Source organism: Aotus nancymaae, unplaced genomic scaffold, assembly GCF_030222135.1.
Source record: "Aotus nancymaae isolate 86718 unplaced genomic scaffold, 86718_ANA_hifiasm-v0.15.2.pri h1tg000059l, whole genome shotgun sequence".
Taxonomy (NCBI): Eukaryota; Metazoa; Chordata; class Mammalia; order Primates; family Aotidae; genus Aotus; species Aotus nancymaae.
The window spans coordinates 76,910,004-77,033,331 of NW_026988473.1; the positions used below are offsets into that span (position 1 = coordinate 76,910,004).

General features: G+C 40.4%; 4 protein-coding genes, 10 non-coding genes and 1 pseudogene across 25 annotated transcripts; 6 read left to right on the plus strand and 9 right to left on the minus strand.

Moving 5' to 3' along the window:
• The first annotated feature begins 11,301 nt into the window (after positions 1-11,301).
• Positions 11,302-11,795, plus strand: LOC105711897 (histone H2A.V-like). The gene has a single exon (XM_021665649.2). The coding sequence runs from the start codon at positions 11,302-11,304 to the stop codon at positions 11,608-11,610; it is 309 nt and encodes a 102-aa protein (XP_021521324.2). The 3' UTR covers positions 11,611-11,795.
• A 1,429-nt stretch (positions 11,796-13,224) lies between these two features.
• Positions 13,225-71,938, plus strand: CEP295 (centrosomal protein 295). The gene is made up of 30 exons (XM_064365407.1): positions 13,225-13,305; positions 17,197-17,330; positions 18,112-18,312; positions 19,422-19,546; positions 20,289-20,382; positions 27,194-27,289; positions 30,376-30,516; positions 33,693-33,876; positions 34,097-34,264; positions 35,250-35,471; positions 38,942-39,034; positions 39,187-39,290; positions 41,933-42,073; positions 42,713-42,810; positions 43,069-46,573; positions 48,972-49,149; positions 49,289-49,432; positions 53,971-54,120; positions 62,979-63,079; positions 63,629-63,725; positions 64,450-64,698; positions 65,653-65,774; positions 66,985-67,153; positions 68,838-69,490; positions 70,302-70,442; positions 71,085-71,181; positions 71,264-71,392; positions 71,476-71,572; positions 71,645-71,744; positions 71,827-71,938. Exons 2-30 carry the CDS (start codon positions 17,223-17,225, stop codon positions 71,863-71,865), a joined length of 7,746 nt encoding a protein of 2,581 aa, XP_064221477.1. The 5' UTR covers positions 13,225-13,305; positions 17,197-17,222; the 3' UTR covers positions 71,866-71,938.
• On the plus strand, positions 63,204-63,283 carry LOC135270327 (small nucleolar RNA U2-19). Its single transcript, XR_010338487.1, has one exon. It is a non-coding gene; the product is annotated as a small nucleolar RNA U2-19 (small nucleolar RNA).
• On the plus strand, positions 63,472-63,541 carry LOC135270326 (small nucleolar RNA U2-30). The gene has a single exon (XR_010338486.1). It is a non-coding gene; the product is annotated as a small nucleolar RNA U2-30 (small nucleolar RNA).
• TAF1D (TATA-box binding protein associated factor, RNA polymerase I subunit D) lies at positions 71,874-83,945 on the minus strand. Of its 2 annotated transcripts, XM_064365406.1 has the most exons (14): positions 83,860-83,945; positions 81,303-81,399; positions 80,142-80,529; positions 78,835-79,010; positions 78,476-78,533; positions 77,919-78,082; positions 76,643-76,678; positions 75,198-75,243; positions 74,936-74,970; positions 73,832-73,877; positions 73,341-73,399; positions 72,730-72,798; positions 72,228-72,275; positions 71,874-72,006 (listed from the first exon to the last, which is right to left on the minus strand). In XM_064365406.1, exons 2-6 carry the CDS (start codon positions 81,371-81,373, stop codon positions 77,939-77,941), a joined length of 837 nt encoding a protein of 278 aa, XP_064221476.1. In that variant the 5' UTR covers positions 81,374-81,399; positions 83,860-83,945; the 3' UTR covers positions 71,874-72,006; positions 72,228-72,275; positions 72,730-72,798; positions 73,341-73,399; positions 73,832-73,877; positions 74,936-74,970; positions 75,198-75,243; positions 76,643-76,678; positions 77,919-77,938. The 2 variants fall into 2 exon arrangements, with proteins under 2 accessions (XP_064221476.1, XP_064221475.1); XM_064365405.1 differs by lacking the exon at positions 83,860-83,945 and having other exon boundaries at positions 81,303-81,757.
• On the minus strand, positions 72,067-72,197 carry LOC135270318 (small nucleolar RNA SNORA25). The gene has a single exon (XR_010338478.1). It is a non-coding gene; the product is annotated as a small nucleolar RNA SNORA25 (small nucleolar RNA).
• Positions 72,558-72,679, minus strand: LOC135270323 (small nucleolar RNA SNORA32). The gene has a single exon (XR_010338483.1). It is a non-coding gene; the product is annotated as a small nucleolar RNA SNORA32 (small nucleolar RNA).
• On the minus strand, positions 73,087-73,159 carry LOC135270315 (small nucleolar RNA Z40). The gene has a single exon (XR_010338475.1). It is a non-coding gene; the product is annotated as a small nucleolar RNA Z40 (small nucleolar RNA).
• Positions 73,584-73,715, minus strand: LOC135270319 (small nucleolar RNA SNORA1). Its single transcript, XR_010338479.1, has one exon. It is a non-coding gene; the product is annotated as a small nucleolar RNA SNORA1 (small nucleolar RNA).
• LOC135270317 (small nucleolar RNA SNORA8) lies at positions 73,947-74,085 on the minus strand. Its single transcript, XR_010338477.1, has one exon. It is a non-coding gene; the product is annotated as a small nucleolar RNA SNORA8 (small nucleolar RNA).
• LOC135270334 (small nucleolar RNA SNORD5) lies at positions 75,080-75,151 on the minus strand. The gene has a single exon (XR_010338494.1). It is a non-coding gene; the product is annotated as a small nucleolar RNA SNORD5 (small nucleolar RNA).
• On the minus strand, positions 75,311-75,441 carry LOC135270325 (small nucleolar RNA SNORA18). The gene has a single exon (XR_010338485.1). It is a non-coding gene; the product is annotated as a small nucleolar RNA SNORA18 (small nucleolar RNA).
• Positions 77,130-77,257, minus strand: LOC135270329 (small nucleolar RNA SNORA40). Its single transcript, XR_010338489.1, has one exon. It is a non-coding gene; the product is annotated as a small nucleolar RNA SNORA40 (small nucleolar RNA).
• Positions 83,946-84,059: 114 nt separating the features above from the next.
• On the plus strand, positions 84,060-119,715 carry CUNH11orf54 (chromosome unknown C11orf54 homolog). Of its 11 annotated transcripts, none has more exons than XR_010338388.1 (10): positions 84,060-84,152; positions 88,405-88,561; positions 91,302-91,400; positions 94,709-94,782; positions 94,962-95,063; positions 97,324-97,500; positions 99,429-99,578; positions 101,568-101,684; positions 104,402-104,500; positions 118,971-119,715. XR_010338388.1 is itself a non-coding variant. In XM_064365415.1 (9 exons), exons 2-9 carry the CDS (start codon positions 88,507-88,509, stop codon positions 104,426-104,428), a joined length of 801 nt encoding a protein of 266 aa, XP_064221485.1. In that variant the 5' UTR covers positions 84,060-84,152; positions 88,405-88,506; the 3' UTR covers positions 104,429-113,517. The 11 variants fall into 11 exon arrangements, 8 of the variants coding, with proteins under 8 accessions (XP_064221485.1, XP_064221478.1, XP_064221483.1 ...); XR_010338389.1 differs by having other exon boundaries at positions 118,975-119,715; XR_010338387.1 differs by lacking the exon at positions 118,971-119,715 and adding an exon at positions 113,617-114,446 and having other exon boundaries at positions 84,061-84,152; positions 103,389-104,500.
• LOC105711917 (ribosomal RNA small subunit methyltransferase NEP1-like) lies at positions 95,077-97,109 on the plus strand (annotated as a pseudogene).
• Positions 119,716-123,328: the final 3,613 nt, after the last annotated feature.

Consider the following 123,328-nt stretch of genomic DNA (forward strand, 5'->3'; position numbering starts at 1 on the left):
AGAAAATATTTGCCTATCAGATTACAAAAGATGAGAAAGTATTGACGAAGTTGACAGGTTTTGTCAGGACTTTTTCCTCTTTAGCAATCTGATAGGCAAATATTTTGGGTTGGGCCAATGGTACTCTGTTGATAGGAACATAAATGGTCGAATGTGTCAAATACGTCTTTAATATTCACAGCCTTGGTGTCAGTAATCTCACTCCTAAAAATCTATCCTAAAAACGTAATTACACTAGAAGATGAATATTCATTATTTCATCCAACAGACATTTATTGAGCTCTTACATGTGCAAGGCCTTAGATTAGGAGTTAGGGATATTCTTTACTGGGCCAAGAACAAAATATGCAAACGTCTCTGCCTTCAAGAAGCATTCATTATAGTCAAGGGAGACAAATGACAACAAGTGTGTGTGTGTGGTCGGCGGGTGTGTGTGTGGGTGGGTGGGTAGGTAGTGGTGGTGGTGAGAATGGTCAGGGCGAGAGAAGATGGAATATGCTGCTCCTACATATTAGGGTGGTTAGGAAGGGCCTCTCTGATACGGACACATTTGAGATGAGACTTGAAGGAACCAGGGAAACAAGGTATAGAGATACCCATGAAGAGATGATTCCAAGTGAGGGAAGAGCAGGTGCAGAGGTGAGAGCATGTTGGTGTGTGAAAGGATCAGCAAGGAGCCCGCTGAGGCTGGAGCAGAGTGAGGGAGGGTGGAAACTGAAGCAGGGCGGGTGGGGCTGAGGGACCGTGCGGAGATCGTGCAGGGCATTGTCACCCATAGTAAGACCAGTGAGGGTTTACTTTCAACGAGGCAGGCAGAACCGGAGAGCCTTGAGCAGAGCAGTGAGGGGCTATGACTTGAATTTGTAAAGACTCTCTGGCTTCTTAGTAAGCAGTAAAGCCACTTGGGAAGCCATGATAATCCAGATAAGATACAATGGGGGTGAAGACAGTGATGGTGGCTGAAACTGTTTGAGTTCATTGCCAGGCGTGGTGGCCCACACCTGTAATCCCAGCACTTTGGGAGGCTGAGGCGAGTGGATCACAAGGTCAAGAGATCGAGACCATCCTGGCCAACGTGGTGAAACCGCATCTCTACTAAACATACAAAATTTAGCTGGGTGTGGTGGTGTGCGCCTGTAGTCCTAGCTACTTGGGAGGCTGAGGCAGGAGAACCGCTTGAACCCAGGAGGTGGAGGTTGCAGTGAGCCGAGATTGTGCCACTGCACTCCAGCTTGGTGACAGAGCAAGACTCCATCTCAAAAAAAAAAAATGGTTGAGTCCTAGATACATTTTGAAGATAGGGCCATCAGGATTTGCTCATGATACAGATGTGAGTTGTGAAAGAAAGGAGTCAAGGATGATTCTGAGATTTGCAGCTGGTTAGTATTATGTGTATTGAGATGGGGCCGCCCAAGGAAGAGAATTTAGGTGAGGTAGACTCAGAAAAATGAAAAGCTTTCAACTTGTCAAGTTTGAGAAGTGTCTTAGACGTCTAAGTAGAGATGTTAGGCAAGCAATTGGGTTATGAATCTGGAGTTCAAGGTCTAGGCTGGAGATACATGTGTGGGAGTAGAGGGCTGGGATTTAGTCCTGAGTTCAGAAGAGATCACCTAAGGAACGAATGTAGTTAAGAAAGAAAAGTTGTGAGAATGGAACCCCAGATAGTCCAAGATTTGGAGGTCAGGAAGATGAGAAGAAACAAGCAAAAGGGAGTGAAGAGCAGTAGCCAATAAATTAGGAAAGCCTCCTAGAGAGTGCTGTCCTGGAAGGCAAATGAAGAATTCCAACAAGTAATGATCAACGTGTCAAGTGCTATTCCCAGGTCAAGGAAGATGAAGTTGGAGGACAGACCAAGGGCTTGACAACATGGGGGTCATGGTGACCTTGGCAAGAACTATACATGGAGGAATGTGGACAAAACCTGACGGAGTGGGTTCATGAGAAGCAAGAAAAGATGAGGCACAGGTGGCAAGAATCAACAACTATTTCAGGCGTTCTAGGTGTCTAAGTAAACAAGAAAACAGGCTGGAGTTGGAGGTGGAGTGAATTCAAAAAGATTTTCGTTTTGTTTTGTGGTCTGTGTTTTTTTTTTAGATGTCGTCTGGTTCTCTGGGCCAGGCTGGAGTACAGTGATATGACCTCGGCTCACTGCAACCTCCAACTCCTGGGTTCAAGTGATTCTCCTGCCTCAGCCTCCCGAGTAGCTGGAATTACAGGTACCCACCACCATGCCCGGCTGATTTTTGTGTTTTTTTTAGTAGAGATGGGATTTCACCATGTTGGTCAGGCTGGTCTCAACTCCTGGCCTCAAGTGATCTGCTCACCTCAGCCTTCCAAAGCGCAGGGATTACAGGTGTGAGCCATCGTGCCCGGCCCAAAGAAAAATTTTCTTAAAGAGATGGGAGCTATTATCTCATATTTGTTTGATAAAGAAATAGTATGGCAGAGAGAGGAAAAATGGCAAAGGAAAAACAGGGACAACCGTTTGATTAAGAGACATAGGATGGGACCCAATAAATAGGAGATACCTTGGAAAGAAGCAAACACAAAGAATTTATTATGCAATTGTTTATAGTGGTAAAAAAAACTGAAAATTAATAAAAATTTTATCAGTACATACTGGGTAAGTAATTTAAGGGGTCTAAGTACAATAGAACAAAACACAATCATTAAAATTGTTAGTGAAGATCCTATATTTACGTACATGGTAATACATGCACAATAAAAAGCAAAATGATGCGAAACAAAACAAAAGCCAGCATAGTCAGATCCTGACTTAAAACGATTAAAAGCGCTTTCTCTACATAAGATTTGAAGATAGTTTCTGCTTTCTTCTTTACAATGTTCTGCTTGCTTTCAAGCAATGTATTTAACCTTTAGAAGCCTGATCGTTCACCTGTAAAATAATGATTTGAAAATCTGCCTCAGAAGACTGTTGTGTGGATCAAGGAAGACAATGTAGGTAAAGTGCCTAGCACCGTGTCCGGCACTTAACAGGTACTGAATACCAGGCTGTTGTTACCTGGGTGTGCTACCCTCATGTACTAACACATTTGGAGAAGATGACTGTGGGGGACTCTGCTCTTACCAGTAGCAGTGGTGCTGCCTTTGATTTTTCCTATTTCTGGTGATGCTGGTCTCCTCTTGTCTGATGCAGAGGAATTTGTGAGAATAGGAAAAGAAATTTGTCTTATCGCTCGCCCACAAATATTCCAAAATTTGGCCAATCCGCCCCCTAGTGGCAGACATTAAAATTTCTGCCACTTTTTTTCCAACTGGAGTTGCGAGAGAATGCCCATGAAGGATTCAATCTGAGTCATTTGCTGCATCTCCTACTACTGGTCTTGTCACTACCATGTAAAGGCAGGACAGTGCCTACACTGGCCCATGGCTTGCTTCCTTATGTTAAGGCTTTGAATGTCTAGCTTAAAATGCAAACATGCGCCTAGGAGGAGAAGTCTAACTGAATCCTTTAGCCTGAATTAGCTAGCCTGAGGGATGAGACACAGAATAGATGAGGGTCAGGAGAGGCCAGGAGAGGCTAGCCATAAAGGTGAGTCATCAAGGAGGCCCGTGGCTATCTCAGGGATGAGAAGCAGAAGGCACAGGTGCCAAACATGCTTCCTCTGCTCCCACGAAAAATCATAATTGTGTATCTAGGAGTCATACCTTAGGACAGAGATGGATGTCATAAAACTGGAACATGGCTTTTTTTGAGACAGGGTCTCAAAAAGTTGGAGTGCAGTGGAGTGATCACGGCTCACTGTAGCCTCTACTTCCTGGACTCCAGTGATCCTCCCGTCTCAGCCTCTGGAGTAATTGGGACCACAGGCACATGCCACCACACCTAGTAATATATATATATATTTTTTTAGTAGAGATAAGGTTTCACTATGTTGCCCCGGCTGGTCTCAAACTCCTGAGCTCAAGTGATCTGCCTGCCTTGGCCTCCCAATGTGCTGGGATTACAGGTGAGCCACTGTGCCTGGCCTGGAACATACTGTCCTTAAAGGAAAGGCATGCAAAACTTCCTTGCCCAAAAGGTGACCCTTTTTCACATGTTAGTATGCATTTGTGCTGGCAAAAGTGTCCTAAGATTTTTGAGTCAAAAGACCAGGGATTGAGCGCTCCTCTTGTGGTTGACAAGATGAGTAATAACAAGCAAGCCATTAAGCCTTTCTGAGCGTGAGTCTTTTCATCTGTAGAATGGGCATGATGGTGACAATTCTGCTGTCAGTGAAATGTTTATGGTTTTGTTATTTAGGTCTTCCTGAGAATGGCATGCTGTGATGGGCGTTGAAGGTGAAAGAGGGACATTTACTGAAAAGGTACACTCCTCCTTTGACCTGGGCCTGGTGGCTTGATGACATGAGAGTAGACCGTGAAGTCCTTAGCTCTTTAACAAAGCTGAGGAGAGAATGTGCAGGATGCAGAGATCCCTATCAGGGAGCTTGGGGGAAATCTCAAAAGTGAAATCTCAATAGTGAAGTCTTAGGAGCAAAGATGGGAGGAGAGAGAAAAAGAAAGTCGGGGGAGGAGGCAAGGGCAGAATGGAAGCTTGAAATTCAGTAAGTATTACTGGAGATGAGATTTCAACTCACGGAAGTAGAATAAGGGCTTTATCTAACGGAGAAATGTCAACATGAACCCAAATGTGGAACCCACGGAGATGGTCTGAGAGAGATGGAACATGCTGGAGGGGACTCCGGTAGCTCCAGAAAAGGTGGTTCTGTAATGGGTGGTGCATGACTAAAATGGTGATAAGACCATATGCAACTGATCTGACTTCAAAATTGGGTCATCAGGTGCCATTCAACAGGCAAGTCAAGTAAAAGAGAGTACACCAGGCACACTCTTACAGCCAAAGTTTAATCACAGCAGACAAACTAGCCAACGAATTAAATCCCAGAAGTTTGTTTTGTTTTGTTTTGTTTGTTTGTTTGTTTGCTAGATCATACTGTAATAACCAGAACACGGATCTGAAAAAGTCTATTATTTGTGAGTATATACCTTCTTTCATTTGTTCATTAGATATTTATTGAGGACTACCTATTGTTCTAGCCCCATAGAGATGCGGTTTCCTTCAAGGTAGAAGGTGTGATTAAAGTTTAGCAGAGAGAGTTTAGGATACAGACAGATCACAGCTGGCTAGAAGAGAAACACACATAGCATAGAGCACTGTTCACACGAGAACTCAGCAAATATTTATTGAGTGATGTTGGGGTTGGTTTTCCCCATGCTATGCTCATGATAGTGAGCGAGTTATCACGAGATCTGATGGTTTTATAAGTGTTTGGAAGTTCCTCCTTCGTGCTTCTCTCTCTCTTCTGCTGCCAGGTAAGACTTGCCTGCTTCCCCTTCCACCATAAGTTTCCTGAGGTGTCCCCAACCATGCAGAACTGTGAATCAATTAAACCTCTTTTCTTTATAAATTACCCAGTCTTGGGTATTTCTTTAGAGCAGTGCGAAAAAAGGAATAATACATTGAGTGATTGGGGTGGAGTCAAATACAGTGGGATGAGCAGAAAGGAATGGGAAGAGTATGGACTTTACTGTTAGAAATGTCTGGGTAAAAACCCCAGCTCTGTCCCTTGACCCATGTAATGCCAGGCAACTTATGGGCTCAATAAAATGGTTGACATTAGAATTCATAAGACTACATTAGCCTTGAAAGATGAATAGGTTTTAGATTTGTGGAAATAAAGGGAAGGGCATTTTTATCTCATGACTTATCAGTGCATACCTAGCTTGATGCTCTCAGAAATCATCCTTTTCATCTAGAAGCTCACATTATAAGCCAGCAGCACGGCAGGCATGCTAGGAAGATGCAGGCAATGCTTGGAGTCACACAACAATAATTCCACACTAATAAGAAGCAAAGATTCCCACCTACTTTGCCCATGCAAAATATTATGATTTTATACTGTGAAGTCTTGAGTTGGGAGTTACATGAACGAATGGAGTTGTTTCAAGTACTTCACAATCCTTGCACTAGCTTCAAGAAGAAATGTTGGGAGTTAACTGTGTTCCCCAGGAAACTGTATGTTGAAATCTCAGGCCCCAACACCTCTGCACGTAACTTTGTATGAAAATAGGATCGTTGCAGATGTAATTAGTTGATGAGACTATACTAGAGTAGAGTGGGCCCCTAACCCAATATGACTGGTGTCCTTAGAAAAAGGGGAAATTTGGACACACACACACACACACACACACAGGGAGAACGCCATCTGAAGCTGAAGGCAGAGATTGGGATGATGCATCTACAAGTCAAGGAACTACCAGAAGCTAAGAGGCTTAGAACAGACCCTTCCCTAACATCTTCAGAGGGAATATGGCCCTGCCATGAGACACTTTAATCTCATACTTCTAGCCTCCAGAATTGTAAGATAATAAATATCTGTTGCTTAAGTCACTCATTTTGCGGGACTTTGTTATGGCAGCCATAGCAAACTATTAAAGGAAGTCTTTACGGTTTTTAAGAAAGGAGAGAGAGAATATTTGGGGTAAAAATAAGATACCCTGCCCGAGGAGGGAAAAGCAGAAACACAAGGAGCCAGCTGAAGATAACTATTCCCAGAGATGAGTGTCTGATACCGGGGCAGATGTGTAGGTAGCACTGAGTGGAAGGAAGTTGAACAGGGAAAATTTCCTTTGAACAATACATCGTGGTGACTCTAAGAGATAAGATCTGTGCATAGGAGACTGATATTGAGGGGTCCCCTATAACATAATCAGAAAACTAAGCTTGTGGTTAGGAAATATCACCAATTCACCTGTTGATTCCAAAATGTCTGGTATAGCATAGAGCTTATTTACCTCATATAGGGCTTTGCGTAGAACAGTGTTTCTCAAACTTTGATGTGTGTACAAACTGCCAGCGGAGTCTACGTTCCTAACAAGCTCCCAGGTGATGCCAGTGCTGCTGGTCCTTGGGCCACCCTTCGGGTAGCAACAGTGTAGATTAAAGTTATGTTCACAGGCAAAGGAAAATAATTTTGGACAAAGAGAATGCTAAGTAAACAGAACTGATTGATGCTCTTGTTCTCTATAAGCTGGATCAGTTCAAGTGAGTCAAATGGCAGTAATAAAGAAATAGTGGTGTGGCAGTGACCCACCCTGAGTCTGGACTGGAGGCCAAATCATAGGAGAATCTTTTATAGCTGTTTATATGTTTCTATGTAGGATATTCACAAATTTTCTATTTGATCTTTACAACGCAAAATTTTAAAATGTAATCTTTACAACTTCTCTATGAGATAGGATAGATATTAATATTTCTGGTACACAGTCTAATAAATGTTTGGTATTTTTAACTCTATTTTATACCTAGAGATTGAGCTTCAGAGGTTAACTGTTGGTCAAAGAGATGTTCAAACACACATCTTCAAAACTCTTACCACCCTACCCAAGCCCCCCAATGGCTATGTACCTTTTTGTGTTCGATATGGTTTCCTTTTTATCTAGACTTCTCTGCCTCTGTAAGCATGAAACCCTAACCCTACACACTTAACAGGTATTAGTAGTTTTGTACACACCCTATTAGCAATATGCCGAGAAAGATTTTAATTTCCCTATTCTCTCTTCTTATTTCTTACTGTCTTCAAGCAAGTGGCTCAATTCCTTGGCTTAACCCCTACCCCATACCTTTAAAAAATATTTATAGCTTTTAAAAGTTTTTCTCAGCCCATCTTCCCTCCCCTGCCTGGCACTCTTAATCTCACTCCTGGTAGCAGCTCTAACTTATTCTATAGAGACACTGCCACTTGTTAAGCTCCTGTGATGTGTATGTTAGGGAGAAAGAGGGCATTTAGCAGATGGTCAGATGGAAGTTCTTTGATTACTTTTGTTCTTGCATAGATCTTCCTTTTTTCTGGTTTTTATACATAAGAATTATTGGCCGGGCGCAGTGGCTCACGCCTGTAATCCCAGAACTTTGGGAGGCCGAGGAGGGTGGATCACGAGGTCAAGAGATCGAGACCATCCTGGTCAACATGGTGAAACCCCGTCTCTACTAAAAATACAAAAAATTAGCTGGGCACGGTGCTGTGTGCCTGTAATCCCAGCTACTCGGGAGGCTGAGGCAGGAGAATTGCCTGAACCCAGGAGGCGGAGGTTGCGGTGAGCCGAGATCGCGCCATTGCACTCCAGCCTGTGTAACAAGAGCGAAACTCCTTCTCAAAAAAAAAAAAAAAAAAAAAGAATTATTGAGGGTTCCTCCCCACTTCAATGTCATTTTCTTATACTGGATGTAGATAAAGATGAAACAGTGAAGTCTTTGCCATCAGAGAAACATCTTCTTAAACTGTTCCAATCCTAAATGGCTTCAGTTGCTTTTTGAAGAGTGGCAGCATTACACAGAAACCAGTGACACTAATGTCATTACTGCTGAGGACAGTTCTTCCTCTTCATCAATAGTTATTGATGTTCGTTCCCAATGGGTTAACAATACTAGAAACTAAATATACATACCTCTTTTTACGCCTAAACTCTACGAAGAGACCGAATTAAATATCAGACCAGGCTGGTCGTAGTGGCTCATGCCTGCAATCACAGCACTTTGGGAGGCCAAGGTGGGAGGATCACTTGAGTCCACAAGTTTAAAACCAACGTGGGTAACAAAGCAACAGCCCATCTCTACAAAAAAAAATCAAACCCAAAACATCAATAAACACATTTAAAAGAGCTTGGGGATTTTTTTTCCCCTCTGGTAGTCTAAAATGAATGTATTAAAATAAAAGCCAAAAAAGATAACATTTATTGTGCATGTTGTGCCAGGAGTTGCTTTAAGAGCTTTAAACCTCACAAGAACCTTTTGAGCACTTTTACTACATGTCTTTAAGAGATGAGAAAACTGACTTTTACAGAAGTCCAGTAACTAGCTCAAAGTCACAGAGTTAGCCAGAAATTTAAATCCAAGTAGAAGAACTCTATGTAAGATTTTTATTTTTCAGACAGAGCCCCACTCTGTTGCCCAAACTGTACTGCAGTGGCACAGTCACAGCTCACTGCAGCCTTGACCTCCTGCGCTCAAACTATCCTCCCTCCTTAGTCTCCCGAGTAGCTGGGACTACAGGTGCACATCACCACACCTGGCTAATTTTTAAATATTTTTGTAGAGATTGAGTCTCCCTATGTTGCCCAGGTTGGTCTCAAACTCCTGGGCTCAAGGAATCCTCCTGCCTCAGCCTTACAAAGTGCTGGTATTATAGGTGTGAGCCACTGCGCTCAGTCAAGATCTTAAACGTTATTCTATACTATCTCCCAAGACATGAGATTTGTTTGTCGATGAGAATCTAAATAAAAAATCTGCAGCCCTTTTTGATTTACAAAAAATAGAAATTCCCATTCAAAACTGCTTCAGTAAAAGATTGAGTGGCTCCTACGAGTTTGCTGCAGAATGGGCAGGCATATTAACCTCAGGGCTGGTTAGATCTAGGGACTTGACCACTGTCTGAATTCTCTCTTTGTGCTCCTTGCTGTCACAGTCATTCTTTCAGACCAGCTTGTGGGGGACTACCTGGGAAAGTTCCAGGTTTACATGCTAACATAAGCCTAGAGAGGAAAATATTTGTCTCTGCTGTCTTTAGTACAAATTCCTGTGAAAGACTCCGATTGCCCCAATTAGGTCATGTACCCCTACCTCGGTCGGTCACAATGGCAATGGAGATAAGAACTGCGATTTGTCCAGTCTGGGTCACATGCCAACCCCTGTGGCTTAGAGGTCTGGGTCTGTACCAGAGGAGAGAAAGGTGCTGGACAGAAAAAATAAAATAACTGCTAAACTACCTAGTATGTGTATACCCCTCTAGAGTTTACACAGTGCTCTCATGAGTCATGCTTTTGAGTCTCACAACCACCCTGTAGGGAAGGCAGATGAAGTATTACTATGAAATAGTGATGGGTTAAGATGGCTGCTAATTCTGTCACTGCCTCCATTGATAGACGGAGTTCATTTCCCTTTCACTTGAATCTAGGCTGGCTCCATGTTACTCAACCAATAAAATGTGGTAAAACCTAACACAACTCGTTCTTTGCCTCGCCGTTAAGAGGATTTGCAGCTTCTACCTTCTTTCTCTGAGAATGCTCACTCTTAAGATGCTTCCTCTCCAAACCAGCCACCACGGAGTGAGATACCTAATCCACACGGACTGCTCATAGTGGACACTCGAGTCAACAGTTCCAGCTGAGCTCTCAGCTGCCAGCCATAATAACTCACCCATGTTGGACATTCCAGGGCGGTTTGGTTGGCAGCAATTGAGAGCCAAAACAGAAATGAAGACTCATTGGTTTAAGGTCCCACGGCTAGAAAGTATCCATGGGAATGCTAAGCCAGATGCTCTGACTCTAAGCCCACTGGGCTTTGATTTCTCATTGCCATCTATTAAAAACAGAACAAGTCTCAATTCAAAATCTCCAGACGTAGAATTTCTGCCCAGGATGAAGGTTCAGGAAGTGGAGCATATAATTTGTTCATTTATTCAGCTTTGTTCATTTATGCTGGGCAACTGAACAAAGTAAACTCCTGATTCTCAAGGAACTTAGAGTTTAATCAACAGAGAGCCCCATAAACAGCTCATCTCAATAAGAACTCGTAAGTGCCATGGGGCAGCATGTCCAGGGGGATTTTGAAACCCATGTCCGGGCACTAAACCTAGCCCAAGGCATGAAATAATAGGCACATATTTTATTGGGTGTGGAAGACTATCTCTGCATCTGTATGGCGGACGCTGAAAAATGTCTAAAATGAATAAAATCATTCTTAAAGAACCCTAATATTTGAGGGGGAAACATGAATTCTAGTTCTGGTTCAGCCTTGACTTAAATGTGCCCTTGGCCAAGTTGCAGAGCCTCTCGGGTAACTCAGTTTCCTGATCTGTCAGTCTGAGGTGGAATTACACTACACTGTTTCTTCACGTACTTGACAGTTCCTTTCTCCAACTCCACCTCTTTAAGTTCTGGTGTTCCTTGGAGGGTGGTTCTTTGCTTGTTGCTCTTCTCACTCTGCAAAGTCTCCCTAAGTGATCTCATTCATTCCTCTGGCTTTTGTTATTACTCATGTTACAGGGAAATCCCTTTATACTTAGGCTATTGCTTTCTGTGGGCCATCTACCGACGTATTCATCTGCTTAGAGTACATCACTGAATGTTTTACAGGCACATGAAGTTCAATATACACAGTGCTTGGCTCATCTCCTTGCCCACTTAACTCCCATTTTTGATTTCTTCTTTTACAATCAAGAATCAACACTGGACGGGGTGGGCGTGCAGCCAAGCGGAGGCAGAGTCGGCGCCGAGACCATGTTTCCTGTGGGCCGCATCCACAGACACTTGAAGACTCGCACCACAAGCCACGGACGGGTGGGTGCCACTGCTGCCGTGTGCAGTGCTGCGATTCTGGAGTACCTCACTGCTGAGGTACTGGAGCTGGCAGGTAATGCTTCTAAGGATCTCAAAGTAAAGCGCATCCCTCCGCGTCACTTGCAGCTTGCGATCCGTGGTGAGGAAGAGTTGGATGTTCTTACCAAGGCTACCATAGCTGGGGATGGTGTGATCCCTCACATCCACAAATCTCTGATTGGAAAGAAGGGACAGCAGAAAACTGCATAGAGGGTTGCTTTAACCAACCCTCTTCCTCCCCGTCACTGTACTGTAACTGGGACAGAAGAAATAATATGTGGAATTTTTAACAACAGTTAAATGGAAAAGCATAGACAATTACTGTAGACATGATAAAAGAAACATTTGTATGTTCTTAGACTCGAAGTTTGATAAAAGTACCTTTTCATGTGGGAAAAAAAAAAGAATCAACACCGCTACCTAAGCTAGTGGCCTGTGAAATTAACTTCATTTCCTCTTTTCTCTCAATCTCACATGCAATTGTTTGTTAAGGACTGATAATTTTGTGTCCTAAGTTTCTGAAATTCATCCTTTTGTCTGGGTATATCATAAACAGCTCAAATTCGAAATATTCAAAGCTTACGTCATTACTTCCCCCTCCTGGTTCTCTTCCTGTGTGTTCCAGGAGGATGCTATCACTGTCTACCCACTTGCTACATCTGGAACTTGGGCATCACCCTTGTTTTCTCCTCTTTTGCCTCCCATCACCAGGTAACCACCAATTCCTGATGTTTGGCTTCCTAGTCAATCTACCCACTTCTCTCCATTCTCATTGCTATTATCTTTCACTTCCTGCAGTAGTAGCTGGCCTTCTGTCTTCACTCTCTGTGACCTTTCTCCACAGTGCAGCCAAATTTGATCCTGTCAATCCTTTGATTCCTGATATGTTTAAGCCTCACGCTCCCAGACTGCAAAATCTAATACAGGCATCATAATCCATTCACCCTTGTCTCCCCTGCACCTAATATAATGTACTTGGCATATAACAGATACTCAATAAATATTAACCTGTGCTCACCACCTGATTATTGGTTATTTACAGTAGATAAATCCGTGAGGTGCTCTCCATGCGTTGGACCTCTGGAGGCACAAGGTAACATACGGCTCACTGTTGTTATCAGCTAGAGGCCTTAAATGAAAGCTATATACATTAACTGCACCTAATAGTACCAATGAATTCCATAGTCAGTACAGAAAGGATGCATATCCCAAGATATATATCTCCATGATGGGGCCTTAAAAGAAAAGTCACCCTCGTGGCTCTGAGCAATTTTTTTTTTTTTTCTTTTTTCTTTTTTTTTTTGAGACAGGTTCTGGCTCTGTCACCCAGGCTGGAGTGCAGTGGCACGATCTCGGGCTCACCGCAACCTCTGCCTCCCGGGTTCAAGCGATCCCCCTGCCCCAGTCTCCCGAGTAGCTGGGATTATAGGCGCCCACCACCACGCCCGGCTTATTTTTGTTGTTGTTGTATTTTTTGTAACTATGAGGTTTCACCATGTTGTCCAGGCTGGTCTCGAACTCTTGGGCTCCACTGATCCGCCCGCCTCGGCCTCCCAAAGTGCTGGGATTAAAGGCACGAGCCACAGAGCGCGACCCAGAGCCGAAAGCGTCTAAGCACAACAGGTGTGACAAACGATGGGCCCCTATGCAGGTTGGCGCTTGCCTGTGCGCGTGCGCGGGGCGCGGGGCTTTAACGCGGCGCGGCCTTCCCGGCGGCCCCCGGGGGAGGCGGGATCGGGTCTATTCCCGCGGTTTCGTCCCGCCATTGGCAGGCAGTTTGAATGACGGAAGTGACGGCGGCTCAGCGATGGCTCTCCCGCAGGCGCAGAAACGGCTGCTGGGCGGGAGCTTCCCGGGCCGCTTGCTCTGCGTTACGGCTGCCGCGTCCGGGCTCCGGGTTCTCAGGTGAGTGAGGGACGCACCGGCTTCCTAGTCGCCCTGCGGGAGCACGACTCCCTGAGGCCTGGGAGCTGGGGTTGTGCTCCCGCGGAAGGGGGTCCCGGGAAGGCGCCGTCTCGCGAACGCCGCACGGCCCGTGTTTCTCAGGCTCCGCAGTCCGTAGACCCTGCCCGCGGTCGGGCTGGCGGCTGGAAGGCGCGTTCGACGCAGACCCGGCCGCTCCGTACGAGAGGCGTTCTTTGCGCACTGTCCTGGGGTAGGTTCGCGCGAGCCTCGCCCGCAGCCTCCCAGGCCCGGAGCTTCCGTGCCGGGGAAGGGGCGCTTCCCCCAAGTCACTCGTGCGGACGTGGCCTGCACCTGGTAGCTGTTAAAACAGCATTGCCTGGAATCGTTTCATGCAAAGAGCGGGCTCTCTTTTGGTGTCTGCCACCTTAATCCCACGGTTCAATCCTGTCACAAACTCGGCTTTTAAAACAGTGGTGAACTTTCGAGGCTTTAATACGTAGAGTGTATTTGGCGACTTCACGCTGAGTCACGCAGCCGTCAGAGCAAACTTCTCCGACCTCCTAATTCGCCCGCCTCGGCCTCCCGAAGTGCGGGAATGACAGGCGTGAGCCACCGCGCCCGGCCGCTTGTAACCTGTATCAGCTCCTTCCCCATTTTCCCTCACACACGCATTTCTCCTAATAAAATATTTGCAGGTTTAATCCCATCGTAGCATCTGCTTTTTAGATGACCCACAGTTGCGCAACAACAAATGTAATGTGTTATCCTTGGATTGGATCCTGGTCTAGAAAATATACATTAGTGTGATAATTGACAGAAATTGAATACAGTCTGTAGATTAGTAGAAAATACTGTACCGGTGTTAATAGTCACGTTTTGATCATTGTACCGTGGTTACGTACAAGACGTTAACATTTGGAGAAGCTGGGGAAGGGGCAAATGGGAATTGTAAGCCTGAAATGTCCAAATAAGTTTAAAAAATTTAAAAATTATACACAAGAGGAAACAGTTATTTTATCACATTTTAGGAGCTTCAAAATAATAATATGTGTATATGTTTTTCTGTAATCCTCTGAGATGAAGTGATGGATACTTAAATCTGAAATATTAGGGTTTTTTTCCTCTTATATTGAAATAAAAGTTAGAATAAAACACAAATATAGGTGTACCATTTGAGGAATTTTTACATATGTGTACACCTGTTAAACCATCATACAGGTCAAAATATAGACTATTTTCAGTATCCCAGTAAGCTGCTTTGTGCCATCTCCATGTCAGTAACCTTCAGTAAGGTAACTTTATTTTTACCTCTCATAGATTAGTTCTGCTTGTTTTTGAACTTTATATAAATGAATTTTATTGTACTCTTTTGTGTCTGGCTTTTTTAAAATTCAGTGATATTATGTCTATGAGATTTATCAGGAATTAGTCTTAATTATTTAAATGTGAGTGAATTCTTAGACCTTCAGACAAAATAATAAAGATACGTTGTGAAGACTAATCTTGTTCTTTTTTCTTTACTAAATTCTTCCCTGTTTTTTTTTAAATTCTCACTCCCAAAAAACAACAGCTTAAATAAAATTTTCACCACTCCACGTCTTTGTGTGTTGGAAAGTTAGTAGCCGTTTGGAATAAGGAAACCAGATCCCTTGGCTCCTCCACTAGATGTTATCACTCAGGGAAAGTCCTTTAATCCAAGAGGCCTTGTTTCTTCATGTGTAACATGAAAAACATAATCAGTACTTTAGTTTCCATTACCAGAACCTTGTGAGTATCAGATGAGTAGGATGCATTAAAATATTTTTTAATGTAAGCAGTTACTCCTTTTTGTCATTAGAGTCTTACTGAAGATAGTAGTGATGATTGTATATATCTCTGTAGCACTTTACATGAATTAACTCATTGAATCATTCGTCCAGTCACCACACTTACTGAAGTAGCTACTTATGGGCGAGATGCTGCTTTTAGGCTATGGACATAAAATGGTGAATAAGTCCATTCCGCCCTATGAGCTTACATTCTGATGGAGAAGTCAGTGGAAAGGTATTAATTAGTCCCTGTTGGGTAACCCCACGGTCTCCTAGCCCCTATTCTGTTTACACCTAATTGAAAACATTGTCAATCCATAGTATGTGAAATATTACCTGGTAGTTATTTATTAAATTTAATTGAATATTAAATTTTAATTTAAAAACCCATAGCCACTGTCCTTCAATTGTTAGTAATCTAACTAGAAAGAGCAAACTGTGGTTGATGAAAAACTACGGGAGGTAATACCAAGACAACATAAAATTAGTCCCTATCTAAATGTATTGGTAATAATGCATTAGAGGTGGACAAGTCAGGAGTGGGAGAGGAAGTAGAACAGGAATTATCAAGAGGACAGCTTCTTAAAGGAAGGAGAGCTTAAGCTAGCTTCAAAAAGATGTAGATACTCAGCAACTGAGAATGCCTGCCTGGTCATTGTGAGAGAGACCTGAGAAATGTTGACTTGTCTCAGTTCAAATGGTTGCATACTGATATTAAGTGTCCAGTTTTTTGGAAATGACCGTAATAGGAACCAGTTAATATCAGAATTACCTGAGGAGCGTATTCAAATTATAGAACTATAGATTCTTATGTTTATTCCATTTCTCTCCACCTCGTTCCCCCAAATAGCAGCATGTTATAATCTAGGGAGTAGAGAGAGAACACCAAGTATGAACAGTAGCAATAGAAGAATAGGTCGGGGCTGTGCACGGTGGCTGACGCCTGAAATCCCAGCGCTTTGGAAGGCCGAGGCAGGAGAATCACTTGAACACAGGAGACGGAGGTTGTGGTAAGCCGAGATCGTGCCATTGCACTCCAGCCTGGGTGACAGAGCAAGACTCCATCTCAAAAAAGAAAAAAGAAAAAAAAAAAAAGAAAAAAGAATAGATCTGGAAACCTAAACACTTGACACAGCTGAACAGAATTATTCTAAAGCGATTTTTAATGATCATTCATATAAAAAATATCACTTATAATTACTGAAAAACTGTTTACTGTAGAGTATAGAACATGGGATTGATGTGATTTCATGGGGTAACATTGACACTTGGTGATCAAGTTATATAGAGTAGACTGGGAGTTGAATCTAGGAACGAAGAGCCTTTGAAATTACAGCAACCTTGCTGGTTATGAACAAGTTATTAAAGTTCTAGAGTGTCAAATTGTAGCTGTGAAAAGATTTATTTCGTGCTAACATCTTTTTAGGTCTTTGTGCTTTTTTACATTTAAGCTCAGTAAACTCTGGAAATGCTAACCAGGAATAAGTCAGGTCCAGATACTCGAGGTAGACAATCTGCTACAGATGAGAGAAAACTTTTCTGAATAATTCTGATTCAGTCTTCACTTCTCCATTCCCACCCTTCTGAGTATCACCGATCTAAATGTGATTTTGTAATTGTTATTTGTCAGTAAGTTGGACTTCGTTTACTCATTTTCCTTGCATGTATTTAGCCTTCTAAATATCAAAAGTATTAAGACGAATTTTAAAAATTATTCTAGCCAGGCATGGTGGCTCATGCCTATGTTCCCAGCACTTTGGAAAGTCAAAGCAGGTGGATCACTTGAGGCCAGGAGTTCGAGACCAGTCTGGCCAACATGGTGAAACCTCGTCTTTACTAAAAATACAAAAATTAGCCGGGCATGGTGGCTTATACTTGTAATCCCAGCTACTCTGGAGGCTGAGGCTTGAGAATTGCTTGAACGTGGGAGGCGGAGGTTGCAGTGAGCCGAGATCATGCCAGTGTACTCCAACCTGGGTGACAGAGGGAGACTCTGCCTCAAAAAAAAAAAATTCTAATCTTTGCTGCCCTATTTTAATGTTACATTATTTTTATAGACATTTTCCTTTTTTTTTAAATTCAGAACTGTCATACATAAAGTACACAGAAATGAAAAGAAAAGTAGTGAATGCTCGGAAGCTGAGATTGAGTCCGAATGAGGAAGCCTTCATTTTGAAAGAAGATTATGAAAGAAGACGAAAACTAAGATTGCTACAGGTATGACTTATTTGGAATAAGGTTTTAAATAACTTTGTTCCTCAAAGTACTTGTATTTTACATTAGAACGTTCTAAATGTTGTATTTTAAAACCTTTTGTGGGTATACAAAAACCCTGGTTCTTCAGTATTAACTAGTTTTGGAACATTTGAAAAATAGGCTGAGATGGTAAGTAGGTTGGAGAAGAGTTAGAAGATAGATACTATTTGACTCTAATATTGAAAATAGTTCTTTATCTTTTTTAAAAATGGTCTGTAATTGATGATAACAGGAGGCTTAGATGACTTTGAAGAACACTAATTGGAAAGATTATTAGCCGCGGAAACAGGAAATTGTAGATTACCCTTTTCTAGAAGTGTTTTTAAAGTAAGTCTTTGTGAAGTATGTTTCAGGCACCATTCTGTCTAGAATTAGAGATGATGTGCAACAGAAATGGAGCTCTCAACTGGCTCTGTCTACACTCTGGGCTATAGATTTGTTGAGTTATATTTATCATTTTAGCTTTTATAGGTTATTAGAGTGATAATGGCAGTCCTTTCGGGAGTGGGCACCAAATAAAAGCTAATCAGTTAGGAGACATTAGATACAATCTTGAGATTTTTACTTTTTATACATCACTCAGATTTTCTGCTTTAAATAGTTCTTACCTAATACAAGATGAATATCCAGGAGAATTGATAGACTTAAGAGAATTCATTTGAGTTCCTGTTTCCAAATAGCTTTTCAAAAAAGTTGAAGTAAAATCTCCTTTCATGTAATCTGTTAAATATGCATTCTTTAGGTTCGAGAGCAGGAAAGAGATATCGCCTTACAGATAAGAGAAGACATAAAACAGAGGAGAGATCAGCAATTTACACGTTTAGCAGAGGAGCTAAGGGCAGAATGGGAAGAATCACAAACTCAGAAAATAAAGAACTTGGAAAAACTATATTTGGCAAGTTTACGAAGTATGGGAGAGGGACATCGACAGGCCAAAGAAAATGTGAGTGTGATCTTATTTGACTACCCCGTGTGGCAGTAGTATTGGTCAGAAGTAAATTACAGTTGTTGAATGCTTTTATTATGATAAAAATGTTTTCATGCATTGAATTTCTTTGGGGAAGCCTGAGCTTTTTTATAAATTTAATGTAATTTGTGAGTGATAGTAGGCTCATTTCTTAGTAAGAGTTGTGTCAAGTAAAATCCACGTCAAATAAAATTGTTCTTCCTATGATGTTTAAATTAGCATTATTCTCTTCCAGTACTCCTCTGTCTGGCGAAGTAATAATCTTCTGATTCAAAAGGTGTTGTTCATGTCAGGCATTTTAGACAGATTCAGTGGGGTGAATTCAGATTTCCCATTTCAGTGTATTTCCTGCAAACGTGGTTTGAATGTATATATATTTGTATTTCATTTACAAATAGCAAACATTTTTTGATGACTTTCAGAAAGCCATTGTAAGTCTGCCCCATTATTTTGATTTATTATGATCTGTGATGTGGAAATACTACCGTCCTAGAATCAGTCACATACAATAAGCAAGCTAGTAACAAAGAATCTCTGATAAATCTTTGATAAAAACTAGTGAGGAAGAAAACACCTTAAAGAATGTGGCAATCTGTTTCTTGGTCCTTGGTTTTAGTCTGTGTTTTTAGTAATAGCTGTAAGTTCTGACTCAGATTTCTCTGGTTTTATGTGTGCCACATTAACTTTGTGCATTAGTGCAGTGTTTCCCAAACCTATCATTTGAATATCACGTTCACAATTTTTGCCCTGACTAGGAAACTACCCATATTACTATACATTTGACATTTTAATTTAAATGGACTCTTTTATTACTTACTTTAACCATGTCCTAAGTTGTTCAATATCCTGTTTATATTTTTGTAATAATATGTTCATTGATTGCATTAACTTTACATTAAAATGTTTGCATTTGTCCCCCCTAATATGGCATATCATCAGTGGTGCTGTTATCATGCTGTGGGAAACACTGCTGTATAATGTGTAGAAAGAAGGTGACAAAATTGATAAATTACTTCTGATATTATATGAGATACATTTCTATTATTCTTGTTTAGTATGACATTTTAAGTAATAACTATTTTTAGGAACCTGATTTGGATGCTCTGGCACAGCGGGCAGCAGAAAGGAAAAGAAAAGCAGATTTGAGGCATAGAGAAGCCCTGAAAGTACAGAAAAAGCAAAAAGAAATATTAATGAAACAAAAAACCTGGTAAAGTAATCTCAATTGGAACTAACATGGTTGAAAGTAGAGGATATGTAGGATACTATGTAAGCAAATAATAAATGTCATATAGTAGCATATTCATTGTGCTTGTTAAACTTGGTTTAAAAATAATGCTGGGGACGGGAAGCGATGTGCTTAGGTGAACAGCATAACTAAGGAGCTTTCTTTCCTAGTTGTAGTTTGAATGTTGAGTTTAACAGCAGTTACTAAGTTTCTGGAGAAATGTGTGGCTAGTTCAGAATGCATGTCAATCAATGTCTATCTCTGATACAACATGAAATAAAAATTGATGCGATTAAGAACATTAAAAAAGATTGTAGACTCTGAAAGTCATTAGTAATTTTTTCATGTTGTAAAACTTAAGGGCCATTCACAGGAAACATGAATGAAGGAAATTAAAAAATTAAGGGCTCTGTTACTATTCAGCAATGGTTATTTTACATCATGGCCCATTTTAATCAACATTTCTGTTTTTTTTGCTTTAAAGAACATTGAAAGTTTCTTGGGTTGGTCCCCACTGTAGAGCTTTATGTCTTTAGATATGCCTCTCTTAATTCGTAAACATTTTCTTACATGCGTATAGACTCTACACAGGTAAAGCATACTGAGCCTGTGGGATCAGACTGGAGGATTTCTTAAGCCTATGACTTTTATATTTTTAACCCTGAGTGTTGTACTGAAATATTACCACTAAGAGATTAATTGATGACATCTCTTGTTTCTTAAGGCATATAAAAGCTCGAAAGGAAGCACTGCTTGTGGAAAAAGAGAGAGCAGCCAAAATTACGAGTTTGCCACCTCCTCCTCCAACTCTTTTTGAGGTGAGTTTGTTTGAGTGTTAAGAGGAACTAGGTCATAATTCTTCTTTATTATTATAATTCAGTGAAAGTCAGAATGACTGTCACTTACTTAAACTTAATTAATTGTATAAGAAAACTTATTTTAAGCAAATCACTCCCCACCCCCAGCATTATTTTTAAACCAAGTTTAACAAATACTATGAATATGCTACTATATGACATTTATTTAGTATTTGCTTACACAGTATCTTACATATCCTCTACTTTCAACCATGTTGGTTCCAATTGAGATTACAGTAAAAATTATTACTTTACCAGGTTTTTTGTTTCATTAATATTTCTTTTTGCTTTTTCTGTACTTTCAGGGCTGCTTTATGCCTCAAATCTGCTTTTCTTTTCCTTTCTGCTGCCCGCTGTGCCAGAGTATTTTACAATAATTCTAGATATCATTTCACCTGTAAATACTTCAATGTATATCTCTGATGTATAAGGTCTTTTTTTTTTGAGTTGGAGTCTCGCTCTGTCGCCAGGCTGGAGTGTAGTGCGATCTTGGCTCACTGCAACCTTGGCCTCCTGGATTTGAGCAATTCTCCTGCCTCAGCCTCCCAAGTAGCTGGGATTACAGCCACCACACCCAGCTAATTTTTGTATTTTTGTATTTTTAGTAGAGACGGGGTTTCACCCTGTTGGCCAGGATGGTCTTGATCTTTTGACTTCGTGATCTGCCTGCCTCGGCCTCCCAAAGTGCTGGGATTACAGGCATGAGCCACCGCGCCCAGCCCTTTTTTCTTATATAAAACTAATATTGTTTCTAATATCATTTAATACCCAGTATTTGTTCAGCCTTCCTCAATGATGTAAAAAAAGTTTTGTCGTTTGGAAAACTATAATGGTTTTGGTTTTTAAGAAACTTTTAATAATTCTGCTTTTTGAAAAAATACCCTATATTTATTGGGGGAAAAAAACTAGGCTATTTGTCCTTTAGATTTTCCCACACTCTGAATTTAGCTCATTTTAAATGGTCACCGTGTTACAGATAAACTGAGTTTCAGTTAAGTTAATAAATTTGCATAAGATTATAAAGTATCCAGGTGTGGTTTAAAAAAAGAAAAGAGGTAAAAAAGACTATAACAAGAGGGATCTATTTTTTATGGGAGTAAAATATGTGCTTTTGTGTTTTGAAGCTCATTTTTCAAAAAAAATTTAAAGCAGAAATTTTAAAAAATATTCTCCGCATTAGCTTGTTATAGTTATTGAAATGGCTTTTTGGATGATTGTCAAAATTACCTAGTTATTTTTATCTGAAAAGTTAAGTAGAAGTAAACCCACAAGTACAGGGATGTCTAATTTAGTTGTACGTACAAGTATATTCTGTATAAGCATAAGTACCAGATATTCACTTCTTAGGCCTTTCATTTTGTCGCCTTCCTGCTTTTATGTTAAGCCATCTACCATGTCACATTTGATCCAACAAGATTCAGACGGAAGAGTCATGTTTCAATCACTCCATCAGTACAAAGTGAGATGATGAAAGTCAGGCAATATATTATCCATGATGCCTTTTGATTGTCTTAATTCTTAGTATTTATAACAAGCCAAAGTCAAAAATTTATAAAAAGCAAGTAAAACTGTATTAGTGCTTTGAGAAGCATGAATTATATCAGTGAATGTGAACTATTTAGTTCCTTTTCTTGCTTTTTTTTTTTTTTTTTTGAGACAGAGTCTTACTCTGTCACCCAGGCTGGAGTGCAATGACGCAATCTTGGCTCACTGCAGCCTCTGCCTCCTGAGTTCCAGCAAATATCCTCAGACTCCTGGGTTCCAGCGATTATCCTCAGACTCCTGGGTAGCTGGGATTACAGGTGCCTGCCACTGCTCTCAGCTAATTTTTGTATTTTTTTTTGAGACAGAGTTTCACTCTTGTTACCCAGGCTGGAGTGCAATGGCGCGATCTCAGCTCACCGCAACCTCCACCTCCTGGGTTCAGGCAATTCTCCTGCCTCAGCCTCCTGAGTGGCTGGGATTACAGGCACGCGCCACCATGCCCAGCTAATTTTTTGTATTTTTAGTAGAGACGGGGTTTCACCATGTTGGCCAGGTTGGTCTCAAACTTATGACCTCACATGATCCATCCACCTCGGGCTCCCAAACTGATAGTGTTACAGGCATGAGCCACCACACCTGGCCTACTTCCTTTTAAGAAAACAGGATATATTCTTCATTTTTTCCTTTGCCAGTTTTCAGAGTAAAGGGTTGGTGTAATAATCAATGTCATTGATAGTAAATGGGTTTTTTTTTTCCTTTCTCTTTTGTGAATATCACTGTTAACTTGTGGGTTTTTTTTAACTCAATATTACATAGTCAATTATAGTCATTCTTTTTCTTCTTACTGACGTTCGTAGTATCTGAAATTTGGTCAGCAGGAGACTCTTGAAGTTTGTCTCTGCGTCCCTGTGACTCCATGAGCATTTCCTTGCTCTGTGGCCCAGCGAATGACCTAGGCTTGTTTACCCTGTCCCACATCTGGTATCTCCAAAGACCTCTGATTCTTTTTAGTGGAGAAATGTTACTTACAAACTAAGATCTGGGTGATTATATTCTTGTTTAACTAAAAGGCATTATTTTAGGAAAATTCATTACCCAAGCTAGTAAAGGTGTTTGGGATAAGGCAGTGTTTCTGAATGTCTTAAGATAGTTGTGAATGTATGGCACAGAAGGGAGGGACAGGATTCTGGTTTGAGAAAAGCTAGGTTGTAGGGTATTTTGGGGCCAGGGAAATGTACCACATAAGAACATTGTATCCCACACACAGGATATAGGTGCATCTGTATCACTGTTTCTCCCAGCAGATAAAAATATAAATGCTGAAAAGCCTGGGGAAATAAACTTAGACTATTTAGTCTTCTCAAACCAAGGTTTTTCCTTAATTAATTTAAGAAAATATTATTTTTTTGAGACAGCTGTTTACATGGTGAAGAGAATGGATACTTGTTGTGTACCTAAGAATTTAGTTATGTCAGGTTTTTTTATTCATATCTAGTTTAATCACTTTAGCCCTGCATGGTAGATATTTCCACTTAACAAATGAAGAAAATTGAATGTCAGACTTTAAGTAATGTGTCCAAAGTCCGGTAATAGGTAAGTGTGAGAACCAGAATTTATGTCAAGGTCAAATTCTATAAAGCTCATGATCTTTTTAGTTTAACACTTGGCTTCCCACAAATATACTTCTTCAGAGTTCATGCTAACTGTTCCAGTTAACTGTTTAGACACTAAAGTCTACAAATGTAAACAACCACAGTCTTCATAGGGCTGTTAAAGAATGAAGTTTGTATGGAAAACCCTGAGATGCTATGACGATATCTCATGTATCTATACTAGATGCAAGAGAAACTGAGCCTTCTTTTACTGCTTCCCTTGCTTAAACCCTTCTTTTTTTTTTTTTGAGATGGGATCTCACTACGTTGCCCAGGTTAGAGTGCAGTGGTTCTTCACCAGCACCATCATAGCTCACTGCAGCCTTGAACTCCTGGGCTAAGGCAATCCTCCTGCTTCTGCTTCCTGAGTAGGTGTGACTACAGACATGTGCCATAGTGCCTGGCATTTTTTTCTTCTTTTCCTTTGCTGCATGAGCCAGTGTCGGGTACTCCAGGGTAGAAAGCTGGTTTTGTCCTGTACATGGCTAGATAAGGCGAGAAATAGTCACTGTGGAACAAGACTAAAGCTAGAAGATAGAACACAGGAAGTAAATTGAGTGATTTTAAAGTATTAACAGGTCATCCTAATTCTGCCAGGCTGAGGAGTGATTTCAGTAAACACTTAGGTATAATTCACTGGAAATCTTGTTATAATCAATAAGGATTCATAGTAATCGAAATGTCAAATTGTGATCCCAATTTTGGGAGGATTCCAAATTCAGTCTATACATAATTGCCTTTACTCTGGAAGTACTGGTACTTTAAAGTGTGTAAATTGAATCACATTTTTATATCAAGTTACATAATTTTAGAGACTTGTTTTCTTCAGAGTTCTTCCTTGTCAAGAAGCTTATGGTTAATTTTTTCAAGACATTGATTGATTCATTCTTTTTTTGTTTTTTGTTTTTTGTTTTTTTTGAGATGAAGTTTCGCACTGTCACCCAGGCTAGAGTGCAATGGAACAGTCTGGGCCCCCTGCAACCTCCACCTCCCAGGTTTAAGTGATTCTCCTGACTCAGCCTCCTAAGTAGCTGGGATTATAGGCGCCTGCCACCACACCTGGCTAATTTTTGTATTTTTTAGTAGAGACGGGGTTTCACCAAGTTGGCCAGGGTGGTCTCGAACGCCTGACCTCATGATCTGCCTGCCTCAGCCTCCCAAGGCATTGATTTAAAAGCTACTAAGATTCTTTGAAACATTCTAATGTGTATTACCATCTCTGAATTTTTGTTTAGTGACTTCAGTTTCTTACTGAACTTTAATATTAACTAGTTAAAGCTGGTTGTGGTGGCACCTGCCTTTAATCTCAGCTACTTAGAAGGCTGAGGTGGGAGGATTGCTTGAACCCAGGAGTTGAAGACCAGGCTGGGCAACATAGCAAAACCCTGTCTCAAATATATATATGCTAGTTAATGTTTTCGTTAGTTGTCATTTAATCTTTTACCTAAATTATAAGATCCTGAATAAGGTCTCTCTATTGTACATATCTGGATGTATTTCAGGTACTTGCCAATTAGTTATCTTCTGACTGATCTAGGTAATTCTCAACTTTGGCTGTACGTTGTTCACCTGTGGAGTTTTTTTTTTGTTTTTTGTTTTTTGGTTTTTGAGACAGTCTCGCCCTGTCACCCAGGCTGGAGTGCAGTGGCGTGATCTCAGCTCACTGCAACCTCCATCTCCTGGGTTCAAGCGATTATCCTGCCTCAGCCTCCCAAGTAGCTGGAATTACAAGTGTGTGCCACCATGGCCGGCTAATTTTTGTTTTTGTGGTAGAGAAGGGGTTTCTCCATGTTGGCCAGCCTGGTCTTGCTGCTGACATCAAGTGATCCGCCCGCCTTGGCCTCCCAAAGTGCCGGGATTACGGGTGTGAGCCACCGCACCTGGCCACAGTTTTTTAACAATACTAATACTAGGCTCTATTCCATAGATTCTGATTTTAATTTGGTGTGGGACCAAGACATGAGCAGTTCTTAAAAACTACTCAGATAATTCTGCTGACATCAGACTGTTCATTTTTACTTGGATTTTCTTAGTCTCCTCTAATTTTTTTTTTTTTTTGAGATGGAGTCTCACTCTGTTGCCCATATTGGAGTGCAGTGGCGCAATCTTAGCTCATTGCAACCTCCAACGCTGGGTTCAAGCAATTGTCTTGCCTCAGCCTCCCTAGTAGCAGGGATTATAGGCGTGTGCTACCACTACCAGCTAATTTTGTATTTTTAGTAGAGAAGGGGTTTCTTCATGTTGGCCAGCCTGGTCTCAAACTCCTGAACTCAAGTGATCTGTCTGCGTTGGCCTCCCAAAGTGCTGGGATTACAGGCGTGAGCCATTGCGCCCAGCCCCTTTTTGTCTTTTATATTGTTTGTTTTCTTTCCACTTGAGTCCTCCTTGTCATTCCACACTCATGTATGTTATAGCTAAAACTTTGGTTAATTCTCAACCTATTCTTATTTAAACTTTTCTCCCTTCCAACCTGTGTTGCATTCATGATGTCATTGAATAAGCCAGGCACGGTGGTACATACCTGTAGTCCTAGCCATGGTAGGCTGAAGCATAAGGATTGCTTGAGCCCAGGAGTTGCAGTGAGCTATGATCATGCCACTGTACTCTGGCCTCGTCAGTAGGCCTTAAAAAAATTAAAAGTGCTTTTTATCCATTAATCGATTCTTACAGTAACTGTCACAATGATCATATGGTATAGTGATAGCTGTAAACCCACTGTTCTTGAGAAAGCCAAGGGACAGAAAAGCTGAGGGACTTTGCTAAGTTTTCACTACTAGGATATAACACAGAAGAGATCCAGCGGAAGTGTTAGCATTTCTTTGTGAATTTTTTTTATGTTACCTGTAAAATGCATGGTTGTTATCTATGTCTAATTGTTAGAACTTCTAGTTGTTAAGAACTGTTACTCTGAGTTCTTTGAAGCCAGGGCCTTTTATTTTATTTCACTTCTCGTTGTCATTCACAATGCTTTGTATAATGCTTAACCCATAGTAGGCACTTACTGTTCTTTGTCAATTTAGTTGATTAGTTAAACATCAATGTGTGATACGTTGTGATGGACTGAATCTGCTTTTACAAAATACAGGAAGGGTAAGGGGGAACGTAGTTTATTTTCATTCTTGAGAGTTGTTTTGTTCTGGAATAAGGGTAATTTAAATATTGGCAAGTGTTTCAGGACCAAAACTCAAATACATCATTAAACGTTGAGAAAATAAGACTAGCATGAACTATAGTAGAATTTTTGTGATTAGATATGGAAGAGGACATAATGGTACAGGTTGTTTTCTTATAAATACAATGAAGTGCTTTTCATTTCATTTGATCTGGCCTGTAAGTCCTTCTATATTCAGGAAATTTAAAGATGAAATGTCTCTATAAATAACTTAAAAATTGAGATGAATAAAACACATTGATTAGTTAGCCACACCTTGAAGATGATTTGAAATACTGATGAATCTAGTACTTTTATTAAAAATTGAAGTAATTTAACTCTGTAAAAATTTGATTTCATTATGAGCAGATTTTTAGCTTGTTTTGGATGAGAACTCATTAAAATACAAAATCACTTTTTTTGCATTGGATTTGGCTTTAAATAAAAATACGTTTAACTTATTTTTTTATGTTCTCTTTTCCAGAACATTGAAGTAAAAAGAATTTCTGCTGTCAAAACCAATAGTTCTACCTACCATCATCTTCATACTCTTGTGAATAGAGAGATAGACACAAAACAGGTGATTGACGTCTTGTTTGTTCATGCCCTCGATTTATTATTTCTGTGTGCATTGAATTGAATTATATCTTAGTTATATGTACTGTGTTCCCAGACTTCAAATTTTGGCAATTGGTAATTATAAAAAATCTTTTAAATATGCTTTGAATTTTCATGTTGCTTTAATATGAATTAAACTAGTTGGCTATTTAAATGGTTATGTTTTAAAATAGCAGATTTTAGGACTTTTTTGTCATAAAATATTACATGCTATTTGTGAAAAATTTGGAACTATACACATAAGCATAAACAATTGGAAAAACACCAATTCTTTCACCAAAATGGAATATGGGTAATGTTTTAATAAATTCATTATAACCTTTATTTAAATATAAACATATACACAAACTTTTCAAAACATTATTTTTAGTAGCAGCTTAATAGTTTGCATAGCATTTATTTAACCATTGTTTTATTTTTTGCTTCTATAAGTAATGTTAGCATAAAGAGAAAGTTTTTGGCTCCAAACTGTGTAACATTTGATTCAGATCATTAAATTACTTTTTAAAAAGCATCAGCAACATGAGAATGGCCAACTTACCATAACCTTGTCTGCACAGAATATTATGTTTACAAAATTATTGCCAGTCTTAAGAGTAGCAAATATATTGTTATTATAATTGCTGTTTCTCTGCATCAGTGGGTTTTAATTTTTCTCTTATTGAATGTATTTGACTACTAGGAAAATAAACTTTATAGCATTCCTGTGGCATTTAGAATGCAACAAGTATACATTTTGGTTGACTTCTTAATAGTAAAGCAATATTCAGTTAAGAACTAAAGTGAGTATCATCACAGAATGAACTTCTAAGATGCCAGAGTAAATCTGACATTTATTTAAAATTGTAAAGTATTATTACAATTTCAGTATTAGAATGTAGGAACAATAACTTAATTTGTTGCTAACTGCTTTACTGTTTACTGCATTTCTGTGATATTAAAAAGATGTTACCTTTTAACTAAGAGTGATGATGAATTTTTTTTCCCCAAACTGCATCAGCATATGGTGCTGCTGATGGTATTAAATTAACATTCATAAGCTCTCTTTTTTGATAGTAACTAGAAGACCTAACTCCTTTTCAATTTTTGGGCTAAAAAAATTAGATTAGTAGTTACAATGATAAAGGGTTAGAAAAAAGCTAGGGACCACAGACAGATTTTGTTTCTAGCAGTTTTATGAGCTTCGTGTACTGATTGAAGATACGATTTCTGAATATTTTCTGAAGTAGATTTATTACTGTACACATTTTTATTCGTATTTTTTTCTATTTGCTGCTTCACTCCGTTACTTAGGAAAAATCTGTCCTTAAATCTTGGATTTAAAACGTGATGATCAATGTGCTTGGCTGTTAAGATAAAATTACCTCTGAATTTTCATCTGCACTCAACTTATATCACATGCACAATAATTTTAGCACCTTCCCTGGAGAAAAACGATATTATCTTTACAGCAGGTATCATATGAAAAATACTTGCACTCTTGACATATATGTTTGGGTATTTTTCTTTAGCAGCTTTCTGCAAATAAACTACTTTCATTTGTTCAGTCAGCCTTTTTTAGCACATAAGAGCTGTTATTGTGTGTGTGTTTTTTTAATATCCTGATGAAGTAATTCCAACAATCTCTTGTATGTCATAATATTTATCTTTGGCTGAAGAATAATTATGAAAGTGGCCTGCTGTAGTTGTACTTAGAGCCAGTAAGTCTCTACATTATGTTTTGTTGCATTCATTACCTCTACACAGAACTGAACAAAACACCATATGCTTGAAAGTCCTACATTACTTACTCATAGCCTTCATCATGTGTATTCCTCGTCAGTGACAGTTACATAGCACTTTTTTCAAATGAATTCATAAACAACTTTTTTCTTGAAACCCTCATGGTTGAAATCGATTGAAATATTGTTCTTAGAGGTTATTTTATTTAATATCATACATATTGATATCCTAAATCTATATATTATAATTTTGATTTAATCTGACTTTTTTTGTCTTGCCTGTTATTTAGTTTTACATGAATATTTAGTGGCTCACAGGGGGTATATTTTTAATAAATTTGTTTGGCCAGTATACTCTTTGTTAATTTATTAACCATCAATCTCTTTACCTATTTATCTCACTATTTGACAATTTTTAATAATTTTACACATGAAGTTAATAGCTGTCTTGGTCATCATTAATTGTTTCAACTGGCTGGCAGAATTTCTACATACAAAAGATGGGAAAAGACTTTTACTGCTGGTTACATTTAGAATATTTACCTATACTTGAAAGTGAATGTTCAGTTAATAAACGTAAATCCAGGCTGGGTATGGTAGCTCACGCCTATAGTCCCAGCACTTCAGGAGGCCAAGGTGGGAGGATTGCTTGAGACCTACCTGCTCAGCAAAGCAAGACCTGATCTCTTAAAAAAAAAAAAAAAGTAAATCCAGACTGTGTGCCCCTTTCTTTTTGTGTGTTATGTTAATGAGATTTGTGGGTCTTTAGTTTTCAATACTGTCATTTTAATGAGATTTCTTTTTATTTTTTTTTTTGAAACAGAGTCTTTCTCTGTTCTCCAGGCTAGAGTGCAGTGGCACAATCTTAGCTTACTGCAACCTCCTCCTCCTGGACTCAAGCAGTTGTCCTGCCTCAGCCTCTCAAGTAGCTGGGGTTATAGGTGCCCACCACCACACCTAGCTAATTTTTGTATTTTTAGTAGAGATGGAGTTTTACTGTGTTGGCCAGGGTGACCTTGGGTGATCCACCCACCTTGGTTTCCCAAAAAAATCAAAAATTTCTTTACTTACAAAGTGATGGAGAAATGTGTTTGGAGGAGTATAACCTAATCTGTTTCAAAATGAGTAACTAGGAAAAATTTATACGATCAATTTGATCCCTTTCATAGGTATATGCTGTTGATAATTATTGGCATTTAAAAATATAACTCCATATATTTAATTTTATGTATGTAGAAAATATGGTTTTAAGGTTGTTTTGTTTTTTAGTTATTGCTTGTCTCACACTTTAAAAATTTTGCCTGAAATGTTATTGATTGACTGCTAGCCAGATGCTCATTTGGCTGCTGAAGAAGAAGCTAAACGATTGGAAGAGCTACAAAAACAGGCAGCACAAGAGAGAATGGAACAGTTCGAAAAGGCACATGTACGGGGATTCCAGGCAATGAAGAAGATCCATTTGGCTCAAGTAAGAGTTAAATTCTACTTGTGACCATTACTGATAGACTTACTAATAGCGTTGCAGGACTGATTAGTGAATGAGCTCAAAGAAAGGTAGGAAGGGTGGAGTTCAGTATAGTCTGATTCATATGATTTCAAGTTTCCCAACTTTCTTGCCTTCCCATTTCAAGTTCTGATTGGGTTAGGCTATTTTCCCAGTGTATTGCTCTTCTAGAAGTTTTACTAATGCATTTATTAAAAGTTTAATATTTTAATAAGTCCAAAACAGCCTAAGGAAAAATCACTTTTCTAATTCAATTTTTTCAATAACATATGTGCTCTATAAATTTGAGGATTTAGTTTATTAAATATGTATTGAACAAAGCACTTTTTGGCTTTGCAGGATGTTGTTTCAAAAGTAGAGTCATGATCCATGCTATTGGAGCTTTTAAAAAGTGACCATCAATAGGTTGACCACAGTGGCTCTTGCATGTCATCCCAGCAATCTGGGAGGCCGAGGTGGGCAGATCGCTTAGGCCCAGGAGTTCAAGACCAGCTACATGGAGAAACCCCATCTCTACTAAAAGCAGAAAAATTAACCAGGCATGGTGGTGTGTGCCTGTAGTCCCAGCTATTTGGTAGGCTGAGGTGGGAGGATCGCCTGAGCCTGGAACAAGGAGGTTGCAGTGAGCTGAGATCACACCACACCACTGCATGCCAGCCTGGGCCACAGAGCAAGACCCTGTCTCAAAAAATAAAATAAAATAAAAGTGACTGTCAAGGCCAGTCAAGGTGGCTTATGCCTATAATCCCAACACTTTGGGAGGTCAAAATGGGCAGATTGCTTTGAGCCCAGGAGTTCAAGACCAGGCTGGGCAACATGCAGAAACTCTGTCTCTACCAAAAATCCAAAAATTAGCCAGGCCTGGTGGGAATACAGCCAATCCCAGTTTGGGACTGTATTGTGGCCCGGGACCCCATTTCCCAAGAAGGCTGAGCTGGGAGGATTGTTTGAGCCTGGGAGGCAGAAGCTGCAGTGAGTCGAGATTGCACTACTGCACTCTACCGTGGTGACAGAGTGAGATTGTGTCAATCAATCAGTAGTGACTGTCATAAATGTGCAAATATTATAATGAAAGCTGACTTTATAGTTTTAGCTTCACTTCTGTCATGCTTATTCATTTAGTGTTTAGCCTTGAAACGTGGCATAAAAATGATTCATCTTATTAGAAGTCTGATTTTTTATTTTCTGAATTTAACTAATACATCTGGATGTTTTAAACACCCATCTTAGGAATTAGTTTTTAAGTACTTCTTAAAAATACATTGGGAATTAAATTTTCTTATGTAGTTTATTTTTATAGTTTGAACTAAAATCATGAGCTTCTCCTTTAAGTTTTTAGCTTTTGTAAACTCAGAGTGAACTATGACTAAAATAGCTGAATGTCTGAATTATTATCAGTAATTCTTCCCACCTTAGGTTTAAACTTACAGTAAAACAGACACAAAAAGCAGTCATAAATTGAACAGATTCTTCTCTAGAAGCTGTGGTGTTTAGTAGTTTAAGCAGGTGGGCTCCACAGCCATTCTGCCAGGATTTCTCTCTCTTCTTGGCCAGTCAGCTGTTTGATCTCAGGCAAATTAGTTAACTTCTCTGTGTTCTGTTTCATGTGGTTTTTTTTCTTCATAGTCTCACTCTGTCGCCTAGGCTGGAGTACAGTGGTGGGATCTTGGCCCACTGCAACCTCTGCCTCCTGGATTCTAGCAATCCTGCCTCAGCCTCCTGAGTAGCTGGGAGTATAGGCATGTGTCACCACACCCAGCTAATTCTTTTTTTAAGGCAGTCTTGCTCTGTCGCCCAGGCTGGAGTGCAGTGGCATTATCTTGGCTCACTGCAACCTCCACCTCCTGGATTCAACCAATTTTACTGCCTTGTTCTCCCGAGTAGCTGGGACTACAGGCATGCGCCACCACACCTGGCTAATTTTTATATTTTTAGAAGAGTTGGGGTTTCACCATGTTAGCCAGGATTTCCAGACCTCATGATCTGCCTGCCTCGGCATCCCAAAGTGCTGAGATTACAGGTGTGCGCCACCAAGCCCTGCCCAATTGTTTTGTGTTTTTATTAAAGACAGGGTTTCACCATGTTGGTCAGGCTGGTCATGAACTCCTGACCTCAAACGATTTGCCCACCTCAGCCTCCCAAAGTGCTGCTGTTACATACATAAGCCACTGTGTCCGGCCTGTTACCACTTTTAATGCAGGATTTCTCTACCATGCAATCTCACTACTAATAGAGGATTTCACTTTTCCTGTCTGAACCTTTTTGCTGCAGACTATATTATGGCCTGGGACCCTATTTCCTTCCAGTGTCTATATTAACTAATATTTGACTTCTACCTGCTTCTCCAGTTTTATCTTTTTTTCCTTAATCATCCTTGCCTACCAGGCACTAGCTGTGATGAACAGTGTGCTATTTTCTGACCATCCCATGCCTTCATCTCCATACCTTTGTGTTGCAGTTTTTTTTTCTTGCATGTACTCGTTCTCTTTCACCAACTTTTGTCTGATTAAATCCTCATCCCAAGGAATGAGAAGTTTTTCCTTGTTCTCCCTCCTTACCTCCCACCACCAAAATTCCATTAGATAACCTCCCTAACACACTGATTAAACTTTCATAATAGCCACACTCTTTAAGCTTAAAGAAATACATTCAGATCTCTTTTAATCATGGAAATTCATAAGAGTATGAAGTAACAAGAAATATTCTATGTGCAGCCACAGTCACTGTGGGTCTTGGTGCTTACCTGAGACAGGTACATGAAGAACTGGAACAAAGTACATTACAGGAGCCATGGCAACTTATATAGAAATTAACTTCGTGACTTTCCTCAGAAAGGAAAATTGTAACACTTTTTGAAGCTTTATGGCCTAACTCTTTCATAGTACTTACTAACATACTACTATTTGTTTGTTGGTCTTATACTACTAGGGTAGGGTTGAGATTGTGTCCCTAGCACTTAATGTGGTATCTGGTATTCAGCAAATAATTGTTGAATGAATAAATGTCTGTCTTTTGACTGAACAAATGATAGAAGGGAAGAGAGAAACTTACGTCCTGATCCTCATTTCCCCTACCCACAACACTGTTAATATTACCATACAAAGTCTGTGACTCAGTTTTTGTTCTCTTTATTCTTGAAGAATCAGGAGAAACTAATGAAAGAACTCAAACAGCTACAGCAAGAGGACCTGGCACGTAGGAGACAGACTGTAGCACGAATGCCACCACAACTAGTTGAACTTCCATACAAACGCAGTGAAATGAAGGAAGACTGGCAGAGAGAATTGGAATTTGCCTTTGAAGATATGTACAATGCAGATAGGAGTAAGTTATTTTCAGTAGAGTTTTCAGTAGTGGTTTTAAACATTTTGGTAGGAAAATATGTCTGTAATGGTAAAGCAGTTTTTATTTTGAAATGGGGTCTCAGTTTGAAGGAGACCTCCATATTTTAGATTAAGGCATTACAGTGACCTTTGCATTTTTGTGATCCAGTTATTTTTAATCATTTTGGAATGGGAACATGTCTCTATATTTCTTTTTTAAGAGGTAAAAGGGAATCTGATTTTGCACCTTGAACCAGAGCCTTTGCCCACTGTGACTGATCACATCCAAGATGAAGAGCTGGACCTTTCAATGGAACAAGAAAATTTGGGTGCAGCTGAAGACCTTCCAGTGACAGAAGCTGAAATAATATGTTCTAGTGAAACAGATGGTAAAAACTTTTCTGTTCTAAATATTAACAATATTTCACAGAAAAAATATGCTAATCCTTAGCCAACGTTAGGAAAATCTGATTTGATTTAAGTGCAAGCAGTGAATAATACTGATGGGAACAGTAGCTAAAGGAAACAATGTTTTCATATTTCCATCATTGATGATCCTTTTTCGTATGTGCAGGAAGAAATTTTATTGATACATACAGATGATCTGAAGATTTTTAAGTTATTTGAGTTAGGTGCTCAATTCTGAATTCGTTTGAAAGGTTGCATGGTAAACATACCTGATAGCAATAACTTAAGCATACCCTGAGAATGACCCTGTGTGGCACACACACCTGAATGTGGCTCTGAGCTAGGGAATCTGGGAGTGGCCAACCTGGAGATTTGTTTCTTGTCTGTGAGGAACATCTGAGCCCCTGTCTCCTCGCGTGAAACATGAGCCATACAGAGGATCAAGGCATCAAGTTTTGGGTTCAGTAAAGGTGGTCAGTTGGAGGTCATAAGGAAAAGAGTACTAAGTGACAATGCTATTTAAACTGCATGGTTTTTGCAGTTCTTCAGTCCAGCCTGCTGCCACTGGACTCTCCCTTGTATGTATTCCCTCAGTGAAACCGCATAGCTCATTGGCTAGCTTTGGATCTCTTATTTGGCCTCTTGAACTTGGTGCCATCTCCATTTGAGTCAGTAGAGGTTCAGCACAACAAAGGTGAGCACAGACTTGTCAGATCATCAGAGATCCTACTGGTATTCAGTTATTTCTAGATACTTCGTGTGTAATGATGGGTAGCACAAATTTTGATCTTTCAAACATCTCTGTCTCCAACATTCTGAACTTTTTCACTTGGCTTTCCCATAGTTACTTAAAACTCCATGTCTAGCAATAAATTTATACTCTTCTCTTGCCTACTGAAACCTTCTCTATTTTTGCTATCTTAGTGAGTGATATCACAGTCCCTTTTTTTTCTTTATTTCTTTTAGTTCCCTTGGCAATGAAGACCCAACAGATTCCTTCAAAAGTTCTTTTTAAAAAATTATTAAATAAGATCCGAAGCCAAAAATCTCTCTGGGCAATTCAGTCCATGTCTGAGGATGAAAGTGAAATGATTACAACTGTTAGTGAAATTGAGAGTAAAGCACCAACGGTTGAATCAGGAACACTTGCCAGCGAAGAGAGAATGCTGTCCTCTGGGCAGGAACAAGGTATTTCTCTCCAGAGTCTCATTTTATATAAACCCTTTTTAAGTTGTTCAAAAGTAGGTTCATTCCTGAAAAACTAAAGAGGTTAAAAGGAACAAAATATAATCCTGCTAATTAAAAGTGGCAAAGAAACATTAAAAGCCTTGGTGAAATCTTCTTACAGAACACTTTTAATGTAGTATTGTTATTTATATATATTTATTCCAATGTAATCAATGAATCAAAATTAACCATTTCCTTAATGAGGTGTTCAGGCTGTTTTCTAATTTTTCTTGGTTATTTTTTATGCTATAGTGGGCATCCTTTTAGTGAAGTCTTTGCCCACATTTTTACTTCCTGAGGAAGAACTCTTGAAAGAATAACTCCTGATCAAAGGATATATGAGCATATTAATGGGTTTTGAGTGTATTGTATTCCCACCAGATACTTGGTTTCTTATTTGCTCATTTTAAATAATTTTTTGATTGGAAAAAATAGGCTCTTAAATATATTTCCAGAAGTTATGATGTATCTGTTCACATACAATTCAAGTACCTCCTTGATGGGGATTCTTTTAAAAATGTGATTGGATTTGTATGGAAATGTTTTGCTTCTGTGCTTTTGAGAAAAGTGACTTATGGTCTGTATTTGGGTTTTGGATTTTCCTGAGTCCCACAGGAAGCCGTCTGGAAGTATTTTCTTCCCTTGGCCTCTTGACAGTCTCTTCCTTCAGTTTTCCTACTTTACTGTTTCCTCTTTCATTTTCTTTGCTGTTTATCCACATCTCCACAATGATTAACCATTGCCCCTGCAGCTCATTCTGTAAGTCCCTTCTCTTTGTGCCAAAACTCCCTAGATGATCTCAAATGTCACACTTTACATTATCATCTATATACTCATGTCTCCCAAGGATATATGTCTAGTCTTGGCCTTCTGTTTGAACTCAACTTACTTATTTAACTGTTTATCATCTCTTGTATATCTAACAATATCTTCAGTGTATTCAGAAGTGAACTGTTGATATCCCCCCCCACCACACATCTGCTTTTCCTACAGTATTTCACATGTCAGCATCTGGCAGTATTTTAATTCCCTCAAGCCGAAAAGCTTATAATCATTCTGGTTCCCTCTTTTCGTATCTTACATCCAAGCTATTAGCTGATCCAGTTGATCCCACCCTCAAAATATATCCGTAGTCCAACCATTTCTTACCATCTACATCCTAGTTTAAGCCACATTCATTTTCTAGGGTAGATTCTTGTAGTACCCTGCTATCATCAGTCTTTGCACCTACCTATTATGGTCTGTTAACACACCTCTTAAAAACAAATAATCTCATGTCATTCCTCTGGCTGAAGCCCTCCAATACCTGTCAGTTTCACTCAGTAAAAACAGAGAGTGTATAGTGGTTTCAAAGCCTTATGTGACCTGCACATATACACACCCACCACTGCTCCTCTCATACTCACTACCCTTCTGACTTCCTTTTCCTGCCACACCTGCCTTCTCATCTTCTGCAAGGTAGATGCCAGCTTCCTCACTGTTTCTCAAATAGCAAACATAGGGCTCCTGGTCTTAGCAACTGCTGGTCTTTTTGGCTGGACTTCTCTTTTTCTTGGGTATTTCCTTGACTCACTTCTTCACTTCTTTCACATGTTTACTCAGCTATCACTTTATCAGTAAGGTTTTTTCTGACTATATAAAATGGCACACTTCTACCCCTCCCCACCTCTACTCCGACCTCCACACCTTTCACTTCCTATCCCCTTTACCCTGCTTTCCCCCCATAGCTCTTATCAATATCTGATGGGCAATAAAGTGACTTTGGTGCTTATTTTGCTTATTATCTTAATGCCTACCCCACCTATGCATAAGGATGGGAGCTTTGATTTTCTACATTGCTGTGTCCCCAAAGCCTGGAGTACTGCCTTGTACAAAATAGGTGCGCAGTTAACATTTGTTGAATTAATTGAATGGTTTAAAGGAAAAGAGGTAAATTTAGAATCTAGACATATATATGATATTTAATGCCATGGACATAGAAAACCACTTGGAGGGGAAAGAATTCAGTGAAAAGAGGGCATATAAGACCATTTGAGGGATTCTAGCATCTAGAAGATGGCTAGAGAAAGGGCAAATGGCAAAGTCAGTGAAAGGAGTGACCAGAGAAGTTGCGGAGAATATGGTATTGGAATCTAAAAAATGGGACTCTCATATTCAATCCATGACCAAGTTCTTTTGATAAAGGGCCTATAATGAGGAGGCTTTCTCCATTCTCTTCTGGCTTTATTCTCCCCCTTGCCTGGCTACAGCCCATGCACACTGATCTTTCAGTTCCTTGAATGGGCCAAAGTTTGTGTCTTTATCCTCATGGGGCGTTTTTTTTTTTTTTTTTTTTTTTGAGACGGAGTTTCGCTCGTTACCCAGGCTGGAGCGCAATGGCGCGATCTCGGCTCACCGCAATCTCCGCCTCCTGGGTTCAGGCAATTCTCCTGCCTCAGCCTCCTGAGTAGCTGGGATTACAGGCACGCGCCACCGTGCCCAGCTAATTTTTTGTATTAGTAGAGACGGGGTTTCACCATGTTGACCAGGATGGTCTCGATCTCTTGACCTCGTGATCCACCCGCCTCGGCCTCCCAAAGTGCTGGGATTACAGGCTTGAGCCACCGCGCCCGGCCCATGGGGCGTTTTATACCTGTTGGTCTGTCTGGAAAAGTCTCCTATACATCTTCACATAGTTTACCTGGCTGGTTCTTCCTTACCTTTCAGGTGTCTGCTTAAATGTCATTTCCTCAGAGAAATTTCATCTTGCCCAGAGAGTTGTTATTTATTATACTCTATTGTATAACCCTTCACTTTTCTTATATAGTACTTGTCACGATTTCTACTTTTATAATTTTCTCTGGGATAATTATATGATGGTTCTGCTATCTACTCTGTAAGCCTCCCTGAAGCCTTCTCTCGTTCACTGTGGTGTCCCCAGCATGTACCACATAAGTAGGTGCCAAATGAATAAAGAAGTGAACAGAAACGGCTGCTCCATGCCAAGTATCTGGCTACCCAAATATGATCAGAACAAATTGCTTTAATTTCCTTCTCTGCTCTGGTTTCACAAATTACTTTTTAGAAAAAAAAAAAAAACTCTAGCATCTAGATATCAAAGATACATTGACATTTCATTAGCTCCTCTTTTTTAACTTTGATTCCTTGTTATTTTCACTCTTGTTATGCTTTTCCACTGTGTTTGAAACCTTAGCATATCTTTTAAATCAGTTCTTCATGTTTTCACAATTTCAATCTTTCATGTCTTATTATTATGCTTGGGTTTAATGAGAAATACATTTGATCATCAGGAAGGTGACTGGATCTTAACTAAATGAGATATTCAGGTGGCCTAGATTGAATTTGTTAATACCAGAATTTTGTTATTTTGCTTTGATTTAAGCTTGACAATGATGATATATTCATAATAACAGTGTTATTACCTGTTACAGTTGTTGAAAGTGATACACTAACAATTGAGTCTGGACCACTTACTAGTGAAGATAAATCACTTTCGTGTGGTACAAACTCTGGAAAAGAACAAGGTATTTCTTTTTATCACATCCTCAAATTAAATTTGACTCCTCAAATCTTTTTCTTTGAATTAAATTACATGTGATATATTAAGAAAGGGCATTATAATGGTGTCACAATTCTAAATTATTTAAACTAATTTTTGTTTGGGGCATTCCCTTAGAAATAAAAGAGACTCTGCCTATCACAACTGTAGCTCAGAGTTCAGTTCTGCTTCATCCTCAAGAAGAAGCAGCCAGGATTAGAAAGTCAGCAAGGCAGAAACAGGTAATTTGAATTTTTATTTTTAAAGATTTATTTCCCCATCCCCGCTCGGTACTATTATATAATTTTGTTTGACTAATGACATTTATCTTAATGTCTGGCTACTTTTGATATCATGTTTTTGACATTGTCTTACACAGACATTCAGCTGATAGAATGCATGTTGTCTTTGCTCATACTACTCATTCAATCCTTTCTGTGTCTGCTTTATATTTTATATATTTGTAGGGGTCTTACCTTCCCTATAAAACTTACTAGCTTTTAAAAAGCAGAAGCTATCTTCTTTAAAAGATTGAGTTTATCCTACACAGTTTCTGATACAATGCTTTGTACATAGTAAGTATACAATAAATGTTGAATTAACAAGTCCTTATCATAGTATTAGACACTCAGATGGGCTTCTTAATCCTACAGGTTTTTTTTAAAAATATATTTCAGAGGAAAAAAAATTTTTTTTAGGACGGAGTTTCACTCTTGTTACCCAGGCTGGAGTGCAATGGCGCGATCTCAGCTCACCGCAACCTCCGCCTCCTGGCAGAGGTTATTACTAACAAGTCAGGTTATAGTCCTAGTTAGTTTTTTCAAAAATACAGCTGGGGAGTGAGAATTCCTTGCACCAGTATTTCTTCTCAGATAAATATTTTCTCAGGCCGGGCATGGTGGCTCATGCTTATAATCCCAGCACTTTGGGAGGTCTAGGTGGGTGGATCACCTGAGGTCAGGAGTTCAAAACCAGCCTGGCCAACATGGCAAAACCCCGCCTCTACTAAAAATACAAAAATTAGCTGGGCGTGGTGGTATGTGCCTATAATTCCAGCTACTCAGGAGGCTGAGGCATGAGAATCACTTGAACCCAGGAGGTGGAGGTTGCAGTGAGCCGAGGTTGCACCACTGTATTCCAGCCTGGGCGACCAGAGTGAAACTCGTCTCAAAAAAATATATATATATATTTTCTCATCAATAGTCTAGAACAGTATTGTTCAGTAGCACTTTCTGTGATGATGGAAATGTTTTATATCTATGTCCAGCATGTATCTATTTGCCACATGGGCTGTTGAATTCTTAAAAAGTTAGTGTAACTGAGGAACTGAATTTTAAGTTTTATGTAATTTTAATTAAATTTCAGTAGTCACATATAGCTAGCAACCACTGTATGGATAGTATGGTTCTAGGTGTACTACAGAACTGTAAACAGTCTAAATTCAGGGGTTCCTATGCGTGAGGGAAAGTAAGGAAGAGGAAGACAGGAACTCAGTTGAAGCCACTGTTGCCTAATTAGGAATAGGCAAAGAATCAGGTCGAGACTTTTTTTTATCTTGAAAACAAGATCATTGTTCATTATCTCTAGTAGAAATGCTATTCTTTATATAATAAAACTTAATGTGCATTCCTTTTTTTACTTAGTAAATATTTTATCTATCAAGGACTATATAGTAGTCCCTGCTTATCCACAGGATATATGTTCCTGGACCCCTAGTGGGTGCCTGATAGTACTGAACTGCGGATAGTGTTGATTCCTGTATATAGTGTGGGCGAATTTTTTTCCTTCTTTATAATTCCACTGATAGAAAATTTACTCTTCCATAGATCTTAGCAATCAGTGTACAATTTTTTTTCTTTCTTTATTGAGAACTTTCAACTTTTCACTAAAAGGAAGCACTTTACAGCCTCTCTTTGATATGTCTGAACTGCCAGCATTACTACTCTTGTGCTTTGGAGCCATTATGAAGTAAAACAAGAGTTGTTTGAACACAAGCACTGTGATGCTGCAACAGGCAAGTTTTTGTAACCAAGATGGCTACTAAGTAACAAATGGCCTGATGGAGTTTATAGCATGATATGCTGCACAACGGGATTATTCTTGTTTCAGCAGGACAGTGCAAGATTTAATCACACTGCTTAGAACAGTGCATAATTTGAAACTTATGAATTATTTCTGGAATTTTCCATTTAATATTTTCTGGCTGCTGTTAACCCTGAGTAATTAAACCACAAAAGCTAAATTGCAGATCAGAAGGGACTGAGGTGCTAGATTTGGCAGACTAGTTTTGTCCTCATGAAACTCATAGTTACTCAAACATGTTCATATTGCTTAGAATGTAAGTATGCTTATATATATTAGAGTTTGTGTTATCTTTCTGCCATTTTCTTCTCTTCCATGCCTGACAAAAAAGACACAGACTGTTGTTCATTGCTTCTAGATAACTATACCTCTTAATGGGTATGGCTAAGAAATTAAAGTATTTTAGGAGGCCTTGATATTTAATTTCTGTACTCATTATTTATACTATTAAGTGTGTGAAGATAGAATTTGGCGGTACATCATTTGCTGCTTCTAAGTAGTTCTTCAGTGGTGATCAGGGTTTCCCTGTGCTCTCAGAAAGTAGAAATAGTTAATGTATTTATGCTTTTGTTTCCTTCTGCCTTTTTTTACTTCTCTCCCTTTTTCTCTTTTTCCGTTTTCCCATCTTTTACTCCCATCCTCAGTCTGTCAGTGACAATAACAGAGATGAAGCATCACTACTTACTTCTTTGAAAATTAGTACACTTGGTGAAGAAACCTTCTTCTTTTAAATGGAATGTGTATTAGCTTTCCCTTCTTATGAGTTTGTTGTTAATAGATCAATAGTATTTTTGTTACCTAGATAATGGAAATAGAAGAGCAGAAACAAAAGCAGTTGGAATTACTTGAACAAATTGAACAGCAGAAATTGAGATTAGAAACTGACTGCTTCAGGGCTCAGCTGGAAGAAGAAAAAAGAAAAAAAACTACTCAACAGACTGGGGTAGGATGCAGAAAATCTCATCACTATATAGATCTTTTGGTGACGGGGCAAGAAAATAGGAGCACTCGTAGCATTTAGAAAAGGGAAATGGTCGGCTGGGTGCGGTGGCTCACGCCTGTAACCCCAGCATTTTGAGAGGCCGAGACAGATCACTTCAGGTCAGAAGTTGACCAGCTTGGCCAACATGGTGAAATTCCATTTCTACTAAAAATAAAAAATTAGTTGGACATGATGGCACATGCCTGTAATCCCAGCTACTCAGGAGGCTGATGCAGGAGAATCACGTGAACACAGGAGGTGGAAGTTGCAGAGTGAGACTCCATTTCAAAAAAAGAAAAGTAAAATGCCTTTGTAATTCATATTTGGTCTTTTTTTAATATAATGTATGTATATATAATAAATTTGCCCAGTTACAGCTTTCGTCTTTCAGTTTCTATAGGATATTAATAGATATGACCATGGTTTGTAGGTAATGAGTACATCGAGCTTTTGGATGGGCACTAAAGGAGAATGACAGATTAGTTTACTTCTTACTAATGGAAGCTGTATAGAAGTTTACAATTATAGAACTGTTTGTAAAAATACTTTAGTACTTATTTCTAAATTTGCCTTTTAATTAGTAACTTTGTCTTTTATTAGGTTGGCATTGTTCCAGCATCATGCACTGTAATTTCTGATGAAGACAGTCATAGGCAATTGATCCGTAACTATCAACATCAGCTTTTACAACGAAACAGGTATTAGCTAGGGTATAATTTATATGAGATTGTATGTGGCTGCATTTTTAAGATTTATTATTTTGTTTAATGATGATCTAATTTGGATTTCCTTAGAACTATGGCATATAGAACTGCCATTCTTAAAGGACAATGTGAGTGTAATTTTTCACCATGAGTATTGCCAACCCTAGATTACTGTTGGTTAAATTTAATGTATAGATATGGGCTTTTATTTTTCATTAAAAAAGAGTTATTATTTTCTTTTGTTTTTGTTAGGTTACACAGGCAGTCTGTTGAAACAGCCAGGAAACGATTACTTGAATATCAAACTGTGTTAAAAGGAAGGTGCCCACTGATGTCAGCTCCATCATTGAAAACTGATTCTACTATATCAGTGCCATCATGGAAATCTGAGAGACCAACTGCTGTATCAGAGCATTGGGATCAAGGTCAGAGACTCAAGTTGAGTCCTAACAAATACCAACCCATACATCCTATACAGACCTCCAGATTAGAACAAGGTCATTTTCAGGTAGCCAGACAAAGTCACTTTCCACAAAGACAAGTGGAAGCAACAGAAACATTAGGCGTTTCAAATATTTTAACCAATCAATCTTTAAAATCACAAGAACATTTAATGCAGTTCTCTCAGACTGAAACACAACAGAGAGACTATAAATTGGTCCCTGAAGATTCTGAGACACCTTCAAGGGCTTTGTCACGTGACAGGCAGCTAATATCACAGGATGCTAGAAAAATATCTGAAACATTTAGGGTAACAGCTTTTCAAAGTTTAGATTCCCAACAGATATTCTCAGAGAATAGTGAAAATACGTCTTCCAAGCCAACTGAACCTTCTTCATTTATACCACTAGTACCTCAGCATTCTTTTAGTTCTCCGCCTGTTAAAGTTGAATCAGGAAAAATGCAAGAACCCTTTTCAACCGTGAGGAAAGGTACAGTTTCCACAAGCCATTCTATCATCAACCAAATGCATGATAAGCATTTGCTACCCTCAGAGAATATCACAGCCCAACAAGATAATATGAAGGCCCTCCAAGAACAGTTAGACCTACAGAAGAAAGTTCTTCAGGCAAGACAGGAAGCTCAGGAACAGTTGCTTTTGTGCAAGCAGAAAGAATTGGAACAGCAAACTGGCCTCTCGGTATTCCTTCCCTTGGTAACTCCCAATTCATCTGATTTATTGCCTTCTGCCAAAGCTGATTTGGGGAGCATCCAGGAATCTTCACCAGCCAAGAATAATACTGCAATTTCCTCAGACCATCATGTGATCTCACAACTTCAGGATAGGCTTGTGAATTTTTCACAGCCTATCTTATCACAGCAAAATAATTTTAAATGTCTCGAAGAGCAGTTGAATATTCAGAAGGATAGCCTTCAGGCTAGGCGAGAAGCCCAGGAAGTATTGTGTGTACATAAACAGAGTGAATTGGATGGAAGAGCATGTTCTGAACAGTCTGAGCCCTCTTCTCTCCCTTTTCAGATAGCTCAGCATACATTTACTTCACTACCTTCTGCTGATACAAAACCTGGAAAAATCCAGGAGCAATATTCATCTAAGAGCGAGAAAGGACTTGTTTCATGCCAATCTGACATCCCCAAATCTCAGGATAGGTCTTTGAGTTTCCTACAGCAGTTCCTACCCCTACATGATAGTTTGAAGTTGCTCCAAGAACAATTGACTAAACAGAGGGATACTCTTCAGGCTCGGCATGAAGCTCAGGTGGCATTACTCTTACATAGACAAAGAGATTCAGGAGACAGTGAGTCTGGGCTGGTGAGGTTTTCATCCTCACCAGTGGTGGTTCAACATTCAGTTGCTTCACAAGCTTCTGCTAAAGCTGAGCCTAGGAGAATTCAGGAGCTTTATTTATCTGAGAAGCAGAATGTAGTTCCCTCCAGTCATTTGATAATCCCAACATTTCAAGATAAGTCTCTTAGTTTTCCACAGCATAGATTGCCACAGGAAGAAAATTTGACAATACTCCAAGAACAGTCACAGATACAAAGAGTAATACTTGGTGCTAAAGAAGGGACTCAGGAATTTGTACACACAGAAAGTGAATTGGTGGAAAGAATTTCTTCTGAACAGACTGGCACCTCTTCATCCCTTTCCCAGGTAGATGAATCTGAGAGATTCCAGGAATGTATGTCAATCAAGAGTGACAGTATCCTTCCTTTAAGCTGTTCTAACATCCCAAGATTTCAGGAAAGACTTTTCAGAGTTTCACAACATATACTACCTCTACAAGATAATTTGGAGGAACACCAAGCATGGCTAGACACTGAGAAATTCAGCCGGAAAACCCAAGAAAATCCATCTTCTGAACAAACTGGCTCATCTTCCTTCGTACCCCAGTTGGTACAGCTTTCATTTACTTCATTAGCTTCAGCTGAGTCTGGCACAATCCTGGAACCTCTTTCAACAGAAACTGAAAGTAAAATTTCTTCAACCCATCTTCAGATCCCACAGTTGCAGGATAGACTTTTGAGGATATCACAACTTATCCAGCCTCAACAAGATAATTTGAAGGCACTTCAAGAAGAGTTAGCTACACAGAGAGAAGCCATCATTCTAGCTAGACAAGAAGCTCAGGAAAAATTAATTTTACATAAACAGAGTGAATGGGAGGGAAGAATATCTCCCAAGCAGGTTGACACCTCTTCCTTACCCCTAATACCACAGCATTCATTCGCCTCATTACCTCTTACTGAATCTGAAAGAAACCAAGAACCATGTTCAATTAATGGTGATAATATGGTATCCTCAGGTCACACTGAGATATCAGGATTGCCTGATGGGCTTTTGGGTTTATCACATGTTGTTTTACCTCAACAAGATGATTTGATTGCACTTGAAGAACACTTGCATGCACAGACAGATTTCCTTCCTTCTATTGAGAAAACCCAGAAAGAATTGATTTTGTCAAAACCATGTACATTTAAGGAAAAGGTATCTTCTGAGCATTTTATCCAGTCTCACGATGGTGATTTGCAGGCACTTCAGCAACAGTTAGATACACAGAAGAAAGCCATTCGATCTAGTCAAGAAGTCCAAGAAGAATTGCTTTTGCAAAGATTAAGTGAATTGGAGAAAACAGTATCATCTGAACAAATTAGCTCCTCTTCATTTCTATCCCAGATAGTACTGCCTGTTGCTGACTCTGAAAGAACCCAGAAGTCTCTCCCAACCAAAAGTAATGATACTGTTCCCTCAGGTCATCCTGAGATCCCAGGATTACAGGATAGACTTTTGAGTTTATCACAGCCTATTCTGCCTCAGGAAGATAATTTGACAGCTCAATTGGATGGACAAAGGGAAGTGATGTATTCTTACGAGAAACCCCAGGAAGAACTGCCTTTAAACAAACAAACAAAGTTGAACAAAAGTGAATCTGCCGAGCATACCATCCCCTCTTTGTTTCTATCCAAGGAAACGGAGCATTCATTTATTCCACTACCTTTTGCAGAAACTAAACCTAAAAGCACTTGTGAATTATACTCATCCCATAATGAACGTGCAGCTCCCCCAAATGATCCTGTGATCCCAGCATTTCAAGATAGACCCTTGAGTTTTTCACAGCCTGTCTTAGCCCAGCAAGATAACTTGGGACTTCAGAAGCAGCTGGAACTACAAAGAGAAGTTCTGCCTTATAGCCAGAAAACCCAAGAAAAATTGCTTGTACGGAAACAAACAGCATTGCAGCAGCAGATACAGAAACATGAAGAGACTTTGAAGGATTTCCTTAAAGACAGTCAGGTATGTTTTAAACCTGAATAATAATGAAACAATAGACGTTTAAACCCACATTAGTTTTAAATAATAGGATTACAAGTTTTTAGTAATAGAGAATAAGTAGTTTGACCTCAACTGTGCTTTGATTTTCTACCCTAAATAATGTGGAAATTAAAACAAAAATGATCTACCCACATGGTGTTTATGAGGTGAAAAGTTACATGAAGCCCTATTAATTTCATTTTTTTTAATTTTACTTTTTTTTTTTTTGAAACAAGGTCTTGCTCTGTCATCCAGGCTGAAGTGCAGTGGCACCATGTTGGCTCACTGCAACGTCTGTCTCCTGAGTTTAAGTGATTCTTGTGCTTTACCCTCCTGAGTAACTTGGTTTACAGCTGTGTGCCACCATGCCCAGCTAAATTTTGTAATTTTTTTTTTTTAGTAGAGACTGGGCTTTGCCATGTCGGCCAGGTTAGTCCCTAACCAACCTCTGCCTCTCAAAGTGCTAGGATTACAGGTGTGAGCCACCACACATGGCCCAAAGCTCAATTAATTTCAAATGCAAACACACCACAAAACAGTGTAGATTCTCATTTTGGAGTTTTGTTTTAACGGATTTTAAGCTTACTATAAGATTAAAATTATAAAAATAACTGGTTAGCAGAATTTCTCTTATGTAGCTGCAGACGTTGTGCTCTTTGCTGACATTTAATATCCAAATTTACATCAATACTATCTTTTTTCTCAAGTGACACTATTATTACATGTTGCAAAACTAGCATGATTTTAGGCTGACGTACAGCTGGACCTGCTGCTTGTATCTGAATTGTTCATAAGACTCTGGCCCGGTGACTCATTTATAGTTGCCCTACCTGGGAGACGAGTGTGTTCTAAATTTGAATGTATCCATTTTATTTTAAAAGGCCGCTTCTGCTGGGCGTGGTGATCCAGACCTGTAATCTCAACACTTTGGGAGGCCATGCCAGGTGGATCCCCTGAGCCCAGGAGTTCGAGACCAGCCTGGGCAACATGGCAAAACCCTGTCTCTACAAAACATACAAAAACCAGCCAGGTGTGGTAGCATGTAAATCTAGTCCCAGCTACTCTGGAGGCTTAGGTGGGAGGATATCTTAAGCCCAGGCGGTTGAGGCTGCAGTTGGCCATATTATGCCATTGTACTTCCACCTGGGCAATGTGGGAGACCCTATCTCAAAAAAATAAATAAAAGGCTACTCCTAAATTTATTATTTAGTCTAAATAGAATTCTACAAAACCTTTGATATTGAGAAGAAGCTTGAGTTGGGTTCAGGAAGGGTTGACGTCTAGAGATTTACTGGTCATTTAAGGGAAAGTAATGACGAAGGAGAAGCAGAAGGAGATACTCAAATGTAATCTCTTATGGAAAGATGCAATGGAGGCTAAGTTGTTGTTGTTGTTGTTGGTTGGTTGTTGTCTCGCTCTGTCGGCAGGCTGGAGTGCAGTGGTGCCGTGGCTTACTGTAGCCTCCAACTGCCTGGTTGAAGCAATTCTCCTGCCTCAGCCTCACAAGTAGCTGGGAATACAGGCATGTGCTACCATGCCCAGCTAATTTTTGTATTTTTAGTAGAGACCCAGTTTCATCACGTTGGCCAGGAAAGTCTGCATCTCCTGACCTCTCGATCCACCCACCTCAGCCTCCCAAAGTGCTGGGATTACAGGTGTGATCCACTGCACCTGGCCAGAGGCTAAGTTTTTAAGTCCAAGGCTGTGAGTGGTTCTATTTTCTTTCTTTTTTTTTCTTTTCCTTTTTTTTTGAGACAATTTTGCTGTGTTGCCCAGGCTGGAGTACGTTGATGCAATCTCAGCTCACTACAACCTCCGCCTCCCAGTTCAAGTGATTGTCCTGCCTCAGCCTCCTGAGTAGCTGGTATTACAGGCACGCACCACCACGCCCAGCAAATTTTTGTATTTTTAGTAGAGACGGGATTTCACCATGTTGGCCAGGCTTTTCTCGAACTCCTTACTTCAGGTGACCTGCACGCCTCAGCCTCCCAAAGTGCTGGGATTACAGGCATGAGCGACTGTATCCGGCCAAATGGTTTTATTTTCAATGGAAATACTATCCTTTTGGCATTAGAAGCAATCTTATTTTTTATATATAGATAAAATTGTAAAGTGTGATTGATGGAACTATTTATTTGGTTGACATTCTAATTTAAGAAGGGAGATATAAATCTTTTTTATAAATAAAGACGGGGTTTCACCATGTGGGTCAGGCTGGTCTTGAACTCCCGACCTCAGGTGATCCGCCCGCCTTGGCCTCCAAAGTGCTTGGATTACAGGTGTGAGCCACCACACCCAGCTGAAAGATATACATCTAATGAAGAATTTGTCACATGATCCCCCAACTTGTGTTTCCCCACCCTCATCTCCACTTTTTCAGATAAGTAAGCCCACAGTTGGAAATGATTTAAAAACTCAGAAGATGGGGCAGCTCAAAGAATGGTTTCCTAACATACAAGACCTAGCAGGAAATGATCAGGAAGACATTAGGCATACAGATAGGAACAACTCTGATGATAATCAGCTGGTTTCAGAAGATTCTAGTGCCAAGCAAAGTGGTAAGATAATTGTGTTTTATTGTTATTATTCCACTGGTTATTCCTTGTTTACGTCCCCTGTAGCTTGCTAGTTGAAGAAAAGTTAAAAGTATGTTAATAGATTTTTTTATTGTACCCAACTTTGTCATTGACTTAATAGGGGAGCATCTGGAAAAAGAACTCGGGATAAGATCCTCAAAGCCACCTCTAGCAAGAGTCAAATATGGTTTGGACTTAAACCAGCATGAACTTAGTGCTATACAAGAAGCAGAGTCACCAGCAAGTGGCAGAACTTCTATGCTAGGTAAATAGGTGGTTTGATAAAACAATAATTTTAAATAATTTGCCAGTTTTCTACCTTTTTTTTTTTTTTTTTTTTTTGAGATGGAGTCTCACTCTGTTGCCCAGGCTAGAATGCAATGGCATGATCTCAGCTCACTGCAACCTCTGCCTTCTGGGTTCAAGTGATTCTCCTGTCTTAGCCTCCCAGATAGCTGGGATTGAAGATGCCCACCACCACACCCAGCTATTTTTTGTGTTTTTAGTAGAGACTGCGTTTCACCATGTTGGCCAGGCTGGTCTTGAACTCCTGACTTCAGGTGATCTGTCCTCCTCAGCCTCCCAAAGTGCTGGGATTACAGGCATGAGCCACCATACCTGGCCTACATTTTTGCAGAGTGCTAAATGTTTTTTGTTAAGTTATAGCAGGAAAGGAAGATGGAAAAAAAAAGAAAAAGAAACCTAGACTGACTTTCATGAAAAGGAAGAAATGGTTTATGTAAACCATATTTAAAAGTTGGACTTAAATGTGGCATTGGTAATAACTATGACTATGTAGTTTCTTTATCTTGTATATGGCGAAACCAACTTATTGTAGACAAAAATTTTTTGATTTTCCATGTTCTGACACTGTTATTCCCTCTTCCTTTAATGTCTGTCTTCTAAATGTGTTTCTTTAGGATACACTCAGGTTTTTTTTTTCTCTTTCCCTTTATCACCTTCTACTTTCCTACCTTCACTGCTCTTTTCTTGTATTTTTATAGGATTATTATGCTTATATCCTGGCTTTATGGTCAATATCAACAGATATGTTTCTTCACTGTACTACTTTCTACATCCAGGTGTCAGGAAAAAAAAACCCATCCCTGCAATTTTTAATAAAAAGTCTTATGTGAATTTCATAATTATTTTTAGAATTCAGATTCACTAAATTTTCTCAATCAAATTTATCAAAATAAATTATTTTTTAAAGGAGAAAATTAGCTTTGTCAATAGAAAGGTACATAGAAGTTATATCCTCATTAGTATAGTAGTTGAACAAAAAAGTTGTAATGTTAATATTGTTTCGTTCTTTAGCTATAAAATATTGTACCTGTGTTTCTGATCATTTGAAAGAATTAAAGGAGGCATGCCAGGTGCAGTGACTCATACCTGTAATCCCAGCACTTTGGGAGGCTGAGATGAGAGGATCGAGACCAGCCTCATGTAACACGGTGAAAACCCATCTGGTGGCACTTACCTGTAGTCCCAGCTACTTGGGAGACTGAGGTTGGAGGATCACTTGAGCCCAGGAGGTTGAGGCTGCAGTGAGCTGTGGTCATACCAGTGCACTCCAACATGGGCAACAGAGCAAGACTGTGTCTTAAAAAAATTATTTTATAGGAATGCAAACGATTTAGAAAAATGTTTTAAATGAAAGGATTAAGGAAGGTAGAAATATCCCCTTTATTACTAGGCTTTGGAAGCTGTTCTCCTGTCACACTGTTCAACAAATCACAACTGATAGGGAATTGATTAATACTTTCCCTAATTCAGAATGAGCATTGGGAAATTCTCATCCTGGTTCCTGTAATTTAATGAATCATGTTTGAGACTGCAATAATGTCACTTTGTCTAAAAGGGAAATCCATGTATTCCCTTACCTTCACCGCTTTAGCCTTTAGCCTTCTTTTTTCAGTGAATAGTACCCAGATGTCAAGTTTTGGCCCTTCCCTTATCATTACTTCCCTAATACCAAATAAATCACCAAATCTTCTACTTTTTGAACTCCTGAATATGTCCCCATCTTTCCATTCCCAATACCATTTATTTAATTTAGGCTATTGTTTTTTTCTTGGATAGTTGCTACAACTCCCATTGTTTCCCAATTTCCAGTCTTGCTTTACTGCAATCCATTTTTCAGTGATGTATTCAGAGTAATCTCCCTCTGTTTCTCCCTATTTAAAACTGCAGTTGTTTAAGTCTAGGAATAAGTCTAATAAATAAGTCAAAATCCCTAGGTAGGTGAACTAAAATCCCTACCAAAACCCCTGGTAAGTGAACTACCAGGCCCTCATGATCTTTCTCTTCCTCCCTTCAAGACTTAGTAAGTGTCATTTGCTTGGTAAACTCTTTTAAGTTTCCGTCTCATGAAGTCTTGGGAGTTCTCATCATAGCCTTTAGCATACTTCTTAGGGTAATACTTTTTTTCATCATATTACATGCAAGCAATTTAAAAAGGGAAATAGTGCTCAAAGGTATAACATGAAACAGCAGTTCTTCCTGCCTCCTACAACACCCTTTAATACCACTCACCCTTTAATACCACTGCCTCGAAAAGGCAGTTACTTTTCAAGTCTTTTTAAGTGTTTCTTGTATTTACTTCTCTAGTTGCAGTGTGTTTAAGCAAAAAATAAGCTAAATTGTCATCATGGTAATATGTAGATCTCTTTTGCTGCTGAGTCCATTAGTATTTTATGTGATTATATTTTCTTTGTGTAAACCTTTTTTTGTGTAGTAAATTATCTTCTTTATTTCATTTGCTTAAAGTTTTTTAAAGTGTCTTTCTTCTTTCTACTACTTCAGTTAAATACCTCTAAATACAGTTTTCCAGGTAATTTGCGCTATTTTCTCTTTTTGTGGAACACCTTTTAGTTGGAAGTTGTACGGACCATGCCATGCATTCTTAACAAGGGTGTTATTTCCCACAAGGGGATAAAAATTGGTTCTTGGGGAGGTGAAAAAAACTATTTGTATGTACAAAGCACAAATATACATAAACAGATATATAGTGTATTTGTGGTTGTTAAAACTGAATGGAGGTAGGGGCAATTTGAAACTCCTTAAGGGATGATTAAAATAATGTTGAGAAGTGCTGATCTACATTAATCTTCCAATTTTTTCTTCCCTTCCTTATAGTTCATTTCTTTTTCTTTTCTTTTGGTTTCGTGTTCTGGACAAATTTTCTTAACTGTGTCTTCTAACTTTTCTTTTGAACTTTTGATTGTCAGATTGTAGTTTCTAAAAGGTTACTCTTTTTCTCTGATTATTTTCCTTTTTTTATAGCATCCTGCTATAGTTTCATGGATGCAGAATATTATCTACTTAAAATATTTATAGTGGGTTTTCTTGTTTGGGTATTTGTATTTTCTATTTGAGTTTTTTTGTTTCATTTTTTGTTGTCTCTGTCTTATACTTTAGAACCTTTCTTCTAGTATCTTCATATTTGTACAGGATGCTAAAAGGCCAGTTGGAGGTTCTCTGGGAGTGAGGGGCCATATGTGCTGTTGGACTTTATTGGAAAAAAGTACGGCTTTGTAGTGAGGACTATCACCTTAGTGTCTTTAGTTTGATTCCTTGAAGGGAGCGTACTAGTTTCTCTAAAGAAATACCTTCTAAGCTTTATGTAAGCCTGGCTGTTGATATTATGGAGCCAGATCTAGGAGATCTGGATTGAGGATGCAGACTTTGTTTTAATACCCTCTGATTTCCTTATGGCATTCTGTCACCCCTTCCACTCTTGCCTCCTTTCTGTGCCTGATCTCCTGGAATCCAGAGTATATCAGATTCACTTTCTCCAGAGAATAAACCTTTAATCTCTTTGGGGGATGATGTTGATGGACAGGGATCTCAGGAGAGGGAGGTAACTCTTCCAAGTACATAGTCTTAAATATTCTGTTTTTAGTTTCCTGCTGCATGTATTCCTTTTGTAGTGCCGGTGCCCTTAGTTACTAAGTTTTTCTTGGATGCTTTATCAAAATATAACCTTCAAAGAGGTGGACAAATCACGTTTGTTTCAGTGGTTTATCACCGTAATAATCACACCCATGTAAACACCACCAGGTCAAGAAGTGGCACATTAGAGGACCCAGTAAACACTTCTCTTGTACCTTCCCAATTATTGTCCCCTCTCTTCTAAACCATATCTTGATTCTTATACCACAAATTGTGGTTATTTTCGAACTTTATATAGAAATTTTGAATGCATGTTATAATGACTGGTAAATTCTCCAGGAATTTTATTTTTGTGATTAGTGAATACTGAGGCATAATCTGATGTGGGGAGGTAGCAGCATCATTAAAAACTTAGACCAGGCTTGGTGGCTCACACCTGTAATTCCAGCACTTTAGGAGGTCAAGGCAGGTGGATCAAAAGGTCAGGAGATCAAGACCGTCCTGTCCAACATGGTGAAACACCATCTCTACTGAAAGTACAAAAATTAGCTGGACATGGTGGCACATGCCTGTAATCCCAGCTACTCGGGAGGCTGAGGCAGGAGAATCACTTGAACCCGGGAGTAGGAGGTTGCAGTGAGCTGAGATCATGCTATTGCACTCCAGTCTGGTAACAGAGTGAGACTCCATCTCAAAAAGAAAAAAAACTTAGTAAGATTAAATACAAATAAAGTAAAAGCTTGACTGTGAAAGATAAGTAGTTATTATTTTCTTGCTATATATATTAAGTCTTTAAGAGATTAGATTTCTACCCATAATCTAAATTGCCATTTTAGTTTTAGCTATTAATAGTTCCAGAAACTGAAGTGGAAATCTTTTTTCCATCTTTTTTCCATTTTTTCCCCCCAGGTAAACCGGGTGTTTATCAAGAAAGAGACCCCCTGAGAGTCTCAATAAGCCGAGAACAAAATTTCTTTGCGAGCCCAGTGGCCTGTGATGCATTTGGTTGTCTTCAGCCAGTTGGCAAGAATGTCTGTGGTGATGACCATGATGAAGCAGGTGAGAAATAAATGGAATTGTATGCACAAGGGTATGTGGACAACAGATATTTATTGCTTTGTTATTTGTAATGGTGAAAAATGGTAAATAATCTTAATTATTGCTGTTAATGGCATCTTTATGATGCACCCATATAGTGTTGTTCTATGCCGTTGTTAAATGAGTAATTTTGCTTTTAAATTGTTTTATTAAATAAATACCAGTAAGAAGTTTATCAAGACATAATTTTTATACAATTGGCAGCATGTATAAATTTATGTTTAAGCCTATTTGTAACAATCCATATCTAAGTAAGTACTGTTAAATTTTTTTTTAAAAAAAAGTTCTATGTGGGCATTCTAAATAAGCTGTTTATGTTTATTTTTAAATATTTGGAAATAAAGATAATTACAAGGAGAAATCTTTAAATCGCTTAAGCCCAACACCGAAAGACAGCCAATGTTAATCTTCTCACTTCCGAATTTTTATATATATATAGCACAAGATATTTTACATGTAATCTTCTGTACTGATCCTACAACGCATAGTTGTAGTACTTGTTCATTAGTTGTGAGGCATCTTCTCACCAGATTTATTTTTATTTTAGCTGTATGTTTACATAGATAATTGATAACTTGTATCTATAGTTGAGTGGAACGAGAGATGAAAGATATTCTTTTGAGGGTTTATAAAAAAGATTGACTTTAACATCTCTTTAAATTGTGGATTAAAATAACTTGTAAAGGGTATAATTTTCAGTGAACCATAATTTTTGACTTTTTAAAATAAAACAGGTTGTTCTTTTGTTTCAATGTTTAATTTTCGTGGGTACATAGTAGGTATATATATTTATGGGTATATGGGACAGTTTGATACTGGTATACAATGTGTAATATTCACATCATGGTAAATGGGGTATTTATCACCTCAAGCATTTATACTTTTTTTTATAAACAATTGAATTATAGTTTTAGTTACTGCAAAATGTACAATTAAGTTATTCACTCTAGTCACCCTGTTGTGCTATCAAATACTATAATTTATTCTAACTGCTTATTTGTTCCCATTAACCATCCCCACTCCCCCCACAACCCCTGACTAAGCATTCCAGCCTCTAATAACCATCGTTCTACTCTCTATCTCCTTGAGTTCAGTTGTCTTAATTTTGAGTTCCCACAAATAAGTGAGAATATGTGAAGTTTCTGTGCCTGGCTTATTTCACTTAACATATTAGCCTCCAGTTCCATCCAAGTTATTGCAAACGACGTGATCTTGTTCCTTTTTATGGATGAATAGTAATCCATTGTGATATATCCCACATTTTCTTTACCCATTTGTTTGTTGATGGACACAGGTTGCTTCCAGATCTTGGCTATTGTGAACAGTGCTGCAGTCCACACGGGAGTGTAGATATCTCCTCAGTATACTGATTTCCTTTCTTTTGGGTTTATACCTAACAGCAGGATTGCTGGATTATATGGTAGCAATATTTTTACTTTGAGGAACCTCCAAACTGTTCTTCATGGTGGTTGTACTAATTTACATTACCACCAACAGTGTTCCCTCTCACCACATCTTTGCAAAACCTGTCTTGGATAAAAGCCATTTTAACTGGACTGGGAGAATATCTCAAAGTAGCTTTGATTTGCATTTCTCTAGTGATCAGTGGTGTTGAGCACCTTTTCATATGCCTGTTTGCCATTTGTATTTCTTCTTCTGAGAAATACCTGGATTTTTTGCCCATTTTTAAAATCAGATAATTAGGTTCTTTTCTAGAGTTGTTTGAGCTCCTTATATATTCTGGTTATGAATCCCTTGTCAGATGAGTGGTTTACAAATATTTTCTCCCATCCTATGGGTTGTCTCTTCTCTTTGTTGATTGTTTCCTTTGCTGTGCAGAAGCTTTTAAATTTGATGTGATTCCATTTGTCCATTTTTGCTTTGGTTTCCTATGCTTATGGGGTATCATTCAAGAAATCTTTGCCCAGACCAATGACCCTGGAGAGTTTTCCCAATGTTTTCTTTTAGTAGTTTCATAGTTTATGGTCTTAGATTTAAGTCTTTAATCCATTTTGGTTTGATTCTTGCATATGGTGAGAGATAGAGGTCTAGTTTCATTCTTCTGTATATGGATATCCAGTTTTCCCAGCACCATTTACTGAAAAGACTCTCTTTTCCCCTATGTATGTTCTTGGCACCTTTCTCAAAACTGAGTACACAGTCAATATATGAAATTGTTCGTGGGTTCTCTATTCTGTTCCATTGGTCTGTTTTTATGTTAATACCATGCTACTTTGATTACTACAGCTCTGTCGTATAATTTGAAGTTAGGTAGATTCCTCCAGTTTTGTTCTTTTTGCTCAGGATAGCTTTGGCTATTCTGGGTCTTTTGTGGTTCCATATAAATTGTAAGATTTTTTTTCTATTTCTGTGAAGAATGTCATTGGTTTAGGGATTGCATTGAATCTGTAGATTGCTTTGGGTAGTATGGACATTTTTCTAATGTAGTTGAGATTTTTCTAATCCAGGAACATGGAATATCTTTCCATTTTTTGTGTGTCCTCTTTAATTTCTTGCATCAACCTTTTATAGTTTTTGTTGTAGAAATTTTTCACTTCTTTGGTTAATTCCTATTTAATTTTCTTTGTAGCTATTATAAATGGGATGACTTTCTTGATTTCTTTTTCCAATCATTTGCTATTGGCATATAGAAATGGTACTGATTTTCATATGTTGATTTTGTATCCTGCAACTATACTGAATTTATGAGTTCTAATAGTTTTCTTGTGGAGTCTTTAGGTTTGATATAAACTCATGTCATCTGCAAACAAGGATAATTCGATTTCTTCCTTTCCAACTTGGATGCCCTTTATTTCCTTCTCTTGTGTGATTGCCCTAGCTAGGACTTCCAGTACCAGTAATATGTTGAGCAACAGTGGTGAAAGTGAGCATTCTTGTGTTTCAGATCTTAGAGGAAAGACTTTCAGGTTTTCCCCCATTTGGTATGATACTGGCTATGGGTCTTTCATATATGGTTTTTATTGTGTTGAGATATTTCCTTCTGTACCCAGTTTGTTAAGGGTTTTATCATGAAGCGATGTTGAATTTTGTCAAATGCTTTTACAGCAACAGTTGAAATGATTATATGGTTTTTGTCCTTCATTCTGTTGATATGATGTATCACATTGTTTGTTTTGCATACGTTGAACTATCCTTGCATCTCTGGGATAAATTCCACTTGGTCAGACTGAATAATCTTTTTAATGTGTTGTTGAATTCGATTTGCCAGTATTTTATTGAAGATTTTTGCATCAGTATTCATCAGAGATACTGGCTTGTAAATTTTCTTTTACTGCGTCTTTGTCTGGTTTTGGGATTAGGGCAATACTGGCCTTGTGGAATGAGTTTGGAAGTACTCCCTTCTCTTCTGTTTTTCAGAGTAGTACGAGTGAGATTGATAATAGTTTGTCTAATATCAGTCCTACTGTATCACTGTATTTATTGCAGGCTCATAGATGTACTGCCTTGGTGGTCTTGGATAAGATCCAGAAGAATTTTCGGGACTACCAAGCAGAGACTCTTATTCTTTACCTTCCTGTCTCCCAAACAAATAGAGTTTTTCTCTCTCTGTGCTTAGCTGGGGGAGGGGTGACACAAGCACCACTGTAGCCATCATCTCTGGGACTGTGCTGGGCCAGACCTGAGCCAGCACAGTATTGGGTCTTGCCCAAGGCCCGTTGTAACCACTACCTGGCTCCCAACTTTGTTCATTCAAGCCCTTAGAGCTCTACAGTCAGCAAGGGGTGAAGCCAGTCGTCCTTCCCTTTAGAGTGGCAATTGGCCCTGGGTAAATCCAGAGGTGTTGTCCAGGAGCCAGGGCCTGGAATTGGAATCTTTAGAACTCTACCTGGTACTCTATTTGGCTAAGTTGGCACCAAAACCACGAAGTCCTTTCCACTTACTTAGGCAAAGGAATCTCTCCCCTTGTCTACCACCGCCACGGGCCTATGGAGAGTACTGTCATGGTACCACTGATAACCACTTAAGGCCCAGCGGTTCTTCAGTTAGCTTTTGGTGAATGCTGCCAGGCATGGGACTCTTCCTTCAGGGCAGTGGGCTTCCTCCTCCTCTCTGACCCAGGATAGATCCAGAGATGCCATTCAAAAGCCAAGGCCTGGAATCAGGGACCCCAAGATCCCACTTGGTGCTGTTCCCCACTGTGGCCAAGCTGGTGCTTAAGCTGCAAGGCAAGGTTCCCTTTGTCCTTTCCTCTGCTTTTCTCAAGCAGAAGGAGTCTCTTCTCATAGCCACCACAGCTGTGAATATGCTGGGTCACACATGAAGCCATGAAGCCAGCATGTCTCAGAGCCTTGCCCAAGGCCCATGGCATATACTGCCTGGCTACCACTGCTAGGACCCAAGGGCTTTTTAGTCAGCAGGTGATGAATCCTGCCAGGACTGGGTCCTTCCCTTCAAGGCAGCATGTTCCCTTCTAGCCTAGGATGTGTCTATAAATGTCATCTAACAGCTAGGTCCTAGTATGGGGACCTCACAGATCTGCCCAGTGCCTTATTCTGTAACTGAGTGGATATTCAAGTTGCAAAACAAAGTCCTCTTTATTCTTCCCTCTTCTCTCCTCAAGCAGAAGGAAGGGGTCTCTTTTAGAACTGTAAGCTGTGCTGCCTGGGGTTAGGGGAGGAGTGGCACAAGCACTCCCTTCGCTACCGTAGCTGGTTTTCACTAGGTCGTGTTACCCCCCAAGTCTACAAGCTCTGAGCCCAGCACACACTAGGACTTGCCTAGGAGTTGCAGTCTTTGTGGCCTAAATAGGCCTTCAAGTTTATTAGGACTCCAGAGCACTAAATTTAGCCCACAATGGCAGGACGTGCCAGAACTCAGCTTCCAATTGTCAGGGTGGGCACTTCCCCTCTGGCTAGGGCTGGTCTTAATGCTCCCTCCATGGGCATTGGCTGAGTTCTGCCTGGTGCTGGCCAAACTGGATTTCAATGCCAAGTCCCAGAATGGCTGTGCTCTCCTTCCCCAAGCATACAGATTCTCTCTCTGCGCCATGTGGCCACTGCCTAGAGATGAGGGAAGGGTGGTATTGGCATTTCAAGACTGTCTTTGCTGTCCTCTTCAGTGCCGTTGTCAGTGATAAGAAGTTAAAACCAGGCACTGTGATTGCTCCCCTGGTTTTTGGTTCTTATGAAGGTACTTTTTGTTTAGATAGTTGCCAAGTTTGAAATTCTTATGGTGAGGACAGTCGGTAGAAGCTTGTATTCGTCTGTCTTGCCCAACCTCCCCAGTACATCATTCTTTATTATTTACACAATGGATATTTGTGTTTTCTTTTTATTCTACTTGTTGATATCCTCTAGCTAAAGACTATGAGGAACACACCTATAGTTGAACAAAGCTGAGTGTCTCACCTGTTGCAGGGTGGGGGAATGCGTACCATGGGCAACCATGAGGCATCTCAGTAAATGGCTATTTAGAAAGTACTTAAAGAATTTGGGCTTGTTTTAGGGGATTGGGAGAAAGGTTCAAGGAAACAGCTTTGGTTATTAGTATTGGATGTTGTCAGGAAGCAGGAGTAATTCTGTTTCGGTACCTAAAAGGTTCTTATCTAGGAGGTGGTATGAATGGAGTGAAGCTAAAGTTGCAACTGGTAAAACAGGAGTAGTCACCCCTGTTAGCCAGGATGAGGGAATGCTTGGCCATTCTTGTGGTTTAGACAATATTCATGGTTTTGTCTGTGTACAGATGTGGTTACAAGGTGTCTAATTTTTTTTCTTTATCGTGGTCACAGAATAGCCTTTTCTGATATTGGCATTCCATGGAATTGTTGATGTTTAACAGAACATCAGGACCGACCTGATAGTGCCGGGTCAGCTCCTGGATACCAGCTTTCTCAGAATCATTCCCAGATTCAGATTGTTTCAATTTCATTTTATTCTATTTTGAGACAAGGTCTTGCTCTGTCACCTCAGCTATGCAGTGGTGCAACCACAGCTCACTGCAGCCTTCACCTCCAGGCTTAGGTGATCCTTCCACCTTAGCCGTCCCAGTAGCTAGCACTACAGGCATACACCACCCTGCCCGGCTAATTTTTAAATTTTTTTGTAGAAACAGGGTCTTACTATGTTGTCCAAGCTGATCTTGAACTCCTGGGCTTGAGCAATCCTCTTACCTTGGCTTCCCAAAGTGTTGGGATTTTAGGTGTGAGCCACCACACCTGGCCCAGATTGTTTCTATTTTAGAAAGGTCTGTTTAGTTACAACTACTCAATTGTTTCTGTGCAACACCTTGAATTAACAGATTTTTAAGATGGAGTCACTAACTGCAAGCTTTGTACTCTCTGCCTCTGCAGAAAAACAGGAAATGGTGCCTTCCTGCATGGCATGAAAAGATAACAGTAAGGTGTTACTTTCATGATGTCAGTTCCCCTTTTTAGGAACTGTTGTCAGTGAACCACATCCCAAATGATGAAGACAGTTATTTCTCTTCCAACTTTCAGGGACCTATCCATGGAATTTTTCAGCATCTTCAAGGACTCTGATCTTGCTCCTTTCCCTCACTTTTATTTTTCACTTCTTAGCACTACCCAAATGCTGCCTTCTTCATTCATACCTCCGCTGAGGGAGTCTTCTAGGTATATTACAGGTAACAGTAAATAATCGTAATTATTATTATTGAATTGAACAACCCAGATTAACTTCTCATTTCCCAATTAGCTTTTAAAATGAGCTGCTTAAGAGTAGAAGAAAAAATAAAAACTCACTATAAAATTTCACCAGCCACCCTGGGTGATAGAGCAAGACCTTGACATGTAAAAATTATATTGTATTTAAAGACAAATATTTGGTATTAGCTTTGTTTCATTTTCTGATTTTTTTTTTTTTTTTTGCAACGGAGTCTTGCTCTGTTGCCAGGCTGGAGTGCAGTGGCGCAGTCTCGGCTCACTGCAACCTCCACCTCCTGGATTCAAGCGATTATTCTGCCTCAGCCTCCCGAGTAGCTGGGACCACAGGTGTGTGCCACCATGCCCAGCTAATTTTTGTATTTTTAGTAGAGACGAGGTTTCACCATGGCCAGGATGGTCTCGATCTCTTGACCTCATGATCCACCCGCCTCGGCCTCCCAAAGTGCTGGGATTACAGGCCTGAGCCACCGCACCTGGCTGATTTTTTTTTTTTAAGACACCGTTTCTCACACTATTACCCAGGAGTGTGGTGGTGCCATCATAGCTCACCCAAAATCCTGGGCTCCAGCCATCCACCTACCTGAGCCTCCCAGGTAACTAGGACTACAGGAGTGTGCCACCATGCCCAGCTAATTTTTTAATTTTTTTGTAGAGATAAGGTCTTGCTAGGTTGCACAGACTGGTCTGAGACTACTAGTCTTAAGCAATCCTCCCACCTCAACACCTTTAATGTGCATACCTTTTAATATAAAGATTATGAAGCAGAGTTTTGTCTATATTCAGTGAAGCAGTTTTAATTATATTTTTCAGAGCCACAGACTACAATATGCCTTGGTGAGTTTTCTCACAAGTGTCAGTCACTTGGAATAAGAAGGAAAATAAGCTTAAAATACATGAGTTTTTAATATGAGACAAAGTATAATATATCATATATAATTAGGAATGATAATTCATCATAAAAGTAATATATGCTCATTGTGAATTTAGAAAGCTGTAAAAAAAAAAACCCTGGGCATAGTGGCTTATGCCTGTAATCCCAGCTACTCAGGAGGCTAAAGGCAAGAGGATCACTTGAGCCTAGCAGTTCAAGACGAGACTGGGAAATATAGCAAGACTCTGTCTCTAAAAAAATGAAATAATAGTATTAAAAGTAACAGTACAAGTAAAAGTTACTCCTTGTGCAACCATTCATAAACAACCACTGGCTACATTTTGGTCTGTTTTTTTTGAGACAGGATCTGGCTCTGTTGTAGAGGCTGGAGTACAGTGGCATGTTCTCAGCTCACTACAAACTCCACCTCCCAGGCACAAGCCATCATCCCACCTCAGTCTCCTGAGTAGCCAGGACTACAGGGGCCTACCACTGTGCCAGGCTAACTTAGTATTTTTTTAAGAGACGAGGTTTCACCGTGTTGCCCAGGCTGGTCTCAAGCTCCTGAGCTCAAGTGATCCGCCTGCCTCGGCCTCCCACAGTGCTGGGATTACAGGTGTAAGCCACCGTGCCTGGTCCTGCTGTTTTCATTATTGTCTCTTTTACATGCATTTTTTTCTCATCTTTGAGATCATACGGTGTTTATGATTTAATATTCTTGCTTTTCCACTTAAAATAGTGATGGTCGGGTGGAGTGGATCATGAGGTTAGGAGTTCGAAACCAGCCTGGCCAACAAAGTGAAATCCCATCTCTACTAAAAATACAAAAAATTAGCCAGGTGTGGTCGCGCACGCCTATAATCCCAGCTACTCTGGAGGCTGAGGCAGGAGAATCACTTGAATCCAGGAGGCAGAGGTTGTGGTGAGCGGAGCTCACGCCACTGCACTCCAGCCTGGGTGACAGAGCAACTCGACTCTCTCAAAAAAAAAAAAAAAGACAAAAGCATTTCTCATCACACTGGTTCTTTTCTAGCTTTTAGACCTAATATTCAAATATTTTTAAAGCATTTTATTCATAACATAACAATAGCTACAGTTTTCCAGGAAAAAGTGTATTTTGCTGACTAGTGAATGTTTTAAACAAATAAGGTGAATTTTTTCTTAGCTCTAAGACAACTTTAAGAAGCAAAGTAAGAAATAGATTGTAGGAAAGCAGGGAATGGTGTCCTGTGGTACTAAGAATTTGATTCGTTCTATCTCATCTATATTTTTTTCCCATCTTGAACTCTGAAATCTATTTTTCAGTTAAGGTCAAGGAATCTGTTACTGAAAATCACACAGTGTTAAGTTACGCTGTGGAGGAAGAACATACATATTTGGGTCCATCGGTGAAGCCAGATGATAAGGTTAGTAATGTCTTAATGTTCACTCAACTTTTAGAGCTGTTTGGCTTCATATTCTCTTTAGTTTCCAGAAGCTATATTATAACATTAAAGTCCGTGTTCTCTGAGATCTGCTTTTACCGAAGTGGATCAATGATGAAACTAGCCAAATCTGAACATCAGAAGGCTTTCCAGTCTATCTCATGCATGATCTCTACAGTTCTGAGAAGCAAAACTATAAAACATTGTAAAACAATAAGGGCATATGTCTGGTGTGTGTGGGGGGGTGTGTGGGGTTGTGTGTGGGGGTGTGTTGGGGGGCGCATGCACATGTGTTTATAGATAACAGTTGTAGGAATGAATGAGATTGGGGGTTGGGGGTACGTATGTATGTCTATGAAAGCTTAATCATTTCTGGGCAATGATGAAAAGGTTTTGCTACTGACTTTTGTAACTATGAAGGTTTCTACACTTGACCTGAGCTCGGAAATGACCACTGCTGAGGTTTGTGATTTGGGGTTTTCCTAGATAACACTTGCTACATCGTGGTCTAATATTCCCCTTAATTTCTAGGCTAAAACACTTTCTCATGAGCCATTATCTTCAGTAACTGTTTCCACTGGGAGCCTTTTAAGTTATGAAAACACAGATTTGAGCCTTATAGATCCAGGTAATGTGCAAATGTTTATAAATAAGTTGAAAGACCAGCACCAGTTGAGTTGCAATACAGTGGTGGAAGGAAGCATTGGTTTCTCATGATACACGGTGGGGGACTGTTTCTCTAAATCTCAAAAGTAACGTATGGCCGGTTGTGGTGGCTCACGCCTATAATCCTAGCACCTTGAGGTGAGAGGATCACTTGAGCCCAGAAGTTTGAGAACATCCTGGGCAACATGGTAGAACTCCCATCTTGACAAAAAATAAAAAAGTTAGCTAGGTGTGATGGTACATGCCTATAGTCCCAGCCACTCAGGAGGCTGAGGTGGAGGCATCGCTTGAGCCTGGGAGGTCGAGGCTGCAATGAGCCACGATCGTGCCACTGAACTCCAGCCTGGGCAACATAGTAAAACCCTGTCTAAAAAAAAAAAAGGTAAAATATTCACACCCAGTAAACATTGGAGTGTATGGTATCCCAAACGTTACTGGAAGTAACAGGGATGCCCTGTGGATCCCCAACAACACTTTGAGAAACAGTTGCCAATATATTTGTCCATTCAGTGGAAATGTATCCGAGCAAATTTCATGGTTGTACTGATCTCTTAGCAGTATGTATTGCCATGCTTCTTCACTAAAATATGTCTGTAACCCAGTACAGTATGTCTGTAAGGAATATTCCATTAAAAGGGATATAGTGTCACTGTGAATTACGTATTTTCATTAAACTCAATTTTCAGAGTCATTTTCAGAGCACATGGATGATAGTGAGCAAGAATATACCACTGGTAAAGAAGAGGAAACAAATATTTTAAGTTCCATAGTTCCTTCAACACAAGATACTTATCCACGGCAGAACTCTTCAGATGGTCATAAATCTCTGTTGCCTGAAGTGGACGAAACTACATGTGGTCACGCACACTTTCAGGAAATGATAGACAAGTACATTAATGAAGCAAATATGATACCTGAAAAAACAGATTCGCGGGGTAAAATAATGTTAAAGCAATACTTTTAATGTAAATTAAGTTTTAAATTTTCGCCTTTCATCATTTTTAATTTTACGCAGTGATTGTTTGAGCTTCATGTTCTTATGGCCTTCATACAGTTATACCATAGAAAATATTGAGGGCATTTAGTGAGAAAGGGGATCTGGAATCAGTTAGACAACCGAGGCACATGTGTAGGAGATTAATTAGCAAATCTTCCTTTACCACTGCAAAGTTAGTTATTAGGGCCGAGGCAGTATTGCTGATAAGTAAGAGCAGGATCTCAGAAATCGGACAGATCTGGATTTGAGTCACAGCCTAACCATTTCCTAGCTGTAAAACCACGGACAAGGTACTTTCTCATCTTTATAAAAGAGGAACGTTAGAGATTAAATGAGATAGTGCACATCAAGCTCAATGTCTGACCCACACTAACACTGAATACAGTGAGCCTTTTTCCTTTTTTAAGCTTAGACTGAAGCAGTGGTTACATGTGTCCTGTTGATCCTAATTAGCCTCATAAGGCTGTAGAAATTGAAATTTATATTTGTCAACGGTTTGTTCATGCCTGTAATCCTAGCACTTTGGGAGGCTGAGGCAGGAGGATGGCTTGAGCCCAGGATTTCAAGACCAGCCTTGACAACACCAAGACCTTGCTTCTATTAACAAAAAAAAAAAAAAAAAAAAAAAAGTATAATTAAATTTTTCTAAAGATAAAACTTAAAAAGTCACTGAGAGGATCCATATATTTGGATCTTTGAAATAATCATAATAGAACTTAAAGCATGTGCTGATCATGGGGGGAAAACTGAAGTGTTTTTTGTTAAACTGGAGTGACCTGAAAATAAGTATTTATGAATATGTTCTTACTACTCCTTTTCTAATCTTTACTTTAAAAATAAATTTATGGTTTTTTCCCCTCAAAAATTCCAACAGTTGACCTTGACTTTCCAGAATTGGAACACATTTTTCCTAATCTGCATCATCAGCTGTTTAAACCCTTAGAACCACATCCAGATTTTGACTTATCATCATCATCCTTTGGGATTTCTCCAGACAACAGAGACTTTTACCAGGTATATTAAAGTAAATGTCCCATTGCAGTGAATATCTAAAAATAGTTTTAAGCCATTTCTTCTACTGGAACAGAGTTCTTCTAATCTTTAGCCTAGAATCACATGGAAGGCCAGGCACAGTGGCTCTTAGGGAGGCCAAGGCGGGCAGATCACTTGAGGCCAACAGTTTGAGACCAGCCTGGCCAACATGGCAAAACCTTGTCTCTATTAAAAATACAAAAATTAGCCAGGTGTGGTGGTGCACACCTGTAGTCCCAGCTCCTAGGGAGACTGCGGTGGAGGGATCACTTGAGCCCAGGAGGCGGAGGTTGCAGTGAGCTGAGATCGTACCACTGCACTCCAGTCTGGGTGACAGAGCCAGACCCTTTCTTTAAAAAAAGAAAAATGAATCACATGGAAAACTTTAAAAAGGGAGAAAGTCCTATTACCCGGACTACACCCTAGCCCAATTAAAGCAGGGTCTCTAGGAGTGTTCAGATAGTATTAATTTTTTTTTTAAGCTCCCCAGGTGATTCTAATGTGGAACCAAGATTGAAAACAGCTGCATTGGGCCAGGCACGGTGGCTCATACCTGTAATCCCAGCACTTTGGGAGGCTGAGGCGGGTAGATTACTTAAGGCCAGGAATTTGAGATCAGCTTGGCCAACATGGCGAAACCCGTCTCTCCTAAAAAACACAAAAATTAGCAGGATATGGTGGCATTCCTGTATTCCCAGCTACTCAGGAGGCTGAGAATCGCTTGAACCTGGAAAGCAGATGTTGCAGTGAGTTGAGATCACACCACTGCACTCCAGTCTGGACAACAGAGTGAGATTCTTCCCCAAAAAAGAGAAAATAGATGCATTAGAATTGTTTGTCCTATCCATCTTATCTCCAGCTAGGGAGTATGATGCCATAAAAGGCTTGACAACTTTTAATCGTGTAACATATTTAAACAGGTAAATAGAATTTTGCAAGACTAAGTATCTTCCTAAACAGTCAAAGAAGCTGAGATTTAAACCTGGATCTTTTTGCTTCCATGGCCTGATAGCCTGACATTTTAAAGTCTCTTTCATATTGATTGAAAAGAACTGGATTTGAAAAAGCAAATCATTACTGTCATAGTTAAGTGGTAATTAAGGAAGAGTACTATCAAAGGAGCAGTGATTATTGATTCAATTGGTAAAATACCTAGTCAGCATTTCAGCCTTTTCCTTTTGTTTCCTGTCAGAGATCAGATTCTTCATCTGAAAGCTGCTGTGCTACTGGATCATCCAAAAGTACGATTTATTTCACAGCGTTGAGGACCGGCGTGCATTCTTCTCTGAATCGACAACCTGACATTAACTTGGCTCATGTTGGACCAGCTCGCAGTTTTGCTACAGAAAATATTACGGAGGGTATGTATGACTACTTTAGAAATAAATTTTTTTCGTGATTTTTTTACATCCATTTCCTTAGAAATTATGCCTAGCATCTCTTGGTTTGTCTTTGCTCCTGTCCTCACCCCTATCCTGAGTGTTAAAAAAGTATTTAAATTACAGAATACATGCATTTTTTTAAACAGTACTGAACATTATCAAATAAGAGTGTTGCCTCTGTTCCTCAATTTCCCTACTTCAATCATTGTATGATAGTTAACAGTTTAAGTATTCTTTTTTTTTCTTGAGATAGAGTTTCACTCGTTGCCCAGGCTGGAGTGCAATGGCAGGATCTTGGCTTACTGCAACCTCCACCTCCTGGGTTCAAGCAATTCTCCTTCCTCAGCCTCCCAAGTAGCTTGAATTACATGCATGCACCACCACACCCAGCTAATTTTGTATTTTTAGATAGAGACGGCTTTCATCATGTTTGTCAGGCTGGTCTTGAACTCCTGAATTCAGGTGATCTGTCCTCCTCAGCCTCCCCAAGTGCTGGGATTACAGGTATGAGCCACCACGCCCAGCCAGTTTAAGTATTCTTCTTAGGCCAAACATAGTGCCTCATGCCTGTAATCCTAGCACTTCCAGGTGGATCCCTGGAGCCCAGGAGTTCAAGACCAGCCTGGGCAACACAGAACTCTCTTGGCCAGGCACGGTGGCTCATGCCTGTAATCCCAGCACTTTGGGAAACTGATGCCAATGGATGACCTGAGGTCAGGAGTTCGAGACCAGCCTGACCAATAAAGTGAAACCCCATCTCTACTAAAAATACAAAAATTAGCTGGGCATGGTACCTGTAGTCTGAGCTACTCGGGAGGCTGAGACAGGAGAATTGCTTGAAACTAGGAGGTGGAAGTTGCAGTGAGCTGAGATTGTGCCATTGCACTCCAGCCTGGATGATGGAGTCTGTCTCAAAAAAAAAAAAAAAAGGAAAAGACCTCATCTCTAAAAAAGCAAATATTCCTCTTGAGCCTTTTGCACACTTTTTTTTTTTTTTTTTTTAATTGAGCCAGAGTATCACTCTGTTCCCCAGGCTGTAGTGCAGTGGCCAGATCTCAGCTCACCGCAACCTCCGCCACCCAGGTTCAAGCGATTCTCATGCCTCAGCCTCCAAGTAGCTAGGACTACAGGCCTGTGCCACCACGCCCGGCTAATTCTTTTGTATTTTTAGTAGAGAGAGGGTTTTTCTACATTGGCCAGGCTGGTCTTGAACTCCTGACTTCAAGTGATCTGCCTGCCTCGCTTCCCAAAATGCTGGGATTACAGGCATAAGCCACCTTGCCTGGCTTGTACAATTATACATACATACATACATACATACATGAGATACACATGAATGTACAAATTATACACACATACATAGTTGAGATACGTCTTTGTTATTAAACTCATACTCAATTCTTATGGAAGAAAAACAGCCTCAGTTTGTAGCCATAGTCTTTATTAAATATTAATAGAAAAAGAAAAGATACTTGGTGTGAGCTGTAGAGTAGTTTGAGAAATCACTGACCATCCTTATCTTTGTATTCATGTTTATGCACGTCAACTTTTATGCCTAAAATCATAGGTAACTTGCAATTGGATGATAAAACTATTAGACTGTCAGTATCCAAGTTTTACAACATCTAACAGTGATTAACTGATCTTTAAATTTCTAATACAGGAGCTGAACAATCTTTTGAACAGCTTCTACCAGAATGTTCTTCACAGGAGGGGAGCCAGCATGCTGATCTACCAAGTATTTTTAGCATTGAAGCAAGAGATTCTTCCCCAAGCATGAAAAATCAGAACTATCCCTCTGAAGAACATACTGAAATATTACAAAACAAGAAAAAAAGTGTTCATTTCCAGCTTTCTGTAGGAAATTTAAGTTCAGTCTGCAGTTCATCTGATGAAGCTAATGTATTTGATCAGTTAAATGTTCAGCATAGCACTCCGTGTGGTTCTAACTGTAGTGAGTGCTCAATAAAACACCAACTAGAAAGCAGAAAGGAAAGGATGGGCTTTGAAGAACTACCAAAAAGAGGGGTTGTTACGTTACAAAGTCAAGGACTCACTGAAGATAATAAAAATGAAAGCTGTAGGGTTTTAGACGTACATCCACAGGTAGAGGGAACTGATTCTCGATTCTGTGTAAGAACAGTGGAGATGGGAACTTCAGTTCAGGCACCATATTCCTTAACTACTCAAAAATATTCTGAGAATTCAACTGAAACAGACATTCCAAAAATCACCAAGAAACCATCTGAAAAAGAACATTCGGAGCTTTTTGCAGGTTCTGGCTCATTTTCATTGCAGAGCTCTATACCAGTCTGGGTAAGTGAAATCAGTAAATTATTTTTTCTTTTAATATTAGAGATGAGGATCTTCACTGTGTTGCCCGGGCTGAATTCAAATTCCTGGGATCAAGGGGTCCTCCTGCCTCAACTTCCTAAGTAGCTTGGACACACCACATGCCTGGCAAGAAAAACTTTAAATACAAGCAAAACTTAATTTTGAAAGCTGTCTTCTGAGAGTATTTTAAAAAGATCCTTTCTCCAACACCGCTGAAAAATGGTGGCTTTGCCTATAATTCAGCACTTTTTCAGTGTTGAGCCTCATTGCAGTGCACTGAATTGATCCATTATTGGAATAAGTACTGTTATTAACACTGTTCCTCATACCAACCAACTTATAACCAGTCAACTGTTTCTCATCTTCTAGCAGTTTATCCTTCCACAAATAAATGTAGCATCTGTTTGGCTGCTTTTGTTCTCGTTCAGTGTAGCAGTCAGTGACCCACATTTGGTAGCCACGCAGGGATATCCACTGCAGTTCTGCACAGCTCCAGCCAACCTGCATTTGTATTTTTTGCCAAACACTACAAGCATTTGTTTGTAATCATTGTGTCAATACTAGTTCACCCCACTCCCTAAGGTCTGCTCCAGTATTTCTACAACTGAATGCTGGAGTTAAAGGAAGCCCAACGAAATCTGTTGGTCTTTCCCAACTATGGTTTGTCGTCCTCCCTCCATTAATGTACTTGCGCAAATTGTGCATTTATACAAAATGAATATGTAGGGTTTTTTTTCACTGTTTTAAGGCTACTTTAATTTGACATGGTTTTCCTTTTAATTGTGCTTCGCAGGAAACAGAATCTGGCCATGGTATAATGGAAGAGCCAGAACTTACTTTAGTAAGCACCAGTGCTATCAGTATTGCTGAAAGCGATTTCGCAAATTTAACCTTAGAAGAAAAGAGAGAGGATGAAGCAAAAAGCTGTTTACAGGTAAATTTAATCATTCCTTATATTTTAGCCCATTATGAGCAAACCAGTTGATTGTCTCTTACCTGACAACTTCAATTATCAGATGTTACTTATTGGAAGGGATTATGCTATGGACTTCAATTTAGTTCAGGGCTCCAGTTTAGCAGACACCTTAAGACCTGACACCTCCCCACCAGCTGTCATTTGTCTTAAGCCTTCATTCTGTCAACGACTGTGCATTCTCTTTTAATCCCCACTACAATTTATGCAAGAGTCTGGCAGAACTAATTTTGTTATACAGCTAGTGTTATGGTGCCATATTCTAAGATTGCAAAATGGCTTTGGAACTGCTAATTTTACAAGGGTAGTTAGGGAGGCAATAAGACGAATAAAATCATTGAATTTCCTCATGCTACCTAGAGGCCTAGAGGTGTGAGGGCAGGAGTTCAAGACCACCCTGGGCAACATGGCAAAACCCCATCCCTAAAAAAAAAAAAAATACAAAAATTAGCTAGGTATGGTTTAGCTGTAGACCCAGCTACTCGGAGTACTGAAGCTGCAGTGAGCTGTGATAATGTGACTGCACTCCAGTCTGACAACAGAGCAGGCCCCCTTTTAAAAAAAAGTGTTATTTAAAAAAATGTAATAAAACTTTACCATTAGGTGAGTGAGTTTCTGCCTCTTGTATCAGAAACAGAAGCCTCAGATTATCCAGCTGTATCAGAACTTTCCATAGAAAAACCAAAGACAGCATCTACAGGTAAGCCTTTTACGGGCTCCACACTTCTAATATAAAGTAAACACTTTGCCTATTCCTGTCGTTAAGTTTCTTCTCCCAACAGAAAGTCCTCCAAGGTTTACACCTATATCCGGGAGCTTACAAGAAGCGTTTATAAAGAGAAAAAAAACATTTATGGAGAGATCCCACCAGAGGCAAAAAGAAATAACAATCAAAGAGAAACCATCTATAGGTATGTGAATTTTTTAAATCTTCACCACCTCCCTGAAATGTTTAAAGCTTCATTACAATTCGATTTCACATTTCTTTCCTCAGGTTCATCTGTGAGTCGTCTAAGGGGTGTGAATAAAGTCAGAGCACTTCCTGAAGACAGAAAGACTACACAGGCTCTCAGGCACCAAAGGAGTCTAAGGTACTGTTGGTTTTTGTAGTGAGTCATGTTTTCTGCAATGTTTTTCTCTAACTCTATAGAAATTCTTTACAGGTTATATAATCAACTAGCTGAAGTGAAACAACAAAAGGAAGAAAAAGCAAAACAAGAAGCTTATGCCCAAAACAGAGCAAGGGCAAAAGAATTCCATAAGGTGAGTGTAACTTAGGGGGAGAGACCTAATTTTAAGCCTGAAGTACACAACTGAAACTGTGAAATTTTTATTCCTTCCACAGAAAACATTAGAGAAACTTCGAGCCAAAAATACATGCTGACTTTCAGAAACAGTGTAAAGAATTTTTTTTAAAATTGTGTATATTTAAAGTCAATAAATTTTTATTTAAGGAATTCCCATGTTGTGATTTCTTCCACTGTCCATCGTCACTTTAGATCCTCTAAAGAGCTGCAAGTTAGCCCTGAAGAAGAAAAATTTTGATTAAAACTCTTACATGGCAACAATCATGGATTATTAAAAGTTCTATATCTCCTGGGGAAAACATAGCACCAAACATGAGTGCTATGGCATCCTATAGAGAACTTTCATCTTTGGTCACAGCGTGAAGAGCTCTGGGTTTCACAGCCTCATGAGCCCTCTTTGAAATGACCTATACAAATGTCTTTTCTAATGCATACGTACCTTTTTAATGAAGCTGATGCTTACTTTATTCCAGTTGTCCTGTCAGCCCTAAATAGTAATAAAAGTAAATTTTACATTTCCAGAGATGATTGTACAGTGAGTGAACATGAATGAGTCCTAGAACCAGCCTAAGCTAACTCTGCTACATACAAACTGCTTAGTTATTAGCAACCCACAAGGGTTACAATACAGAGGCAAAGCACATTTGCATGATTGATTCGAGATCTAGGCTGCACTGCCTAAAGAATTTTAAAATCTTATTGATACTAGGGAAAAAAAAACACATGTGGCTCACATTATATTTGTATTGCATTTCTATTACAGTTAATCAAATGTTCCCAACAGGCTGATTGCTAACAAGGTAGCAGACAGAAAACCTACTGGGAAATTTTTTTTATGGTCATGTCCACAGCAAATGAGAAACAGCATTCTAAAAGCCTTGGTAATGACCATTATGCCCTTGAGCAAATAGCTTATGGTTAAGATAAAAACCATTACTTGCCGTTAATTTATTTTGGCTTCTGTCATCTCCTTTTAATACGGATATACTGATGAAGACTTCAAAATTCACCTATGGAAAAATGTTTATCTCAAATTCATACTTACTATTAAATACAGAAATCTATCTTTCAAAATGAAGTTGCTTAGATTCCAAATTATCCTAAATCCCAGCACCTCAACTACTGTATTGAAAATTCCATGCTTCAAATAGCTATTTAATGTATTTTTAAATTAAGGTCATTTTTAATCAATGATCCCATGCCCATTCATATCTGAATTTGCTCTGTGATCACATTTCTGGCAACTTCTCTTAGAGCTTTATAATCTTCTCAAATACAATGAAATATTTAATGTAAATGGATGTTCAGAAAGGCCATTTTCATTCAGCCCATTCAGAGCAGTTGAACATTTCGCCCATCATCATAACATCATTAGTAATGAAGTTTAAACACATAAGTCTAGTCTTTTTTTACTCCTAAGTGGTGATAAGTTGACCACCAGATTTGGTTGCAAGCATTCCTAGATAAATTAATAACCTAAAATAACATTTGTAGAAAAGCTAGTATTCAACAAAATAATCTGCATGCCCCTTTAAGTAATGAATTAACTTACCAAGAATCTTTGGGATCTACTTTCTTCAACCAATTTACTTTAGGGTCCTAGAAGTTGAACTGTACAAAGAAGAATTATATTTTGACACATGATCTAAGACACAGTCATGTACCATATTACAATGTTTCAGTCAATATATATAACCTACAAACAGTGGTCCTATGAGATAAAAGCTGAAAATTCCTTATTTAAATGTTATTGTTTAACACTTTTCTCCTACATGTTTTACTCATAAGCATAGCAAAATGTTACAGGTCTCATTGTCACCACTGCAACATGCATACAGTGGTGGAAGCATCACCTGTCTCAATTTAGCCACATTAACTATTTTGGACACCAAGATCAGCAGTGCCCATTCTCATCTAGAACGAGGCTTTGTAAAGGAGTTCCTTCCAAGCTTTGTAGTGTATTTGTATGAAGTTCTGGTTATGCTGGCAATGCTACCTATTGATAGGGGGAAACAAGTAGAATCAATATAAACAGAATCTTACCTTTTTATTGTAGGTGGTAGATCTGCCTGGTTCTCAATTTGACACCCTGGAAAAAGAAAAGCGCTGCTTACTGTTTTAGAGTATATCAAAATGAACACTGAGAAACCTATACAAATACTGTATCAATAGAAATACCAGGTTTAACAAGCACAAAGCCAAGAAAACCAACGATGCCAGACACTGAATTTCTATAGCACTGACCTTTGAACACCCCAGCAGGAGTAAACTGCTGAGTGCAGATACCACGCAGTGCAATTATAACTGAACTGTACAACTTTCATGGCCCCAAATTTGCAATGTTGCTGCTGAGAAATGCTTTCACAAACCTCTCAATTTCAGATTCCTCTAACAGGTTCAATATTTTGACCTTTATTCCTAATTGTCACTGTAATACATTAACTGCATTTTAAAGCCACAACTCTAATCTTGTGCCCAGTCTCTCTATATAACTCACAGATGGAATACATACATATACCTTAACAGATATTACAAACATCAAGCTCATTTAGAGACTAGGTTTCATCCTGATAGCCAGGATGGTCTCAAAACCCTCAGGTGATCTGCCCGCCTCTGTCTCCCAAAGTGCTAGGATTACAGGTGTCAGCCACTGTGCCCGGCCACATCAAGCTCGTTGCTCAAACTGCAAATCAGGCAAAATTCGTTTAATGTAATTCATATCCCTCTAGATTCAACATATCCACCCAGGTTTACGTGACTTTAGGATGAAATATGTGTAACTGCCAGTTGAATAACGATGCAAAGAACAGTTTCATGTGGTAGTCCAGACAATGCAGTCTTTTCATTTATTTCCTTCTCTATATAAATTTATATATATAAATAAGGAAATCTATATGCCCATTTCTATTATACTAAATCTTGCATTAAACCATAACATCCTCTACCTCATTTTAGATTATCATTCAAAATAATGCTGTATGCTTCAAGTAGGAAATCCATATATATAAATTTATAGTAGATACATAGTGATAAATATTTTTGCCAGTATCTAATTCTGTGTTATACCTGAAATACTGGGATAGTGTACTTAATTTCTATTTTTCATTTTCAGTCCTTGACTATTATTAAGTTAAATATTTTACTTACCTTTCAACATGAGTGAGTTCAAATCATATTCATTCCTACAGAAAGTACCAATTAAAGATTTAGAAAGGATACCACATTTCCAGTTACTGAAACTAAAATCCAAATAAAAATTTAAGATCTAGTTTATAATATAACCATATCCAGCTCTATCAGAATAAAGTTTTAGTTCATGCCCGTATCATTCAGCAGTTGAACAGTTAAATTCATCATCTGAACTGTAATCATATTTCCCAAGATGATACTGTCACCAATTAAAACTTACCTAAGCAGTCACACTGAATAGTACAGGTGTGGAAATATGCCAATACCTAAGGTAAAAAAGTGGATTGTCAGGTCTTTCATACATTTAGTAACTGTCATTTTTAAACTTTTAGCAGCTGTCTTGCCATTCCTTTCCACAGATCTAACAATAGTCCTGTGAGTAAGGTAAACCACAGAGTTACTCTATGAGGCGTTTCCAACGACGTGCAGGCTACAGGAAAAGCCCCATCGGGATAGACCTCAACCACTGTACAAAGTTTTTTTTTAAAGACACAATATCTGCCATGTCTTTTTAAAAAATCATGTGATTCTTGCTGAATCATCATTTGAGCCCAGGGGTTTGAGGCTACAGTGAGATCTACAAGATCACATCTCACTGTAGTCTCAAACTCCTGGACTCAGTGATTCTCCCGCCTTAGCCTCCAGAGTAGCTGGAGACCATAGGCACCACTATGCCCAGCTAGTATTTATATGTATAAATAACGGAAGTCTAACACTACTCCATAGGTATGAGCAGAAACTGTGATACGCCCCCGTCTCTTACAATACTGCAAACTGCAAAAACTTCCTACCACGTTAATCACAAAAGCAATCATTTCACAATCACATTTTAAGGATTTTCACCAAGCTGCTTAGGAGCCAGAGTACAGAATGATAAATAAAAATATAATTCTTGGCTCAGAATTAGTTGTCATCCATTATAAAATTCAATATAATGTGGGCGCATTATGACTTTGGCATTATATAACTTTTAATCAAACTCTACATCATTCAAATTTATGAATTCTTATGACCTGTGTAATTATTTTTTTGAGACGGATTCTTGCTTTGTCACCCAGGCTGCAGTGCAATGGCAGGATCCTGGCTCACTGCAACCTCCACCTCCCGAGTTCAAGTGATTCTCCTGCCTCAGCCTTCTGAGTAGCTGGAATTACAGGCCCAAGCCACCACACCTGGCTAATTTTTGTATTTTTAGTAGAGACAGGGTTTCATCTTTTTGGTCAAGCTGGTCTCAAAACTCCTGACCTTGTGATCCAACACCTTGGCCTCCCAAAGTGCTAGGATTACAGGCATGAGCCACCGAGCCCAGCCCATTTCTATTATTATACTAAATCTTGCATTAAACTATAACATCTTCTACCTCATTTTAGATTATGCATTAATTCAGAATAATGCTGTATGCCTCAAGTAGGAAATCCAAAGTTCTGATTACTGCTACAAACTAACAAATTCAGGACCCTCTAATGCTTGCAACTACAATGAATCTGACACATCACTACAAAATGTGTGAATCTAAGATTCCTTTCTTTTCAGAAACCAATAACTGGGAATTAAAAGCATGCTACAGTTTTCTCTGAATAAAATGAAACTTGATTGCCCTGACAACGTACTATTGATTTCCTACACATAAACAAATACGATCTGAAAACTAAAATTGAAACATACCTTTAACTCCAGACATCACGTTCTCAAGATAAAAGCCTTTAAAACAAAAAGCCATCTTATATATCAACATGAAATTGGAATGCAAAAGTAATACTGCTGAGGATTTCCTTCATATCCCCTCCTGTTTAACTATTCTACAGTCCTAGAATCGATCTTTTTAAATAAGAGACAGAGTCTGTCTTTCTTACCAAGGCTGGAGTACAAAGCTCAGTGCAGCCTCCAACTCCTGAGCTCAATCCTTGCGCCTCAGCCTCCCCTTCCTGAGTAGCTGCAAGTACAGATACGTGCCCCAATACCCAGCTAATTTTTACATTTTTGTGGAGATGAGGTGTTTGTTACTTTCTTGCTTAGGCTGGTCCTGAACTCCTGGCTTTAAGCAATACTCCCACCTCAGTGTGGGGATTCCAAACTTGAGCCACTGCACCTGGCTTGGAACCAACCTTTATGGCTATCAATACTCCCATCAGTTAACTGTCTCAGGTATCATAATATCCCTTCTTATATGTATCAGAACTCATACTGAACAATGAGTTCTGGGTTGCAAAAGAGGATTTATTTTTTGCACCTATTCATAAGTCTTTGTCCACAAGTTAAACAAAAACATACGTAAGTGCAGTCCTAAGATGCACTACATAGCATAAAGTAGTTAGTTATACCACGGTGATCAAAATAAGGAACATTGGGGTAATCACTGTGCTTCTCCCCACATATACATGTTAAATAAATGTGTATGCCTTTTCTTGAATTAATAATTAAAAATGGTAGCAGAAAGTAATATTAGTTTGGGCGTGGTAGCTCACAAAAAAAAAAGTAGCATTAATGATATTCTAAATTTGGGAAGGGAAATGAGGTTATTACAATACTAAGCATCTGACAGGTCACTTTCCTCTGAATAAAGCTGGGATAAAATTAAAGCATTTCAAATACCCTCTTCAAGATGGTTAGGTGTCAAGTTCTTTTATCTTTGTCTAAGATTTCCTTTACAAAGTTAAAATCACTGCACTTCATTGTTTCAGTGCTTATAGGACACCTGTAAGCTCTTACACTCAGAAATCACTGATAATTTCTCGGCTTTTTCTATGTATTTTCCCTGGTGTGTGTTTTTTTTTCTAACTGTTACTACTTCTTCACAAGTTTGTTTCACAAACTTCTACAAGGGGTTAAAAAATTTTTTTGTAAGTTGGTTTCAGAATTTCTTCACCAGACTGGTACATATATCCACATTTATCATCTTTATTCATTTCTATGAAGTCACTTTTTTTCTGTAATGCTTCACCTTTGACATTCATGATTCTGTCACATTTTCAGGCCTCTCTGTCCAGTATTTTTGGCTTTTGTAGCTCTCTTTTTAGACAAAGCAGCTTCTTCAGTAGTATCCTCTTCTTCTAAGTACACACTCAGTCTTACAGGGAATTCAGAACTTACTATGAAACTATCCCCCTGCATAAAACAAACAAAACAAAAATTATGGATTAAGCAGTAACTCCAATGGTTTAGTAATTACATATAGCTAGGTGCGCTGGATTACTTCAGATAACCTAGAGACTACATGTAGATGTCAGAAATCCAAATATCTGCTTGTTTTTTCATTTGATATCCTAACTAGCAATGTCACATATTAAAATGTTATTAAAAATAGTACTGAAAACCCCATTATTATTTTTATCAAGTTTCTAAAAAATTAGTATTTTCCTTCTTGTATTTCCTGCGGTATACTTATTCAGCTTTTCAAAAAGGTTAATGAAGTGTAAGACAAAAACTAAAGACAATTCCTCCTGTACCTACCAACTCCTGCCTTCCCAAAATGAAACAGGAAAAAAATAAGTCACTTACTGCCAATTTGATATCACACTCGTCATCTTCAGGGTGTGTTGCATCCTCATCCTCTGCTCTGTAATATTAAGATTTATCATCATTGAAATGACAGAATATTCTATGACCTAATTAGGTCTTATATTCCACTCTGAAATACAACTGAAACTGCAATACTAGTCAAAAGAAACAAAATATAGAATTTCTAGCTGTCTTGTGTGCCAAGTTTGGCTCAAATGTAACAATCCCAACAGTCCTACTCTGTATCTTTATTCATTATTGAAGTATAACTATATTAAAGGCAAAATATGAAGCAATTAACATGAAAATTTAAATAATTTATAACCCATTACCAAAGTATTTCACAGGATTCCACTTACGTTGACTCTTCAATAGGAGAAATGGATCCCTCATCATCCAAATATTTGTATCTACGACTATCAAAATCTTCATTTTCTAAATCTTCACCAACATTCATTTGTTTCAAGGATTCTTTCAGATGGTGTTCATACTTCAGTTTTTCAATGTAGTTAAAAAATCCTCTTGCAACAGCTTGCTATATATATTAGAAACACCATATTGTATGTCATGACTTAAAGTTTTTCTTTCATGACCCACCAGGTGCCTATGTTCAAAAAGGGCAACAACCCCCTTACCAAAGACTATCTTAATTTTACTCCCTACTTGTGGACATATCAAATGCTGATCATTAAAATTCACTCTGCAATTATAAACTTTAGACCTAAGGTGGTACCAAGGGAAAGTGAAGTACGTATCTTGTCACGCCTGAGACTTACAAAAACAGGAACGAAGATTTTTTTTTTTTTTTTAGACAGAGCGTTGATCTAAGTGCAGTAGCACGATCTTGGCTCACTGCAACCTCTGCCTCAAGGGTTCAAGCAATTATTCTGCCTCAGCCTGGGACTACAGGTGTGTGCCACCACACCTGGCTAATTTTTTATATTTTTAGTGGAGAAGGGGTTTCACCATGTTAGTCAGGATGGTCTCCATCTCCTGACCTGGTCATCTGCCTGCCTCGGCCTCCCTCCCAAAGTGTTGGGATTTACAGGTGTGAGCCACCTCACCCAGCCAGGAACAAGATTTGTAATGTTTACTATAACCACCTTAAACTTAAGAGATTAGTATGTACTAATCCTCCCAAATAAAATTTCAGATTCTGAAAAGGGATCATAAATGAACTCTGCATCATTCAATATACAACTCTCAAATATTTAAAAAATCTACTCCTAAGTATTAGGATATCAGGCTTAGAAATTATCTAGGCCCTAATAATATAACCACTGAACATGAAGCATGTGTGGGTTTAGTTTAGGTTACTGCAAAAACATTTTCAAGTTATGTGAGCTTCTATTATCCCCACTGAGATCCCAGGAAACCATTTGAGTTTTAGGGTTCTGTTTAAAGACCTGAGATGGGATGAGATCAAAGGATTTTATACAAAAAGCCTTGGAGCACTATCTTTTAAATTCGGCAAGAATGTAGTCACTGAATAGATACAAGTCAAGTTTCAGTTGAAGGATGGGGTGGGTTTTAGGGGAAGTCAGTATAAGAATATCAAAATTGCAGACAGTGCGTTGCCAGTACATCTTAAACAATTCTAAAATTGGCCAACAAATTCATTTTGGGCATTTATGTGTATTCATATATATGTAAAATGATGACTCACCTCAAACGTTAAAATTTTTTTCCAAGATGCCTTTTTTTCATTCTCTGATTCTAAAAATGGGAAGCCAGGTCCTCTGCTTCTAAACTGTTTCTTCTTATCTATCAGTGAGCATAAAGGATTTCTCCTTCCTTCTGGTCTTCCCCTTGGTCTTCCTGTTGGCTGGTACCTCTTTTTCTTTTGCTTGTACTTCTTTTTCCTGTTCTTGAATCTTTCAAAAATAGCTTTCATGGTCCGCGGTATTGGTTCAAAAGATGAGTCACTTGATAAATCACTTGCTTGAACATTTCCAGGTTTACGAACACATTTTCTAATAGGGTTTCTTTGCTCCCGTTTAGGTGAGTAAGGGACACGCTGAGTTTTAAATAAGCTGCTATCAGAAGAGTTATCACTGGAAAAATGGAAAAATAATTTCATTTCCTTTCTTACTGAATACCAGTAATTACTTACTAGTAACACCCAGTCCCAAATATACGTTTCTTCCAAGACCAACTCAGGAAAACATGACCAGAATTAATTTTTTTTTAAAGGATGGACTCAGAACCAGCTAGTCATTAAACTCCTGACCACCCTATTTTAAATAACCCATAAAGCCACAGCTCTTATTAAAAAGAATTTTGTGGACATCGTCTTGCTGTCACCCAGACTAGACTGCAGTGGTACAATTACAGCTCACTGCAACCTCAAACTCCTGGAACCCGAGGCATGCTCCTGTCTCAGCCTCCCAAGTAGCTAGCTAGGACTACTGGCAAGCACCACTATGCTCGGCTTATTAAAAAATCATGTATCTTTCAAGATAATGTATGAGCTCAACCAAGACTGTATGAGTCACTGCTAAAAGCGTCTGAGTAACACAGAGCCTGCCATACAAAAACAGGACGATGTAGTCCAGAAGAGACCCAAAGAATAAACTTTTTCTCTAAGAATGTGTCCCATTATAAAATATTCACTTTTTGAATTAAAAGTATTTGCAATAGTATTACATCAATCTATATAAACTAGATAAACTTGGAAGGTCAGTGAAATCTGGTTTTCCTTCTTTCCCAATTCCTGAAAATTATCTTTACTGCCATTCATTATATATAATAATTTAGTTTCTCAAAGTAATTCAGATACAATAAATATGACTGAATCCACTCAGTTCTCCAGTAAAAACCCACTTACCTTTGATTTGCAAGTTCGATAGCATCAGAAGTCACATGGTCAAGAGAATCTATTCCTGATTTATCCATCATTTGCTCTGTTTTAAAGTTTTCTGAAATTGTGAAATTTAGTAAATGTGACAAAGCTTCCCTAAATATTGACACAGTATCTACTATAATGTTCAACATAGTCAGACTATGCCATTGATTTCAGGCAAAATCATTTACCAGGCTTAAGCTGCTTATCCATTTCAGATCAATTTCTTTAAAAAAAAAAAAAAAAAAAATCGCCGGGCGCGGTGGCTCACGCCTGTAATCCCAGCACTTTGGGAGGCTGAGGCGGGTGGATCACGAGGTCAAGAGATCGAGACCATACTGGTCAACATGGTGAAACCCCGTCTCTACTAAAGATACAAAAAATTAGCCGAGCATGGTGGCGCGCGCCTGTAGTCTCAGCTACTTGGGAGGCTGAGGCAGGAGAATTGCTAGAACCCAGGAGGCGGAGGTTGCGGTGAGCCGAGATAGCGCCATTGCACTCCAGCCTGGGTAACAAGAGCGAAACTCTGTCTCCAAAAAAAAAAAAAAAACCACCAGAAATTCTATTTCCAGATTTTCAGTTTTTACCCTCTAAATCTACTCAATGCAACAAGATTTTTCCAAAAAAGTACTGTCACTTCCAACAAAAGGATGTTTCAATATTAAGTTTTATCATTAGCCACATATTAACATATAATTACCAATACAGTATTAATGTACAATTAAAAGCCATTTTCCAACATCGAAGGGTAATTCCTAAGGCAAAATGTACCCTATATAATAAACCAGGAAAACAATCTCCATTCAATAGACCATTTTAAACTCGTGATCACGTCTCCGTTGTAATTCCAAGATTCCTCATTCATTCCTAGATTCATTTAAGTAACTTAACTTCGTCATACTGTATCTTTGCCATTATTGGTGGAAACTGACAAATTCTGAATTCTCAACCTTTTTGGATAAACTTATCATAATTCTTTGTCTCTTCATCTCCATAGTAGAGTATACAACATACAAAAAATAAAAGGCAACGTACAAAAAAAAGAAAACGATTCCTTCTTGTAAGAAAGAGAGGCTGGTCAGGGTGGCTCATGCCTGTCTAACCCAGCACTTTGGAAGGTCGAGGCGGGCGGATCACTTGAACCCAGGAGCTCAAGACCAACCCAACCCAGTCTCTACAGAAAATACAAAAATTAGCCGGGCTGGTGGTACGCGCCTGTGGTCCCAATAAGGAGGCTGAGGTAGGTCTATTACCTGAGCCTGGGAGGTGGAGGTTGTATGTAGTGGGCCGCAGCAACACAAGGAGCCCCTGTCTCTACAAAAAAAAAATTCTTAAAATACTGGCTAGGTGTGGTGGCCCGTGCCTGTGCTCCCAGCCACTCCGGAGGATCGCTTTGCAGTGAGCCGAGATTGCACCAGTGCACTCCGTTCTGTACGACAGAGCAAGACCCTGTCCCCAAAAAAAAAAAAGGAAAAAAGAAAAATAACAGGCATGGCAACAAAAATAAAAAAGATAACTACTTATTTCACTACTGTCTTTGCCTTAGTCATTCTCTTGTTTCATTCCGTAGTTTCTTAGGACCCGACATGAGTCGTTACATATAAATCCTAGAACAAACTAGCAAAATATTTCAAATATAGGAAAACGATAAGGTCACCAAGAGCTCAGATTTCTTAAATGCCCAACGGACCCCTGTGGTAATTTCCTGTTAGAACGTCTTAGTTTTAGTTTCTTAAGCACGAGATTCTACGAAGTCAGTATAAGTATCGAATGCTCAAAAACAGAATTCAACAAAAATCTGATCCCATGCATTAATGGTATACTTGCCATTTTTTTTTTAAGTAGGGATTATCAAAATAAAGCTAGCTCATTAATCACTTAGATAAGTTTTTTGGAAGACACTCCTACTTAGGTGTCGATGCCTCTGCCGGGATTCAGCGATTCTTTTTTTTTTTTTTTTGAGACGGAGTTTCGCTCTTGCTACCCAGGCTGGAGTGCCGTGGCGCGATCTCGGCTCAGCGCAACCTCCGCCTCCTGGGTTCAGGCGATTCTTAAGGCGCCTCGTGGGCAGAGAGCGGCGCTTTACCTGGAGCTATCACTGTTACCACCAGCGCGTCTCTCCCGGCAGCGCCTTACCTCAAGGAAACCGGCGCCAGCTATCTCCCATATATGAAGGTTAAATCGTTTAAATCACGTAAGGAGGTTAAACTCGCTCACAACACATTTTAACACCTCCATCTCGAGATGTAACGAAGGCCGCCAACACTGGAGTCGCGTCTGTGTGCGCCTCCAGGCGCGAACCCTTCACCCTCTCGGCCCTACCTCCGAGACTGGATCCTCCGGACCAACGCTGGGGCCCCGGAAAACCCCGTATCTGTAACGCCTCCGCCGGCTGCCAGGGCCGGACGGCCTTGCCCTCCTGTCCACCTACCCCAAACCGCCTCACACCGGCCCTCACTGCGCACTTGGCGACCGTAACCGAGGCCTCTGGCCAGAAACCCGCGACTGGCCTGCTGCGTGAGTCCTGAAGACCTGCGCTCACCGAGACCCCGACCTCAGCCCTCCAGCTCCCGAAAACCAGCCTGCGTCTTCCAACCGCGAAGAAGCAAAGGGTGGGCGATCCCCGCGGCCCAGGTAATAGCGAGGCCCAAATCTCGCGATACAACTTAGCACGCGGGAAGAAGGCGAGCGGCGGAAGGAGGACCGGAAGCGGGGTCGCCATGTTTCTCGTCGCGCGGGGAGGAGCGGCTAACGTGGGCGGAGCTCCAGCTCGCGGAGGCGGGGTTGGCTGAAGCGAAGATCGGGACTCCGTTGTGGGCCTCCGTGGCCGATTCGGTGAGTGGAATCGCCGAGAACATTTCGGCAAATAACAAAAAGAAAGCGTGAGGTCAATTGCGAGTGGGTAAGAACTGCGAGGAAACAGCCTCTCAGCCCGGTTCGTTTCCGGTGGCTCGCATTTGCTGCGCTGTCGCCCGGCTTTCTAAACCTGGTCCCGGGTGTGTGGCGAGGGTGACGGGTGGGATATGTGCGTGTTTTGTCGTACTGTGTCTGCTTTTGCCTTCAGACACCTTTGTGTGTTAAAATATTGGGAAGGCTCATCCTTTGACCATGACGCCAGGTGTGTAACCTTTGCGCTGGACGCCAGGTGTGTAACCTTTGTGTTACTGCATAGCACGCCCACTTTTGCACCTGTTTCGTGACCTCCCCTTTCTGCTTCCCGGAGGTTGGCTAACAAGTCACAAACGAGACCAGTAGAGGATTTCTTTTTCCTGAGTTTCCTCCTACTCCCGCCCCCCAGTTCCTGAGTTAAGATTCCTTAACCAGTTCCTGAGTTAAGATTAAACCCTGTGCAGTAGTTTCGTGGGGTTTTTTTTTTTCCCTCCCAAAGTAATTTTAAAAAGGAATGAACTGGTTTGATTTTTCCGCTTTCAGAATTCTTTTTTCATATGATAAACCAGTAAAGCCAGTAGAGCTGTCTAGTCTGAATTTATAGTGCACGTCATTTTAGGATTGAACGGGCCTTTCTTTTTTGAGACAGACTCTAGCTCTGTCGCCGAGGCTTGAGTGCAGTGGCGGGTTCTCAGCTCACTGCGACCCCCGCCTCCCGGGCTCAAGAGGTCCACCCACCTCAGCCTCCCAAGTAGCTGTGACTACAGGCGTCCACCACCACACACGGCTAATTTTTGTCCTTTTAGTAGAGACCAGGTTTCACCGTGCTGGCCAGGCTGGTCTTGAACTCCTGACCTCAAGTGATCCGCCCGCCTCAACCTCCCAAAGTGCTGGGAATACAGGCATGAGCCACCGAGCCCGGCCACATTTTGTATTTGTTTGTTTTATAGAGATAGAGTCTTGCTCTGTCATCCAGGCTGGAGAACTGTTGAAGCAGGATATTTCCCAGACCTCTTTGTGGGACTTGCGGCAGGGGTGCCTGGCTTACTCAGCCCGAAGCTCTCAACCCCTCACGGGAGGGGGCGCGCAAGTGAATGGGACTGGAAGCCAGGAACTCCGCTCACTCAGGCCAGCTGCGCTGCACCCCTCTTGCGGGGAAGCCTGGGGGTAAGCAGATGCTAGAGCCAGAGCAAGCGCTTTTGGGCACCAGCAGGAGCGAACTGCATGCAGGCCCTTCAGCAGCGTCTGGGGGATGCCCACGACCCCTGAAGATCCACAACCTGTCTCACAACCTGTCATGCTTGTGAAGTTTTGAGAGAATGTCTGCATAGTGTCTACTGGTGTCTGGTATATAGTGTGCACTCAAATGGTAATCAGTTTAGTTGGGATAGTTGGTCTACCCCTCCAGGTGTTAGCTCTGCAGCTCCATGTCCCTTGTATACCCTATTTTTGGGCCATCGACTCCCACCAATTAGGCAGGAAAATATTGTTTGCCTCCATCTGGCTCCAGGCTGTGCTCCTGGAGTTTATGTGAGAACCTAACTCCTTTCTCAGCTCCGACTCTAACGTTCTCCACACCTTCAACACACACATAAACACACACGTACACATGCTACCACACTGCCTGCTGTGCTATCAGCCTGCCTGAAGTTCACATCATTTTAGGATTGGACAGGCCTTTATAATTTAACTTTTGGATGGGTCTTCATAATTTAAATTTTATTATGAAAAAGTGATAGTCTAAGGAACTCATTTAATTTTTGGCCTAAATGTCAAATATAGAGTAGGAAGCACAAATATCTATTATGGAAATACTTAAGTCCTATATACATTTAGACACTTATCCACAAACCCCTAATAAGTACCCCTAATAAGTACATTTCTTTTTTTTTTTTTAATCAAGTTATCTTGGTCAGAAAGTATCTCTAATAAGTACATTTCTAAACCAGTTACTCAAGCTACATCCTCCCAGGATTGGACTTTGTTTCTATTTTGATAGGGACATAAACAAACAAACAAGTGACCTACTTTTTTACTAAAGTAAAGAGATAGTAAGGGAATAAAATTAAGATTACATTTGAATTTTAACTTGTGTTTTTATCCCTACTGCCACCAAAAGTGTTTTATTATCATCATTATAAATGAATATACTATTCATTGTGCAGATTTTGACATATTCATAAATAAGTTATTACCCAATGGTTGCCTGATAAAGAATGTGATAAAATGTTAACATTTGGGAAATATGGGTGAAGAATATACAGTAATTATTTGTATGTAGCGTCTGTCAATCTGAAATTATTTAAAAGAAAGAAACTGTCTCATTCCTGAACAATTATAAATTATTCAACCCAAAACTATGTTTAAGATATTTAAGTATGGGCCGGACATGATGGCTCATGCCTGTAATCCAAGCACTTTGGAGGCCAAGGCGGGCGGATCACCTGAGGTTGGGAGTTCAAGACCAGCCTAACCAACATGGTGAAACCCCGTCTTTAAAAAAAAAAAAAAAAAAAAAAAAAGATATTTAAGTATGATTATATAAAATTTGAGATCCTTTATAAACAGTTACATTTATTTTATTTGGGAGATCAGATTGCATCTATTAAATCACGAACAGTAACAGCTGGTATTTGATAAAGTACTAAGGCAAATATAACATCATAAATGTATGCAATAGAATGGTTATAGAGGATATGTTGTTGGAAAGTACCAGAACTAGAATCCCAGTTTCTAAGCAACCTATGAATTGCTGGAAAATTAGAAAAAAAATTTTGGAAGAATATTTCAAACGGCTGAGGATCACCTTTCACTTGCTGAATAAGCAAGTTAAGGGCAGAGGCCATTCAGATTAATGAAGTGTTCTATTAACAGTTTTAACGAGAACTCCAGCAGTACTCTTAGAAACACCCTTAAGAGTCTTGTCTGTGTTCCCTGTTGTGACTGGCCTGAAGTGGGATACCTGCCTACCTCATATTACTTATATTTTTCCCTGACTTCATTTTATCTCCTCCTGCTTGCATACTTCATCACTGAACACTTGAGGTAAGATACTAATCTCTGTATATGTGTACCTACTTGTTATAAAGTAGACTTAGCATATTTTTATTTATTTTTTAGTTGCAATGATAGAAAAGCATACTTTTAAATAACAAATTATAATTGGTTAATCAGATTGAACCAAGAAAATATGTTTATTTGTAAATGAAAATAAAAATTTGAATTTCAAAGGCTAATCCGTTCCATAAAAGTTTCCATTTCTATTCATAATTTAAATTTTATTTTGAAAAAGTGATAGTCTGAGGAACTCATTTAATTTTTGGCCTAAATGTCAAATGTAGAGTAGAAACACAAATACCTATTATAGAAATACTTGAGAGTCCTGTATACTATTATCTGCAACCATTTAAACACTTATCCACAAACCCCTAAAAAGTACCTTTTGCTTCAAGACCTGTATTCCTTAGACTAACCGTTAGAAAATTGGATGTTCACTCCAGATACATGCTTTTAAAAAAAAGTGAATCAGCCAGGAGCAGTGGCTCACACTTGTAATCACAGCATTTTGGGAGGTGGAGGCGGGAGGATCACGTAAGGCCAGGAATTCAGGACCAGCCTGGGCAACATAGCGAGACCCTGTTTCTATTAAAAAAAATCGTTTTAGGCTGGGCGCAGTGCCTCACGCCTATAATCCTAGCACTTTGAGAGGCTGAGGTAGGTAGGCAGATCACAAGGTCAGGAGATCAAGACCATCCTGGCTAACGTGGTGAAGCCCTGTCTCTACTAAAAAATATAAAAAATTAGCTGGGCATGGTGGCATGGGCCTATAGTCCCAGCTACTCGGGAGGCTGAGGCAGGAGAATTGCCTGAACCCGGGAGGCAGAGGTTGCAGTGAGCCAAGATCTTGCCATTGCACTCCAGCCTGGACAACAGAACGAGACTCCATCTCAAAAAAAAAGATAAAAGAAAAATTATTGAGACTTAGGAGTTCTCCAATAATAATTAAAAAATAGAAGAAGAAAAGAAAAATTAGTTTTAAATTTTAAATTAAAATAAAGTATAAGTATTAAAAGGTCACTTGTCTGTTTCTCACTTCGAATATTAAATGCTAGAAGCTGCGTTTGCCCTTTTGTGAAGATAGAACCTAAATGCCGTTTTGTTCTTTTTATATGTTTGAATGCTTAATGTTCATTTCCAGAACAGAAGCTGTTCATACTTCGTGCACTGTGGACTGGACTCTCGTGATAATTAACCAAGAGTAGCTCTATTTGTCCAACCAGATACCTAAAGAAGAAAGAAAATGGCTTGTGTTGAGTTTTCCTTTCATGTGCCAAGTCTAGAAGAGCTTGCTGGAGGTAAAAACAATATTAACTTTGGATTTTTAAAAATTATCTCAAGAGAAAATTCTTTTAAAAAGATTCTAACATCACGCTAGGTGCAGTGGCTCACGCCTATAATCCCAGCACTTTGGGAGGCTGAAGTGGGTGGATTACCTGAGGTCACGATTTCAAGACCAGCATGACCAACATAGTGAAACCTCGACTCTATTTAAAAAAAAAAAAAAGATTCTAAGATCTATCTATATCTTACTACTTACCTATATCTATCAAAATAATACTTTTGGTACAGAATTCATTTTCCATTTCAGCATCTTCTCCATTTTTATTGAAAAAGTCCAAAATTCTGTTCCTCCAAAAAAACTAAATTTATAATTTATAAATTCTTTTTTCTTTCACTTATAGATTATTGATACCAACTTTACAAGATGAAAATGACTAGTAATCCAAGACTTAAGTATGTGTGATGCCCAGAGTCGCACAATTTTGCTTTAACTTTTTTCACTTACACTATTCTTTAAACATATAATCTACTCTTGTATGTTAATCGTGTTCCCAATATGCTTCCCCTCCCCCACTGATAATGACAGCCTGCCAGTGGACTTGCTTTGATTTCTGTGTATATGTTTATGTATTTCACCTTGTTCAAACAAGTATTTAAGGCAGTTTCCAAAGATAAATTAGGAGGGAAGATAGGTTAAAACAAAAAAAAGGAAAATAGAAACAGTACACAGAATGAAGCCAGGAATAGTACTAATCCAAAGCTGTAAAGTCTGTCAGAATAGCAACCTTTATTTGACAACCTATAGGTTCTGTTCTAATGGAAGCTCTAGAACCTTCCCTCGTTTCTCAAAATGTGTTGTTCTGGTAGTTCATCTGTCATTCTGATGCGATTGAAGTCAAGAAGTAGACTCATTTTTGCTTTGTTGTGACTTTTCCTCTTATAACCTTTTTCTCATCCTGACTGAGTGGTAGCTGGTAAACAATCTGTATTCTTTGGCCTATATTTCTTCATCACTCTGTCTTTCCTGATATGACAGAGCAGCTGGGAATTTTTTCTTTTTCTTTTTCTTTTTTCTTTTTGTAGACACAGGATCTTGCTATACTGCCCAGGATGCTCTTGAACTCCTGGCCTCACTTGATCTTCCTGCCTTGGCCACCTTAAGTGTTGAGATTACAGGCATGAGCCACCATGCTTGGCCAAATTTTTTGATTACTTTTCTAGAACCTGTTTTCACTTTTGTGTTTGTTTCTATTTTCCTTCTATATGTGCAAGATATGTTTAGTAAAAATAGAAATTTTGTGGCTGGGCGCAGTGGCTCATGCCTGTAATCTCAGCACTTTGGGAGGCCAAGTTGGACAGATCTCTTGAGGTCAGGAGTTCAAGAGCAGCCCGGCCAACATGGTGAAACCCTATCTCTACTAAAAGTACAAAAATTAGCTAGGCATGGTGGTGTGTGCCTGTAATTTCAGCTACTTAGGAGTCTTAGGCACAAGAATTGATTGAACCCGGGAGGCAGAGGTTACAGTGAGCCAAGATCACGCCACTGCACTTCAGCCCAGGCAACACTGCAAGCCTCAGTCTCAAAAAAAAAAAGAAATTTCGTCAGAACTTTTAATCCTTAAAAGTACACTGGCTGAAGCAGTGGCTCACATCTGTAATTCCAGCACTTTGGGAAGTCAAGGTGGGCAGATCTCTTGAGCCCAGGAGTTTGAGAGCAGCCTGGGAAACAAGGCAAAAACCCCATTTTTACAAAAAATACAAAAATTTGCCAAGCCTGGTTGCACCCGCCTGTAGTTCCAGCTACCGTGGAAGTTGAGGTGGGAGGATTTCTTGAGCCTGGAGATCAAGGCTGAGTGAGCCAAGATCATGCTGGGTACCTGTGCACTCCAGTCTGGGTGACAGGATGAGGCTATCAGAGTGGGACTCTGTCTCAAAAAAAAAAAAAAAAAAATACATTGAGGCTGGGTGTGATGGCTCATTGTAATCCCCCTGCACTTTGGGAGACCCAAGGCAGATCACTGATACCAGGAGTTCGAGACCGGCTGGGCAATATAGCAAGACCTGGTCTCTACAAATAAAAGAGAAGCGGGGGGAAATACATTGGTCTTACGTTAATAACTTTGAGACACCTGTGCTTTTTTACGCTGTTATTGAGGTATAACTATCTACAGTAAAATACCCTAATTTTGAGGGTACAGCTTGATGAATGTTATCAGTGTTTACACCCATGTAACTTCTATCCAGATCAAAATGTAAAATATTTCCGACATCCCAGAAGACTCCTTTGCACACCTTCCCAATCAGCCTTGATCCATTGCCTGTTTTTGAGATGCATAAGGTGAAGTAATATTGTATATAGTCTTTTGTGTCTGGCTGCTTTGCTCAACATTTTATCTGTTACCTTCATTGAAGTTGTTACGTGTGATTGCTTACTTTTTAAAAAGTTTAAATGTTTGCATTTCAGTTGGTTTTTGGAATCTTTTTTCAAAAACGAAGGTAATCCTCACCCTCACACAAGTGCAGTCTGTTTATCTTCAACAATTGGAAATCACTGTAGATGAAGTATTCATGTATTTTAGTCTACATTATACCTTGTGATTATGTCTGATGTCTAATTATATTCATTAATAAGACCATTTTCCCCTTCTTTTTTATTATACGAGTTGAGGTGGGAAGTGTGTTGAGGGCACTTTAGATATGTGGTAGCCAAGTTTTTACATGAGGTTAAATAATCTTATTCCTTGTCTTTATTAGTTATGCAGATGGGGTTAAAAGATAACTTTGCTGATGTCCAGGTCTCTGTAGTTGATTGCCCTGATTTGACTAAGGAACCCTTTACCTTTCCTGTAAAAGGTAAGCAGTTTTTGCAATTAGCTTTCGTTGTTTAGTTGTAATCCTTTTTTGAAACTAGAATTATTTTTAAGGACATCTTAAATTATCTACAAATAAAGGATATTGTCACTCACAATATTTAGGCTAAATTGTGCTAAGTTTTTGTGCTCACTCTTCTGATATTGATTAAATTTCATTTCATACTCTTATGGAAAAAGATTGTGTTTTATGCACTTATATAACCTTCACAGAATATAGAATACATATCCAACAGGTTAAAATTCTTTATATCACATGAGAGTTTTGCTTTTAATTGCTCAGACTATTATGGAAACTGATTTTAATTTTTATGATTTTGTTTATTCAAGACCACAGGGGATCCTAAAACCTTGTATTTGAATAATCTATCAAAACTAACCCTTCAACAAATTTGCCAAGTGGGCGTCCACTGTTCGAAGTGAGAAGGAAGGGAAATTAGTATTAGCAGAATAAAATAATTTGTCAGTGTGATAGATAATTATTTGATGTTTTAGTTTTTACAATAACACTGCAAGATGAGTAGTAACCCTGGTTTATAGATGAGAAAACTGAAGCTTAGAGAGGCTAGGTAAGCTCAGTGTACATCATAATCAGGATTCGAATGCAAGTCTGTCTGTTTCCAAAGTCTAACCTTCTCCCTGAGGAGTTTGAGGATAAACACTCAAAGTGTTCTTTTTATTATGTAATTGATATATTTGCTAAAAAGGAGTTTGCATAGAAATTCTGGCCTCTAGTTCTGCCTTAACATATCTGACTTTGGGCCGGGCGCGGTGGCTCAAGCCTGTAATCCCAGCACTTTGGGAGGCCGAGGCGGGTGGATCACGAGGTCAAGAGATCGAGACCATCCTGGTCAACATTGTGAAACCCCGTCTCTACTAATACAAAAAAAATTAGCTGAGCATGGTGGCGCGTGCCTGTAATCCCAGCTACTCAGGAGGCTGAGGCAGGAGAATTGCCTGAACCCAGGAGGCGGAGGTTGCGGTGAGCCGAGATCGCGCCATTGCACTCCAGCCTGGGTAACGAGAGCGAAACTCTGTCTCAAAAAAAAAAAAAAAAAAAAAAAACATATCTGACTTTGAGATACATGGGGAGATTTGAATTGAATGTTCTCTGGAAGTCTTTCCAGCTTAAACAATCTTTGATTTTAAGTAGAGCTGTAAATTCTAGAAGGCTTGTGTACCATATGGCAATTTCTTTTAACTTCTTGAAAGCATTTAGCATAATACTTTTTTATAGTTTTTTTTAAATATGAGAGTAATAATATTTCCCCTGCTAATTAAGTAATTAATTAAAATTAAATCAAGGTCAGGAAACAGAAGAATACAAGAAAGAAGAAAAAAAATCGTTAATCTTTTTTCTTTTTTCTTTTTTTTTTTTTTTTGAGATGGAGTCTTGCTCTGTCACCCAGGCTGGATTATGGAGTACAGTGGTGTGATCTTGGCTCACTGCAACCTCTGCCTCCTGGGTTCAAGCGATTCCCATACATCAGCCTCCCAAGTAGCTGGGATTACAGGCGTGCACCATGATGCCTGGCTAATTTTTGTATTTTTAGTAGAGACTGGGTTTCATCATGTTGGTCAGGCTGGTCTCGAACTCCCGACCTCAAGTGATCAACCCACCTCAGCCTCCCAAAGTGCTGGGATGACAGGTGTGAGCTACCACACCTGGCCAAAATTATTAGTTTTAATTCTGTCATGCAGAGTTATACTTTTAAAAAGTGTTTTCCGGTCAATAATTTGTGAGTCTTTAAGTTGCAATACTAGAAGGCAGATATGTGTCTAATATGTGTATGTATGATCTTTCATAAACGTAGTTAGGTGTTCAAGACCAGCCTGGCCAACATGGTAAAACCCCATCTCTACTTTAAAAAAAAATTATCTGGGTGTGGTGGTGTGTTCGACATTTTCTGCATGAACTGGTCTTGCTAAGACCACCAATGACCTTAAAATGTTTTACTAGTATTATTTCACCTCTCTGTATATTTCATACTGCTTGGCCATTGCTGCCTGACATTCTCCCCTAGGTTCTATCTCGTCTATCATTGTTTCACCTCTTCTTCCTTGGTACCTTTCCTTCCTCCTTTCTTCCATACTTTTCTTGATTCCTTTTTCTTTTTAATAGGCTTTTAAATGTTGATGCTTTCCAGAATTATTTCCTTAGCCTTTTCTTATTTTTAATAACCTATCTGGTTTTTTTAAAAATCTACTCTTATGGTTTTAATTACTACCTGAATACAACTTTGAAATTTGTATGTCTCACCTAGATCTCTCTGGGTTGTTTTGTTTCATTTCGTTTTCTGAGACAGAGTCACTCTGTTGCCCAGGCTGGAGTGCAGTGGCGTGATCTTGGCTCACTGCAACGTCTGCCCCCACCCAAGTTCAAGTGATCCTCCTGCCTCAGCCTCCCGAGTAGATGGGATTACAGGTGTGCACCATGACACCTGGCTAATTTTTGTATTTTTAGTAGAGACTGGGTTTCATCATGTTGACCAGGCTGGTCTTGAACTCCTGACTTTAGGTGATCTACCTGCCTCAGCCTCCCAAAGTGCTGGGATTACAGGCATGAGCCACCACGCCCAGCTTGTTTTGTTTTTTAAGATGGTCTCACTCTGTTGCCCAGGCTGGAGTGCAGTGGTGCAATCTCGCCTCCGGCCCACCACCTCCACCTCCCAGGTTTAAGCAATTCTCCTGCCTCAGCCTCCTAGGCAGCTAGAACTACAGGTGCACGCCACCACACCCAGCTAATTTTTGTGTTCTTGGGAGAGACTGGGTTTTGCCATGTTGGCCAGGCTCGTCTCAAACTCCTGATCTCAAGTGATACTCCCGCCTCAGCCTCCGAAAGTGCTGGGATTACAGGTATGAGCCATTGCGTCTGGCCTAAGAATTTATATTCTATCAGAGCAAAATATTTTAAATTAAAAAACAAAAAACAATTTTAACCAAAAAAAAATACATTTTTTTAAAGAAATAAGGCATTAAAGACATTCTGCAAACCTCACCCAATCCAAACTTTTGGCCCCAGTTCTAACCCTTGCCCTTGCCTTGTGTTGTCTTTATGCCACTGACTATAGAAGCCATGCTTGGTTATGATGATATTAGAGACACAGGTAGTTAAAATAGGACAGGGGTTCTAGCTACTTATATTTTCCAGTCCCTGAATATTGGTAAAACTCTATGAGAATGGAGAAGTTACGTACTGTTAATAAATTAAATTCATGTCTTCTCACATTTTATTATTAAATTAGATGTTTGCCTATTTTTAAGATGGCTTGTGTTTTTTTCTTTTTTAAGGCATCTGTGGGAAAACTAGAATTGCAGAAGTAGGAGGTGTGCCTTACTTATTGCCTCTTGTAAACCAAAAAAAAGTAAGTACTTTTACTCTGCATGTTCACTTGAAGATTGTAGAAGTTGGATTGATTACCCTGTTTATTATTAGAAGACCTGTTGCTCAATTGGCAAGGAAGTGCTAATGGACCGGTAATAAAAGATAAACCATAGACTAGGTCAAGTTATAATTTAAATAATATTTTTTCCACTTCTATAGGTTTATGATCTGAATAAAATTGCAAAAGAAATCAAGCTACCTGGAGCATTTATTCTTGGAGCAGGAGCAGGTCCATTTCAAACTCTCGGGTTCAATTCTGAGGTCAGCATATATAAGATAATTATTTTACTTTACTGATTTGACATTTGATTTGTCTTTTTGCTTTTAGTGCCAAAAATCCTACTTTCTGACTGAATTGTAAATCTCTCTGCAGATTTAATACTACTTGATATAGATTTGTGGTATAGCACACACTCCAACTGGTCTAACTGTAATGAGTACTAACTTACAGTTTTAGATTTTCTTAGGTTATAGGTTCAGCCTTAAATAAATGCAGGGTCCTAGGCTATTCTGCTGAAGGTTTGGATTATAAAATACTTATATTCTTACAGGATTCCTAGCTTCTCTATAAATCTTTGCTTTGGGTATGCAGGCAGCTTTGGATCAGAAGATGAATGGAATAATAGTGATCTGGTCAACTCCCTCTTCCAGACCAAATAGTAGGAAACTATCAGAATAGTATGATGGTTCTTTATAAAAGTTAATAGTGATTACTAGTATATATTATTACATATGAAAATATTACTGTTTCTAGATGGGCACGGTGGCTCACGCCTGTAATCCCAGCAATTTGGGATACTGAGGTGGGCGGATCACCTGAGGTCAGGAGTTTGAAACCAACCTGACCAACATGGAGAAACCCTGTCTCTTAAAAAAAAAAAAACAGAAAAAGAAAATACTTTGAATCTCATCAATAGAAGACTTCAGTCTGCTCATTCTCTCATAACTTCTTCAGATATGACTATTAGTAGTCCTACAAGTTCTTTGCAGAAACATTAATACAATTTGCCTAGCATTCAAGTTAGGAAAAAAAGTTTAAAAGTTAAAAAGAAAAAATGGGTTGCAAGATGGCCACACCCAGTGGTGGATTCAAGCCTCATGAGCGAAGCGGTGGGGAGCAGGCAGAGGACTGGGATGCTGTGGCCCCCAAGCGGCCCCAAGTCGGGGCAGGAAACAAGATGGGAGGCCGTAGGCTTATTGTGGTACTGGAAGGGGCCAGTCTGGAGACAGTCAAGGTAGGGAAGACATATGAGCTACTTACCTGTGATAAGCACAAGTCTACATTGTTGAAGAATGGACAGGACACCGGGGAAGTGCGGCCAGACATAGCCCACCAGAGCTTGCTGATGCTGATGGATGGTCCCCTGAACTGAGCTGGCTTGCTGCAGGTTTATATCCACACACAGAAGAATGTTCTGATTGAAGTGAACCCCCAGACCCGAATTCCTAGAACCTTTGACCGCTTTTGTGGCCTAATGGTTCAGCTTTTACACAAGCTCAGTGTTCGAGCCACTGATGGCCCCCAGAAGCTTTTGAAGGTAATTAAGAATCCAGTATCAGATCACTTACCAGTTGGATGTATGAAAGTTGGCACTTCTTTTTCCATCCTGGTTGTCAGTGATCTGCGTGAGCTAGTGCCCAGCGGTGATCCTATTTTTTTTGTGGTGGGGGCCTTTGCCTATGGTAAGGTCAGTGTGGAGTATACAGAGAAGATGGTGTCCATCAGCAACTATCCTCTTTCTGCTGCCCTCACCTGCGCAAAACTTACCACAGCCTTTGAGGAAGTATGGAGGGTCGTTTGACAGTAGTAGAACTTGTTCTGAAACCAGAAACTGTTGATGTCACATCCTTTGACCCTGGTCTGAGCTGACTGCTGGAAGATGATCCAGATTGTGGAGTTTGGGGAGCCAAGGCTGTACATTTGCTATTTGTTTATCCTATGAATACTGCTCTTGCAAAAAATAAAAATAATTAATAAATAAATAAAATTAAAAAAAAACAAAAAAAGTTTAAAAGTTAAAATAAGATATTTAATGTAAGTTATAGATACACTGTAAGAAATACTATACATTTTTTTTTTTTTGAGACAGAGTCTCACTCTGTCTCCAGGCTGGAGTGCAGTTTCATGATCTCAGCTCACTGCAACCTCCGCCTACTGGGTTCAAGCAATTCTACCTCAGCCTCCCGAATAGCTAGAACTACAGGTGTGCACCACCATACCCAGCTAATTTTTGTGTTTTTTGTAGAGATGGGGTTTCACCATGTTGGCCTCATGATCTGCCCACCTTGGCCTCCCAAAGTGCTGGAATGACAGGCATGAGTCACTGCACCCAGCCTATAAATATCTTATAAAATGTTTTTCAAGTTTTTTATGTCTAAAATTAAATATTGCATATTTTATGTTCTCTTATTAGGACTTGAACTAAAATGTCTTAAAAGGATTAAATGTTTTGTGACATTATTCAAGATATTCTTATTGCAGAGATATAAAGATTGACTAATTACCTTACTTTCTTTTCAGTTTATGCCAGTTATTCAGACAGAAAGTGAACACAAGCCTCCTGTGAATGGAAGTTACTTTGCCCATGTGAACTCTGCAGATGGAGGGTGCCTACTGGAGAAATACCGTGAGAAACGTCATGATTTTGAGTGTGCATTACTGGCTAATCTTTTTGCCAGTGAGGGGCAACCTGGCAAGGTGATTTTGTCCATAAAAATGCAATATTCTCTAAATGTTCTCAGATAGCTAAAAATTTGAACTATTACTACCCTAAATATGGTTTTGCTAAGAAAATTAGAGCTTCTCACTTTGGGAGGCCAAGGTAGATGGATAACTTGAGGTCAGGAGTTCAAGACCAGCCTGGCCAACATGGTGAAACCCTATCTGTACCAAAAAATACAAAAATTAATAGGGTGTGGTGGTGTGTGCCTGTATTCCCAGCTACTCAAGAGGCTGAGGTGAGAGAATCACTCAGACCCAGAAGGCGGAGGTTGTGGTGAGCTGAGATTGTGCCACTGTACTCCAGTCTGGGCCAGTGAGTGAGACTCTATCTCAAGAAAAAAAAAAAGAAAAGAAAAAGAAAATTAGAGCTTCTTAAGTCAAAGCTCTTTAACCCAGTAATGAAAGATTGAGAGAGTACTACATGCAGAGCAAAAGTTATCTTTAAAACTAAGGTTAAGAATAATACAGCTGGAGGTTGGACACAGTGGCTCACGCCTGTAATTCCAGCACTTTGGGAGGTCGAGATGGATGGATTCCCTGAGGTCAAGAGTTTGAGACCAGTCTGGCCAACATGGTGAAACCCCATCTCTACTAAAAATACAAAAATTGGCAGGCATGGTGGCACACTCCTGTAGTCCCAGCTACTTGGGAGGCTGAGGTAGGAGAATCGCTTGAACCTGGGAGATGGAAGTTGCAGTGAGCCAAGATGGCACCATTGCATTCCAGTCTGGGCAACAGAGGAAGATTCTGTCTCAAAAAGAAAAAAAAAAAAAAGAATAATACAGCTAGTACAGTGGCTCATGCCTATAATTCCAGCGCTTTGAGAGGCCAAAGCTGGAGGATTACTTAAGGCTAGCAGTTTCAGACCACCCTGGGCAGCATAGCAAGACCCTGTCTCTAAACGATTTTTTTTTTAATTAGCCAGGTGTGGCGATACATGCCTGTAGTCCTAGCTACTCAAGAGACTGAGGCAAAAGGACCCCTTGTACCCAGGTGTTTGAGGCTGCAATGAGCTGTGATCATGCCACTGCACTCCTACCTGGGTGACAGCAAGACCTGTCTCAAAAAAAAAAAAAAAGAATAACACTTAGTAAGCAAGACCTTCTGAGAACCAAAAGATAATAGAATATTAATTTGGGGAGTGAGTTAGTCATCTACATGAACCACACACAGCTAAAATAAATAATGCTCACTTATAGGTAGTAAATAGGTTATTTGCTCCTTTCTGACAAATCACACATGCTCTAGATAGAAATGGTGGTAGCAAAAACTTACAGCAAGAAGAAAGTAAGGAAAATTAATGCCTTACTTCATATTTACTTCCTGTTAGTACACAAAAGATGATTTCACTGTTAGCTTTTGTGAAGACTCTCCTGTTTTGTAAGTGGAGATAGCCTCTTCAGCTACTTTGAGATACGAGATTGGGAAGTGAAAATACTTAACTTCCGAGTTGGGGAGATAACACAGTACAGAATTTTAAGGGAAGTGAGAAAATGTAATCGTTTTCTCCTCACCCCCACTTACCAAAGGTTAATCCTTTAAAGCAGGTAATTCTCAACCTTTTACTGCCTTGACATGTATGTTAAGAGTCTCTAGAGTTCAGTGTAGGACTCGTCTGTAACTCTCAGTTTCTCAGTTGAAGAAAGCATGCTTAAGACTTATCAGTAAATTACATACAACTGATACATATGCATGTGTGTGTTTGTGTGTGTGTGTGTGTGTGTGTTTATATACATATATATATGATTGATCAAGACTCACTGGGTTGTGACGTCTAAACTCAGATCTGGGGGCTCTAAGCAAAGAACAGAATATTTGCTTGATAGCATTAAATTATATAATGTTTTACTTAGGTAGTTATTTTGCAGCATAATCAATGGTATGCATCTTTATTTCCTCTATAGGTAATTGAGGTGAAAGCCAAAAGAAGAACTGGACCACTTAACTTTGTGACTTGTATGAGACAGACCCTGGAAAAACATTATGGAAATAAGCCTATAGGAATGGGAGGTACTTTCATAATTCAGAAGGGAAAAGTGAAGTCTCACATTATGGTAAGAGGCCACATGTGAATACATGCATGAAGGAGTTTGTGTATGTACACATGCTTAAGATCTTAGGATTGTTTTTTTCAAACGGAGCCTCAATAAATGAATGAATGAATGAATGAATGAAGCCTCACTCTGTTGCCCAGGCTGGAGTGCAGTGGCACAATCTTGGCTCACTGCAACCTCTGCCTCCCAGATTCAAGGAATTCTCCTGCCTCAGCCTTCCGAGTGACTGAGATTATAGGCATACACCACCACGCCAGGCTCGTTTTGTAGTTTTAGTAGAGACATGGTTTTGCCATGTTGGCCAGACTGGTCTCCAACTACCGACCTCGGGTGATCCACTGGCCTCGGCCTCCCAAGGTGCTGGGATTACAGATGTTAAGACACTGTGCCCAGCCAGATCTTAGGATTGTAAAGTATATGTTGGGAATTCTACATTAAAAGACACTGTAAACAAATCCTTTTTACTATGATTGTATTACTTTAAAATTTAAGTGATAATATTGTAAATCAGATTGTGAGATAATGTATTTTTCTTTTTTTTTTTTTGAGACGGAGTTTTGCTATTGTTGCCCAGGCTGGAGTGCAATGGCGTGATCTCAGCTCACCGCAACCTCCACCTCCTGGGTTCAAGTGATTCTCCTGCTTAGCCCCCAGAGTAGCTGGGATTACAGTCATTCACCACCATGCCCAGCTAATCTAGTATTTTTTAGTAGAGATGGGGTTTCACCATGTTGATCAGGCTGATCTCGAACTCCTGACCTCAGGTGATCCACCCACCTCAGCCTCCCAAAGTGCTGGGATTACAGGTGTGAGCTACCACACCTGCCAAGATAATGTCTTTATCCATGTTAATATATTAAAACTTAATTTTGAATATATTTGTTTTTAAGATAAAGATAAATTCCAGGCCCACACAGCGACTCATGCCTGTAATCCAAGTACTTTGAGAGGCCCAGGTGGGAGGACTGCTGGAGGCTAGGAATTCAAAACCAGCCTGGTCACCATAGTGATGATGGCAGCAGCAGGCAGACTGAAGTGGCTGCAGCAGGGAGACACGGCTGGGGCTGCACACTCCACGGAGCCAGTGGAAGCTGGGGACAAGTGGGAGTCCCACCCCTTCTGAGTTGGCATGGGAGCTCCCTTGGTGCCACTGCAGCTGTCCAAGCCATGGCTGTGGTCCCTGGCATCCCTGTGTTGTCAGGCTCCAGAGCAGGCAGGAGTCCTACCTTCCCAAGTGCAGCTGTAGCTGCTCAAACCCGCAGCTATAGACCTGGGTCTCCTGCTCCACGGAGCAGGCAGGAGCCCTACCTTCTCCACGAAGCTGTAGCTGCACAAACTGTGGCTACAGACCCAGGCATTCCTGTACTCTTGAGGGTCTAGCAAGACCCCCACTGCTCTTGCAGGCTTGGAAATGCCTGCTCCCATTGCCTGGCTTCTCCCTGCTGGCAGCTCCGGCTGCAATCCAGGAGCAAAGTCAGGCCGAGCCCTGATGTTGTCATAGCCCAGCCAAGTGTGCACACGCTCACGGTAGTGCTGACACACCAGCCCCCTGCCGCCCCAGCCCCCTCTGGGTTTTGGGTGCTGACACAAGCAGAGAAGGGAAACAGCGGGGGCTGAGGGCAGCTCGGCACTGGGCTTCAGGCACCCTTTGGCACCTACAGCCTGGATTCCGTGAATGGCAGCAGGAGGCAGACAGATTCCTGGACAGAAGGGGTCGGGTTTCCGGTGAGGCCCCACCTTCAGGCCAGAGAGGGCCTGAAGGCTGGGGGCCCAGCTGCCAATCCCACAGACCAGACTGGAAACTTGTGGTGTCTTTTCCAGGCCCACCGTGATCACCCCACTGCACTCCAGCCTGGGTGATCAGAGCCAGACTCTATCTCACAAAAAATAAAAATAAAAAATAAATAAGTGAATAAAATATATTTTTAAAAATTTTTAATTCTTAGTAACATTCAGTATGTTTACCTATGTAATTATCTTTTGTTGTAGCCCGCAGAATTTTCTTCCTGCCCCTTGAACTCTGATGAAGATGTCAATAAATGGTTGCATTTTTATGAGATGAAGGCTCCTTTGGTTTGTCTGCCAGTTTTTGTCTCCAGAGACCCAGTAAGTCTGTGTCTGTGTCTGTTTTTTATACTATACTACAGTGATAATGCTTGATTTTTAGGCTAATCTTTAAGAACGAGGCACTTTTTGTGTTGTTGTTTTCTCATTTTTTAAGACACAGTTTCACTCTTATTGCCCAGGCTGGAGTGCAACAGCACTATCTCAGCTCACTGCAACCTCCACCTCCCAGGTTCAAACGATTCTTCTGCCTCAGCCTTCTGAGTAGCTGGGATTACAGGCATGCGCCACGGCACCTGGCTAATTTTTGTATTTTTAGTAGAGACTGGGTTTTGCCATGTTGATCAGGCTAGTCTCAAACTCCTGACCTCAGATGACCTGCCCACCTCCTCCCAAAGTGCTGGGATTACAAGCTGAGCCACCTCACCCAGCCATGTGGTGTTGTTATTTAAGAATTAGGGGGCCGGGCGTGGTGGCTCACGCCTGTAATCCAAGCAGTTTGGAGGCCAAGGCAGGCGGATCACCTGAGGTCAGGAGTTCAAGACCAGCCTGACCAACATAGTGAAACCCCGTCTTAAAAAAAAAAAAAAAAAAAAGAATTAGGATAGCCTCTAAGTTATTTTGGAAGATAAGGGAGCTCTTCACCATCCTGTTAGGCAGAACAGATTTTACCTTTGAGGTAATGAAGGCACAAGCATTTTAAATAACATCCAAAATTATTTTATTAAATAGCAGGTGTAGCTGGGCATGGTGGCATACCACAGTATTCCCAACTACTGAGGAGGCTGACTTGAACCCAGAATTTTGAGACCAGCCTGGGCAACACTGTAACCACCATCTCAAAACAAGCAAACAAACAAACAATAGTAGAGTCACAACTAGGATTCAGGTCTCCTATCATCTTGTTTGGTGTTCATTATATTACAATACTATATACTAGGAAAAAAAATTATAGACCAGTTCCAAGCAAATGTCTACTATATTATTGGTTTTTTGTTTTGTTTTGTTTTGTTTCGTTTTTGTGACAGAGTCTTGCTCTGTTGCCCAGACTAGAGTGCAGTGGTGCCATTTCATCTCACTGCAACCTCTGCCTCCTGGGTTCAAGCAATTCTCCTGCCTCAGCCTCCTGAGTAGCTGGGATTACAGGTGCTCACCATCACACCCGGCCAATTTTTGTATTTTTGGTAGAGACAGGGTTTCGCCATGTTAGCCAGGGTGGTCTGGAGCTCCTGACCTCAAGTGATCTGCCCACATCAGCCTCCCAAAGTGGTGGGATACAGGTGTGAGCTACTGTACCCAGCCAGATCATATCTTTTGATTGAGTGATTACATTCGGTTGAGAAGTTATGTAAACAATGGAATACCATGTAGGTATGAAAGAATGAGGAAGCTCTTTTATGATTTCGTATACAAAGATCTCAAAATTAAATTGTTAAGTGAAAAAAAGTTGTGTGCAGAAAAGTGTATACAAAATAATACATTTGAGTAAAAATAAATATTTCTGGAAGGGATACAAGAAACTGCTTACATTGGTTATCTGCTAGGAAGGGTAGTGAGTGGTGAGGGCAAGAGAGAAGAAGATACATTTTACTGAATATATCTTTTTGCACTCTTTGAATTTAGAACATGTGAATGTATTACCTATATAAAAAATAAAAACTACTGCAACGTGAAAAGTTCTCCTTCCCCCTTAAACTCTAATCAAAATAATTTCAGTACTGACGTGTTGTTTGTCTGTTGTCCTAGGGGTTTGATTTGCGACTGGAGCACACTCATTTTTTTAGTCATCATGGAGAAGGTGGACACTACCACTATGACACTACTCCAGATATAGTGGAATATCTTGGATACTTCTTACCTGCAGAGTTTCTCTATCGCATTGATCAACCAAAGGAGACTCATTCAATTGGGCGAGATTAAATCAGCTGATACTTATTTAGAAAAAGAAATAATTAAGGCTAATTAATTGTTGACTCATTAATTGATACATCTATAAAACCAATAGAAATTATCCCACCAGCCAGGCACAATGGCTCATGCCTTTAATCCCAGCCCTTTGGGAGGCTGAGACAGGAGGCTCACTAGAGCCTAGGAGTTTCAGACCAGCTTGGGCATCACAAGTCCCTGTCTCTTCAAGCTCACTAGAGCCTAGGAGTTTGAGACCAGCTTGGGCATCACAGCAAGACCTTGTCTCTATTTTTTTAAAAAGTAAAAAATAGAAATGATCTCACTACTTAAACCCCTTTTTTTACTTCATATGAAAGGATATATTGACATTATATTCTATATTATTTCATAGACCTGTCTGAAAGAAATTGGGAACAAAAATACCTAATCGAGATATTCTTTAATTTTTTACATACCAGTTTCATTGTTTTTTAATTCTACTTTTAGCAAAATCAGTCATGTTTATACCTTGAATATAAACATCAGGAATCATGCAATTATTTCTACTATGTATTAGTAGTAACTTATATTTGTATAACATTATTAAATTTTGCAAATTAGCATCACACAACTGCTAAGTAGATGTTTCTGAGTATGAGAAAAATCAGTATTATTACCTGCATGACATTAAAAAAATTTGAAAAAGAGAGAAAGAAAAATCAGTGTTTAGAAATGTTGATCATTATTGAATCTTTGTATTGAATTTTAAACATTCATTCTAGTAATCAGGTATACTCTTTTCATGGAACAAGGTGGCAGGTGGGAGCCCTTTACCCTTCTGCTGAAGTTAAACCTTTCACCAACATTAACAGGCTGGGCATGGTGGCCGAAGCCTGTGATCCCAGCATGTTGGGAGGCCGAGTGGGAAGATTTCCTGAGCCTAGGAGTTCAAGACCAGCCTGGGCACCATGGTGAGACCCTCTATTATTTAAATCTTTTCTTAAATAAAAAATAAAAACACAAATATTAGCAACTAGTTGGTTAGCCATAATTCCTCCCTTGTTTGGATTGCCACTTAGAAGCAATTTGTATTTCGCTGGTATTTGCAAGAGAAGGGGGAAAAACAGCATCAAAGTACAACACAGAAGTGAGCTTGCTTTAATTTGTAAGTGAGGCTGTTGCTGAACGTGACCACTATACTTGCTGAAATATAAAATTATACTCACTGATTGTAATGATTGAAATTTTCCTGGATATTCTTTGAATAATCATGAGCCAAAGATCAACTCTCTAATGGTGCTAATGCCAATTTTGCTAATGTGCAAATTTAGGAAGTCTTTAGTACTAAGTAAATAATTTTCAAATAATATCTTTAATTGTCCACTTTGGATGTTAGCTATATATAAATTCCTATTATTTTAAGCACTATTTTGATGCAAAAAAAGAATTAAAAAATTTATGAAATATTATATTTTTAATATCTTACCTCCAGAGAAAAATAACACCTACCTGTTCTCTGGAGTGTACACTTTATGCAGGCAATGGCCTTGTTCATGACTGTAGCACTAGTGCCTTTAACAGTGCTAGCTCCATCAAGTCATTTATGTAAAATAAAATAAAATAACATAAAAAAACAGTGCTAGCAAAGTACCACTCAGATGATTATGCCAAACACTTTACTAAAGCTGGGGATCTGTCTAGTGGGAAGACAAACAATAAATATATAATATGTCAGGTGGTATTAAGTGCTATGAAAAGAAATAAAGCAGTAGATGGACTGTAAAGGAGGATGCTGTTTTTTTGGGGCCATCCCACAATGAGACAGGTTGCATTCCACACCCAAAATTTGGTTCAGATATCCAAACTGACAGCCAGGTTCAGCAGCTCACACCTGTAATCCCAGTACTTAGGGAAGCCAAGGTAGGAGGATCACTTGAGTCCAGGAATTTAAGGCCAGCCTGGGCAACATAGAGAGGCCCCATCTCTACAAAAAAGAAAAGACAAATTAATTATCTGGGCATAGCTGTGCACACCTGTTGTCCCAGCTGCCCAGATGGCTGAGGCATAAGGATCACTTGAGCGCAGAAGTTGAGGCTGCAGTGAGCTATGATTGCACCATTGCACTGTACCCTGGGCAACACAGTGAGACCCTGTCTCAAGAAAAAAAAAAAAAAATGACTGATGAAGCCACACACACCAACAGAATATAAAAGGGTTGTGACTCACATAATGAAGCTTTCTGGGGAAAGCAGGGCAGTTCCTAAGCAAATCCAAAAATACTTGACAACAGGGAAGGAGACTGACTTGAGGTTTTTATGGTGGTTAGGAATTAGGGCAAGAGTGATGTTTCTTGCATGTGGTTTGAATTTCCCACTGGTATCAAAGACGGGAACATCCAGGCTTTACTTTATTTTTTTTAAGAGATGGGGGTCTCACTATGTTGCCCAGGCTGGGCTCCAGTGATCTTCCTGCCTTGGCCTCCCAAAGTGCTTGGATTACAGACATGGGCCACCACATCTGCTAGTACCCAGCCTTTCTTAGCTTGCCAGAGGTGTGGGGCAGAAGGGGAAGAGGGTGGGGTAAGGCTTAAAAGCCATCAGCAGTCAAACATAAATTAAGTTAGATTCTTAATTACAGATTTCAGATCTGATTTCAGATCAGAGCTTATTTCAGATCAGATTCCAGGTGTGGAGATTATCTGAAGTAGTCCTGGGCCTCTTCTCACTATACATGCTGCCTTTACTCTTCCATTAGTGCTCTCCAAAATGGGGTACATGGACAGCAGGTGCACATGACCTTCCGAGGGGTGTGTGGATATTAGAAGATCCACTTACATATTTTATTTCATCCTTTTAAGTTTCTAGTTTTGTGTACATTTCTTGTGTTAGGGATTTTAGTTCAAAATTATATTTCTAATAGACACAATTCAAGAAACCTGGAGACCAGGTACATTTATAGCATCTAATAGAGATGAGGGGGTAAATCAAAATCCTTTTCTTTTAAATTTTTTCTTAGTTTTATTTTTTTATAGAGACAGGATTTCACCATGTTGGCCACGCTGATCTCCAACTCCTGCCCTCAAGTGATCTGCCCGTCTCAGCCTCCCAAAGTGCTAGGATTACAGACAAGAGGCACTGTAGTGCTCTTCTTACTCTTACAGACCCTTACCCAAAGTGCTCTTCTTACTCTTACATTCACTCAATACAACACAGAATGCTTCTGTGACCAGATGCATGGGGTTTTTCCCACACACCACGCAATTCTCCAGCAGACGTCAGCTGGGGGTCCTATAATTTAATTCATTTCTAACACTATTTACTTGGAGATAGCATCAGATCCCTCAGTTTAATCGTTCAGTCCTCAAAGACTGCCTCCCGATTTCCGATGCCAATCACAAGCTTCGGGTTGTCACCTATATTTCTGACTAACCCACTGTAAATTGAGGTCTCTATGCCCACCTCTTCAGGTTTGATTAATTTGCTTAGAGCAAATCACTGAACTCAAGGAAACACTATACTTATATTTTTCAGTTTATTAATAAAAGATATAATAAAGCATACAGATGAACAGCCAGACGGAAGAGATGCATAAGGAAAGGCCAGCAGAAGTCTAGAGCTTCCACACTATCTCTGGGTGCCCCACCTTCTAGGCACCTCCACATGTTCAGCAATTTGGAAGCTATCCAACCCTTTTCTTTTGGATTTCTGTTTTGTTTTTGTTTTTGAGACAGGGTCTCACTCTGTCACCCAGGCTGGAGTGAGCAGTGGCATGATCTCTGCTCACTGAAACCTTTGCCTCCCAGGCTCATGCAATCCTCCTATCTCAGCCTCCTGAGTAATTGGGACTAACAGGTGCACGCCACGACACCCAGCCAATTTTTGTATTTTTTGTAGAGATGGGGTTTCACCATGTTACCCGGGCTTGTCTTGAACTCTTGGGCTCAAGTGATCTACCTGCCTCTTCCTTTCTTTTGGGATCTTATGGAGGCTTCCTTATGTGGGCAGAATTCATTAAATCATTGACCATTGGTGATTAGCTCAACCTTCAGCCTCTCTTTCGAGGTTGGGGTTGGGACTGAAAGTCATATCTCTTTAATCACAAGGTTGGTTCCTGGGCAAGAAGCCCCCATCCTGAAGCTATCCAGGATCTTCTAGCATATGCAGAAACCCATTTATCACTGTCATTTCATTAGCATACAAAAAAACCGCTTATCACTTTGGAGGTTCCCAGGGTTTTAGGAGCTCTGTGTCAGAATACTGGGATGAAGACTATCTATACATACTACATAATCTTATTATACATCACAGAGTCATACCATCTTTCCAAACCTAAAATAAGAACACAGATAAACCTAAAGAACTGTCATCCAGCCAGGTGCAATGGCTCATGCCTGTAATCCCAGCACTTTGGAAGGCTGAGGTGGGAGAATCACTTGAGCCCAGTCTGGGCAACATAGTGAGACCTTATTTCTACAAAAACTAAAAAAAAATTTGCTGGGCATGATGGCACATACCTGTAGCCCCAGCTATTTGAGAGGCTGAAGTGGGAGGATCACTTGAGACCTGGAGGCTGCGGCTACAGCAAACCGAGATGGCAACACCTCACTCCAACCTTGGCAACAGAGTCCGATAGATCATGTTTCTTTAAAGAAAAAGAAAATGTTATCCAAAGGACCACCAGGATGGCTAAGTAGTAGAAAGGAGAGCTTTATTGGTGATTTCAGCTTGCAAAGCTGGAAGAGACAGTCTCCGGCTTATGCCACAGGTGCTCTCTCTTCCCAGAGGGAAGGGAGCAGGTTGGTTTTTATGCCTCACATGGCCTGTATTACACAATAGAAAACACTCAGCATGTTTGGGAGAAAAGTTATATATATATATAAGGGGAGTTGAACACATGTGCAATGGATAAACATATACGTAACACATCCCACGTTCACTTTGGGGTAAGGTTTTAACATTGAAATAAGGCGGAACTTGGCTCTTCATGTCAAAAGGTGAACTGTTGGACACAAAGTTTGCATGTAGTCTCTATTAACTGGCTGAAACTGGCTTGAAGACTTCAGTTGCTTATCAGGAAAGAATGTTTGTAAAGCTGGTTCGTTATCCGATCAGAGCTATAGTGGTTTGGATTGTAAATCAGGGTTAGTAAGGTTCTGACAATTTTCCCAATATTTTTAGCGAATTTAGCAAGAGTGGTTTTTCTTGTAGCCTTAGGAGTTTGCAAAGTTGGTATGCCAGCCAAGCCCTGAACCCTCCACCCATATGTAACTTTCATTTCCTTAACTTTAGGGTTCTTCTTAGTTGATAAAGGAGCATCTATTTTGGTCTTTCATATCACAGAACACAATCTGACAGGGCATTTTGTGTGACTAAATTAATGAAATATTAAAAACTGAATTTTCCATAGAAAATCTGGTATATTCAGCCAAGTGCAGTGGCTCACGCCTGTAATCCCAGCACTTTGGGAGGGCGAGGCTGGCAGATCATGAGGTCCAGAGTTCAAAACCAGCCTGGCTGATACGGTGAAACCCCGTCTCTACTAAAAGTACAAAAATTAGCCAGGTGTGGTGGTGCACGCCTGCAGTCCCAGCTACTCAGGAGGCTGAGGCAGAAGAATTAATTGAACCCAGATTGCGGAGGTTGCAGTGAGCTGAGATTGTGCCGTACTCCAGCCTGGGCAACAGAGTGAGACTCTGTCTCAAAAAAAAAAAAAAAAAAAAAAATCTGGTATATTCATTGGCCAAATCTGTGATTGCTGTTCCTAGAACTCCTACCTTTAGCCTCATTTCTCTGATATGCTCTGTTTTTCTGACTCATACTGACCACAACGAGGATTAACTTCTTCAAATTTAGACTAACACTTGATATTATTTGCATTGGCAACCTGATATTTGTCACTACAGTAGATACCTGATACGGTTTGGCTCTGTGTCCCCACCTAAACCTCCTGTTGAATTGTAATCCCCAGGGTTGGAGGTGGGGCCTGGTGGAAGGTGATTGGATCACGGCTGGGTGGTTTCTAAAGGTTTAGCACCATCCCCCTAGTGCCATCTTGTGATAGAGTTCTCCCAAGATTTGCTTGTTTGAAAGTGTGTAGCATCTCCCCTCTTCACTCTCTTTTTATCTCATGCTGGCCATGTGAAGATGTGCCTGCCTCCCGTTTTTAAAACATTTTTTTTTATTTTTTTTTTTCCTTTCTGTTTTTGGACAGGGTATGGCTGTGTCTCAAAACAATGGCATGATCTCAGCTCACTGCAACCTCTGCCTCCCAGGCTCAAACCATCCTCCCACCTTAACCTCCAGAGTAGCTGGGACTACAGGCGCATGCCACTACACCCAGCTAATTTTTATTTGATTTTAATTTTTTTAAATTTTATTTTAGAGGCAGGGTTTCATCATGTTGCCCAGCCTGGTCTTGAACTCCTGGGCTCAAGCACTCCTTCTGCCTCGGCCTACCAAAATTCTAGTACAGACATGAGCCACTGTTCCCAGCCGGCCTGCTTCCCCTTTGCCTTTGCCCCATTACTGTAAGTTTCCTGAGGCCTCCCTGGAAGCAGAAGCCTATACAAACCACAGAAACACGAGCCCATTAAACCTCTCTTCTCAAGTATGTCTTTACAGCAATGCAAGAACAGACTAATAAAACACCTAAATGCAGATTTCCACTTGCTGTTGGTTTTAAAGCTCAGCTTCCTTTCAGTTTATCTGTGAAGCCTCTGTGTGGCCTAATCTTTCAGTAGCAATGTACTATTACATACTACACTAGGTGCTCTAGTACACACTGTACTGGTACTAGTATATACTAATATGTACTCTACTGGTATATATGGTACAGACTTTACTGGTACATACTGTGCCAGGTGCTAGGAATATAAAGATAGATAAGACATGGTCCCATGACCTGAAAGAGCTCGGTCTAGCGGGGACACTGACATGCACATGGAGAAGACCAAGCTTCCCTTCACTTTTTCTGAAGGCTTATTGAAAATAAACTGACAAAAAGCAGACTAATAGGAGAAAACAGCATGCAAACTTTATTTAATGTGCATACGCATGAGGGAATTTCAGGAGAATGATCACTCAATCCAATGAGGTCCAGATGTTTATATACCCATCTTCATAGAGGAAGGGGAAATGGTGGGTAGAGGGGTATAGGAGTAAAAGATTTTTAGGGGAAATGAATGAGCTCCAAGAACAATGGCCTGGAACAAAGTTGTTTTGAACTCTGCAGGAGGTGCCAGGAAGATGAGGGGAAGAACTTTACTCTGAGCAAAGGTTATCTTATTATATAGATAATGTCTCCCAGGTAATCCTCTTGGAGCTGCACTCAGAAGAATAAATGAAAAGCCAGGCCGGGCATGATGGCTCATGTCTATAATCCCAGCACTTTGGGAGGCTGAGGCAGGCAGATCACCAGAGGTCAGGAGGTCGAGATCAGCCTGGCCAACCTGGAGAGGCAGGAGAATCGCTTGAACCCAGGAGGCAGAACCAAGATCACGCCACTATACTCCAGCCTAGGTAAAAGAGTTAGACTCTGTCTCAAAAAAAAAACTGTCTGGACATGGTGACAAGTCCCAGTCTCTTTTTGGTGATTAACCTTTTCTGGTTATTTGGCGAGATTCCTAGAGGGGGGAATCACTGCATTTTTGAGGGGCAGAAGAAGCTTCCCTACTCACAAAAGGAAGTTCCAGAGTCCTTACAGATGTTACAGAGAAGGAAGAAGATCAGAGAGATCCCTTGGTTCTGAGGTTTATTTCTGAGACTTTTGTTTTTTTCTTTCTATTTTTTGTTTTTTTGTTCATATTTTTTTTTTGAGACTTTTTTAAAATTGCATTTTAGGTTTTGGGGTACATGTAAAAAACATACAAGATTGTTGCATAAGTACATACATGGCAGTGTGATTTGCTGCCTTCCTCCCCATCACCTGTATCTGGCATTTCTCCCCATGCTATCTCTCCCCAACTCCCCACCCCCCACTGTCCCTCCCCTATTTCTTCCCAACAGACCCCAGTGTGCGATGCTCCCCTCCCTGTGTCCATGTGTTCTCATTGTTCAACACCCACCTATGAATGAGAACATGCGGTGTTTGATTTTCTGTTCTTGTGTCAGTTTGCTGAGAATGATGGTTTCCAGGTTCATCCATGTCCCTACAAAGGACACGAACTCATCATTTTTTATGGCTGCATAGTATTCCATGGTGTATATGTGCCATTTTCTCTGTCTAGTCTATCATCGATGGGCATTTGAGTTGGTTCCAAGTCTTTGCTATTGTAAACAGTGCTGCAATACATTCTTGTGCATGTGTCCTTACAGTAGAACGATTTATAATCCTTTGGATATGTACCCAGTAATGAGATTGCTGGGTCATATAGAATTTCTATTTCTAGGTCCTTGAGGAATCACCACACTGTCTTCCACAATGGTTGAACTAATTTACACTCCCACCAACAGTGTAAAAGTGTTCCTATTTCTCCACATCCTCTCCAGCATCTGTTGTCTCCAGATTTTTTGATGATTGCCATTCTAACTGGCATGAGATCGTATTGCAATGTAGTTTTGATTTGCATTTCTCTTTTCTTCTTCTTTTTTTATATATATAAAGACAGGGTTTCACCATGTTGGTCAGGCTGGTCTTGAACTCCCGACCTCAGGTGATCTGCCCGCCTTGGCCTCCAAAGTGCTTGGATTACAGGCGTAAGCCACCATGCCCGGCATTGATTTGCATTTCTCTAATGACCAGTGATGATGAGCATTTTTTCATATGTTTGTTGGCCTCATATATGTCTTCTTTTGTAAAGTGTCTGTTCATATCCTTCACCCACTTTTGAATGGGCTTGTTTTTTTCTTGTAAATCTGTTTTAGTTCTTTGTAGTTTCTGGATATCAGCCCTTTGTCAGATGGGTAGATTGCAAAAATTTTTTCCCATTTTGTTGGTTGCTGATTCACTCTAATGACTGTTTCTTTTGCCGTGCAGAAACTGTGGAGTTTGATTAGGTCCCATTTGTCTATTTTGGCTTTTGTTGCCAATGCTTTTGGTGTTTTGGTCATGAAGTCCTTGTCTATGCCTATGTCCTGAATGGTTTTGCCTAGGTTTTCTTCTAGGGTTTTTATGGTGTTAGGTCTTATGTTTAAGTCTTTAATCCATCTGGAGTTAGTTTTAGTGTAAGGTGTCAGGAAGGGGTCCAGTTTCTGCTTTCTGCGTATGGCTAGCCAGTTTTCCCAACACCATTTATTAAACAGGGAATCTTTTCCCCATTGCTTGTTTTTGTCTGGTTTGTCAAAGATCAGATGGTTGTAGATGTGTTGTGTTGCCTCCAAGGCCTCTGTTCTGTTCCATTGGTCTATATCTGTTTTGGTACCAGTACCATTGCTGTTTTGATTACTGTAGCCTTGTAGTATAGTTTGATGTCCAGTAGTGTGATGCCACCCGCTTTGTTCTTTTTGCTTAGAATTGAGTTGGCTATGTGGGCTCTCTTTTGGTTCCATATGAAGTTTAGGTGGTTTTTTCCAGTTCTGTGAAGAAGGTCATTGGTAGCTTGATGGGGATAGTGTTGAATCTGTAAATTACTTTGGGCAGTATGGCCATTTTCACGATATTGATTCTTCCTAACCATGAACATGGAATGTTTCTCCATCTGTTTGTGTCCTCTGTTATTTCGTTGAGCAGTGGTTTGTAGTTCTCCTTGAAGAGGTCCTTTACATCCTTTGTTAGTTGTATTCCTAGGTATTTTATTCTCTTTGTAGCAATTGTGAATGGCAGTCCATTCTTGATTTGGCTCTCTTTAAGTCTGTTATTGGTCTGTTATTGGTGTATAGGAATGCTTGTGATTTTTGCACATTGATTTTATATCCCGAGACTTTGCTGAAGTTACTTATCAGTTTCAGGAGATTTTGGGCTGAGACTGAGACCTTTTAATATTCCTTAATTCAAAGCACTCAGCATGCCAAAGTGCCATATATTACAGTTTTGTTTTCTAAACCCTGACTCAGGTGAAAAAAGAATTAAAGTAAAATAGAATAAATCCTATCAGTATTGCCTTATATTGTTTTTGTTTGTTTGTTTGTTTGTTTTTTGTTTTTTGAGACAGAGTCTTGCTTCGTCGCCCAGGCTGGAGTGCAATAGTGCAATCTTGGCTCACTGCAACCTCCGCCTCCCAGGTTCAAGTGATTCTCCTGCTTTGGCCTCCGGGGTAGCTGGGACTACAGGCTCACACCACCATGCCTGGCTAATTTTTGTATTTTTAATAGAGACGGGGTTTTGCCATGTTGGCCAGGCCAGTCTTGAACTCCTGACCTCAGGTAATCTGCCCGCCTCAGTCTCCCAAAGTGCTGGGATTACAGGTGTGAGCCACCATACCCAGCCAGCATTGCCCTATATTGTAGTGCACACTGTTAAATTAAGGCTAGCCTAAAACCGCCTCCGTACGTATTTTAAGTTTGGCTTAAAGGTTTCTTCATACCTAGTGAAATGTAACCTAACTGGATGTGTAAATGGACTTGTGAAAGAAAAATCAATCTTGGAACCTCAAAATCACTAAGCCAAGAGAAGAGTCAAGCTGGGAACTATGTCAGACACCTGCCTTCCGTTTTATTCCCAAATAAGATAACTACAAAGATAAGAAATTATAAACCTCCCTCACAATTGTTCACAATCCCTGTGGACAAAGGACAGACAGAACTCAAAGTCATCCCTCTGAGGCTCACCTGAGACAAATGCGTATCTGATTGCTTCTCTGCCCTGTTGTTTATGTAAAAACAATGTACACATTCACTGACCCAGGCTAAATCATGTATTCATTGGAAAGCTGATCAAGGACTCAAAAGAATGCAACCTTTTCCTTTGATCTCTTACCTACTTCTAACCTGGAAGTGCCCACATAGAGTTGTCCTGCTTTATCTGACAGAACAAATGTGTATCTTACATACACATATTAATTGATGTCTCATGTCTTCCTAAAATGTATAAAATCAAGGTATGCTCTGACCACCTTGGACACATGTCGTCAGGACCTCCTGAGGCTGTGTCACAGTGAGTCTTTAACCTTGGCAAAATAAACTTCCTAAGTAGACTGAAACCTGTCTCAGATATTTTGGGTTCACAGACTGTAACCTACTCTTGTAACAAGTAGCCAAGTCTCATCCAGTCACAGCAGCCATATTCCAACCACTCACACATGGCCAACTGTTTGAACCACCTTCAAATAAGGCAAATGCTGAGCTGTAACCAATCCAGCTGTTCCTGTACCTCCCATTTTGTGTAAGCCACTTTCCTTTTTCTGTCCTTAAATCCTCTCCAACCATCTGGCAGCACTGGAGTCTTTCTGGACCTATTCTGCTCTGGGGGCTGCCCAATTCAAGAATTGTTCTTTGCTCAATTAAGCTCTCTTGAATTTGTCTAAAGTTTTCCTTTTAACTCATTAGAGGAAACTGAATATCATAAACACAAGAGAAATTTGCTAAAGAATACATGGGCCAGGCACAGTGGCTCACACCTGTAATCCCAGCACTCTGGGAGGCTGAGGTGGGCAGATCTCTTGAGTCCATGAGTTCAAGATCAGCCTGGGCAACATGGAGAAATTCTGTCTCTACCAAAAACACAAAAAATTAGCCTGATGTGGTAGTGCATGCCTGTAGTCCCAGCTACTTTGGAGGCTGAGGCTGGAGGATCGCTTAGCCCAGGAGGCAGAGGCTGCAGTGAGCTGAGATCCTGCCATTCCACTCCAGTCTGGGTGACCAGAGTGAGACCTTGTGTGATGGTTAATATTGTCAACTTGATTGGATTGAAAGATGCAAAGGATTGTTCCTCAGTGTATGTGTGAGGGTGTTGTCAAAGGAGATTAACATTTGAGTCGGTGGCCTGGGAGAGGCAGACTCACCCTCAATGCGGGTGAGCACCATCCAATCAACTGCCAGTACAGCTAGAAGAAAAGCAGGCAGAAGAATGTGGAGAAGCCAACTTGCTGAGTCTTCTGGCCTTTGTCTTTCTCCTGTGCTGGATGTTTTCCGTCCTTAAACATCAGACTCCAAATTCTTCAGCTTTTGGACTCTTAGACTTACACCAGTGGTTTTCCAGGGGCTCTCGGCACTTTGGCCACAGACTGAAGGATACACTGTCGGCTTCCCTACTTTCAAGGTTTTAAAAGTCAGACTGGCTTCATCGCTCCTCAGCTTGCAGACGGCCTATTGTGGGACTTCACCTTTTGATTGTGCGAGTCAATACTCCTTAATAAACTCCCCTTCATACGTACATCTATCCTATTAGTTCTTTCTCTCTAGCGAATCCTGACTAATGCACCTCATCTCAAAAAAAAAAAAAAAAAAAAAAAAAAACCCACATGAACTTTTGGTGCTGGCCAAGATAGAATAAGCCTTGGCCAGCACCAAGACTTAACACAACAGCCCGTATCCCAAATAATTACGAAATATAAAACTTTGCATGAAAAACAAAAAGCAACAACTTTCAGAACACTTGAAAATTAAACAATGGGCTGGGCACGGTGGCTCATGCCAGTAGGCCCAGCACTTTGGAAGGCCCAGGTAGGAGGATTGCTTAAGCCCAGGAGTTTTGTTATGAGATCTTTGGGGTGTCACTTTTCTGGCTGGAAACTTGTGCCCGGTCCCTTTGCTTGAGCTTTGCTAGGGCACACTGGGCTCATTCCCCCCATTTGGCCTGGTGGGCTGTGCTCGGCTCACACTTCTGGCCTGGATGCCATGCCTCCAAGAAAGACTGCGAGTCAGACATGGAGTGATGAGGGATGTCTGAGCAAGCATGGGGGCCAGCCACTGCACAGTTAGACATGCTGGCTGCTGCCGCAGGGTGGGCAGCTCCAGATGCTGGCATAGGCACGGGCTGTCTGCCAGGTTGTGGCTGGACCAGGTGCACCACAAGCTGCTTCCCCAACTGGAACTGGGGAATGTAGTGGTGCCCGGAAGCTTGGAGACACCAGGAACCTCAGGGCCCCAAAGAGGGAGTCATAGCCCTGGCTCAGGGAGTTTCTAGGTCTGGCCTCCCCACATGGCTGCAGCTCTTCTTCACCCACAATGCTGTGAGAAAGGGGCGTGTTTCAGTCCCGTTTGTGTTATAGCTCTTTTAGTCTTGCCTTTCAGCGAGTCCCAAGTTCTTGTCTTGGAACCAGGAAAAGTGAGGTGTGCAGACAAGTGAGAGGTGAGCAAGATGAAAGGGAGCCTTATAGAGCAATAGAACAGCTGAGGTGTTCTCCATAGCCAGGGTGTCCTGATGAGTGTTCAGCTTGTAGCAGAGTAGGTAGCTGCTCTCTGCAGGCAGGTCATCCCAACAAGTGTTCAGTTCTCAGCAGAGAGAGTAGCTCCTCTCTGCAGCTGGTTGTCCCATCATCTGTAGCTCTTAGCAGAGAGGGGGCCCTAGAGTTGGTGGCTTCTCTCTGTAGGCAGGTCGTCCTGTCACCTCTCTGTCCTCTACTTTGCTCTGGCTGAGCCTGGGGCTTTTATGGGCCTCAGAGGGGAGGAAATGTGCTCTGACTGGTCCATGGGTAGCCATGGGTGGGCTCAGAAAAGGCACCACAAGTCTTTACTCTGGTTCCTGGGACTGACAGCTTGGCCCCCAGCATTCAGGCCTTCCCTGACCTGAAGGTGAGGCCTCACTGGGGACCTACTCTTTTCTGCCCAGAAGCCTGTCTGCCTCCTGCCACTGTCCCATGCTGTCCAGGCTGCTTAAGCCAAGGGGTGGCATCTGCAGGCCAGTGCTGAGCCACCTTCAGTGCCCCCTTGGCTTCCCCCCAGATGGTTGTCAGTGCCCACAGTCTGGAGGGGCCAAGGCAGCAGGGGGTTGGCATGTCAGCATTGTCCTGAGTGTGCACGTACCTGGCTTGGCTGTGACAGCACCCCAGCTTGGTTCTGTGTTGCTCTAAGATCAGAACAGGCGCCAACAGCAGGGAGAAGCCAGGCAGTGGGAACAGTCACTTCTGAGCCCGCAACAATACAGAGAGGCCCAGGTCTCGGGGTGGGGCATGCAGAGTGCCTACCTGTTCCTGGCCCCCAAGAGCACAGGAAGGCCTGAGTCCACAGCCTCGACTTGGGCAGCTGCAGCTGTGCCTAGGGTGTAGGGGATGGGTGCTGCTGCCTGCTCCCAGCTCCCACCAGCTCTGTGGAGCATGCAGCCCCAGCCAGGTCCCTTACAGCCTGGGGCAGAAGCTCCAGGTCCTTGCTGTGCCTAGGCCAGCATCAGGGCAGGGTTGATGTTGCTGTGAGCTCCCCATATGGCCCCGGCACTCAGGAGTGGCCCAGGGCTTTCCCCTACCCAGCTCATGGGCTTTTCTGTGGGGAGGGTCTTCTGGGACCGGATCTCAGAGGCAGGCCGGGGCCAGCCATCAGAAGTGTCAGATTCGGCAGTCACCCTGATGCGGGGCAGACCCTGGGAATGTATCTCCAAGGGGCTCCACACAGAGCCTCCTCCTGAGGTGCAGGAACCCAGAACCCACAGCAGGGTGGGCACGGTGTCTGCTGGCTGGGTCCCTGAAGTGGGTGCCACTCCCACTTCCCACCCCAGGCCCCCAAAGCATGGCCCTAGCTCTGTACCCTGGGCCCAGGCTCTGTGCTCCATTTGCAAACGCAGCACTGCCTGGATCCCAGCTCTACCTTACGGCACCTCTCTCCCCTACTCCGGTTTTCCCTCCTTGGTGGGTGACCAGGCCTGGCCCCACTGTGGTGGCCCCCAGGGCAGCAGGCTGCAGGGGAGCTGTCCACTTCTTCCCCATGCTCTCCCCACAGCCAGGGTGTGATGGTAGTGGCCACTCTGGATGACCTTCCAGTACCATCAGTTTGAGACCAGCCTGGACAAGATAGTGAGATCCTGTCTCTACAGAAATTTTAAAATTAGCTGGATGTGATGTTGCACACCTGTAGTCCCAGCTACTAGGGAGGCTGAGGTGGATCACTTGAGCTCAGGAAGTCAAGGCTGCAGTGAGCCGTAAACAGGCAATTGGACTCCATTCAGGGCAACAGAGTGAGACCCTGTCTCAAACAAAACAAAACAAAAACAATAGGCGGGTTGAGAAGGGAAGTCAAAACTTAAAGAATGTGTGGCTTGGTGGCTCACACCTGTAATCCCAGCACTTTGGGAGGCCAAGGAGGGCAGATCACTTGAGGTAAGAAGTTCAAGACCAGCCTGACCAACATGGTGAAACCCCATCTCTACTAAAAACACAAAAAAATTAGCCAGGCATTGTGGCATGTGCATGTAATCCCAGTTACTCAGGAGGCCGAGGCAGGAGAATTGCTTGAACCCGAGAGGTGGAGGTTGCATTGAGCCGAGATCGCACCACTGCACTCTAGCCTGGGCAACAGAGCAAGACTCCATCTCAAAACAAACAAACAAACAAACAAAAAAAAAACGTGAAGAATGAACAATATGATAATGAGTTTCCTGTTTTTCCTCTCCTCCTTTATCTTTTGGATTTGACCCAAGGCAGCTTGCATTGGAAGAACTATGCAACCAGCATGGAGAACAAACACTCCCAAGAGACAGTCCTTCTTTCTCACCAGAGAACCAGGAAAAGGAACCCCTGTAACCACATGGAGAAAAGTCTCCCTTTTTTTTTCTTTATTTTTTCTATTCTCTCCTGGCCCTGCTCAATGATTAGCCCCACTGCAGGTAAAGTTGTTCTGCTTCCTCAGTGGTACCAGGTAAGCTGTCACCTAAACTCCCAGAGAAAAACTCATCTCTTGGTCCACAGGAATCAGGAAATGGGCCTCTTATGATCCTATTTTTCTCTCTCTTTTACTACTGTATATGGAGGGTGGTCCCAGTAGTTCAGAACTGCATGACAGGGGGCACTAAAACTCTTATACTGGCCAGAGGAAGCGGCGGGGGGAGAAGGGGTGTGTGATTCATAGTATTCCTTTATTAACATTTTAATGCTTGTAATGACTTGAAACATGAATTCCCAAATTATCTTGCACTCTGCTTTGCTTTTTTTGTGCTTTGGTTTGGATTTTTCCATTGACTAGTCTTTGAGTTCACTAATCCTGTTTTCTGCTTGTATCAGATCTTTTATGAAACCTATCCGATGACAAAATTTATATGTCAAAATCCTAACCCCTAAGGTGATGGTATTAGGCAGTGGGCCTTTTGGGAAGCGATTAGGCCATGAAGGCAGAGCCCTCATGAAGGGGACTGGTACCCTTACAAAAGAGACCTGAGGGGGCTTATCTTTTCCAAGTAAGAACTCAGCAAGAAGGTGTTGCGTATAAATCAGGAAATGGGTCTTCACCAGATACCAAATCTATTGGCACCTTGAACTTCTCGGTCTCTAGAACTGTGAGAAATAAATTTCTGTTTTTTATTTTTAAAAAAAGAAACATATCATGCATGGTCATTCACACCTGTAATCCCAGTACTTTGGGAGACTGAGGCAGTAGGATCACCAGAGACCAGGAATTCAAGTTCAGCCTGGGCACTATGGTAAAGTTTTCTCTCAACAAAAAAGTTATTTTTAATTAGCTGGGCATAGTGGCATTCACATGTTAGTCTCAGCTATTCGGGAAGCTGAGGTGGGAGGATCCCTTGAGTCCAGGAGTTCCAGGCTGTAGTGAGCTCTGAGCACACCTGTACCTCAGTCTGGGCAACAGAGCGAAACTCTGTCTCTAAAAACAAACAAACAAACAAACACATCTATCCAATGGGTTCCTAATTTTAATTTTTTTTTTTTTTAAGAAACAGAGTCATGCTCTGTTGTCCAGACGAGTGGAGTGGTGCAGTTACAGCTCACTGCAGCCTCCACCTCTGGGGTTCAAGTGATCCTCCACTCTAGCCTCGCAAGTAGCCAGGACTACAGGCACATATCACCACACCCAGCTAATTTTTGTTATTTTTTTGTAGAGATGGGTTTCACCATGTTGCCCAGGCTGGTCTGGAATTCCTGGGCTCAAGGGATCCACCTGCTTTGGCCTCCCAAAGTGCTGGGATTATATCTATGAACCACTGCACCCAGCTGCCCAGCTAATTTTTTTAAAAAACTTTGTGTCAAGATGGAGTCTCCCTATGTTGCCCAGGCTGGTCTCAAACTCCTAGCCTTAAGGGATCCTCCTATCTAGGCCTCCCAAAGTTCTGAGATTATAGACAGAAACCACCACACCTAGCATATGTATTCTTTTAAAACAAAACAAGCCAGATACTCTGGAATGGACTAAAGAAAATCAGTTAACACTGAAAGGGATTAAAAAGGGCCTTAGAGCTGGGCGTGGTGGCTCATGCCTGTAATCTTAGCACTTTGGGAGGCCGAGGCAGGTGAATTGCCTGAGCTCAGGAGTTCAGAACCAGCCTGAGAAACATGGTGAAACCCCATCTTAAAAAAATAATAATAATAGTAATAATAAACAGGGCCTTAGAGATCCCCCAGGGTGGGACCCCCAAATTATAAATATTCCATTTTCAGCTTTTGTTTTTGAAAATCAGGGAAATGCCTTAGACATTCTGACATAAAAACAGGGAGACCAAAACAGACCTACAGGCTACTATAGTCAGCAACTAGACCCTGTGGCCAAAGCATTGTCCCCTAGCATGAGGTCAGTAACTGCCACTGCTTTGTTAGTAAGAGCCACCAAAGAAATGATGATGGGATTTCCCATTACTTAGTTCCGCATTCTGTGGAAGCACTTCAAAATTGGCACCACACTCAACATCATTCTGTCATCAGACTACTTACAAAGTTCTTTTTTCTGTACCTCATATTACAATCTCTAGCTGCAATAATCTAAACTCTGTCATTCTTCTGACTCGAGATGAGACTTGCACAACTGCATAATCTTTATTTTTATTTATTTTTTTTTTTGAGGCAGGTCTTGCTCTGTCACCCAGGCTGGAGTGCAGTGGCCCAATCACAGCTCACTGTAGGCTCGACCTACTGGCCTCAAGCAATCCTTCCGCCTAATATTTTGATATTTTTTTTGCAGAGCCGAGGTCTCACTATGTTGCACAGGCTGGTCTCGAACTCCTGGCCACAAGTTATCTTCCCACCTTGGCCTTCCAAAGTGTTGGATTATAGGTGTGAGGCACTGTGCCTGGCCACAGTTGCATAATCTTAACTGACCAGTTTCTCTCTCCTAGAACAGACCTAATAAGACATTCTTAATAATGCTGATGTTGTTTGGCTTACAGGTAGATTCCCCTTATTAAAGCTGATGTTGTCTGGCTTACAGGTGGATCGTACCTAAAGAATAATTACGCTATAGTATCTTTTTTGTTGTTGTTGTGGTTTTCTTTGCAAGAGTCTTGCTCTGTCATCCAGACTAGAGTGCAGTGGCACCATCTTAGCTCACTGCAACCTCTGCCTCCCGGGTTCAAGCAATTCTCCTGCCTCAACCTCCCAAGTAGCTGGCATTATAGGCATGCCCCACCACGCCCAGCTAATTTTTCTATTTTTAGTAGAGTTGGGGTTTCACCATGTTGGCCAGGTCTTGAACTCTTGACCTCAGGTGATCCACCCACCTCAGCTTCCTAGAGTTGAGATTACAAGTGTAAGCCACCACGGCTGGCCTTTTTTTTTTGAGACAGAGTCTTACTCTGTCACTCAGGCTGGAGTACAGTGGGGTGATCTCGGTTCACTGCAACCTCTGCCTCCCAGGTTCTAGCAATTCTTCTCCCTCAGCCTCCCAAGTAGCTGGGATTACAGGCAGGTGCCTGCCACCACACATGGCTAATTTTTGCATTTTTAGTAGAGATGGGGTCTCGCCATGTTACCAAGGCTGATCTCCAACTCCTGAGCTCAGGTGATCCACCCACCACAGCCTTCCAAAGTGCTGGGATTACAGGTGTGAACCACTGCACCCAGCCAGGTTACTCTACAGTATCTTTAAATGAAGAAATTAAAAATGCTTACCTTCCAGAAGCCACCTCAGTTCATCAAGCAAAACTGATAGCATTAATCAGGATCTGTCAATTGGTGAATGGAATAACTACAATATTCATGCAGACAGCAGATTTGCTTTTGGAGTAGCTCATGATTTTGGAATTTTAATGGAAACAAAGAAGATTTTTAAACTACTTCTGGTCAGTTCATAAAAAATAGACACCTTATTTCACAATTGCTAACAGCCATATTATTACCAAAAGTCACTGGCCATTATTAAAATCACAAGTCATTCTAAAACATATACTCCAGAAAGCAAAGGAAGTCAGCTAGCTAATAAGGTAACAAAAAGAACTGCTCTAAATGCATCCAAACAGGAAAAGCAAGCTATATTCACTTTTCAAGGAGCATCTAAACTTGACGTTAAATTAACTCAATCCAGAGATCCAAAATTCAAACAGGAAAACTGGAAACAAAGTGGGGAAAATACTCTATCAAAGATGAGGTATGGCATAGGCCAAACAACATGCCTATACTATCTGTTGAATTACAGTAGTCTTTTTTTTGTTTCGTGTTTTTGGGAAAGTCTCACTCTGCCACTCAGGTTGGAGTGAAGTGGTGCCTTCTCAACTCACGGCAAACTCTGCCTCCTGGGCTCAAGCCATCATCCCACCTCAGCCTCCTGTGTAGCAGGGACCACAGGTGCATGCCACCATGCCCAGCTAATTTTTGTAGTTTTTGTAAAGATGGGGTTTCTCCATGTTGCCCAGGCTGGTCTTGAACTCCCGGCCTCAAGTGATCCATCCACTTTAGCCTCCCAATGTGCTGGAATTACAGGCGGGAGTCACCGCACCTGGCCTCACAGTAGTCATTTTTAACCTATGTATGTGATCTAATTCATTGGAACCCTGATAAAATGGTTGCTTGCGGAAAACAGTATTTTTGGAACCCTTTTCTGACTATAACTCATAAGGTA

What these genes read in the sequence shown, in the direction of transcription:
- LOC105711897 (XM_021665649.2), top strand. Translation starts at nt 11,302, where the DNA reads ATGTTTCCTGTGGGCCGCATCCACAGACACTTGAAGACTCGCACCACA.
- CEP295 (XM_064365407.1), top strand. Translation starts at nt 17,223, where the DNA reads ATGAAAAGAAAAGTAGTGAATGCTCGGAAGCTGAGATTGAGTCCGAAT. An exon ending in AAACTACTCAACAGACTGGG is followed by an intron (nt 42,074 to 42,712) that starts GTAGGATGCAGA and finishes GTCTTTTATTAG; the next exon opens with GTTGGCATTGTTCCAGCATC. An exon ending in AAGCAAAAAGCTGTTTACAG is followed by an intron (nt 70,443 to 71,084) that starts GTAAATTTAATC and finishes CTTTACCATTAG; the next exon opens with GTGAGTGAGTTTCTGCCTCT.
- TAF1D (XM_064365405.1), bottom strand. Translation starts at nt 81,469, where the DNA reads ATGTTGAACATTATAGTAGATACTGTGTCAATATTTAGGGAAGCTTTG. An exon ending in ATCGAACTTGCAAATCAAAG is followed by an intron (nt 80,530 to 81,302) that starts GTAAGTGGGTTT and finishes CCATTTTTCCAG; the next exon opens with TGATAACTCTTCTGATAGCA. An exon ending in AGTGTGATATCAAATTGGCA is followed by an intron (nt 78,083 to 78,475) that starts GTAAGTGACTTA and finishes TGTTTTATGCAG; the next exon opens with GGGGATAGTTTCATAGTAAG.
- CUNH11orf54 (XM_064365408.1), top strand. Translation starts at nt 88,507, where the DNA reads ATGGCTTGTGTTGAGTTTTCCTTTCATGTGCCAAGTCTAGAAGAGCTT. An exon ending in GTGAGGGGCAACCTGGCAAG is followed by an intron (nt 97,501 to 99,428) that starts GTGATTTTGTCC and finishes TTTCCTCTATAG; the next exon opens with GTAATTGAGGTGAAAGCCAA. An exon ending in AAGTGAAGTCTCACATTATG is followed by an intron (nt 99,579 to 101,567) that starts GTAAGAGGCCAC and finishes CTTTTGTTGTAG; the next exon opens with CCCGCAGAATTTTCTTCCTG.